Here is a 113,268-nt window from a genome sequence, read left to right on the forward strand (position 1 = left end):
GCAGGCCAGAGGCATCACCGGCTCGTGATAGAGGGAAATTCATTACAGATGCATTCAAGTAGATTCCAGAGCTTACCTATTTTGCATCACTAAATGGTTAGATCAATTTCTTATACTTTCTCATTAGATATCAAGTCAGGCATAGGGGTGCCTGAGTGGCTCAGTCGGTTGAGCGTCCAACTTCAGTTCAGGTCATGATCTCACAGTTCACGAGTTCGAGCACCACATCGGGCTCTGTGCTGACAGCTCAGAGCCTGGAGCCTGCTTCAGATTCTGTGTCCCTCTCTCTCTGCAAACCCCCCTCACTCGCGCTCTGTCTCTCTCCCAAAAATAAAACATTTTTTAAAAAGAAAAAAAGAAAAAGAAATCAGTCTGGCAGAGGCACCTGGGTGGCTCAGTCAGTTAGGTGACCGACGCTTGATTTCAGTTTAGGTCATGATTTCACATTTCATGAGATCCAGCTCCGAGTTGTGCTCTGTGCTGACAGTGCATACCCTGCTTGAGAGCCTCTCTCTGCTCCTCCCCTGCTCATGCTCTCTCTCAAAATAAATACATAAACTAAACAAACAGGAACAATTCGTGAGCCAGACAACTTGTTTTAAAGAAAATGCAGCTAGAATGTTTTCCAAAGGACAAAATTTTGTGGGTTTTCTTTTAAGTTTATTTACTTTGAGAGACACAGGAGAGAGCATAAGTGGGGGAGGGGCAGAGAGAATCCCAAGCAGGCTCCATACTGCCAGCACAGAGCCCGACATGGGGCTCAACCTCATGAAACCGTGAGATCATGACCTGAGCTGAAATCGAGTCAGATATCTAACCAACTGAGTCACCCCGGTGTCCCCAAAATTTTGTTTTTTATTGTTGTAGTAAGACATGAAAACCTTCAAAACTGGAATATAATTAATGGTAAATAAATGCATTAAAAAGTATCTGACAACAGGCATGTAAATGGTTTAACTCATTGGTGACAAGCTGGCCCTTAATCTGGTTTGCCGTACTGTTGAAGGTTTTTCTTTCTTCCCCCTTCTCCGATCCACCCCCTTCACATCTCTGCAAAAACAAAAACAAAACAAACAAAAAAAAACCCCAAAACGCTGAAGCATAGCAAAACTAACATGAGAAGTTTTTTTTTTCCCCCGCTACTGGAAGTCATACAAAATGAGTTGCTGTAATTTGATCCAAAGCATTGCAACATTTACACTTCAACTGCACTTGTAACAAGTTTGACGAAGCAGATTTGGTATAAGCAGCCTTTTCCTTCAAATGGAACAGAAGCCCATCCTTTCAGGGCTTGAAGAGCACAGTGGGACCCATTGAGGTAGTGTGCAGGCCTGTGCAGCCACCATAGCAAACAGGTCCCCTCCCTGCTGGCCCCCAGTCATTGCGGCACATAAGCTCCTTTGCAGCACAGATTACAGCAATTTATATGCAGTAACACAGCCTAATCCCCCAGGGCGGGTGCCAGTGCAGGTGCAGGAGGGCTGGCACTTGCTCCCCACCATGACAAGAAAGCACAAGGGGAGACCCTGAAGTCTGGGGCCAGGGCAGAGCCCCTCAGCGGCTGACAGAGTCCAGTGGGCAGGCAGCCCCGCAGGTGACAGTTCACCTTCCTGGAGGATGGACTTTTTGTTGAAAGGCAAGAGACCTGGCATCAGAATGCCTCTGAAAACCTACCATTCCCCTTTACTGTCGTCCTCCTCCACGTGACCCTTCAAGGGCATAGGATTGAGGCAAAATGTGACTGTCATTTTGCTCAATCGCACATGACAATGGTAAGCGTCTCTAGCCTGCTGGGAGTGAAGATGTGCTTTAGCCGCGTCCCTGCACCTGCTGTCTGAGCAGCAGAGGAAGCACACGCCCCCTGTGTGTGCTGGGGGTGAGGCTGGGTGAGCTTTGTGAATGGGATGTGTCAAAAGGCTGGGCAGGAAGGGAGCACAGTCTTGGCCCACAGAGATCAAGAGCTTGATCCCGCTGGGTTATTGGGAGTTTGGGGAGACTAGGGAAAGGTCAGGGCTACTTCTGTGTCCCCCCAGCTGTGGGTGCACCAGCAGCACCTGCCCCTTCTCCCCTCAGCACCCTGTGAAAGGGAATGCATCCCCTTCACTCCCAGCTGTCACTCTGCAGCCAAGAGGGACGGACAGTCGTGTGACCTATAGTTTGTGACACGTGGCCCTGTCTCCAAACACCAAAGTCCTGGAATGCTATGGTCCACATGCATACTATGACCTCATGTTGGCCCAGAATAGCAGGACTGGGCAAGCAATCCCACCTTCCAGAGGTGAGGTGCCATGAGCGTCTCCCCCACAAGACTCTCCCACTCCCACTCTGGACAGGGCTCCCACACGTGTCCCCACAACGCCCAAAAGCCCACCGGTGCTGCCCTGCTCTCCAGAAATATGTCCACCAGTCATGAACGGTCCACCTCTGTCGTGTGGTAAGAAGAGGCTCACACAGGCCCACGTGCCCAAGCAAGCATGTGGTTGTCATTTGTGTAAATGAATTGTTTCAAATGCTACCAATCTAGTTCACACACGTTTCGCACCGCCCATTCCCCACCAGGACACACAAAGCCGGTGGTTCTTTGTGGGAGGGACCTCAGGGCTGGACAGTTAGAGGAGGAGGAAGGCTCCATTTCCCCCCTTTGTGCAGCATTGTGATCTCTTCCCCCTTCCAACCATCTCCACGTATTCTTCATTTCTAGATACTGTTAACAAGGGCTATCTGGTTTGTGGGGTTATGGGCCATTTCAATACTTCTCTATATTTAAAATAAAGCAATGCATACTAAGTATAAATAAAGTAACAATGAAACAAAGCGTATCTCAAGTAGAAGGCCTTCAGAGGTTTAAGGGAAGAAGCAATTACTTCCAGGTCATGGGTATGGATGGGCCACAAGGTCACAGCCAATGCAGTGACAGGTAGGCAGGTCAGCTGGACATTCCACTGGGAGGAACGCATACTGACGGGGCACCATGCACTAACAGCAAGGCTGGGGACAGCGTAGGACACAGACAAGAGGGCTCAACGTGCCAGGGTACCGCTGGGAAGAGATCCAGATGCACTCGAGGGGCTGGAGTGAGGGAGACATTATCACATGACCATGGAATGAAGTCCAGCTGGGTCACATCTATGCTGGAAGGGTCCGGGATGAACCCAGAGTGGTCAGGGCGAGAGTTTCAGTTGGCTCCTGGAGAATGAGTCCGGGTGGCCAGCGGAGTGGTGTGCAGACAGAGCTCCAGACAGAGGCCAGAGCAGGAAAGAGACTGATGACCCCACAAACTTAGAGCCCAGTTTGGCTGGAGGCTCCTGAGGAGGGGGCTCACAGAGTCTTCTCCCAGGCAGGAAGACACTAAAGCTGCTGATTGAGAAGAGGGATCCTGGCGGGATACACGAGGAGAGGCCAGGAGGAGAGTGAACCAGGAGGCCAGTGAGCACAGAGTCTGGGCATGGCACCACCAAAGAGGGAACCAGAAGGAAAGGGTCCAGCAGCATTCCTAAAGACTGAATCTCGAGGAAGGGAGGGCAGCACCTCCGTAAACATCCACACGACATCAGGAAGTGGAATAGACGAGCACGAGTGGGAGTAGGAAGGAAACGGTGAACTTGAACAAAGCATCACCAAGACACTGGATGGACATTCAAGCTTGAGAAGGAAACTGCTCATACCCCGTCCTAAATCCCTCTAGTTAGCTAGTATGATGGAGAACTTACTTTGTCATCAGGACGCATACTGTGCTCTTCCTTACTGAAGAATAAAAACATCTGTGCTTTTTTTCCAAAGGAAAACTAAACATCCCCACAAAGTAAATGACAATTAGGCTGAATGGCAGCAATCCCTCCCGAGAGCACAATGTTATTATACTGGGTCTTAACTGTCATTACACGGTAAGTACCTGTCCCAGACTGGAAGTGGCATCCACACAGCTTGCTCCCTTGGCATCAAAGATCTAAACTTTTTTTGATTCTTGGATTATAGAGCAACCATACACAATTTATCCTGTAGTTAGATCTAGCCTAAAACCCCGAGAACGTTCGTGCACACAGTAGCACGTGGGCACTGGTTAAAATGCAGATTCCAATGGGCGCAGTCAGTCCAATATGGGGCCAGGAAGGTGCATCCGTACCAGGAAGCCAGATGGGGCATGGAGTGGGTTTGAAGACCCTTGTTCTAGAGAACAGAGAATGGACAAGCTGAAGAGGAACAAAGGACACATTCACTGGAGGGGGGTGGGGGGAGAGGAAGAGGCACTTGAAAGTTTCATTTCACTCCCAAACTGCATTCTACATAAATATTCCCCCTGAAATAACTTGAAAAACTTTATAAATCAGTGTTTCAGTTTTTTACTCTCCAAATGTTATACAATTCTTTAGCTAAAACAGGAGTAATGAGACAAAATGGTCCTGAAAAGTACAATAGAAAAATACTGTTGACTGGTTTATTTTCCCGAATGAGCAACAGACTATTTACAAATAAGCAGATCTCCAACAATGTGTATTAAAATGGCAAGTCTATTACTGTTTGAAATCTAAATGAAAAAGAAAATTTATTAAGGCACATTTGATCTGTGAGTTTTTAAAACAAACGAACTTTCTGGTGTAATGACAGATTTCACTTTTGTCCCCAAAACATGTGAGCACCAAAATTGTCAAAGAACACTTAATATTTAGTAAAACAGTAAGGAATGTAAAAATTGAGGAGGGAAAAGCATTTTCAAAAGGAAATCTTTGGAGATCAGTTTACTGCAAATAAAATAACACTAAACACACTCCTGATACACATAAATACTAATAGCTAAACAGGTACTTGAGAAATGGCCGAGCTCTAAACAATGGATATTAAATAAATTAAAGGTATTTCAGATACAAAGAATAAAACAAAACAGTAATTAAAGATTGAAACAGCCAACTCCACCAATGTAACACAGACAGGATGAACAAAACCAAAATACATTTTCCCCCAATGCTTTCATTAGGGTGGGTTTTTGTTTCTGTTTTAGCTTGTGTACATTAGATTTATTACAATAATTCTTCTTTGCCATTCCAAATATTAATAGTGTACCCTTTAAAGATGAGACAAAACAAAAAACAAAAAACCAAATCCTTCTTGGAATTTAATGCCAGGTCCATTAAGCCACACAAATTACGACGACAGCCATTCATCTTACTGTGCCTTTCTCCCCTTGCTTTTAAAACAACTCCGTGACCACAATGAACACAAGTTGGGGGAAAGAATCAACTTTGGAAAGCTCTCCCAACAATGATGATACAGCTTATTATCACATTTCCTTATTTTACAATTAGAACATGAAATGGCTTAAAAAAAAAAAATCGCCATTGAAAAAAAAAAAGACAAAAGGTCAAATCTGTGCAACATTACCAGTTACAACAAAACATGTACCAGAGTTACAGTGTTCTGTTACATTAATACTTTGCAGGAACGTTCATGTTTTCTACCATAGGACCACAGCAAAGGGGTCTGAAAAGAAACGCATAAAACACAACGAAACACGACAAGAAAGTTCTGTCCATCAGGTACATTTCAAGTCATTATCAAGCAGGCCTGCTACATGACGTTCAGCAAGAAAATGTGCTCAAAGGCAAACATGATCACATTTTTGTTCAAAAAGCTCAATCATCAAGGAGTCCTTTGTAAGAAAATCATGTGTAAAATATATCCTTGTATGGACTTCGAAAACGCATCATACAAAAAATTTTTGAAAAATAAATTAATTAAAAACGTCTCTTCCAGCAAAGCTGGACCTTAGGCTGTCCTCACTGAGCCACTGTTATTGCTGTTTTTACTGTAACTTGGGTCGTTTTTTTCCAGCCACATTTCAGCCAGCTGCTGTGTGGACCCATATGTGGATGCTTTGGACCCCAAGCACATTTTGTACTGTTTGGGATCAAGATTGGGATCACAAAAGACAGGATGGTGGACATGGACTACTCCCACTTCTTGGCTCCTAAATGTCTTCAAACCTGCCTGGACAACCTTGTTGAAAAGGTCCACATCCTCGAGCCCCCAACCCTGGATGGAAACATCAAAGCCGCCTACTCGGACAAGATCTCCCTTGTAAATGCAAGTAATGCCAAACCCATAGTTTCTCCAGAAGCCAGTTTTCTGAGTGAAGGCAAAATGGTTATCACTGGGAACTTTCCCACTATAAACAATCTTTGGATCGTACTGGCTAAAGATGATTGGAAAATATATCTGTTGGCCCAGAACTGTGTTTGCTCGACATCGTTGAAGGAATTCTGTAGTAAACACGAGGTCAACGTCACAGAAAAAGAGCAGAGACTCATTACTGAACTGGGAAGACCCTACTTCAAGGGCCAGAGCTCTTGAAAACTCTCCAGACACAGGCAAAATCTGCATGTCAGCTTTAGGGTACTTAATGCGATAATCTCTCATGAGTTCAACTTGTTTGGCCTTGTCAGGGTTCGAGTCAGAATTGAAAAGCAGAACCACGAGCTTGACGTTCTGATTGGGAATGAGACATGTCTTCTCGAAGTTTCCCATGAATCTCACGAACATGTCGAAACGCCCAGACAATGGAATCAATATATTTATCTTTTTCTCTTTGGGTTCTTTGTGCTCGTTCTTTGATCCAGGGAGCTGAAAGGGAACAAGTTTCTTCAGGGAATTTGAGAGAAAGGACAAGGATCCGGATTCCTGATTGATTTTGTTGGCCAATTCCTTTGCATCCAGTTCCTCATGCTCCACAAACTGGATCTTGCTGAAGGTCTGCTGTAAATATGCGTGTCGCCGGACGGGAACAGTCATTTTTTTCCCTTTGTGCTTTTTGTACAGAAGGAGCAGGTCCAGGATGTATTCGGCCCCATACATGGGGTTCACCCGGCGGTAGCCATACTGTATCTCCTTGAAGTCAATAATGCGTCCTCTGGTCTTGGCATTGGCATTGATCATCTCCATGACCTGCATGACAATGTCATCCAGGGCCTCCCTCTGAGCGGAGTCCATCCCTCTCCGAGGCGGCTGGCCCTCAGCCGCAGAATACAAGTATTTCCCAGTCAGAAACTCCCACTCCAGGATCTCCTCCCGCTGGCGGGGCTGAAACCTCATGAAGGAAGGTGGGATTCCCAGCTGGAGGTCTTCTTTGTGAATCTCCGTGTTGCTGTATCTGCCCATCAGGACGATCTCTCGGTGGAGCTGGATGGTGCGGTGGCGAAGCTCAGCTATCTTGCGGCTGAGCATGTAGCTGTGGAGCCGGTACTGGTAGGGTGGGTTTTTGTTGGGGTGCAGGGTGATGGCTCGGTGAATTTTACTATTATGGAGATCTCTAATGTACCCCTTTTTGTTCTGTTCGTAATTCTCATAAAAAAGCTGCTGCATCTGTTAAGGAAAAAAAAAAAAAGATGATGGCTAGGTTAGTATCACGTGACTCTGTCCCTCTAGTCTCGCATTTCCTTACACACCTGCAAAGTCTTCAAAAAAATCTAAATATTTGAAACCTTTCCAAATGAGCCACCACAGCATACCAGAAACCTTAGGTAAAGCCCAATCTCCAGCAGTCCGATGGGATGAAATGAGTAAGAAATATGAACTGCATCAAGAAATAAGCCTTCATCAATAACCAGAGTTGGCCAATATAATTCTGAAGGCAAACCGAATTTTAAGAAAGTTTTCCTATAGAAAAGGTGTAATCTTCAGATCACAGTCAGCATACCTGGAAGAGAATGTCACCCTGGGTCCCCACCAAGCCCATGTAAGGGACCCAAGAGCCGAGGTCCCCCCTCCTGAAGACTGGCCCCCAGTGGGAGCTGCTGCCCAGCTGGAAGAGCAGACCCTACAGCTACCCAGACACAGGAAGTGCCCGCATCAATGGTGTAAAGAGAAAAACTCCAGGAGCAGGACCTGACACAGGACTAACACTGCTTCCAGGGAGCTGAAGACAAGGAAAGGGGAGGAGGCCTGCCGTCTGGAAGGGCATGCTGCAGGCGAAGCCAAGGTTCTGCAAGGTCACTGGAAGTGAGCACTTTGACTTGCTTGTTCCTAGTGTCAAGTGCACCTCCCCACGGCCACTGTGCAGGCAGGAGAGGGTCTGCTCACTCAGCACCGGGGCTCCAGCACTGGCACAGGGCAGCCCACGGCGGGCTCAGAATGTCCAGCTAAAAGGCAGGCAACCCAAACGGGCCCATTATTCCACCAACTCGTCCCCTGTCCTGGGACACTGGCTTGGGGGGAGCAGGGGGGACAAAGGTTTGAGGTCCATCAGCCCAAATGCGGCATGTTCCTTAAGTCAGATAGAGAATATACTTAATTCCCCTGAACATCCGAGCAGTGAGATGATGAGTATCTACAAAGCCTTCTGGAACGAAGAATAAAAATCTGCAAAAATATTGAAGTTGGTATGTGATAAATTAGTCCTGTTTCATTTGTGGGTCATTTTGGGGTTTTGTTCATATTGCTAAATACTAACGCTTGATAGGGTGATATGTATGTGAACCAAGCAGTTTATGTGCCTTTGGAAAGTCTTTTTTCTTTTTTTTCTGAGACATGGCAATCAATGTAACAGTAAAATATGGGTTAGCATTTTTACATCCGGTTTTCTTCTTCGATATACTACAAACTACCAATAAATAAAGCCAATAAGAAAGAAAAAAAGGGGAAATACTTCCATAGAATGGTGACAGAGATAGAAACAGAGAGAGAAAGACAGAGAGGAAGAGGGGGCAAAGAATACAGGCCAGGTTCTGAGCAAGGCCTCCACCCACATTCACTCCCTCACTCAATTCTCAGGGAGCCACGAGTCTGGCAAATGCTGACCTTCTCAAACTCGGCCCTTTGCTCTCCTGGACGCCTGTGAGGTCCGTTTGCAGAGTAGGACTTAGCCTGGAATAAGACAACATCTCGGAAGTGCCCTGTTTCCAACTTTCTTCCCACAAGGTCTGTGATCAACATGTGACCTGGGTGCATGGGATCAGCCACTGAGGTAGTTCCCAAATTTTAAATTAATTAGAAAAAGCAGTCAGGTGTCAAAGAAGCTAGAAGGCAGGCAGAGTGTCCTGAACCCGGGAGAGCATCCCCGCTGTTGTGGTGTGCCAGGAGGCGCTGGGCGCACGCTGGGTGCTCCCTGACTGGCCTGCAGGGCCCCTCGTAGTTTTTGCTCCCAGGGGATAGCATACAACACAGGCACTCACTGATGTGCGACTTTACACACATCTTCTATCATTTACCAGGCAATGCGGGAGAGCAAAACTCTAATGCTGGACTCAAACGGCCAGAAGCAAGGCTGCAGTCCGGGATGTGCTTAGGGAAAGCAGGGCGTCTGGACTGCCCTTACCCCTGCGGGCCCCAACAGCAGCCCGGAGGCCCTTCCTCCAGTTATCTGAGTCCTGCCCCCCCCCCCTCCCCTGAGGATGCCAGCTGGGTGCGGGGGAGCTCCGGAAAGGACACAGCGGTGCCCCCACCACCATGGCAAAGGAATCAGCAATGGCCCAGGGCTCCATGCCTGAGGACTAGTAAAACAACTATTGTACGAGAGACGAAAGGCTATGTAATAATTTATATGTATTTGTTATGATGACATAGTATTTTCATTTTGTCCATTTAAAATTTTTAACAGTGGGCATGAAGAACCATAGCTTGTTTTAAAGGTCTCTCCATCTGCAAGAATGTAAACACAATGAACCATACAAGCTGCTTTCCAAAATTAGGTCAGAAGAGCCTGAAGCCGGTGATGCTCCTCGCCCCTCCGGCCCTTGCCCCTTGCAGACAGCTAGTGCTGCCCAGCCCACCTCTCCAGGGTCTCAGGCCTTCTCTTCTCTCTCCAGGCTGGGCTATGCCTCCTCAGGGCTTCCCAATGGGGCTCCCTGCAGAATTCTGTTCTCCTTCCCTCAGGGCCATTTTGACACAGTAGCAACAACGGTCTTAAAATACAAATCAGAGGCTTATGGCTAAAAATGAAGTCCTAGAACCCATATGATTCTTCCCAAATTATCTCTTCAAAGAGAAGAAAGAAGTAAGAAAGGAATAAACCCACAAGAACCAAGAGAATGGGAGAGGAAACACAGTAGGTAAGAGATGTCCCCAAATGCTGAGGACATGAAAAGGGAGCCAAGGAAGATGGCAGCTAACGGCCTGCTCTAAACGGTAAGCCAATGTGCCCTTCAGAACCCCAGGAAAGGTGCTGTGAAAGGCAGGGGTGAGGCCCAGTGCTGGACCCAGCAAAACCATAGGCACATGGAGGGAGGAGAGCGCTGGCAGATGTCCAGCATCTTCAAAGACATGCTCCAGGTTACTCTGGCATTTAGATGATGGGGGTGTTGCCCAAATTCATGTAGGACTGCCCACCAACTGTAACAGAATCGGGATGCGCGAGGAGCAAGTATTGGAGGTTTCTTAACACGGTCATCATTTACAGTAGTTGTTCCAGAAGAGATCTGTCTACAGGCTCCTTCCCTCACTCCTCTAGGACTTAGTTCACTGAACAGCTGGGCAGGGATGAAAGCAAGGCTGACAGCTGGAGGGAAATGAACGTCTAAAGAGCAGGGCTCCCAGCCCTTTCCTCAACTGGGTCTCAGAGCACTCACCCTCCACTCTCCATTCCCAGTAGGAGACTGGAAGAGTCTTTTCTGCATCAATTAAACATTCCCATAGATTATCTGGGGTCCTCCTGCAAAAGGGATCGCCCAAGGCCAGATCAGTACAGCTATGACACTAGTTTAAGGAATCTTGCCTACAGGGCTTTCAGTTAGCGTCTTCAATGCCTGAGTCTTCCTTGATCATCAACAGCCAGGGACCATCAGGCAGCTGAAGGAGGGTTCCAACAGGAAAGATGGAGACAGAACACAGAAACAAAAGACTGCCAGAAAGAGAAACAATGCAGTGAACAGAAGAGAAACTCAACAATGGAAACAAAAAACAAACCTGTAGCACATTCACACAGAAGACAAGGCACTCGTGCAACAAAAACTGAATACTGTAAAAAAAAAAAAAAAAAAAAAATCAGAAAAACCAAAAAAGCTCTTGAAAATAAACATAAAATAGCCAAAGAAAAAAAGGAGAGTTTGAGGATAAAGCTGAAGGACATCCCAGAAAAGAGAGATGAAAACAAAACCAGGAAACAGAAAAGCATTCATTCCAAAAAGAGAAAAGCACATGAGGGAGAGAGTAACAATACAGAAAATGGGCTCAGAATTAAAGACACAGTTGCTGAATTAAACCCCAACTACCTAGTACTAAGAGTACAAACTCGGAACACCACAGATAAAGCAATCTGAAAAACTTCCAAAGAGGAGGAAAAGGGCCATGTATAAATTAACCAGAAACTAGAGTGCTCTGTCCTGACTGGAAGAGAAAGACCAATGCCTTGTTAAAAGCAGGGGGGGAGTGAAAGTAATTCTCAATGGAGAATTCTCTTCCCAACCAAACGACCCATCAAGTAGGAGGGTAGAAGAGAGATTTTCAGACATTCAAGGACGGTTTTACCTCATACTCATTCCATGCCAGCTATGAAAGGATGTGCCCTTCTAGAGTGAGGGAATACATCTAGAAAGATGATCACATAGGATCCTGGAAACAAAAGGTACAACAGAGAAGAAAGCAAAGAGAGCCCCAGAAAGACAGTGCAAGTAAGCCCCATAAGAAGAGTGCAATGGACTGGATGTCTGCGGACTCCCAATTCACCCCAACTGACACGCTGAAGCGCTCTCAATGTGATGTTATCTGGAGGTGGCGCCTCTGGAAGGTGACTGAGTTTAGATGAAGTCATGAGGATGAGGCCCCTGCGGTGGGATGGGGGCCTGTGTAAGGGGGTGAAGGGACCAGAGCACTCAGTCCCCACCAAGACGGTACAAAAGAAAGCAGGTCTGTAAACCAGGCAGACGGTCGTCACCAGAACCTGACCATGCAGATACCTTCATCTCAGACCTCCAGCCTCCAGAACTGTGAGAAATACGTTTCTGCTGTTTAAACCACCCAGTTGACAGTGTTTTTGCTCTGGCAGCCAGGACAGACTTGAGACAAAGAGTTCTAGAGCAGACTGGGGGAACTGGTATCCAGACATTCACTGTATCTCCAGAGTCTGGCTCACACTGGACACAAGACGCTCAGCAGGTATTTGGTGAATTTATGATAAACAGGAAAGTCTTTACGCACAGCAGGTATCAAGATACTGTGGCATGATTTAATGCAGAAGAACACAGAAGCCGAGGGCTGACAGACATGAGATCCTCAGTAACTAACGATGAGGGATAAGCCTGAGGTCTCTCTGGCTAGAATATATTTTGGAATGTAAAAATCAGCAGTGTATCTTGAGGAAAAATAAGCACCCTTCCAGACAAAGGATGTAGTTGTTATTTGTCCTTTACTCCCTAGAAAACTGAGTCCATGACTACACATTTTATTCTTGGCTATCAAAACCCTATGCATGGAGAGTGATCTCCAAAGGGAGTCCTCTGTGCAGTGCATGGTCTGCTGCACATGACTGCTGCTTCTTACAAGCTCACCAGGACATCACATCCCCGAACACTTTCAGGACTACATTTCTCAATATCTTTTAGAGGCCGTCTGCGGCTATGACTTTCATAGTGTCGGACGTCTCGGCAAGCTTCACCCGAAACAGAGTATGTGTGCTAAAGGCATAAACACAAAGAAAATTCTTGACATTTGACTAACGGGCTTATGGAAGCCTTAAAATCCCCAGGAACGATTACAGACTGAGAATGCGAACTTAGAGGAAAGTTGTAGGTATCTTCTGACTAACCTCTAAAAATCCGAATGAAAGGAATGTTATGTTATATCCTTTATTCTTTTTTTTTTTTTTTAATTTTTTTTTTCAACGTTTACTTTTGGGACAGAGAGAGACAGAGCATGAACGGGGGAGGGGCAGAGAGAGAGGGAGACACAGAATCGTAAACAGGCTCCAGGCTCTGAGCCATCAGCCCAGAGCCCGACGCGGGGCCCGAACTCACGGACCGCGAGATTGTGACCTGGCTGAAGTCGGACACCCAACCGACTGCGCCACCCAGGCGCCCCATATTCTTTTTTTTTAATGAAATCTTTTACAAGACAGAGATCGCATGAGCGTGTGTGTTCGGGGGAACAGCACTTATTTTGTTACAAATGAGGCCAAGTCTATGCCCAGACTAGCTCGTGCTCTCCCCTCCTTTATCACCCCCAAAGGATTTACTTAGCACACTAATATTACTACAAAATAAACATTTTAGACAAAGAAGCCACCCACCTGACAGACTGGATGGAAAAGACACCTGCTATGATCCTAAGAAAAATCTAAATAAATAGCTCCTTGTCTAAAAGAGCAAATGTGGACATAAGTACTTTACAGGTGAGCAGACAGAATGTCTACAGGTGAGGCCATGCACCTCCACAGAAGGGTACTGATGCTGATACTAAGACCCTGCCCAAATCGGCTTCTAGTGGCACCTTCTGTTCATTCAGCACATTTAACAAATGCCATCAACTTCTATACAAAGCCTTATTACAAAATGGCTTCGGAGGAAAGGTAAGGAAAAAGGTTGTGAGTGCGCAACACCACCCCCCTCCATCTATCCCCTTCCACTTTTACCCCGTCACCTTTTCCACCTGTTCACATCAAGTGATCTTAGTGCTTTTGGATCTCATGTCTGCCTTTGTAGTATTTTAGGCATTTGCTTTTGCTCTGGGGATCCCTTGCGAAGTTCTCCTCAAATTATCTTTGTTTTTATCTTCACTAGTTCCTAGTTTCGTGCTGTCATTTGGGTTTTGCCTTTAAAGATGCCTGGTTGCATTTAAGAATGCTGCAGGTGAGATGAAATCAAGCCATTTTGCTCTGGGGCACTTGAATGAGGAACAGTTGGATCATTAAGGTGAACATCTGTACCTTCTATTATGCATTGTCCCTCTTCTCCTCAAATTATGGCTAATGTGCTGTTCACTACAATGTTCCCCACTAAGCAGATAAGAGGCAGGTACCATTTAATTTCTGGACTCCAGGCAATTGCCTAGATTCAACAGGAATGAAGTCCTCTACCTTTAAGAGGTATAATTACGTGACTAAAGTAAGTGTTTAGCAATTTAGTGGTAATAGAAATAAACTACTATTTATCTGTGAGAAAGTTCAGAATGTAACAATTTAAAATAAACATTCAGAAATAAGACTATATGGAGACATTTATCGCTTTTATGCTACTAGTGAGTTGTAAGACCTTGGAGGAGTCACTTGAATTTGTTGGGTCTCAAAGTTTTCTCGTTTATTGAATGTCTATATCGTACTAAAGGTTCCTTCAGTGTGAAGAATTCTAAGATGGGATCTACGTGCTAGTTTCATAACCAATCACACAGGATTCTAAAGTCATGCTGTGATGTTCTACCCATCCATCCTGATATGGTTGAAGATACAGCATTAGAAACGTTACAAGATTCTACCTTCACGGAGTCAAACTGTTTGGAGCATTAAAAGATACCACTACATCCCAGTTAACTGCTTCCGTCTTATAAAAGCAAACCTCCAATTCTTTTTTTTTTTTTTTTTAACGGTTACTTACTTACTTACTTATTTGGGGGGGGGGGCGGTGCGAGGAAGGGGCAGAGTTAAAGAGACAGAGAATCTTAAGCAGTCTCCACGCTCAGTGCAAAGCCCAACATGGGACTCAGTCTTACAACCATGAGATCATGCCATGAGCCGAAATCAAGAGTCAGAGGCTTAACTGACTGAGCCATCCAGGGGCCCTGCAAACCTCCAATTCTGCTATAAAAATAGTTAAGGATAGGAGATTCATAACAGGTCATTGTAGTAATTCCATGCGGAAACAAATATGTAGTTTGTTTGTTACAAAGCATTCAAATTTAAATTTTAAGAAAACTTCATTATTATGTAGTACAGTTCAATAATCTGTCACTTGGCACATTCCTTCCAAGAATATTACATAATGGGAAGTTAAAAAGTACTGCAGGAGAAAACACAAATCTGGCATTCAGGTTTCTTTTATAATCACAAGGTCATTTCTTGCATAAAAAACAAGGAAGAAAGCCTTTTTAAAACACATACAGCACCACTGATGGTTTAATTTCCAGTGTCCATAATACAGCTCTTAAGCTTTGTTCTAAAAAGTGTCCCCATAACCTTGGACTCCGGAAAAGCCATCTCCTGTACTGTGAGATGTTTCAGAACTGTGACTCATTCTATGGTAAATCTGAGAGGGGCTAACAAATATCAAGGTCACGCTATTCCCAGGAACTTCTAGCCCAGCTGGGAACACCCATCAACTACCCACATCTAATCTTCAGTTAACAAATACCGACTGCTACAGTCTTCATTAGCAAATGTCCTTGGCATCCTCTGCAAGGAAGGCCAACATTCTCATTAAGTCACGGTTCTCCCCATTAACTGTTTACATTAGTGTCCATCATTAAATATGTATTTCAGCTGCATCAACAGACTATCACTGCTCCAGATCGATGGATATTTCTTCATTCTGATTTATGCAGCATTTCAATTCTTTGCAGAGAATTTTTCTTATCCTTTTCTGCTGAAAAACGTTTCAAAGAAAATATGGGTTGCCTAAATGTCAGGAGATCATAACTGGTAATAGTTTCAAAATCATCTCACCCACAGTTTTAAATATTTAAATTAGCATTCTCATATACCTATAGGTAGGGTTTTTCCAGAGAATTTACTGGCTGAAGCAGGACCTTTAGAGATGAAAGAGAAAATCTGTTAATAAATTAGGCCAAGATCACTGGCGTAAACTGGCCTGTCCATGGCTCTCGGGACATATGGTCACTCCACATGCCCCTCTTAGGTCTCTCTCCTAATGCGTTTGTATAGGCTTTGCCAATTTGCATTCAATTAATAAGTTCAAGGATTAGGTGCTTTGTATTTTAAAGAGTTCATTTAAAAAAGCAAATTTTTTCATGGGAATTATGCTGGGCCTCTAGTGGTAAAAAAAAAAAAAAAAAAAGAAAGAAAAAAGAAAAATAGTAAGAGCTGTATGTTTGTGTCTTGATCCATTAGTGCCAAAATCTGAAATCTAAATACCTTTTTGAGAAGTCTGACGCATTTCAAAAGACCTGAGAACTCAGCTTGGCAAACTATTATGAAAACTGTCCGTAGTAAAGTAATACTTCTATATAAAACAATAAGCAAAGTGATCAAACTGAAATCAATAGAGTGTGCGGGTGAACATTTCGTGGTTTGAATAGTCAACAGCGGCAGTGGAAAGAGAACGCCTTTATCTGCAGTCAGAAAACTATCTAAACTTCCATCTCTGCTCTTTACTAACGTTTGACCTGTGGGAGTCAATTAAGCTTTCCAGGCACTGCTTTTCCCCACCCCACCCCCACCCCCTACCATAGATAAAGAAGCAAATGTGGCAGCATTATGAAGAATGAATGTATGCACAATTATCTTCAAAAGAACAAAGTCTTGCGCAAATGTGGCACCAAATACTTACTGAACACATTAAAGGCACCCTCCGAGGCAGGGAAAATCTAAAAGGTCAAGTACAAAGAAAAGATAAGCTTGCACACAAAGATAAAGCACACAGTGGGCAGCACTACCACCTGGGCCCTCAGCCTGCTCTTACGGGAAGTGTATGAAGGGCTCTCCCTCTGTATAGGTGTTTCTCTAAAACCTGACTCACAGCAGGTGCCCGGGTCCAGTCACCGTTGGCCACCAGCTGGCCACCACATACGCGTCCCCTCACAGTGCTCCTTCCTAACGCTAGTCCCTTTGTGGCCACATATAGCTCTCACCCTGGAGCAAATAACCATAGGAAAAGCAACTTAAGCTATAGCCTAAGGGATCGCCAAAAAACAAACAAAAACAGAAATAAAACTAAAAACAATCTTACGGGGCAATATTGGGGAAGTGCACCAGGTTAGGGAAGTTGGAGGACAGGGACACATAGGAACACAGGCCCAGTGGGTTCAGATCTGATTTTTTTTACAGAAAAGGTAGAAATATGGCTATTTTTGTATAAGTTTCCTACTTTTTATTTTTTCTATGTTTGTTTATTTTTGAAAGAGAGAGAGAAAGAGTGTGAGTAGGGGAGAGGCAGAGAGAGAGAGACAGAATCTGAAGCAGGCTCCAGGCTCTGAGCTGTCAGCACAGAGCCTGACATGAGACTCAAGTCGGATGCTCAACCAACTGAGCCACCTAGGTGCCCATAAAGTTTCCTAATTTTTAAATGTTAGCCACCAATTCAAATTTTAGAATGAGAGACAGAGAAATATGAGCCCAAATGAACCCATTTGTATGGGTTCATTGTATGAGCCCATTTGTATGGGTTCACTGTATAAGCCCATTTGTATCCCAAATGTGGCATACAAGTTCATTTCCTTCTAGGATTTTTTGAAGTCAAGATTCCTGATTTGTTGTGGAATCTCATTCTAAATAAAGACATTTTAAGCCATTTTAACTTGCCACATTTATCAAGTAATATCTTATACACACACACACACACACACACACACACACACACACACACACCCCTAAAGATCCAAGCAGGCTTTGAATGATGAAGGTCCAGGAGCACCTGGGTGGCACAGCCGGTTAAGCATCTGACTTCGGCTCAGGATTGAACTCACACTCTCTCTCTCTCTAAAAAATAAAGATTAAAACACATTTTTTTTTAATGATGAAAGTCTAATGAGTTAGGACAACCCAGTGGAGTTGCAGTCACAAGACGAGGCCACCAGAGGAGGGCAGCAAGGCCAGTGGAGGGGGAGCAAGAGCACAGCCCAATTCCTGTTCACTCCAGCCTTTTGAAAGTACAGCTTCTGCTTGAGAACCTGATGGTAGATATCATGGCTTTGTTTCACACATTCAATTCAGTATTTCTGTCACACGGTGGTGAGGGAGTCTGCATGGGGACTCCCAGGCTTAATAATCCTGCAATTAACCCCATGTAAATCTGAGAAGGGGCTCTCACTCTGCAATTACAAAGGGTTGAGTTCCTACAGTTGTCTTTAAGAAATGGGGAAAGGGGAAGGAAAGGGAGTGTTTCCGGGGGAAGGGGGGAGCTCTTAAATTCTACAGTATCAGATTTCTAGAGAAGTGATACAAATAAACATTTTCTAAACATAGGCAACCAACAAAGGAGCAAAGGCAATATACGCTGAAGCAAAGATAGTCTTTTCAGCAAATGTTGCCAGAGCAACTTAACACTCACAAGAAAAAACAAACAAACAAAAATCAATCTGGACATCGACTTTACACCCTTCACAGAAATTAACTAAAGACAGACCACAGACCTGAATGTAAAAACACAAAACTATAAAAGTCCTTGGAGATAACAGGAGGCAACACAGAGAACCCTGGGTATGGAGATGACGTTTTAATACAGCACCAAAGGTGATCCATGAGAGGAATAATTGAGGAGCCGGACTTCATCAAAATTAAAAAACCTCTCTGCAAAAGGCAATGTCAAAAGAATGAGAAGAAAATCCAGAGGCTGGGAGAAAATGTTTGCAAAAAACATATCTGATAAAGGACAAGTGTCCAAAATATACAAAGAACTTTCAAAACTCCCCAAAGAAGATATGCAGATGACCAATAAGCATGTGAAAAGGTGTTTAACATCGTATGACATTAGAGAAATGCAAAATAAAATGAGATACCACCACAGACCTATTAAAATGGACAAAATCCAAAATACTGGTAACATCAACTGCTGGCAAGCATATGGATCAATAGACCCTCTCATGGGGCGTCTCGGTGGCTCAGGTTTTGGCTCAGGTCATGATCTCATGGTTTCGTGAGTTTGAGCCCCACATTAGGCTCTGTGCTGACGATGCGGACCCTCTTAGAATTCTCTCTCTCCCTCACTCTCTAACCCCCTCCTCCGCTCATGCTGTCTTTGTCTCTCTCAAAATAAATAAATAAAACTTAAAAAATAAAAAATAAAAAAATATAGGATCTCTCGTTCATGGATAGTGGGAACACAAAATGGCACAGCCTCTAAAGACATTTGGCAGTTTCTTACAAAATTAAACGTACCCTTAACTGTTAGATCTAGCAATTACATTCCTTGGTATTTAACCAACTGAATCGAAAACTTACGTCCACACAAAAAAAGCTGCACACAGGTGTAGCAGCTTTAGTCATAAATTCCCAAACCTGCAGTCAACCAGTGTGTCCTTCAAGCAGGTGAATGAATAAACTGTGGTACATCCAGGCAACGGAAAGTTATTCAGCAATAAAAAGAAATGAGCTATCAAGCCACGGAAAGACACAGAGGAAGCTCTAATGTGTATCATTAAGCAAAAGAAGCCAATCTGAAAAGGCCACTACATACTGTGCAATTCCAACTATGGGACATCCTGGAAAAGGCAAAACCATGGAGACAATAAAAGGATCAGTGGTTGCCAAGAGTTAGGGGAGAGGGGGTGCACAGAGGATTTTTAGGGAAGTGACACTACTCAGTATGATACTACAATGGTGAGAGAATGCACAACATCAAGAGGGAACTCTAAGGTAAACTAGGGACTGGGTTATTATGATGTGTCAGTGCAGGCCCACCGACTGTAACAAATGTATCATTCTGTGGGGGTGCTGATGACGCGATCGTGGGGTTGGGGGAGAGACGGGTATATGGGAACACTACAGTCCGCTCAACTTCCCTTTAAACCTCAACTGCTCTAAAAAATAGTGACTTAATTTTTTAAAAACTCACAGGCAACCTAGTAGGAAAAAAAAATCCTCAAACTATGTTTTATGTTAATAAAAGTAGATTCCAGGGGAAGATAGTCAATCCTTTTTCTCTGACTTGTTATTTATAATCAATTCTTTTGTTCTTCCCTTCCACTCATTAGTCTACTCCCTGCTCTAAGCAAAACAAACCCTTTAGAGGAATATATAAAATACTCTAGGATTCAGATCCTTGTGGAAAGAGATATGTGGAAACAAAATCCAAGTGATTAACAATTCACAATGAGTTAAGATTTTTTGGTCTTTGAAGACAGCAAACTAGAAAGCCCTATACAAAAAGAAGAGTTTTTTTTTTTTTTTTGAGTATTTGAACATCTCATTAGTGTACCTCCTGCCCTCCCTTCCTCCCCCCACACGCACACACTCATTTTAATCCTTACAATTTTAAACCCCTTAAGGGCAAAACCTACTTTTGCTCTAGGTGCCTAACACAAGCAGTTGCGCAATAAGCACTGGCTGAATAAATGAATGGGTGGATGTTATTTCTCCTACTTTACAAATGAGGACAAAAAAGACTAATCACTTAACACTGTAAGTGGCTCCAGGCGATATTTCAACATTGCAATGACAGAGAAGCACCTTACCCAACGGAAGAGGTGACACTTTAGGAAAGAGAAGCCACATCGTACCACATGTGCCAGGCAAAGCTACCCCTGTCCTCAAGCCAACCCTGCCCCTCACATTCCCAGGCAGACCGTCCAGGGCTCGGTGGGCAGACCAGTCAAAGGCGAGACACACACTCAGCCCACCCCTGCCCCCTCCCTGGCCCCCGCTTCCCCAACTCCCAACAGATACGGCAACAGGACCTCAGAAGACAGCTCCTGAACGTGTAGATTCTGTCCTCAGAGACATGAAAGAGGAAAAGCATCCTTGAGAGAGGATCTTCTAGGGGCACCTGGGGGCCTCAGTCAGTTAAGCGTCTGACTTTGGCTCAGGTCGTCATCTCACGGTTTGAGAGTTTGAGCCCCGCATCGGGGCTCAGCCTGCTATGGGTCCTCTGTTCCCTTGTCTCTCTCTGCCCCTCCCCTGCTCGCTCGCTCTCTCTCTCTCTCTCTCTCTCTCTCAAAAAAAAAAAAAAATCGATCTAGAATTTTCAAAAATCTCACTTAGGGCCCCCTAGCTGCTCCGCCAGACTGAAGTTCCTTGAAGGCAGACCTCGCCCACTATTTCTGCAGCTCCAGCACAGAGCAGAGCCTGGCATGGGACACAATCCCTTAATAAACACTGACCCAAAGGAGAAAAGGTAAACAGCGGAGAATTTTAGTGTACTGAGCACATAATCATCCTACACTTCTAAAATAACCTACCCGACTTCTAAAATAACCTACCCGACTTCCAAAACCATCAACAGAACCTTTCTGTTAGTTACATGTTAGGCAACACGTTTGAACTGAAAGCGTGTCCTTTGACCCTTCAGAGGTACTTGATTTTTTTTTTTAATCCTTATAACCTAATGGAAGTTGAACAGTTTATGATTTTAGAACATGGATAAGCAACACCTCTCAGAAGCTCCACGGGCACTTCCCATGCACTCACTCGTTCAAGCCTATGACGTGGTGCGATTATTATCCACATTTTCAAATCAGGAGATTCGAGCTGCCCAGTGCCCCACTGTCCCAGCTGCCCGGAGGGCTATTTCATGACAGCTCGGGGGCTCTCCTGCAGGCACTGCTCTGGGCACAGGGCACACACAATGGCCAGGCAGGTCCTGTCCTGCAGCTCACACTCCAGGGCTGGGGCAGGCAGGTAACTCAAGAGAGGAGACTGGAGCCCTGAGGAAATACAGAGGGTGGGGAGGCAGGGGACAGGGGAGTGGCGGGTAGGGGCAGGCCTCTGTGGCAGGGGGAAATGTGAGCAGTGACCTGACAGAAGCGAGGGGGAGGGAAGAGTTCCAAAGCACCGTGGGTCAAAGACTAGACAATATGTGGTACTCCCTCTAGAACATTCATTTCTTCGGCAAGTATGACTGACATACTCTGTGCAAGGGCCACACTATGGGGCAAATAGCAGGAACCGTGGCCAGGACACCGGCCTGAAGGTCCACCCAGGAGCTCTCCAGACACAGTGCCAAGTCCCCTCCCAACCTGCCCGTCCCTCTGTGCCAGCCCTTCCATGCTCACAGCAAGGCTCATGCATGTGTGCAGTGGGGCCAAGCAGAAGTCTGGGGTTTAGGTAACGGAGTGAGTGTCGGGGGGAGGTATCTTAATGGTATAATCAATAAGGAAGGCTTAAAAGCTACCCCAAACTTTCTGAACAAGTATGTAAACTCCATGGAACCAAATTGTGGCCAGATGAAGCATCAAAGCAAGCAAGAGTCAAAAAGTCCCCTATTTAATGTGCACACAACACAAACATTCCTGGGGCAAAGGAAGATCTGGTGAGGACAGTACCAATCTCCTACACCAAGATGACGGGGACCTTCACTTTCTAAGAAAACCCGCTCTCTAGGCAAAGGTAGGATCATTTTGACTCTGTGAGCAGACAGACTGAGTATCCACAATGGGGGTGTTGGGGTGGTGGGGGGGGCAGAGGAGGAGGAACCATTCAGCACGGATTTCCACACCTCTCTCTCTCCACCCACTTCCTCCCTCACTTATGGGCAGCCGCCCACTGCCCCATGGTAGTGTTCAGCAGTAAAGCCATTACTGGTAATGGTAGTGAAGTGATCTTTACCATAGAAAAAAAGAAAAGAAAGCCATTCCTAAAGATAAGAACGGGCAACTGGTTTTATTACTGACATTTATTTACACATGGGCCTCCAGCACTCTAGGCTGAAGGCAAACAGAATGAAAAAGTTCACTCAAGGTAACGCTATCTCAACTAATTCAATGATTTACTCTCCTGCTTCTTCCTTGCCCTGTTCATGTGGACACATTTTACAGGGGCACCTCAGCAAGAAACAGTGGAGCAGGGTAACACTTTAAAGTACTCTATTTTGAAATGAAACATTTTCACTACAGCACTTTAGATGAGAATGTCTTAACTGTGCTTTGAAGTCTGTGGCCAATACAACTATCTAGCCATCATTCTTGCCCTTAGAGTGAGTCCTTGTTTTCTATCTAATATTCTGCACCATTAAATAACTAACAATCCGGTGCTAGGAAGAGAAGGGGAGATTTGATTCTACACGCCAAAGGCAGTGGTGTTTCGTCAGTCACACCCAGAACTTTCCACTCCTGCTGGAAACACTGCACACGCACGTCTCCAAGTCCCTGCACACTCAGACTTTCAAATTTTGCCTCTATTTCTAAATCAAACAGCAACCTCTGACTCTGTGTGCACATGTGTTGGCTGGGGGAAAGGCGAGACCGTGAGAGCTGTGACAGGTAGGGGTGGAAGATAACCACTGGTTGCTCTGAAAAGTCAAAATTCTATTTTCTTAATTTTAATGTTTATTTATTTTTGAGAGAGAGAAAGAGTGTGAGAGGGCGAGGGGCTGAGACAGTGGGAGACACAGAATCCGAAGCAGGCTCCAGGCTCCGAGCTGTCAGCAGAGTCCGATGCGGGGCTCAAACCCACCATGAGATCTTGACCTGAGCCGAAGTAGGACATTTAACTGACGGAGGCACCAGGCACCCCTCAAATTTCTATTTTCAAAAGGACACTTCTGAAAAGGATGACAAAAAGATCTCATCTACTTCTTTGCTCAAAGTTTCGATCAGATTCTACAACATGTATGTTATAACAAAGATCAAGTACAACGAAATAAAGGGGGATTTCACAAATGAAGTGTAGTCTTACAAAGAGCATTTACTGTCTACACTGCAAGCCATGTGATTTTTATTTATTTATTTTTAAATTTTTTTTAATGTTTATTTATTTTTGAGACAGAGACAGACAGAGCATGAATGGGGGAGGGGCAGAGAGAGAGGGAGACACAGGATCGGAAGCAGGCTCCAGGCTCTGGGCCATCAGCCCAGAGCCCGACGCGGGGCTCGAACTCACGAACCGTGAGATCGTGACCTGAGCCGAAGTCGGACGCTCAACTGACTGAGCCACCCAGCCACCCCGCCATGTGATTTTTAAAATGCCATCTTGTAGAAATACTCAAATCACATGATTACTATTTTTAAATCTTTTTTTATTGTTATGAAACAATATGCATTCATTATAAAATGCTGAAAAGAGGGAGAATCACAAACCTACTCTGGGGACATCTGACAAATATTCATTCTAATGTACATACTCACATATAAGGTAACAAAACCAAATACATTCTGCAAGCTATACAGTATGTATATACTTATAAGTACATTCTATTGGAGTAGTAATTCTACTTCTGAACATTTATTTTCCTGATATAGTTAACAACACTAACTCCTAACTAAAATCAAGCGATTCTTTTTTTTTTTTTTTCAACATTTATTTATTTTTGGGAGAGAGACAGAGCATGAACGGGGGAGGGGCAGAGAGAGAGGGAGACACAGAATCGGAAACAGGCTCCAGGCTCTGAGCCATCAGCCCAGAGCCTGACGCGGGGCTCGAACTCACAGACCGCGAGATCGTGACCTGGCTGAAGTCGGACGCCTAACCGACTGCGCCACCCAGGCGCCCCGTAAGCGATTCTGCTATTTGTCAAATCAGGACCTTTGAACCAAAGAAAAAGAAACACTAAAATTATAAGCCACAAGAAAAGCAAACATGTCATAGACGTGAGCAAACTTACAGGGTAACGTAAAGGAATAAATCATATGTCAAATGAAGGGGAGAAGTACAAATTTTTTTCACAAAAGCGGTAAGGGACAATAACCAAAGAATTCCACATAGGTTCAAATTCAAGTTGCACATTATCTTTTTTTTTTTTTTTTTTAAGTAGGCTCCAGGCCTAATGTGGAGCCCAATGAGGGGCCTGAACTCATGACCTTAAGATCAAGACCTGAGGTGAGATCAAGAGTCCAACACAACCATCTGAGCCACCCAGGCACCTCTAGTTGCACATTATCTTGACCCAAGTAAGTCAACATAAATCATCTATAAATATACAAAGTAGATGTGTCTGTGAAATAAGCATACTCTAAATAAACAATGTATCACTCATCAAACCCTGTAAGTATGAACTGCACTGGAAGAAATGAAAACCTCTTTCTTTACAAGCCTCCTGGTCAGGAATTTTCTGGTGTCCCATACTGATGTGAAGTCCGGGTGTCAGACATTACTGTGCCATTGCAAAGTGGGGAGAGGTTTAATATACAACCCCTGTTCACTGGTTGAAACCAGGAAAACTCAAGAGAGGTAAAATAAAACAAGAATTCTATTCTTACTACCTGGCCATAACCACTGTTACTATCTTAGGGTCCAATTGATGTCAAAATAAATTTAAATGTGAATGCCCTGGTTTCTTCAAATGCATTGGTCTAACATGCTAAAATGTTACACTGGGTGTATGAAAGCTTAGCAGTTCACAATGAACTATAGGCATACTCCTAGAATACAAAGGAGCAATTCATGTTTACGTTTAATTATTTTATTCTTTGTTTTACCTTAAAAGTATGTAACTAAGTAAATACTGAAGAATCATAAACTTTATTTTCTTCCTAAAGAAGGTAGTGTTAATCCAATTAGAGATTTTCCTTAAATTATTGACGAATTTGACTGCAAGCCCATTAATTACATTCCTTCTTTAAACATCAGGTTAAGCTTTGATAACTACCAGTAAGGCATTTCCACATTCCCCAGATGCAAATTTAATCACGAATGCATCCCCAGTCTCCATGTTATGGAAAGGATAAAGCTAAAAGCGACATAATATAAATTTAAAAGAAAACACCTTAAGGGAAACTTTCCATTTGGACTGATTTGATGGTTTCATTCTATATTTTGAAAATATCCCCAGGTCTTTATACCCTTACTATTACAGCCGGAATGATTTTCTAGAAGAGAAAAATTTAGGCAAAGTATCTATGGACATCCCAAATGGTGGCATTTATACAAAGTTAAATTATAAGAGCGTCATATAAAACAAACAGTTCCTAACAGGCAATGATTCTTGCCAATGGAAATCCTTGGGAGAAGCCTATTTCCTATTTAGACCCATAATTAGGTGCGTTTTCACCTAAAAGTTAAAAATTAAATTGTACTCCACAATTGTATTTCTTCAACGTCTGACCTGGGTACACTGCCATGATTTCTAAAAGTGATATTTAGGCGCCTGGGTGGCGCAGTCGGTTAAGCGTCCGACTTCAGCCAGGTCACGATCTCGCGGTCTGTGAGTTCGAGCCCCGCGTCGGGCTCTGGGCTGATGGCTCAGAGCCTGGAGCCTGTTTCCGATTCTGTGTCTCCCTCTCTCTCTGCCCCTCCCCTGTTCATGCTCTGTCTCTCTCTGTCCCAAAAATAAATAAACGTTGAAAAAAAAAATTAAAAAAAAATAAAAAATAAAAAAAAATAAAAAAATAAAAGTGATATTCAGACGCCTTGCACTTGCAACCTGAGAAACTCAATCCACAAATCCACCAGAGAGGAAAGGCTACTCTGGATATAAAGATTCACTACAGGATGTAAAGACTGCTTTCAATTGTATGGCAATGACTGTGACCTGACTGCCAGCATCTGTCCTCCCTTCCTTCGTGGGGACAGACGGTGGCCTGGCTCCAGCCGCCTGCCCCATCTAGTTAGGTGTGGCCACACACCCGAGTTCTCTCCCGCAAGTGTGAATGGAAGCGATGTGCTCCCCTTCCAGCTGGTGCCTCCTTAGGGCCTGGCTCTGTGTCCCCAGGCTCTTGTCCCCTCCTGTGGCTCTTGTACCCACAGCCTCAGCCTCGTAACCACACGGTTGAGGAGGATGCCGCAGGCGATGGCAGGGAAGCAAAAGGAGAACCTGGGTCCCTAAATGACCGTAAGGAACAGAGTCCCAGTATCCTGGAATGCCTACCTCCCAGCTCCACTGCATTCCTCAGGTGTCTGTTACAGTGTTTAGCCCTTTTGTAGTCATAGAAGTTATAAATTTGCCTACATATTAAACACATGAGCCGATGAACAAACTACGATTTAAATCCAACTCTGCAAAATGACACCTCACAAAAAAAGCAGGACAACTATTATTTTCTGAGTAGTATTTTACATATTATTTCACATAACTTCATGCCAGCCTTCAGTACAGGTGACCCAAGAGCAGCATAGGTCTACTGACACACTGATTTTTTTCAATCAGTATAGAACAGTCCTGCAAATGTATTTTCTCTTCTTTATGATTTTCCTAACATTTTCTGTCCTCTAGCTTACCTTACTGTTATGAATACAGTACATAGTATATATACAAAATGTGTTAATTGACTTTGTTACTGGTAAAGCTTCTGATCAAAAACAGGGTACTAACAGTTAAGTTCTGGGGGAGTTAAAAGTTATACACAGGTTTTTGACTGAAGGTGGATTTCTGACCGTTAGGGCACTCCTAACCCCCAGCACTGTTCAAGGGTCAACTGGATTATTCCCATTTTACAGAGCAGAAAAAGAACTTTGAGAAACGGGCCAAACCGACAAGGCAACAGAGTAACAGCAGAGTCAAACACCCAAACACTCAGGTCTGCAACCAGAGCAGAGGTTGGCCAACGTGGCCCCGGGGCCACAATCTCAAAGTGGCCTGCCGCTTGTTGGAAGTTTTACTGGAACACGCTTTGTGCATTTGCTTAGCAGCTGTCTCTGGCTGCTTCTGTCGAGACCGAGACCTTATGTGCCACCAACACCTAAAATACTTACTGTCTGGCCCTTGACAGAAAAAGCCCGCTGACCCCCGATCTAGGGCCACTCACCACCACTGTGCCTCCTTGAATAGAGGCAGGCCAGCATGTGCAGACTTGGCCTAAACAACACGCCTGTTCCCACCTGTGCTATTCTCCCCACGTGGTTCACCGTCCCGTCTCCTTGCTCTCTGCTCCCTGACCCCACGCCCACCTGTCTTGACCGGTGTCAGGTTGTATCTCGCCAACACACCATGTCACGCCTGTGCAAGTCAACGCCTCTGTGTTCCTACTTTTTCAGTGCTAACAGAACTCATTCCAAAAAAGTACTTTCGAAGTCAAAATCTTATAAGAGTTGTTCAAAAACAAACATATTTGATTCAAGCTAAATTAAAAACCTGAAAGCAATAGCACCAGAAGCAGAAAACACAATGAATCAAATTCTGCATGCCTTATACTTTGTGGTATACATTCATTCTACTTCGGTTTTGTGCATAAAAGGCAGTTTCAAGAAACTAAAAACAGACACAGCACTCCTCAAAATAGAACCCTCAAAGACCACGAACCAGCAGAGTGTGCTCATTTTATGCCTACTTCTGACCAGCTTTTCAGCTGCGTCAGCAACTGGATATGAATGAGTCACAAAAGCTCTCGGAAGCATCACTGTGAATAAGGTACAAGAAAGTGCTTCACACACAATTCGTTTCAAACGACAAATATTTTGTGAATGCCCACTGTATGCCAGGCAAAGCTGTACTGTTATCCGATACTCTACAGGACGAGTAAATATTTTTAATTTCAACTACTCATCATCACCACTCAGGTGACAATCTAGGATGAGTAAGACAACATATTTTCACCAGTTGGAGTCATTTCATGAGCCAGCTTACCTTGAAAATTCTTTTTTGATTTTCATTTTTACGAGTTTCAAGGTAAAAAAAGAGAGAGAGAGAGAGAGACAGAGAGGGAGGAAGGGAGAGACAATGACCAAAGAACGAATACTAGCTATAAACAAAATTAGGGTCTACCGTGCTGTAACACTCAATGTTCGGTATGATGCCCACGAGGCGCTGAGAAGCCAGGGCCTGCTCTGTGTCACAGACTGGTTGACCTTAAGCAAATCTGTTTAACTGTGAAATGAGGGGGCTAAACATGATAGTCCCTTTCTGGGTTACAATTTAGAGCAAATTAATAGTATGGACAAGTTTAAGAAGGATCATGCAAAGCCTGCTCTCCAGTCCAATAAAAACGGACAAGCTGCAGGTGATCAAACTCTGGGAAATGCAGCCCCTGGGTCTTACCGTTGCATTCACCCTCGTGCAGCCCTCGTGCAGCCCATCAGCTAAGCTCTGACCCTCCTCTTTCCTCACCTGGCTGCAGTAGAAACCTCCTGTCTTCCCTGCCCCCTGCCTTACCTTCCTCTAAGCCTGCTGGGTGGTCTTTCAAATACAGAACTCTGGTCATGTTGCCTGCTTGCTGAACTGCTTGCTGGGAATAACTGACTCCATCAAAAGAACCTCTCTGCGTAATCCCTAGGTCCCCTCACATTCCAGCTACGTCCAACAGGCCCAATTCTGTGGCAGCCTGTGGCTGGGCCAGCAGGTTTCCACTCTCTATGCAAGCCAATCTCCAGGCCTGGTCAGCCTCCCCAGGACTCATCTTTCCCTGAGCCCGGGGCTGTGGGCCCCAAAGGGCCTGTGTACTTTCTGTCACAATACCCCACTGCTCTCCCAGGATCTCCCAGATGTGCCTACAAGACTGTGTGTGTGTCAGGAGAGCCAATGAGATATAGGAGACCAATCTCCTTTATTCTTCTTACAGAGCAATGATTCTCCAACAGGGGCACATGGCAGAACCATGTGGGATTCTAATGCACATCCCTGGCAAAACCCACCACATAAAGAATATAAGGAGGCAAGTGTCTGCACAAAGGGACCTCGGGAAGAGTTGCCTATTCTTCCCCCCTTGTCCCCTTCTATGAATATCAACATGGAGGGGCTCTCGCAGAAAGGACTACCTCTCAAATCCTACGGAACAAGGGAGGACAAATGGACAGACTAGGAAGCACTGCATAAATGCCTAAGAAAGGGTTCAAAGTTGATCTCCAGCCTCCACTCTTAATGTCCTTGGAGGCTAACCTGCTACACTCAGGGAGTGGAGAAGAGGGCTCCTTCCCAGAACACTGGACAAATGGGGAGGGCAGCAGGAAGGCACCAAGTCAAAGGAGCTAAGTCTCAGCTGAAGGCTACAGCTGTGAGTCACGGAATGGAGAGATTACAAAAGGTTACAAGGACCAGCAGCAGGAAAGAAATACAGACAGGCGTTCCCTGGCAGCTCTGGTGGCCCTGGGCTGGTAGGGACTGGCCTTTTCTTTTGATTTGAGGGACATATTCTCTCAGGGAGACCAGGCTAACCAGTTGAAAAGGAAGGAAAGGAAGACTGTCACCTTCTACCTTTCCTGAGCTGAGCCCGAGCGAGAACTGGAGGCTGCCTTCATGCCCACGGAGCCGTGACAGGAGGGGTTAGAAGTGATCTCAGGTCAGCATCAAGCCAGCCAGGGCCCAACACCACAGCTGAGGACAACCCTCAGCCCTCCGCCCGCACTCTAGCTTTCAATGTGAGCTAATGTGATGGGTCAGACTGCATTTCCATGAGCTTTAGCAACTTCAGACACTGCTTATGACAAGTTCTCTTCCTACCTGGCCCCAGAGAGGAAGGACGCACCAGCCTGGAAGGGGCGGTGGGGTCTGAAGTTCAGGGGTACAGTCTGCAGTGAAGGACCAGGGCATCTGTGACCACTGGCAGCACTCACTGGTACAGATGGGACAAGGTGACCCCAATTTAGGATGTTGGCTGTTTTTTGTTTTGTTTTTTTTTTTACTTTAAAAAGGTTGATTAATAAATAGTTTGCATGTTGAGGAATTCTGGAGTGGTAGTTAAGACCAAAGGCTAAAGACTATAAAGTAAGGACCAATAATTAAAGGTAACAAGAAAGCAACCACAGATCAACTGTGTTAAGAACCGAACACCTAAAAGCAGGCTTTAACGTGGAATGCGCTGAGTTCCAGAGCCCTAAACCCCTGAAAGAGGGAAATGAGGGGTGCAGAATATAGAAGAGCAGGGCAGAGGGCACTCGGCAGATCCTATCCACAGTCCCCCCAGGCCACACACCATCTCCACCCGTTCCATAGCCGGAGATACGCCCAAGGGAACAGGACAACAGAGGACAAGAGAGACACTACTTAATTCAATACAAAGCCTTCCCAAATTTATAGTCACTCAAACTACTTCTAAGAAAGCAAATAATTTCCAAAAGCCCCCATTATAAAGCTGCTGGGCCTAAAAAACTACCATCTGGTGGAGTGAAGCATACCATCATTTGACAAATAGAGTAATCAATTCAGGTACGAATCATCAATGGATGCTAAAATTAGTGGATGGCAGCTAGAGGAGGAATCAAATAGGAATAGGTCTCAAAATATGTCCCTATAATGTATATATTAATTAACAGAGGAAAACAGCAATTTTACAGTGGAGACTTAGTAAGAGATCAGTTAATCCTGCCCATTGGAGTCACAATGACATTGTGGGTCTCCTGAGATGACACATCGAGGAGGACATTCCTCACTTAGCCAGGGACCCAACAGATAATTCCAAACTAAGGGATACTGCAAGATAACTGGTCAGTACTTTTTGACAATGTCAAGGTCAAAATTAAATCACACTTAAGAGACATGTTGAGTAAATGCTACATGTGACCCTGAACTGCAGTCTGGATGGTTTTTTTCAGTTTTGCTTTTAGTTTGTTTTTTATTTTTCCTATCAAGGATGTTATTAGGACACTGGTGATATATAAATAAAGTCTGTGGATTAGATAACAGTATTATGTCAATATTAATTTCCTGATTTTGATTATTGCACTGTATCTATCTAGGTGAATATCCTTCTTAGGAAATACATGCTGAAGTATTTAGGGTCAAAAAAGAGTATTATGTCCATAAATTACTCTCAAATGGTGCTCAAGAAAAAATAATATATATGTATAGAAAAAAATGATAAAGCAAATGTAGCAAAAGTTAATAAGGGAATTTGGGTGAAGGGCATGTGGGAGTTCTTTGTAATATTCTTGAAACTGTTCTAAAATTATTTCAATATCTAAAACAGTTACCAAAAAGAGAGGTTAAAAATGACAGTGATGGCTTTCTGCAATACTGTATACTCCACCCACCCACAAATTAACCATGAACTTCTGGTAAGAGATTTCTTAAACATTCTTTAGCTGCTCAAAGAGATTTTCAGAAGTGTAAAGCAAGAAGCCTTTGATTTATAATCTGTTTTATTAAACCTAAGGTTTCAACATTTTGTCTTCTGGATCTTTCTTTCCCTTTTTCTTTTTTTAAAATAACCAACACGGCAATACTTCATTATATTCTTTGAGGTTTCCTGGACAAAAACCTGTTACTATTTCTGTCTCTAATTCATCCTTTTTTGCCTGCTATGTTGTGAGCATGACATCAATTTATTATAACCAATAATTTACAGTGCCTCCTAGTCACTAAATTACCACCATACACGCTGATGATTCAGAGGGGGGGAAGCCAGTATGTACTACTGGAACCGGCATACCCATCAGCTGTTCAAGAAAAAGACTGGTTCTTGTATTTCCCCTTAATATAAAGCAGCCATCAACCTACACGGAGCCTACAAAGCTTCCTGGTAAGTAGAAAAAAATAGCTCTACCAGCTACTATTTGAGCTATTCACTGAGAGATCCATATTCACACCTAAAGGGTATTGTGATAACAAAACGTTAGGAATCTGACGTGTCTGTTGATGACTATTAGTATCAGCCGCTGATATCTAGATACACAAACCCACATACACTTATTCCGCTCAAAGAGAACTTTAATTTTGAAGATGTTTTGTAACGGTATGGCAGAGTTTTCTAGTTCAAGTACATATAGCTAGTAACATGTCCCATTCTTAAAATAATAGTATTTAAGGGCATTTGATTTTTGGTGGATGTTACACAGTGTTTGCATGACTAAATGAGAAGCTTAGTTTCAAATCCTTTCTCCTTTCTCTCCTACAGGCAGTCTCTGGGCAAAGAGGTAAAATCCAGGAAACAGACCGAGGCCACACGAGCACAGTCAGGCCCATGTGCCAGGCGTTGAGATTAGATACACGATGGAAAACTCAACAGGTCTCCAAGCTGCAGGACAACCAACTCCCAGATGTTTGTTTTTAGAGAGTCATGTGGTCCCTGAAAGAAAGCAACTAAGCCACAGGGACAGGGTGGGGGGACGCCGTGCGGTGCAGGATACCTCACAATACCCTGGACAGGGAGTAACAAACTCCTCAGCTGGTTTAATTCCCTGGGCTCTGAAGATGGAATTGGGCTAAGTGCTACGGTCACAACGGAGATTTGTTTCCTCTGAAAATGGTCTGGGACAGAGGCATTTATGTGAGCTAACTACACAGAAGTAACACTTCAGAAACTAAACAGCTCTCACGTTATTCACTGAAAGAATATGGTGTCCTATGTAAGGTAGTGTACTATGGAAGCTAGAAAAGACAGAGGCATTAGACCACATCACTAAACTGGCTACAGAAAAGAAAGGACTAAAATATAACCTATGAGAAAATAAATGCAGCTTTTTCACTTTCTGCACACAGAAGTACCCAAAGGGCAGGGAAGAATGACTGCACATTCCACAGTCTGGGGGCACATAGCTAAAGCAGTCCTCCAGTAAACATTAAATTCCATTTTTCATATTTTTACTCTTAAAATTTCATACAAATTTGCATTATGCTCTATGATATCCATGTCTGTCTCACTGTAAAAATGTCTCTCTTGCTCCCCAACTTGATATAACATTAGGGTTCTAGGGATGTAAGCTATGTTTATCCTCTGGCCCTGGCATATCAGCACACACCTGAATGCCCTTTTGGAGAAACCTGATTCTAACAGTAAAATTTTATCTAAAACCAACAAGGCTAGACAAAACAAAACAAAACCAAAAGCAAAGAAACAAAACTGGAAGGGGGGTAAATCTCAGTGGGCATTCTGAAACAAATCTTGTCTAGTCCACTTCTCGGAAAAAGTCCACTCCTGAAAAATGTTTTTTATATTAACATAGCATTTATGGTAAAAAGAAAAAGAAACCACTCACTACCTAAAATGGGAATAAAAGGCTTTTCTTCTATACCTCATTTTTTGGAAACAAAAAAAAAATTTTTTTTTGGCTAAAATAAGAGGAAAGAGTTACACCCATATGAAACTTCAGAATGGGAAGAATTAGTATCACCAAGTGCTTCTCAAGTTTGCCAACTAGCAACAGTATTTTAAAAATTATCCATTCCAATTTTGAGAGTACAAGTCATGATGCTGGCTAGTTGTCACAGCTATACACAATATTTGATTTCAATGTTAACAGAATACTTTTTTCTTAAGCCTCAATGTACCTTTATTGTATTGCCTATATATGCTAATTATCAAACATTTAAGTGTCTGATATATTAGCCTTTAAAAGGAATACAGAATGGTTAAGACAAGACCCAATCTACTAGGAAAAAGACCAAGACAAACATTTGGTGCAAAAACTCAAAGAAAATCTATCTTCAAAGAACATACTATCAAAACAGAAATGCTGTTTTGCTAAATTTACCAATATATCTATAAATAATGGGAGTGAAGATTCCTCAACTGTCAAAGAAAGGAGATAAAAATATGAAAAGGGAGATGACAAGAATAAATTCTTTAGTGTTGAAATGGGATTTGGGCTATCACTGTGAACTCGTGGATACACATCACACACACGCACACACACACTTTCCCAAATGGTTTAGTTCACTGAACAGGACTGGAAGCAGCAACACCCCAACGACAATGAGCACACCTAGAGCCTAGATCTTGGCTTCTACATATTTTTCATTAAAAGGAACCAGGGTCTCTTAGAGAAATGGCAGACTGCAGAGCTGTGCCAGAAAAAAATAAAAATAGGAGCCTGAAATATTCTGGTGTGCCAGAAAGCAAGAAATTCCTCAAAGAATGACAGAGACATGACAAAAAGACACACAAACTGGCAAGAAAGGGCTGCCACTGGACAAATCTGGGATGATTTAAACACAAAAATATATAATAGTAAAACATTAGAACCCAAATGCCAAGATAAGGAAGCAGCCCAAGTATCCACTGATTAATGAACAGATAAAGATGTGGTGTGTATGCATATGCATGTTCGTACATGCACGCACACACACACACACACACACACACACACACACACAATGGAATATTACTCAGCCATAAAAAAGCATGAGATCTTGCCATTTGTGACAACACTGATGGACCTAAAGGGTATTATGCTGAGTGAAACAAATTGGCCAGAGTAAGATAAATACCATGACATACATATATATAATTTAAGAAAGAAAACACAGAAAAAACACACACACACAAAAGAACAGACTCTTAAATACAAAGAACAAATTGGTGACTGCCAGAGCAGAGAGGAGGCATGAAATAGAGGGGGAAAAAAAATGATAACCCATCAAATAAAACAGGAATACAGAGCCTACACTCAGACAAACATATGTATGAATAGGTAAATGGGAAGAACAAGCTTTCCTTACTTTTAATTATAAAAGCAGAAAGAAAGAATGGAATTAGAAAAGTGCCTTTTGACAATCATTACAGCAATACTTTATTCAGCTGAGAGACATCGATGGTTGCTAAAAACAGCAGCTGGAGTCTGATGAGGAACAGGATATTTACACCATCTTAAAGCATCTCTCCACAATGATGCTTCTTAATTATAAAAGGAAAGTTACTTCACCGTGAAGAAAGCTGCCAGATACCACCTTTATCAAGTGATCAGTGTTAATACCACCAATGAGAAAACAAATCAAAATCATGACTTGTTGGAAAAAAACAAGAACACAGCATTATTTCTGTAACATTCCTGCCCAAAATGTAGAACTTGGATCTAATCATGAGGAAACAATAAACAAATCCAAATATCTAAACATTCCACCAGCTTGTAATCCCCTGAAGTGTCAAGGTCTAAACATCAAGAAAGCCAGCCGCTATTTCAGATTGAAGGTGACTAAAGAGAACACCCACAGCATTGTAAACGTCAGACACTTAAACAGAATCTCAATTTATACAGATTTTAGAAAAGGAACAAAGGGATCTATACCTAGAATGCCATGTAGCTTTTTCTATTTTAAGGAAAAAGAGTTAACTTATAAATCTTCATCGCTGATGCTTCAGAGACTGGAAATTGTTATACAAATTCAATGTTCCATAGGAAAAAAAAACTGCTAAACAAAAATCACAAACACAAAGTCAGTTGCTATGCAACAATAATGAGATACGTTTGCATGAAGTCAACAGAGGAGGAGAAAAGGCAGTAAAAATAAATCTTTCTATATCTTCTATGCTAAATTTCCAGGATAGGCTGTCAACAAATCAGAAACCACTCCAACAGACAAACGTTATTTGTTTAGAACACACACAGTAGCACACTTCAGCCTCCTGGAAGGTGAGGGTGGATATAGGGTTATGTTAAAGGCAAATCTATTGGCATGTGATCAAGCTGTCTTAAAAGATCATTTAAACGGTTAAGTTCAACACATAAAATATAAAAAGTGCCTTCAACTTTGTAACATCGACTCTTTAAGATTCCTACAAGGTAGTGCTGTTAAAATACTGATCAAGCTTCTCCAAGTACTTGCTTTGGACTTTTGGTCTAGTTATTTCTCTTCCCAGGAGCAACTGGGTGGCTCAGTCAGTTAAGCATCCAACTTCAGCTCAGGTCATGATCTCGCAGTCAGTCCGCGGGTCGGAGCCCCACGTCGGGCTCTGTGCTGACAGCTCAAAGCCTGGAACCTGTTTCAGATTCTGTGTCCCCCTCTCTCTCTGCCCCTCCCCCACTCATGCTCCGTCTCTCTCCATCTCTCAAAAATGAATATTAAAAAAAAATTATAATTTCTCTTCCCATCTACCCACTAGCCCTGGGAAAACTTTCTGAAAGCTTCTAGTAAAAAGCATTGAAAAAGAAAAAAAGCCAAAAAAACAAAAGAAAGCCCCAAAAACAAGATCTCTGTTTTTTACACTGGTTTAAAAGATTTGACTGTAATTACTCATTAAACAGTTTGCAATTAGGCAGGACCTTTTACTGGTCAGGTTTGTTAAACCTGTGGCCACAGGCAGCTGTCAGTATGGCATACTAACAGCCGTAATTCTGCACAGCACACGTAGTGGAACTGCTTAGGAGGAAGCGAGGCTGAAGGCTCTACCACACCTTGAACATCAGCCTCTTGAAATCATATTCTTGTCACTACAAAAACACTGCATTTGACAGAAAAATTCACTCTAAGTAACAATCTAGAAGTGATACATACAAAGATACATGGGTGCTGGAAAGATATTGCATTGAATCTCAAGTTTTTCTTAAGTTTTCTTAAGTTTTCAAATTAGAAATAACTTCCGGGAGTCGAGAGAAACTGGGACTTAAGTTGTAATAAAAAAACATCAGGGGCACCTGGGTGGCTCAGTCGGTTAAGCATCTCACTGTTCATGAGATCAAGCCCCAAATCAGGCTTTGCACGGACAGCATGGAGCTTTCTTGGGATTCTCCCTCCCTCTCTGCCCCTCCCCTCTTCTCACACACACACTCGCTCTCTTAAAATAAAGTAAAAAAATCATAACAATTAAGTAGACTGCGGAACAGAAGCAAGTGGAGAGATTAAGGAGAACTGCATCTCAAGTGTAGGGGTGCAGTGGAGAACAGCAACTTCATGTCCCTGGGCACCTCTTATTTCCCTCACCCCCACATGCATTCAACACAGACTTACCAGGGCCTGTTTATATCTTAAAAGCAATATAATTTTTATATCCCTTTTTTAGGGAGACCACTGACTATATACCAAGGAAGGTCTGCATCAACCTCACCCTACAAGTTGTGTCTCCATCTGCCATCTTAAAAAAAACAAAAAACACTAACAATTTCAATCAGGTACATCCTCTGTAATCTTAACAAATGTTATATACTTTATTAAATGATGTACATTAAATGATGTACATTACATTTTTGTTTAATGTTTATTTTTGAGGGACAGAGAGACAGAGTGCAAGTGGGAGAGGGGCAGAGAGAGAGGGAGACACAGGATCTCTAACAGGCTCCAGACTCTGAGCTGTCAGCACAGAGCCCGACACGGGGCTCGAACCCACAAGCCGTGAGGTCATGACCTGAGCTGAAGTCGGACGCTCAACTGACTGAGCCACCCAGGGCCCCTTAAATGATGTATATTAAATGATGTACAAAGAGCTGCAAATACTTGGTGAAGACTATAACTCATGGAGCCAATAATTTAAAGGGTGTTCTGGAGTATAATATCAATAAAAGCTCACAATGTCAGCGCAAGCAAACTTAAGTTTGAGAGGACATTAAAAAACGAAAGGGTAAGTATATAATGTTTAGTAGCTACTGAGTAAGCCCTTCAAGGAGTTGCCATGGCACAGACTGACATAATTATAAAATACAGAGAAAAGTAAATTCTTTCAAAATGATTTTTTAAAATCAAAATAATTTCCAACTGTAAACAGATTTACAGTATTTCTATGCCAGCATTCTTATTACATGCTTCTAAGTCAATGCTCTATGATCTTGGGCTTCAGTGTTCTTGTCTGTAAAATGGGGAATAATAGCACCTATCTCCTTGAACTGTTATGACGATAAAATGAATTAGTAAACATCAAGTTCTAAGGGTCAAGCACTTATTTAAGTATTCAATCTTCCTGTGAAATTTGCTACTTTAGTAATTTTTCTAAGAATTCAAGCTGCTCGGAACACCTTTCCCCACATACTTTCTCTACCTATCTGCGTTCAACCCTACCTCATGTGTCTGTCCATCTGTCTGTCCATCCATCCACCCATCCATCCTTCCTTCTGCTTATGTACTTACTCAGTTATCGGACACCTACTATGTGCCAGGGACTGTACTAAGCATTGAGGGCAAGGGGAACAAAACGTGGTATCCACAGACTATAGTTAATCACTCTGATAATCCAGTAGGCTGGTATGCATAGGGAATAGAGAACCGCCCCCATTTCAAGTTTCCCACATCTCAGCATCTCTGAGGTCAGGATGTGTCCTATCACCCGTAAGAAAGCACCCCGGAACAGTTACCGCGCAGCAATGTCTTCTTTCTCACTGGTACACAGAACAGCGTGGTGTCCTATAATGGTTGGCATCTTAGAATCAATGAAATATGGTTCAGTTCCACTCTCAGGTGCCAACTGCTTGAGTCATTTGCTCTCTTTGAGTCTGAATTCTTGTACTTTGCTAAACAAATCATAAGTCTGCTTACTTTTCCACAGGTTTTTCAAATTTTGAGTTCTGATAAAAAAATAATTTTGTGATCCACTCGTTTTGGTGGGGGGTGGTTAAGATGTAGATCTTAGGGTCCTCCTGTCTTTGAGCAGAAGCAGCTCAGTGAACATCTTTGGTAAGACTACAGCATAACCTTTCAATTCCACTAAAATAATACTTTATTCTGCACTGGCTTTTTCCACATAGTTTTGTAACTGCCGAAGAAAATGCATGGGATGATTTTTATTACACACCATGGGATGATTTTTATTACAAATTTACTTGGATGGATCAGGCAATGTATGCTGGGCACATACACCTCCCTTAGCAAATAAACTATGGAAATCTTTAATCTCTTCACTGTAATGACCTTACTGCAGTTTATAGAAGGCTCAGTTTTTCCATACAAAGGTCTGTTGGTTTGTTACAAGAATCAGGGAAGTTTTGTTAAAACATCAAGGCAGTCTGCATACAGCATGTTTCATGGTGGATGCCCTCAGCCCCTAAAATAAAAACTAACTACTTTGTCCACCCATCTCTCCAGTTTAATTTCTCACCACTCCAGTCATACTAAACCACGTGTGGTTTTCACAGCAGGCTGGACTGTCCCAGATCCCTGTGACTTCATACTCACTGTTTGACAGGATGCCCCATCTTTGTAAGGTTGGGACAGCCCCTAGGGTCAGTCAACAAGGTTCTGGGTTAAGAGCCCCCCACGTGGACTTCTCCCTGCCACCGTCTCCTCCACCCTAAGCAGTCTGCCGCTGGTTTCCTGGAACACCCTGTTCCCGGCTATATCAGTACTACTTCTCTCTGATACGTGTGATTACAAAACAATCTCTCCCATGCAGGACGATGGGCTACTTCAAAGTAAGGTTCTTGTCCCACTCATCTTTGATCCTCTGGCTAAAAAGAGGGGAATGCTTTTTACTCTTAACATTAGTCTGTACTGTTTCTATTAGACAGTAAAAATTCAGTTTGCAAGAAGTATGTTCAATTATACCACTGGCACTCTATTTACCTATAAATGGGAAAGGGTTGGGATTTGAAGCACTAAAACAGCCTTTAATGGGGGAAAACATCAAACTGAAAGCAAGTGGATTATAGAACACTACCAGGCGCTACTATCTAACTTGAACTTGGCTCCTTCTACTCCTTACATTCCTCATCTCCCCTCTCCCTACCTGAACCCACTGAACTCATTACTTCCTCCTTTAGATGCTTCCTCATGGAGGCCGCCCTGCCCCACCAGCCCAGGTCAGGCCTGCCTGCTCTACAGAGCCTGCTAACAGCTCTCTGTACTCTTGTCTTCGCAGTACAGAGCAGCAACGCTGTAAAGAATGAAGTAGTACCTTTGCACAGACGTACGTACGCGCCAGAGCTCAGGGACTTCCTCGCTGCTCACCCCTGACTCCTCAGAACCAGGTACATGGCAAGCACACAACATTTTGCTAAGTACTGATTTTGCTGAGTGCTGAATGAATCACAGAAGTTTATATATCCCGTCTCTCCCTTTAGAAAATTTCCACAATGGCAAGGATGGGTACAAGTTTACCCCTTAGTACCCCTGCCACACAACCCCACTATTTCATGGTACACATTTATTAACTGCCTGTTGAATAAGCAATTCATATTCATCTCTTCAGAATCACTCTCAGCTTTTGTTAATATTCACCTAGGTATGAAACACACAATGTGATCATCTTCTATAAGTTGTTCAGACTTGTTCTAAAAACTTTTGCCATTACCGTTAAGGTTGAGTTCTCTGCATTAATATTCCACATGCCTAAGGCGCATGAATACCCAAAAAAAAAAGAAGAAAAAAAAAAAAAAAAGAACAGGGAGGGGGGGAAAAAAATCAAACCCAACCTCTGGGAAGATCAATTCAACAATTTTCCATATCCTCATTATAGTCAAGCACAAACCTGTCCAAGCTTAATATTATTAAAATACAAAAATGGAAAGAGCCACCTGCCCAAATTATACAGTTAGAAGAGTACCAAATAAAAGCATGTCTGCCTGGACTAAACCATAAATAGGGTACTAAAAACCTCTTCCTAAAACAACAATGAAACACCACTACACACCTATTAAAATGGCTAAAATCCAGAACAATGACAACACCAGGCGCTTGAGAGGGTAAGAACAACAGGAACTCTCATTCACTGCTGGTGGGAAGGCAAAGTGGTACAGCCACTCTGGAAGATGGTTTGGCCCTTTCTTACAAAGCTAAACACACTATGACCATACATCCAGCAATCACACTTCTACATATTTACCCAATTAATAACATATGTCCACACAAACTCATACACGCATATGTTTTATAACAGCTTTATGCATAATTGCCAAAAACTAGAAGCAGTCAAAATGTCCTGCAACAAATGAATCTACTGTGGTACATCCAGACAATGGAGTATTAGTTGGTAGAAGTCATGGATGAACCTTAAATGCATACTCCTAACTAAAGAAGGCAATTTGAAAAAACTGATGATTCCAATTCTGGAAAAGGTAAAACTATAGAGACAATAAAAAGATCCGTGGCTGCCGAGGGCTTAGTGGGGGGAGGAACCCTGAACAGGTGAAGCACATGGATTTTTTAGGGCACTGAAACTCTTCTGTATTCAACTGTAATGACAGACACATGACACATATTCATCAAAACCCATGGAACTTTAGATATAACACAAAGAGTGAACCTTAACGTATACAAATTTTTAAAAGAAAGTCTTTTAAAGAGGTCAGGGGATCCCAGGACGGAATGCAGCCAATGACAAAAACAGTTTCACAAATGTATGGAACAGTGACAACAAAGGGAGTGGGGAAAAGGTTGCTGACCTAAGTATAACGAAGCAGAAATGAAGGCTACAGGCAAATGAAAGTGGACAAGAGTGCCATATCATTGATAAAGTTTCTCACGGGGATACATGGTAAAGATTCAGAAACCACTGTATGTGTACTCAGGGATTGAACAATATACTAAAGGGATGATGGATGGTGACAGCGACAGCTCTCAGTGCTGAGGTGGGAGGTGACAGTTAAGCAAAGGGAGGAGGCTAAAATGACCCACGTGCTGACGATCTGACCTGGAGACGTCAGTATCAACACACGTCTAGTTTCATATAGACACAGGTGGTTACACACAGAAATATTTATACACTTGTATATATGCATGGGCCAGTATACACATATAGCTTCCCTGTTCTGTCATATGAGGGGGGCCTAGAAGCAACGGACACCCCAATAGCAACAAGCACACCAAGCACCCAGGTCTTGGTTTCTAATGCCATTTTCCAATAGAAAGAACGTGGGCTCCTTGAAGAAATGGCTGATTCTAGGACTTTGGCAGAAAATTTACAAGATGAGCCTGCAGTATCTTCTAGTGCCAGAGAGTAAGGGAAGTGCTCAAGAGAGAGGACAGGTAGAGGCAGGTGGAGGAGGAAGTGGAGGGGGAGGAGAGGGGAGGACAGGGGAGGGGAGAAATCCAGCTGAAAGAATTTCCAATGACCAGAGCTGGAACAATTTTAGCAACTAAATAAAGTAGTATATAACCCAAAATATAGAATAAATATCCATGAGTCCATACTGATACAAATTCACAACTGAATACATAAATGGGAAAGAAGAGACAAATCTCCTGTGCAGAATTCTAAATAATATTTGCAGACAGTCCAACCTCAAGTTGGGGGAGCATAACCTGTCACTCCTTAAGTGTAGGCTGTGTTTAGTGCCTTCCTTCCAAAAAGCACACTCTGGAAAGGGGAGGAAAGAGTTTTGTTTACAGAGGAGAAACCTAACACTCCCTCAGCTGGGAGTCAACGTACAGTGATACGTCATGTTGACAATATTACTCCTGACATTATGTGAAAAGAAGAGCACTTCACCTCTGTGGTCTTCCTCTCAAATTCCATAACCCCCGTCTAATCATGAGAAAAAGAAAAACATCAGTTAAATCCTAAAAAGGGACATTTTACAAAATACCTAACCAATACTCCTCAAAACCATCAAGGTCATCAAAAACAAGGAAAGCTTAAGAAACTGTCACAGACCATAGGAGCCTCAGGAGATATAATGATAAAAAGGACAGCAGGTAAAAACTAAAAACATCTGAATAAAGTATGGACTTACTTTATCTTCATGATTTTTCTGTAAATCCAAAACTCTCCTAAAGTCAAAAGTTTATTTTAAAACAAAATAAACAAACCAAAATCTCCTTCACTCCAACCACTGTTCTCTAAACCACCAAACTAGTGATTCTCTAAGTGTGGTCCCTGGACCAGCAGCATCAGACCCACCTGGCAGCTTGTTAGAAATGCCAGTTTTCAGGCCCTGCCCCAGACCTGCTGAATCAGGTCCAGGGATAGGGCTCAGCAATCTGTGTTTTTAAAAAGCCCCTTCCGTGACTCTGACACACGATAACGTTTGCACGCACAGACGCTCTGATTTCTGATACAGGATGGGGGTGGGACTTCAGAATCAGGTGATGCTCAGGCTGCTGGTCTGGGGACCACATTTTGAGAATCACTGCTTTAGGCCAGCCAAGCAATAAGAAAGGCCTTTAGTGAATGCTTACCATGTGTCAGGTACTTACCACAACATAACCACAAGAAACACCCCCATATTAGAGAAAGAGAGTGGTTTTCCTCAGGCCACAGCTACATGACTGGACTGTGGAGCCTCTGTCCTGTCCTCTTGAGGGGCCTCATTTCTGGGTAATGTATTCATCTCCTGAGGTGGCTCTAACAAATTACCACAAACTAGGTGGCTTAGAACAACAAGAAGTTACTCTCTCAATGTTCTGGAGGCTGGAAGTCTGAAATCCAACAGGGCCATGCTCTCTCCAAGGAAGATTCTACCCCTCACCTCTTCTAGCTTCTGGTGGCCCTGGCACTCTGGGCTTCTGGCCACATCACTCCAGTCTCTGTCTTCTCTGTGTCTGTGTTATTTTTCTTTGCTTCTCTCTTATAAGGACTCTCATGATGGCATTTAGGACCCCACTGGATAATCCAGGGTAATCTCATCTCCTTAAATACATTTGCAAAGACCCTTTTTCCAAATAAGATAATATTTACCAATTTAAGGGATTAGGACCTGATATCTGTGGGAGGTCATTATTCAACCTACTACACACGCTGTAAGTCAAGAAGACATCAATGGATTTCCCCTACAAAATTATAGCAGAGAATGAAGATTTCTGACCAAGGATCTGGCAGTTGTTTCCTTCCTGCAGGGATGACCACAGAACACTACATAAAATCAACTGTGGATGTAGAGTATTACCATCTTCTAAACTACCTAAAATTCAATTACACAGTTAATAAACACCTTCATCAAGGGCAGTTTTCAGAGGGCTTGTTTTAGATGACTGTGACCAACCGGGATCTTTAAAGTGACTTTTGAGAAATTTTAAGACTAAAATGAAAGATTTTTAGTTTAAAGATTTCTTGAGAATTGAAGATTTAGCTTAAAGATCTCTTGCAAACTGATCCAGGAATGTTTGTTCTGCTGCTCTCTCTTACATTAAAAACTTCCTAAGAGTAAATCTAGGGATTGGAGATCAAATACCTCTTTTGTTTGTTCTTGGGTTGAGGTCCACCACTTTAAACCCATTTAAACCACTACTTTTCAGCTAGACATTTACACTAGCTTGGCAAGGGTCTAACAAATAAAAGTGACAGAGTACTATGTGGTCTAATTGCTCTCAGCTGAATATTATCTTAAACATTATGAGTATACTGAAAATACTGCACCATAGGAATGTAAGGAGCATGAAAATTTTCCCTTTGTCTAAAGTTTAAATTGATTCTTTTCAAACAAATACCAGCAATAGTTACAATAAAAAGGTAGAGTGCAGCACAGTGTGATACAGAAAAAGAAAATTTATTTCATTAGAGTTAGAATTGTAGGCTCAGCAGCCAAACTGCCTGGATTCAAATTCTGAATTGAGCACTTTACCATCTGTCCAATCCAGGATGCGTTAACTGATCTCCCACTTCAGATAAGAGGAAACTGAGACTTGGGAAAGCAGAGTTTAGACACACTTTCTCACCACACCAAAAGTGTAAGATGTCCTTTAAACCTATCCCTCCAAAAACAAATTCTTTAATACAAAGGCTTAACTGAATCAATGTTCAATTATAACTGTCTCCTGAAATTAACAGGGATTTCTGCCTTCCACGGTAAGTGCCCACTTGGAAACTTCATTGATCTACTGTAACTATTACAAAGTGACTTAGATCACTTGATGATCAGTAAACTCTTTGTCTATTAGTAGTAGTATTATAGGCCAAAGATTATAACAGAAAGGCTAAGCCCCTGTTACATTTCTATTATTAATTAGTTAAGGATGTGGACCAACTTTGTGATGACATACACAATTCTATGGAGTGGCTTTTTTTTTTTTTTTAATAAGTAAAACCATGTAGTTTTCAATGAACATACATGAACATCAAATTCCATGACAAATAAGACCTCTGTATCACTGGGACACAAGCCCCACTGCTTCTTACTCCAAGCAAACAACATTCCAGTTTCTGCCTGGATGCTGACCACCAGCCATCTGTGGTCCACCGGTTCTCAGCTGTCCCCTAAGGTTTATCAGTTTTAGGAACTATTCAGCCCATGAGTCATCAATAGATTAAAAAGTCTAAATGGTGAGTGTTCCAACACTTCAAGTTCAAACTAAGCAAATGTAAATCAAAGGTGAAGGTTTCTTCCTCTTTCACTGGCCTCCCTGGCTCAGTCTCCTCTGCCAGATCCTCATTTCAGACTTCCAGCCCCTGGAAGCCCTTGGGCTCAGCCCTAGAGTTTTCTCTATCTTCATGGATGTCATTCATCCTCCGGCTTTAAATATTGTCAAGATGCAGAGGACTCACATTGGTATCTCTAGCCTGACCTTCCAAGTCTTCCCCATCCCTCCAGCTGCTCAGAAAACTCTCCTCTCGGGGCGCCTGGGTGGCGCAGTCGGTTAAGCGTCCGACTTCAGCCAGGTCACGATCTCGCGGTCCGTGAGTTCGAGCCCCGCGTCGGGCTCTGGGCTGATGGCTCAGAGCCTGGAGCCTGTTTCCAATTCTGTGTCTCCCTCTCTCTCTGCCCCTCGCCCGTTCATGCTCTGTCTCTCTCTGTCCCCAAAATAAATAAACGTTGAAAAAAGAAAACTCTCCTCTCTCCCACATCTCATCCCTCAACAAGTCCTATCAGCTGTACCTTCGAAATTCATCACAAGCTACCACTTCTTCCCACTCCCACTGCTGCCACCTGCACCAAGCGCTACCGTTTTCCGTTCTCTGAGTTACCAGAAGTGCTTGCTCATGGATCTCCCTGCTCCCACTCTTGCTCCCCTGCAGTTTCTTCTTCAAACACCAACTGGTGGGGTCCTTTTGAAACAGCTCCCTATACTCCTCTGCCCCGAACCCCCAGTGCTTGCCCAGCTCACTGGGCATAGAACACAGAGCCTTTATCAGGGACAGGCCTTCCACAATCCGGACCCTCCCACTCATGTGCTCCAGCCATGCAGATTCCTTGCTGTCCTAATCATGCACACAATCTCTGCCTCTGGGCCTTTGCATGCCCCATTTCCTCTGGCTGGAGATGGTCCTCCCTGGATGTAAGCAAAGTTCACTTTCACTCTCTCAGCTGGGCTGGCACTCCCTGACCCCTCCATCACTCTGTCACCTCACCATGCTTGTACTTCTTCAAGCAGATATTGGCACCACCTGCCAGTATATATTTGTCTCCTCTGATGTCCCCATAAAGAAGTAAATGCTCCAGGAGAGCAGGCTTTGCTGTGCTCACTGCTGTAGCCCCAGTGTCTTGAGCAGGGCCTGTCACAGAGCAGGCAAGAAGATAGTTTATTTAGTGAGTTAACCATTAAAGATTTGTTTGTATCATCTGGGATATTTCAATTCCCATGCCCATCTTCCCCCCCATAAAACTACCAGAATTCTAAACTATTGCAGAATCTGTTCATAGCAACATAAAAAGCAAACAGGCATTCCTCGGGTGGTAAAAAATAAGAATGCACTCCTCTTTCTGCCTTAAATGGACCACATCATTATAAATAAAAATATGGCTTCTGTCCTTAAGCTGAATATTCCTGCCAAAGGGGAATGCACAGGTGTGAACATGTACAAAAAGAAAAGTAGTGCAGTATTTTTCAAAAGAAAAAATCTTCAAAAATAAGTGCCAGGCAGCAAAGGAAAAAAAACTCTATACTGATTTCTTTATCCTCACAAGGCTCACTGGGAGAAAACCCAGAAACAAAACACTATAGGGTTAACCAGGATGACGTTGGTAGGAGCGCTAGCATAAAATTGCTGAGTGAACGCTGAAGGACTCTTTTTAGCCAGGGAGAAGTTTTGCTGTAACGGTACCATTACAAATTTCTTACAGTAATAACACGGTACATTATAAGCTTGCTCAAATGATAAGCTCTTTATGAGGGTTAGAAGTCTGCAGCCCTCTCAAACAAAGGCCTTTCTGTCTTAGATTTCCTAGAAGTCAATAAGCTAAAAATCACATCCTGCACAATATCCACTTAGACTCACAGAAGATCTAGTCTTCTGTGGCTTCACCCCAGCTTCCCAGGGCACTGGGCAGTCAACACCATACACTCCACTTCTGTGTGTCCAATCAGATCATCTCTGGGGTCTAACTACTTTTTATTTTGAAATAACTTCAGGTTTATAGCAGAGCTGTAAAGACAGTAGAGAGAGATCCCATCTCTTGACCCCACTTCCTCTAATGTCAACATCTTATGTAACTATATCCTATGCATATTAAAACTAAGAAATTGACACTCATACAACACTATTAACTAAACCACAGGCTCTATTCAGATTTCATCAGTTTTTCCACTAATGTCTCTTTTCTTCCAGTCCAGGACCCCACAATGCATTCAGCTGTCATATCTTTGGTCACTGCCAATCTGGAACAATCCCTCAGTCTTTCCTTGCTTTTCATGACCTTGCCACTTGGAAGAACAATGGTCAGGTATTTTGTAGAATGTCCCTCAAGTTGGGTTTGTCTGATGTTTTCTCACGACCAGACTGGAATTACGGCTTTGAGAGGACTAAGGCACAGGTGAAGAGCCATCTCATCCCATCATACCTGAGAGTACATGATATAAATATGACTTTATACTGCTCATGTTAAGGTGGTGTCTGCCAGGTTTTCTACTGTGAAGTTACTATTTTTCCTATTCCCTACTCCATCCATTACAAATGAATCCAACCCACAGTCAAGGGGAAGGAAATCAAGCTCCACCACCAGGAGGGAAGATTATTCAAAAATCTGTGAATGTTAAAACCACCATGGCAATTAATGAATACTTTGTAAGTCCCTCTTTTGTTTTTTTTTTTTAAATGAAATTTGTTTAGCTAAACAAATCTCAGCTTATGGTTCATGGCAACAAACAAAAGTTGAGGCAAAAAAGAAATAAAAAAGGCTAAGGCTCAAAGAAGATTTATAACTAGACCACATAGGCAGACATTTGTGAAATCATCAACTGCAGAGACAAAAAGATTTTTTAAAATATCATTTGATTTTAGCTTTAGAGCATTTGTCAGTTTTATCTCTGGCCAAAAGTTCTTTGTTTTCGTCATCACATCAAATAGAGCTTCTACCCTTGTCATTACTCAAGATTTACTGCTGATCAGCTCTCATCCTTACTGACTTTTATCCGGCTATGCAACTCATGGCAATTAACATGGCTCATAGGAGAGAAGAAAGGGGAAAAATGATAAAGCAGTAGTCTGTCAAACATGTATGATGGGGCGACACCGTATGCCAAGTATGGCTTCCCTGCAACTGGACTGTAAGTCATTTACTGGAAAGACCAAAGTCCAAACTCCTTTTTTGTCTTCTCCACCACCAACAAAATGCTCTGCACTGAACAGGGGCTAAATAAGATGATGCCAATTAATCAAAACATAATGTCAGTCTCCACCTAGTTCCAAAACCTCATTAGATTATAAGCAATGTTGTAAGAGTATTAACGGCATCTAGGGTTCTTACACATGAACAAGTAGAATGATCAGAGAAGCCTATAAATAGTGCAGATCATTGGACTCCACCTACCAAGAGTCTGGTTCTGGGTTGGGTCTGAAAATTTGCTCTGTAACAAACACCTCAAGTGATTCTCTTTTAAATAGCTTCCCTTTGAGAAAGAGCAACTTAGTGTAAGACCTATGGACAATGCTAATACTTGAAGTACACGCACACGCACACACACACACACAATTTTCCCACTGAAAAAGGCTTGGAAAACTGACTTACAACACACCGTTACGCCTTACAAAGCTTTACCTCCAAAGGTCTCTTTCTGACCCACACAACACTGCTACCATCAAGTTCATTCCTGCCTTTGTCCCCTCACTTGTTATTTTTCAGGTGCCAGATAGTCTTACCAGTTCAGGTCAGAAAGGATGATTAAATACTGGAATTACAAACTTTATAAAGCTTTGCTGTTGCCATCCCTAGATCTCTTACAACTGTGAATGGATACCATCCTGACAGTGGAAAACAGTCCAGAAATCGATTAGAGAAAGGAGTGACCCACACAGTGCAAGCCTCCTCAATGCTACCCTCCCAAACCATTCCACCCTGAGCCAGTAGTCCCACAGCCCTCCACACTTTACTGTGCAGCTCACACTATTTTTCCCTGGTTTATTGTTGCTTTACTATAATTAGGCAGTGAGGTATTTTTTTTCATAAAGATTAGTCCCTTTTCACATAGTGAAAATAAGTTCTCAGAGCTCATTTCACTCGTATTACCTCAAAATGTCTCATCTAACACTTCAAATAAACTGTCAGTTTATTATAGGAATTGAGTTGATGGCACATGTGATCTCAATCTTTTCATCTACACAGAAAATACTCTTCAGCTATTAGCTTAAGATAAGGAAAATGATATTCTGATCCCACTTCCCGATAATGTTGCTAAGGAGCCCTTTTCTGTCAACTCAACCTAAATTAGGTATGTCTAGTGATGACCTTATAATAAGAAAGATGATGAACATGTAAAGTCTCGAACATCTTTAACACACTCCTACCAAACTTGAACAAAGCACTTTGCCTTGCCACCCCCTCCCTCACAAGCACAAGACTCTGATATAACAAATGGGGACACCATTTCAGAGATGTTTGTATACTTACAGAAGGTTTTGACAGTAAAATAATTACAGGTCCAAAGCAACTAACTTCTCCATTTTAGGTCAACTCTGATGTGTTCTGTCAGAACAGTCTTCTCTAAATTTTAACAGCAAAAACCAAGGATTCTAACACCACAGTGTTCCTACAAGTCATATCCAAGTACTTGTTTATGCAGGTCAAAACCTATGCAAAGTCCTCAGGGAATGAGTTCTGAAGGGCTTAGTTTTCCAGATACTTGGGTATTTCATAAGCACTCACTCTGTGCCAAGCACGAGCTACGATAATATGCAGCATCTCAATGCTTGAGACAATCCTACAAGGTAGGCAATGTCTTATGCCATCTTTTAAGGAGCTAACAGTCCAGAGAAGTTAGGCTACTCGCTGCCCAGGATGACACTGCTAGTGAAGAATGCCGAATGAACTGGGAGATTCCAGCCCACTGTATCCTAAAGCATGTCCTCACCACTCACTCCCCTGCTCCCCTCAACCTTTGTGCCACTTGGCCTCTGCTTACACCTCTCTCCTCTTGCTCACCCCACACCAAAAACATTGGTCCCTTTGTGATGTGTTAAACACCTCATACATTACTCTACTGTCTCTTTGCACCACAGCCCAGCCCCACAGGAACAGGAGAGAGCAGGACCTCTGCTCTCTGCACTGCTGCGTCCCCAACTAGAACAGTGTCTTAATCATAGCAGACGTTCACGATTTATTTGAAAAGTAAGTATGTGTGAATATTGTAACTGACTCGCTGAAAATCTTTCTAATTTTTAGGGCACAATTCCCTGACCTCTTATGCAGAGGATAAGAGGATATTCAGAGTGATTTATCTAATTGGAGAAAGCAAAATTTAAGCTGTGAAGCTAAGGCTCCATAATTGATGGTTTTAGGTGATACCAAATGAAAATGGTGGAGTAAAGACCTCCAAAAATTCCCTCCTCCATAAAAGCAAAGAGAACTTGGGCCAAAATAGTTTCCGGCACCTATTCAGGACTCTGGATATTAACCAAAGGCTTAGAGTAACCCAGGAAGCATTTATGCAAGAAAAACAGTGAAATTTTGGTAAGAAGAGTGAATTTTGTGGCATGTTAACTGTCCGTTCCCATTCCCTATTCCCCAGCAATGTGGTGGTAACCTTGAAAACCAACATCCACAACCATGCCGAAAACCAGCAAACTGGCAGCCACTGGAAGGAGACAGAGCAGGCAGGGCTGGAGCTCCTTCAAAGCCCCATTCCCAGAGAACTGTCATTATCTGACCTGCCTGGTGGTTTCCTAGAAGACCCTACTTGTAAGGCTGTCTTTATTTGACCTGACTCAGAGCCCTCCTATTGCAAAAAGTCTCTTGGTGGGGAGGGGAGGAAGTATTTGTTAAAAATAATCACAGGTAATTGTTGAATATCATGCTGCCTGAGGATGTGGCTAACAGTATGGGCAAAACACAGGCTAACCAAACAGCTTAAAAAGAAAAGTAGGGGTATGACATGTCCATACGGCACTTTGAAAAGCTTTTATATATATCTGGGAACCTAGAAGGCCATGAACATGCATCGGGCTGTGCACATGCCCAGGGAAGACCTGAGAAGGCCCTAAGTTCTCATCTCTGGTTGACCGTAAGGCTGTGTACAGGCAGGAGGTGAGGCTAAGGAAGAGCTGAAAACTGCATGGTGAGTATTAAAGGCAAGCACCAATGAGTACACAGAGCCCCTAAGCAAAGACTGGGAGACTTAGTTCCAGGCATCTAAGGAAATCTTCATCCATTCATTAGCTAACCGCTAAGCAAACCAAGCAGAGATTTAAGTGGCTACACACACACACACACACACACACACACACACACACACTACAGACTTTACAAAATTTTCCAAAAAGTCACTAAAACAATAGTAACATCATTAACCCCTGGGGAAGGTGCAGAATCTGATTTCCAGGGCTGCTGTATTATTTTAAATGTTCTGTTGTCTACAAGAAATTATGAGACATTCAAAGAAACAAGAAGGTACGGCCCATTAATGTGGGGAGGGGGGTAGGTAGGGCAGGAAGGAAGCAGCTAATAAAGAGGTGGAAATTATAAAGAAAAGAGGCAAGCAGAAATTCTGGAATTGAAAGTCATAATAACCAAAACAAAAAATCCACAACCAATCTGAACAGACAAAAGAAAGGATCAGTAAACTTGAAGATAGGCCAATTGAGATTATCCAGTCTGAGGAATTGAAAGAAAAAAGGAAAAGAAAGAGCCCAAGCATATGCATAGGGCAGTGGCAGAAGGAGAGGAGCGAGAAAGAGAGAAGGGCAAAAATGTTTGAAGAAATAATGGCTGAAAACTTACCAAATGTGATGAAAAACAATCTACATGCCCAAGAAGCTCAAGGAACTCCAAGTATAATAAACTCAGAGAGCCACACCTAGACTCATCATAATCAAACTACTGAAAGCCAGAGCCTCAAAAGCAGCAAGAGAAGAGACTCATCGCATTGGAGGGATCCTCGGTAAGATTAACAACTGGTTTCTCATCCAAAGAAACCACGGATACCAGAAAGCCTCCATTCAAACTGCTGAAAGAAAAAGACTGTCAACCAAGAATTCTCTACCAACAAAACTGTCCTTCAAAAGTGAGGAAGAAATTAGGGCGTTCCCAGATAAACAAAAACTGGAAGAATCTGTCACTAACAAACCTACCCCATGAGAAATATTAAAAGAGGCCTTTCAGACTGAAATGAAAGCACACTAAACATTAACTCAAATACACGTGAATAAAGAGCCCAAAAAAGGTAACTACATAGGTAAATATAAAAGACGGTATAAATAGGTTGTAACACTTTTTTCTCTAATCTGATTTAAAAAATAACTGCATTAAGCAGTAATTATAAATCTGTGTTGATAGGCATGTCATGTATAAAGATGTTAATTTGTGTGACAATACTAGCAGGAGGGAACAGGGAGAAATAAAGCTTTATATCAAAGCAAAGATTGTGTATACTAGTTGCAAAGTTGGTGTTAACCCAAACTATGTTATTACCAGTTAGGATGTTAACTGTTAACACTTAGGGTAGCTTCTTAAAAAATAACTCAGAAAAAATAAAGTAAAAGAAATGACAAGAGAGTGAAAATGTATAAAAACTATCTAACACAAAATAAGGCAGCACTGTAGGAACAAAGAAACAAAACAGACATGACCTAGGAAACCAAGAGCAAAATGACAGACATAAATCCTACCCTATCAGTAATGACATTAAATGTAAATGGACTAAACACTCCAATTAAAAACTGGTCCAATTACATGCTCTCTACAAGAGAAACATTTTAGATTCAAAGACAAACAGACCAGGGGTGGCTGGGTAGCTTAGTCAGTTGAGTGTCTGACTTCCACTCAGGTCATGATCTCACGGTTGGGAGTTTGAGCCCTGCATCAGGCCCGCTGCTGTTAGCCCAGAGCCCACTTCTGATCTGTGTCTCCCTCTTTCTGCCCCTCCCTCACTCGTGCGCGTACATGTGCGCTCTCTCTCTCTCTCTCTCTCAAAAATAAATAAACATTGAAAAAAAAAAAGGCTAAAAGTGAAAGGCTGGAAAAAGATATAGCATGCACTGGTAACCAAAAGAGTGCTGGAATGATTATACTATCAGACAAAACAGACTTTAAGACAAAATTTGTCACTAAAGACAAAGAATGAATTTTATAATGATAAAAGGGCTCGTCCACCCATAATTGCATGTACGCACTTAACAACAGAGCCCCAAAATACATGAAGCAAAAACTGACACAACAGAAGACAGAAATACACAATTCAACAATATTAGAGACTTCAATATCTCACTTTCAATAATGCATAGAATAACTAAACACACAAGGAAAAAGACTTAATCAACATACAAATCAACTAGACCTAAGAGATACCCACAGAATACTCAATAGCAGAATATACATTTTTTTTTTATTTTTTTAACATTTATTTATTTTTGACAGAGAGACAGAGCATGAGCAAGGGAAGGGCAGAGAGAGAGGGAGACAGAGAATCCAAAGCAGGCTCCAGGCTCTGAGCTGTCAGCACAGAGCCTGACGTGGGGCTTGAACTCAGACCGTGAAATCATGACCTGAGCAGAAGTTGGACGCTCAACCGACTGAGCCACCCAGGTACCCCCAGAATACACATTCTTCTCCAGCACATACAAAACATTCTCCAGGGTAAACCATATGTTAGGCCGTTAAAAAGTCTCAATAAATTTAAAAGAACTGAAATAATACAAAGTATGTTCTCCAACCATACCGAATGAAATTAAAAATCAATAACACAATGGTGGGTCTTAGACTGCTGTGCTGTTCAGTCTCATTTCCTCTTGTGTTTCACTTCTTCATATCCTTCCCACTCACTGCTGACAGTGTCTTTGTATGGTAACCCCCCCACCGCCGTTGTAGATGCTAATTTGCCCTTATAATCTATTAGAAGTTTGGAGATGGAACGATCGAACTTGCAGAACAAAAGAATAAGGCTCAGTATAAAACCACAAGGGGCTCTGCCTTGAAGAATCAGGAAGCATTAGGGATCAGTATTTGGAGCATCTTATTCTAGCCACCTAGGAGCCAGCCTAGTTCTTAGGCAGGCAAGGTTAATGGGCAGCCTAAAGGCCCAGGAAGGCACCAGTATAATGCAAATCAGTTCCATGGCAACCAGCGGTTAAGAAACATTACTTCTTCCATTATTAAGGAAAAAAAATTCCCAGCCTTCTGATATAAAGATGTTCAACATTCCTTTATAAGCCAGTCAGACTAACAAAAGGAAGACGTCCTCTTTTTACATATTTTGCTCTAAATTCCAATTTCCTTTGAGGACATGCCTTCCCATAAAAAGAACATCATCAATCTTACCCTTCCCTGTACTGTTTTATACTTAAAATCACTATCACAGGGTTTTACGCTCTCACATTTTTCTAAACTGCTTCATGAACATGTTTTTGTCTCCTTAACCAGACTTAAAGCCCTTGAGGGGAAAAAAAGGCCATTCATGTTTCATTCTCCTTTTTGTAGTTCCCTACCCGCTCAGAGAGCTGTACTGGGCTCATTAATGCTCCCTTAACAAATACTGGTTAACTCAGAGGGTCATACGGGTGTGTCCTAATATACTGGTGTGTCCCAAACAACTTCTAGGTGTGCCAAGATAACAACCCCTTTGGGTCTGGGGCAGGGGGTGCAGTGGTTAGATGTTGGGGTAGCAGGAGCACCTCAATGTGTGCATCACCATGTGAAAAAGGCTGGGAAACACTGAGTTAAGGGACTAATTAGAAACACTGCTGAGGGGCACCTGAGTGGCAGTCAGTTGAGCATCCAACTCTTGACTTCGGCTCAGGTCTTGATCCCAGGGTCGTGGGATCATGGGATTGAGCACTGCATCGATGCTTAAGACTCTCTGTCTCTCTCTCTCTCTCTGCCCCTCTCCCCCCACTTGCACACGTGTGCTCTCTCTCTCTCTCAGAAACAAACACACAACAACAAAAAAACCCTGGGTTAAAGGACTAATTAGAAACACTGCTGAAAAGAGCTAGAAAGAGACTGAATGTCCATAAAAAAGATGAAGCTCCTCATGTACCAACTAGAAAATCTTCCAAGACACGTAAGTGAAAGCCAGCAAGATCCAGGCAGTATGTAAAACATGCTACCATCCATGTAATAAGGAGGATACACACACTTCATGCATTACCTATGCATACGGTACGCCTTTACGGGTACACCACAGTGGCTGGCCCTGAAGGGAACCCAGGAGGTAGAGATGGAGATGGGAAAACTTATCCCAATGAACCCACTGAACTTCTGAATTTTAAAGCATGTGACGGCATTAAATTTTTTTGAATTCTATTTTAGAGGGGGAGAGAAAGTGGGTAAGGGAGGCAGGGAGGGCAAGGGGAAAGGGAAGGGAGAGAGGGAGAGGGAAAGAGAGAGAGACAGTCTCAAGCAGGTTCCACACTCAGTGCAGGGCCTGACGTGGGGCTCCATCCTACAACCCTGGGATCATGACATGAGCCGAAATCAAGAGTTGGCACTCAACCCGTCTAAGCCACCCAGGGCCCCCCAATAATTTTTTTTAATGTTTATTTATTTTTGAGAGAAAGAAAGACAGAGTGTGAGCAGGGAAGGGGCAGACAGAGAGGGAGACACAGAATTCAAAGCAGGCTCCAGGCTCTGAGCTGTCAGCAGCCCCGATGCAAGGCTGGAACTCATGAACTGTATGATCATGACCTGAGCCGAAGTCAGACGTTTAACCGACTGAGCCACCCAGGCACCCCAATAAACTTTTTAAAGTTGCCAAATCCACCTATGCCTAGTAATGACTATTTTCTATGCAAAACACCTTTATGACTAAGTCAAATGTTGGGTTAAAATAAGAAAAGCAAGATCTGGTTGCTGGTTACCCAGCTATGTTCTCTTTGTGAAAATCCACTGAGCTCTACACTTAATTATGATCTGTGTACTTTTCCACAGGTATAATATACCTCAATAAAAAGTCAAACATAAAATGAAAAGGTTACTTAGGTCAACTGTCTTTTTGTTCCCTTATTAAAAGGCCAGTATATGTCATTTATTTGCCTAAAAAATTGTTTCAAATTGTTCAGCAATGTTTCTCCAAAGCAACCTCCTATGACTGAGATGTCATGCCGAGCCCGTGTGACAAGGGGGCTCAGGTCTGCCTGCTCTGCTTCTCCATCAGTAGTAACGGCCTCCAGTCCCACATTCTCACTCTGGGCTGGGAGGGTTCAGTAAGCACTGAGGAGCATTACTAAAAACCACCTTATGGTTTACTGCATTGCAATTACATTTTTAAATTATGAAAATGAAAGTATTTAAAGCCACTTATCAAAAATGCCAAAGTCACAAAGGATGCAGATGGAGGCTGTGCAAACAGTCCAGACAGAAGGAGGCTACCTATAGAGGCATGACCATCAAATCCAACACCTGACCCGAGGCTGCTCCTGTGATGGAGAAGGGAGAACTGTTACCCAGGACTTTGCTGCATCAACAGGTAAAATCGGAAAATAAACGGCAGGTTGAAGTCTCCGTGTTGAACTGAACTTAGGCTATACTATGGTCATATGAGAGCATTTCCCCACTCTTAGTCAAAATACAATTGATGTTAGTTGAAGTAAAGGGCCACAATGTTAAGTTACTCTTAAATGAGGGACAGGTCTATGTCCCTGTATGTGGGAACAGGGGGAGACTCAGCAGCAGTGGCAAATGATCATGCGAATAGGGTAAAATGTTAACAGGTTAATTTGAGTCCAGGGTGTGTGGATGTGCTTTGTGTTGGGTTTTTTTTTTTCTGTGAAATTAAAATTACTTCCAAATAAAGTCTTTTAAAACCATGTATTAATAAATTACTACCAATAAGAATCAAAACAAGCTTAGAAATGAATCTGGATTTTGATTATGACAGTTGCCTCTCATGAGGCATTTTAATGCCAAGGCACTATTTCAATTTGCAAAAAAAAAAAAAAAAAAAAAGTAAAAATTACACCTTCTGGCTAGATTTATAAGAGCTAAATAAGTACCTTCCAAGACCTAAAGCTTAACATAATTGTCTTTAACATAAGACTCCACCTCAGTAATTTCTCATAATGTGAACCTTAATGGAGAAACTAGATTTACAGGAAGTTTAATAAAAGTTCTCATCCACACGAGGGATTAATCTCACTTGAGTGGCAAACACAATGATAAATCCTAGCTAACGATGTAGGTTAAGAGCACTTAGAGCCCTACCAAAAAAGAAAACAGAAATCAAAGGTCTAATAAAATGGTACATGTCCCAATAGATCTAATTCTTAGAAATGACAATGATGAAGGACTACACATGAAAGGCAAAACTTTAAATTTACAGAAAAACATACGGGAGACAATTCCCATCCCTCCAGGAAGGGAAAATTTCTTACACAAAAAAGCACAAGCCATACAGGAGAAGAATGAGACACTAAACTACACTCAAAACTCACGATTTGCATGTGAAGTAAAGCCACATTTAAAGGGAAAGGACGAGTCACTTTTGGGGAGAAGACAGGCCCCTGCAAAAGGAGCTCGCAAACTGGCAGCACCCAGGAAAAGCTCTGTCGTCATCAGGCCTGTAAACACATGGAGAGTAGCAGCGACACCCCCCAGAGCTGACTGTCCCCTGGCTGCCCACATGTCCTCCACACCCCCCAGAGATCCTAGGGACAGGGAACTGGCCAGGGAGGGAGCCTCCTCTCCACCAGATCCCTTTAAAAAAATCATTCACCAGGTGCCTCCAGGCAAAGAGGTGGCCTCCAGTGTCCAGAAAGGCGGATCCTCAGCACCCAGGTTCAGGCCTTAGAGAACTTTGGCGATTACGAGAGGACAGCCCTAAAACTACCTCCCAGCCCCTGCAGCCCTAGGACAATACTTTCTAACAACATCCTGGCACTAATGCTAGCTGAGAGTTCTGGATAAACAAGACGCTGGCCCCAGCGACATCTATCTAGCAGGATGTAAGATATAACAGCACCACGACACTAAGACACAGGTTGTTAAAAATTCACTCTCAAAGGTAGGCCTATTGTCTACAATTCAGCAGGACGTCTAGCTTCTCAGAGATCAGGGAGAGAGAGGGTAAAACATTCCAAAATACACAAGGCACTGCATGTTTCAACTATAATGAAGCATGTTAAGGTTATAACTACTAAATTAAGGATGGGAGGAAATGCAGAAACACTGCCAGCTGTATTCTTAAAACTGCATGACATCCCCAAATAGTTTTCTCGCTGCAAAAATCCAATGCAACAGAAATACCCCCTAGATCCAGTGAGGAGGTCGGGGGGAGGGGGGGGGGGGACACACACACAGAGATCAGAGGTTTCACTCAAATGACATCTGAATGTACCTTTTATAATTAGAAACAACATGAAAACTACTTCCGGTATTCTTGAAAATGTCCACTTCCCTAACAGTTCAAATGAAAGAAACAGTTATTAGGAAACCTTTAAAAGCAAGTCTTGGGGGCAGAAGGCAAGTACTGGCAGGAATACAATTTCTTCACTCAAGCCCTTGAGAAAATTAACTCATAACAAAAGCTAACAGTTCACATCAGAAAGTAGGTTTCTTTTTCTTGCGCAGAGGTCTAGAAATTCCCTCTGTTCATCACAACTATCAGTAGTTTATCAATTTACACACAACAACAACCTAAATAATTTTTTCCATTCTGACTAATATCAGATCCTGTAACTGCAGGCAAGAGGTGCACATCTGCCAATAAAAACAGAGAAAAGTCAAAAGCTAACTCATGTTCTCGAGAGCATTTAAAGAGAAAACATCTACAAGTAGACTTCCTACAAAAAATCGCATTTGTGTGTCCAGATAAGTCAGAGATTGCCTACCCACTATCCTCAAAGGAACCTTACTGCAAACTTACAGACTACAAATAAAGGTCTAAAATGTCAAGGTTTAAAATAAATGCAAAACCAAATGCTAATGGCTTTTTTTAAAATATCATTACTCATTTTATCAATCCTAAACATGTTAAGTTTCAATACTGTGTGGGTCAACAAACGACATGAGAGAAGTCAGGCCTTTGGGAGAACAGGGACAGAGAAAGTTGATACAATTGTAATCACATCTACAATTCAGCAATACTCAGATTAGATGAATTTTCCAGATAACTGTGAAAATATCACTGTGACCTACAGTGAAATGTATCATTTCTTTGGGCTCCAAATGCCATGATTTATTAACTAAGGTATGAGGACAAAAGTATAGAAGGTATGTCCTACAAATGAAGGCTCAAAGATACTAAAAGGGAATTCAAATTTAACAAACTAAGGTAAGAATGTATAATAACTTAATACCAACTTCAAGCCTTAGAGAAGGTATCATCACTAGTTTCCTGCAATTGGCTCATAACTGATGATGAAATTAACCGGTTTTTTTTCTTCTGTTCTTACCTCATAAGACCAGACACACTGCACCCCCGCAAACCTCCGGACACATCTTCCCACCTCCACGTCCTCGTGAGTCGTGTACATTTCCCGGAGACACTTTCCAATGTGCGGCACCATTCTCCGGAGAACCTCCCGGCTCATGATCACACCGGGCCCCCCCATGCAGAAGTTCTCACCGGGTTCCAGGGCCAGTTTCCCCATCTCTTCCGTGGTGCCCAGTCCTGTCTGCCCGAGAAAGAGGGGCTCACTGCTATTCAAACTCCTCAGAAAATTCTCCAGACGGTCTCCTTTGATATACACGTCATCATCTGCTCTCATAAACCATTCATACTTGTCCAGGTAGTGGTCATGCATGTACTTGAGCATCATGAAAGACTTCTTCTGGGGTGGGTAGGAGTCGTCCACGCCCCGTAGTGGCACTATCGGAATTGGTATCGAGGTGTCTGAACCCTCACTAGAGAAGAATTCGACTTTCCCAGGAATTGTCTTGGACCATGTTCTGGAATTAAAATAAGCATCAGTGAGAGAACAGTTTATTTCAAGCTTCTCATTTCCAGAAATCCACAGATCTACTCATGTTGAAGCACTGTGTGTTCAGAAGGAATGATAAAAAGCTACCTGATCTGCTTGCTTCCCCTTAACAGAAGTCCAGGCTATGGGGTATTGCAAGGCCCACGTTCATTTTCAAAAGAATCCCACCAAAAAAAGATTAATGAAGTGTTAAAATATTTCCGGGATAACTAAGTTTTAAGCTGTGGCTGAAAACCAAATTGCCGGGGCACCAAGGTTTCAACACCCAGGTTAACTTTCTGATACTATCAACCCCCCACCTATAAATTCCTCCACTCCAGAAGACAATTAAAAATCAAATTCTTCATTCAGCAAAGTTTCTTTGGATGCATATCAATGCCAAGTATGTGCTAAGCCAGGGGATGCAGGGCGAACAAAACACAGATGCCACCTTACAGAGCAGTCATCAGGAGAGACAGACATTTATCAAAGGAGTCACATGCAAATGTACATACTATTATAAATTAAAACAAGTGCTCTGAAAGGCACACAGCCTTCAAGAGCAAACACACAGAAAGATCACAAACAAGACACACAATGCAGAGAATGCTTCCTGGAGACAGGGTGAATGTCAAGGATGAGATACAGACCCAGGATGCAGCAGAGGAAAGGGATGGCACAGAAACGGGTGAACGCTGAGTATTCCACAGTCTTCGGAGGTGGAGGAGAGGGTTGGGGCCACTGGGCGGGAACTGCCACAGCAGCCTGGACGGGGGGTGCCAAGGGTAACTGCACGTCCCATTGTCAGAGGAGAGATTAGAAATGAACGAAAAGGAAACAAAGAATCCTGCTCCTGCACAACTGATTTAAGGCCATCGTGTTCCAACTTTCCTTATGCCTTCCTCATTTTATGTAGTAAGAGCTGAAGCGGTCCAGCTACAAATATGCATTTATACAGACTACTTCTAGGAAAAACATCGCAGAACATAAATGAAGCAGTCAATGAACAGAACATAAATGAAGCAGATCAAAAAAGGTCTGTTCCCAGGTGATATTCTCTCCAATATATTTTTATTTTGCTTATCCATTACAATCATATGTATTATAGTGAAAAGTGAACTTGAAGGGTCAATGAAAACCACACATCTTACATGAAAGGTCTTAGGGAGAGAAATTCTTGTAAAAGACATATACCAACCCCCAGAGGAGAGGTACAGAAGTAGGGGAGTGGGGAGGGATTAAGAAGGGGATAAAGAGCTTTCTCTTTTTATTCTGTGTATCTTCAAATGAAGGAAAGTTTTTATAAGCAGGATATTATTGGGGGGGAGGGTTAACTGTGCTAAAACATATGTAACTTGAAATTTACCATTTTAACCATTTTTTAAGTACTACTGTTCAGTGGCATTGAACATATTCATATTGTTCTTCAACATCACCACCATACATCTCCAGAATGTTTTCATCTGCAAAACTAAATTTCTAAAGTACAGTATTATTTTTGTAATTTTATAAATGATCTACAATGAATTACTTAAAAAAGCAATTACTGGCTTTTAATTCTTCTCCTAACCCAAATATAAGGAATACAAAATGACTTCAAATTTCTCTCATTCAAGCAGAAGAGGAATTCGATGAACTTGTCAAACGTGCTTCTCAAAAAAATCCAAGGATTAAATACATATCGTTTTTCATCAAAGCTAGGAAGTCGGCTGTAAGACACACAATTGTTTTTTGTGCCAATAACAAGGAAAAAACAGTGCCAATCATAATCACATGATGCCAGCAACTATAAAATGCATCCTGTTTCAGAGATGTTAAAATGTGGGGGGAAATGTGCATCTTAGAATGATGTAAGACAGTCGTAGTAATGTTTTTCCCTTAATGCCTGTGGATTTAAAATGGACCTATGGAGTCTTATGCCATTTACAAAACTCATCATATATGGTACCTGATGGGACTACAGATGCTGTACTCCCATTTTCACAAAGGATAAGCTCCCAAAAGAATGGATGAAAAGTAAACATGGCAGGAATGTAGCAACTAATTTAAGGAGAAACCAACCCTTTCCATAAAGAGATGTCTATTTAAAAATGAGAATGAACTGGGGGCGCCTGGGTGGCTCAGTCGGTTGGGCGTCCAGCTTTGGCTCAGGTCATGATCTCATGGTTTGCAGGTTCGAGCCCTGCATCGGGCTCTATGCTGACAGCTCAGAGCCTGGAGCCTGCTTCGGATTCTGTGTCTCCCTGTCTGCACTTCCCCCGTTCATTCTCCCTCCCTCCCTCCCCCCAAAAATAAATAAACATTAAAAAAAATTCTAAGCATGAGAATGAACCACAGTCTACACAGAATGTATAATAACTGAAAGACACCCTTCTGACGTGGTAATCTAGAGGGGAGATGACTTCCCAGCCCCAGGAGGTGGGTGACAATGAAGATGTACTAAGAGGACCACCATCCAGGGCAAGGAGCCTCTGATTCCTTCCTCTAAGAGAAATGATTTTTGTTTGGGAGTCATATCAATTACTTGAAAAAGTAAATAATTTCAGTGGTTGGCACATAACAAGTCAATAAATCCTGCTCACTTGCATTAAAAAAAGTGACTTAAAGTGCTGTGTGTGTGTGTGTGTGTGTGTGTGCAAGTGTGAGCACACCTCCACGCGGAAAAGAGCAGAAACCATTTCTGTCTCTGAGACACCTCCAAGTGAGTTTCTAATCACTTTCCATAACACTCTACCATTTCCTGCCATTCCTACATGAAGAACCGGACTTAATCAGACCCAACCAGAAAACAATTAAGAGGTAAAATTCACAGGCCTGCTGGAGTTCAAATATACTACCATCCATGGTCCCTGTGAAATGTAGTTTAAAGCTAAAGAGTCTGCATTATCTCATAACTGATTACACATGGATAGTGAATAAAATCAACCTAACTTCAGCTTCTACCCAACTGCTTCTGAACTAAAATGTGATTAATAAAAGAGACCAAGTTCAAACCAGTAAGTACTAAAGTACTGGGGTTGGGTGAGCTCAGAAGCTGTTAAGATATTAAAGCACCATGATATTGAGACATGGGATGAGTAAGACAACATCCGCCTCCAAAAGAATAACCTACTCAAGACACAACACGCTGTGTCACAGCTAAGAGGACAGGCTCCGGAATCAAGCTTGTGGGGTGACGGTCCTGGCCCCACTTTGGGTGAGCCACTTTGTGCCTCCCTTTCCTTATCTGCAAGCTGGGGGATGGGGTAATAATGGCACCTACCTTAATAGGGCTGTTGTGAGGGTCAGATGGGCCCTTCTATCTCAAGTGCTCAGACGTCGGCCTGGCACGCAGTAAGCATAACAGAAGGGTGACTTACTGGGGAAGCCGGCAGTTTGCAAATAAGACGGTGAAAGAGAAAATGATGGACACAAGGGAGCGTGGGCTGGACCCGGGACAGCCCGTCACAGGATCACACGCCAGCGCGGAGGCGCTGTGGAAAATGCTGCTTCTCACGTTGCTGGCTGAAAACCTGACACTCAAGCCAGCTATTAGAATTCCGTTTTGCTGTCAATCTCAGACAACATCAGGGTATAAGTCTAAGGAGACTTCAACTTTTAAGTGTTTTCGCTTCTGAATGCTGGAATCCTTTGTAGGAGACTGAGGATGGAAACCCCTCCCGGTCCGGGCCCGCAGCGCCCGTGCCCCCGCGGACAGGGCAGGCAGAGAAAGTGCCGACGGTTCAACCGGCACCCAGGCGATTAATGCCCGCACTGTGACTTGAAATGGTGTAATTTGTCTAAGAAGAGAAGCCAATTAATTTTAAAAACAGACAATCTAACCTCAAACCATCCTTAAAAGCCTCTCTGCAGTTTTATGGCAACTCCACCCAATTATTATCTTTTCCTTTTTAGGTAACCCAGGGAAAAACCTCAAGCTGCCCTTTTCTGTTCTAAATGACTGGCAGTTTGAGGGAAATCTCTCAGAATGAATTTCTGTAAATCCTCCAATCTTAAGAAATGATGACCGTTTTCACTTAGGGTGCCTTTGGCTTCAAGAGCTCCATCCAGTTAAAGGCTTCTGGAACGGGGCGGGGGGAGGGGGGCCTGTAATAATGGCTAAGAAGTGAAGGAAGCACGCTGCTCAAGCAGCAGGCTGGCCCTCCTTCCGTGAGAGAACCAGGTCCAGTTCCTTAATTTTCATAAGCAAATGTCAACCTTGCCACTGACACGTTTGTTACCGGGAGCAAAGAGCTCTCACTTGATTGAAACCACAGAACGTTTGCAGAGGCCCTCGCCAGCTAGCTCAAGTTTCAGTGGACCGATAACCAACTCTAGCTAAAGGCACAGATAAGACAACTGAAATCTGAGAGAGCCAAGAAAGCTATCAGCCCTTCCTCAGGGCTTCTAAACGCTATCCCTCCACCAAGTTAAATCACTGTTAAGTAATGCAGCTAGACGATAATTAGCTTCGCTAAGGGATGCCTTTGCTGACTTAAGACTTCATATAGTCCCCCTTCCCATTCGGTTACCATTTTAAGAAAAACTACACAAAATACATTTCTGTATAAAACTGCATCTATAGCAGGACTCCTGTCCTAAGTACACATTCGTAATCCATGGGCAAAAAGCAGGCAAGAGTATATACTTGTGATGTGGACTATTAAGGGAACAAAAGTACATATACAAAAATAAAATATTTTACAACTTTGCCCCAAAGTGCTTACTATGGTTATTTGTGGTTGGAGGATCAGAAGGCATTTAATTTTCTTCATGTTTTCTACATTTCTAAATTTTCTGCAACAGAAAGGTGTATTTAGAACTGGGAAAAAAAAATTTTAATCTGGAGAAAAGCTTTAAGCTAAAAAGCATCCAAAGAAATGAAAAGATATGACAACAGAAAATTCTATTTTTATAATAAACATTTTTCTATTCTATCCAGTGGACAAAAACTCAGTAAGACTTTTCAGTACTCAAACTCAGTGGACAAAAACTCAGTAAGTACTTTTCCTGAACATTTTCTGAATTTGAATAGCTATAGTAATTCTTATAAAAAGAGGAGCTCTTCTGTGATTTCCCCAAAATCACGATTAAATACATTTAAAAACGTAAGAGACTCTTAAATATGGAGAACAAACAGAAGGTTACTAGAGGGGTTGTGGGGAGGGGGGATGGGCTAAATGGGTAAGGGACATTAAGGAACCTACTCCTGAAATCATTGTTGCACTATATGCTAACTAATTTGGATGTAAATTTAAAAAATAAAAATAAATAAATACACTGTCAGACAGTTACAGTGATACATTTGAAAGGACTCACGATCAAATCATCTCAGAACCTGGAGTCACGGAAGGAAGAATATAGTCTTTCCCCTCGTAGAACTGATAGATAATAGGAATTGAATGTATGTATTTCTATTCTTGCATTACAGAAAAGATTTCAGCTAACCTAACCAAAAGGCATACAGTACGATAACAGAAGCGAGAAAACGAGGCTGAAGAAAAATAAAAGTAGGGTCGTGGGAGCAAGGCAGGCAAGTGGTACCTATACCAGGGAAGGCAAAACCCTGCCTGGGAGGGGCTGCCTGCTCAGCGCTGTGCCCACAGGAAACACTCAACCAAGGGGAGTCCTCTGAAAAGATGCCAACTAGAACAAGGGAGCCCGCGTGATGAGACCAACTGCCATCACATGGTCTCTACGTCCGCTAACAGTGGCCCAAATCGGCAGCACGCCTTCCAGCAGGCAACCAAGAGAAGTCACAGGACTGTGTCCCACTGCTCAGGGTTAAGTGAAGTAACTATTACAGACAGGGAGACCTGACAGAAACTTCTCTGCGGGGCCACAGTAGAGAGAGCAGGGCAAACGTGGTGAGCATCGTCACAGGAAGCGCAAGCTTGATGAAGCAGCAAGCAGTCTCAGCTCACCCTCCCAAAAAGTATGTGGAGAACAGCATGCACTTGGGCAGGCAGAGCAGCCATGCACTTGAACTTGACCAGGCCTAGTGAAAAACTCAGAGGTCTTCCAAGGCTACCAAGTGAAGGCTCAAGGCCTCTCCTGGCCCTGAAGGAGTACCCTCTGGCAGGAGGCTGCAAGCATTACTCAGTCCATTACCTCTGCCCTGTCCTAGGATGAGGGACCAGCCCTGCAGCCAGCACCCTTAGCCGTAGGTTTTCCTTCCTCTGTCTGCCTTCCGGATACACGGCTTCCTCTTGTAAAGTCTTTAACTGTCTTATTGCAACACCTTATGACGTGAGCAATCTCAATTCTTTTTAGAATTACATGGGGAAATAGAAAAGAAATCACAAATGGTGGGAAAAATATTTTTTAAAAGAAATCAAATTATACTCTTTACCATTAATCCTTAAAAAGCACACTAAAGGTGAAAGCAAGCATTAAGGAGACTTTTTTTTTTTCCGTTCAATAAAGCCGTTGGCGGGTGGATTACAGCTTCCCACCTCCACAATGGCCTGGCCACTAGCCCAGGAGGCAGCTCCAAGGTATTAAGAGCTAACAGCAACCTGCCCTTTGAGCCCAGGCTCACAGCAAACAATGGGAATACTCATCAGTACAGACCACAAAAAACGCCCTCTTTGGAACCTAAGAATCAAAATTCGGAGTTTTAATAACAGAAGGCAAAATGTAACCTAATGATACATTTCCAAAGCTTCAGATGTTGGAAAGCTACCTTATATAGTTTGTATTTTGCTGTTGTGCACTTAAAAGTATAAATATGCAACTAATTCTTAATCACGCATGAACAAAATTCGTTTTCAAATTTAATTCTAAGCAAAAAACCCCAAACAACAACAGCAAAAAGTGTTGCTTAATGCAAACAATAAAACCACCCCGAACCTATTTTGGCCCACCCCCTTACAAGTCAGTGTTACTGTTATCAAGGCACTTCCTGGTATCGAACCACTGAACAGCAGCCCATGGCCACCCAGCAACCAAGCAGTTACCTAGTGTGGTGTACCATGCTAAGGGCATTTGAAACTCGGCCTATGGGGGCACCTGGGTGGCTCAGTTGATTAGGTGTCCAAGTCGGCTTCAGCTTGGGTCATGATCTCATGGTTCATGGGTTCAAGTCCACACTGTTAGCGCAGAGCCTGCTTGGGCTCTCTCTGCCCCTCCCCCACTTGCATACACATGCTCGCGCGCGCACGTGCTCTCTCTCTCAAAATAAATACACTTTAAGCAAAACAAAGTAACTCAGTCTGTGAGAGTTCAATGGGGTGTGTTGAGGTATTGCCACCCACATATTCCAGATGAGGGGACGGAGGCTCAGGGCCAGGTAAGTAATTTGCCCAAGATCACAAGGCTAATAAAAGTCGAAGCCAGAATGCAAATGGGGTCTGACTCTAAAGGCTCTGCTGGCCAGCTACTGGCTTTTTCATCCCGCACAGTTATTTCCAGGTTAGCACCCACATTTCCTTTGCAGACTATACTCCACTGATAAGGCTGAGAAAACAGAGTCATCACAGACACAGGGAGCACACTTACAACTACTTAAGCCACTTCCACTGTGTCTGCCTGGCAGAAACCTGCCTGTTGAGGACACCTCTTCAGAGTCTAAGCTGGATTTAATTAAAGGTCAGAAGACTCTACTCAAATGGTAGCTTCTGAAACCCTCCTTCCGTGTGGGTCCCTTCGCTACTGTAAATCCTGCCCAATCATTTTCCCCACAGCAGGTTGGAAACACAGAAAACCCCAACACAAAAGCCGCCTTCACACCTGGGTTCTACTTACAAAGCAATCGTTTTAATGGCATTAATAACTACATTTTCATTAGTCTTCAGGCTTTGGGTTTGCAAGCCGAGGACTGCATCAAATCAGAGCAGTGGACACCTTATATTTTTAATCATCCACAAACCAAGGTCCTCAGCTACAGAACAAATACCATCGCTATAAATGCTTCAGAAAGGACACTGAATTAAGGTAAGTAGATGGACAGTTTCAGGACTTATAAATCGTAACTAAGTTTTTTATTCCTCCCAATTCCACCCACATCCACAAAAAGACACTGGCAGATGGAAACACTGATACCGACATCCACATATGGGGGGGGGGGGGGGGGACTGGGAAGTTAGAGTAACTGAGGAAAATACAGTTACAGTAACCAAATAAATACTTTTCAGTGCAGGATTAACTGTTACTTGCAAAAAAGAGTGACCTCTGACCCCAGCCCCAGGGAGCCTGCTGTGCCCAAGTTACAGGTACCTACAACCTAACTCGCTGGAAACTGCACTCATTTCCTTCCAAGGGCTCTTCCCTCCTCCCCCTCCTCCCCCCTCCTCCCCCTTCTCCCCCTCCTCCCCCCTTCCTCTTTTTTTTTTTTTTTTAACTGTAGCTCTGTAGATTTATTACAAAATAATTGCTCACTATAGTAAAACACAAAAGTACAGAAGAGGGCCAAGAAGAGTATGAAAACTCCTCGGCATCATTGTGTATAGAGATGCTTTCACACTTTCTTTTCTACGCTACACAAACATAAGATTATTTTGATTTTAAGCAAAAATGGAACCCATACCGGGCGTACAATTTTATAACCTACTCTTAAATTTAAGTATATTGTGAATCTCTCTTCATTTCAGTCAACATATTCGAGCCACTTGATTTTTTGTGGCTAGAGAGACATCACAGTATAGATAAACTTGGGAAATCAGTTAAGGTCCACAGTTCCTCACGCAGGACACCAAAGACACTTGAAATTTCCACTCCTTACATACATCTTCAAGCACATCTTTAAATCCCTTTGAAAAATTCTAGAGGAAATGCTAGATTTCAGGTCCCAGCCTCAAAATGAACAATCTCGTTCCTTCACTACTTCCTGCTATTCCACATTTCTGGGAATCTGTTGTGTCTGCCTCAAAAACTCCTATTCATCCTTCAAGACCAAGTGAGGGAAATAGGGCAGGAGAGTGTGAGTGAGGCCTTTCCTGATCCCCTTCATAAATCAGCACAGGCCTCTTTCTCCTGTGTTCCCGCCCCAGTGAGCCCAGGCACCCAGTGAGCCCTTATCATGAAGTATTTCCATTTCTTTCCTTCCCTGGATGACAAACCCTGCAAGGATAGAATTATTAATTCGTTTCCAATAAAGACCACCTTAATGAATGGACAGGGGAAGTGAAAACACAACCTTGTATCATCTTCTGTCGACAGCCACAGCTATCCCTAACTTGGAACATTCTGACTATTTGAGGGCATCAAGTTCTGAAAGCACGGCATAGAAAACTAAACTCTTTATCAGGATCACGTATTCCAGCGGTCATCTTATACAGGCAATTCACAATGTGAAATGGGTTGTGCTCCGTAAGTTCATTTACGGGTTGATTATTCGGATTATAGAAGGCAGTCGGTAAATTTTTGCCAAACTGAATTCTATCTGAGAAAGAAAGTATTGCTCTAAACTGTCTCGAGATAAGCACGGTTTACTGGGTTCAAGAATAAGGAAAGGAACCCTGAGGTTTGCTCATTAAGGTTGGTAAAAGAACAGTGTGCCTTCGCTGAAAGCATTAGGAAGAGGCCATTAACTGGTATAACAACATCTTGCAACAAGATTCCTATATCTCCAGCTAGTGTTTCTCAAACTTTCTTCCCACAGTTCCCTACAGACTGATGCTAATCTTTAATGGTGCCCTTTATCACTCCCGGGGCAAAGAAGGGAAACCATCCACCTCTTTCCTCTGAGAAAGTAAAGAAAGAACAAAACAGTTCCCCATCTTCAGCCCAGGGGAGGTAAGAATCAAGACAAATGAAAGGTGTTGGATTAGCTTAGCGTTCTGGGCATAAGAAAGGACCAAAAAGCAAAGTATGTATGTTTTTTTTTGTTGTTCTTTTTTTATCAAACCATTAATTAAAAAGAAAACCCAAACGGTATCAAAACTCTCCCAGCAAGAACAGGTAAGTGTAGCCAAGAAATGCTTGAAACAGAAGAGGAACAAAGAAGAACTTGTCTACCGGATATTAAAAAATTATTCAACTTCCAATCGTTTCAATGGGTGGTACTGGCACAGGAACAGAGAGAAAGATCAGTGAACAGAATAAGAAGTCCAAAAACATACCCAGGAATTCTGAGTATGATGAAGATGGCATTTCATATTGGTAGGGAAATGGGAGATTACTCAACAGATGGTACTGAGACAATGCACTATTTGGGGGAAAAAATGAGATTAAGATTATTTCTACCCCTTCTAGAATCAGCAAAAAAATGTTGCTTTTAACAATCTCTCCAGGGCAATAACCTTCTGAGCTTGAGCTTGGTGGGGGGGGGGGGGAACCCTAAAATCAGAAAGGTAAAGATGGAACTACATGAACTTCTGTGTATCAAACACCATAACTAAGAACAAAGAATAAAATATGGAAATAATATGAACTGTAGCTAGTAACAAAAGACCCAAAGAACACAGGGTTCTGATGATCAGTCACTAAATGACCTAACAAATCACTCGGAGGAATCAAGGTACCATTCTGAAGTGAAAGTGCCGAGAAAACAAATACTCTAGAATATGAGTCAAAATGAATTTCTTTATATATTTGTAAAACCCCAGCTATGCAGAACCCTAGGCAATTTTAGTTTAAGACAGCTTCAGAGCTCTAGCACTGTAACCACCTCAGATACAAATCTTTTCTTAATTTCTTGTTTTTTACTTTAAAAAAAAATTTTTTTTAATTCTAAGTTCATTTGGAGAGAGAGCGGGAGAGAGAGGGAGAGAGCGGGCGAGCGAATGGGAGAGGGGTAGAGACAGAGAATCCCAAGCAGGCTCCACACTGTCAGCAAAGAGCCCAATGCAGGACTTAAACTCACCGACTGTGAGATCATGGCCTGAACTGACATTGGACACTTAACCGACTGAGACACTCAGGTGTCCCCTTTCTTAATTTCTTTGTAAATTCATTACATTTATGAAGCTAAGGATACTTCTGCCTGTGTGTCTAAAAGCCTTCTTCAAACTTCTTATGCAAAACGAGACCTGTTGACTCATTTTCCCCATCTCAATAAATGATACAACCACTCACACTGTGTCTCAAGCAAGACCCCAGGAGGCACTGTGATTCCTCTCTGCCTCACCCCTCACTAGCATTCCATCAGCACCACTTTACCTTGGCCCCAGCATATATCCCAGAACCATCCACTTCCACCTCCACTGCTACACCAGTCCCTGCCACCCACACATCCACCCTGACTACCTCCTAACATCTCCTTGCTTATCTCCAGTCCATGCTCCACACAACGGGCAGAACTCACAATTTAGGACATAATGCAATCACCTCCCCTTCCTATCTAAACCCTCCAAAGGCTTTCTAATTCACTGAGAATAAGAGACCAGACACTATCAGGCCTCATCCGCTTTCTTTTATCAGCCTTCTTTGATTCCAAGTTGGTTGTAACTTGGAATCAAGTTGTAACTTACCAGCTCTCCCCTCTCCTCCCTTGCTCATCAGTGATATTCACACAACCATGGTTAAGACTGCACCCAAAATACCAAATTCTCCAGATGCCACCCCACCCTTTCCTTACCTTGTTTTGTTTTCTCTATAGTACCCATCATTAACCCTCTTTTCAGTGTCTTCCCTTCCATTAGAACAGAAGCAAAGCACCATGAGAACAAACATCTTCACTACTGTGTCCTTAATACTTAGGGTCTGAACCCAGAGGAGCCATGCATGTATTTGTTAAACAAAGGAATGAATCTTAAGTGCAACTGAATAATTTTTTTTAATGTTTATTTTGAGAGAGAGAGAGAAAGCAAGCATGGGAGGGGCAGGGAGAGACAGAGAGAGAGAATCCCAAGCAGGCTCCGCACCACCCAGTGCAGAGCCCAACCCAGGGCCCAATCCCAAGAACTGTGGGATCAGGACCTGGGCCAAAATCATGAGTCAGACGCTTAGCCAACTGAGCTGCCCAGGCACCCCTAGAACTAAATATTAAAAAAAAATAATAATAATGTTTCTTTTTGAGAGAGAGAACGAGCAGCACAGAGCCTGATGTGGAGCTTGAATTCATAAATCATCACAAGATCATAACCTGAGCTGAAGTCAGACACTTAACTGACTGAGCCACCCAGGCACCCCTGTAACTGAATATTTTTACGAACCATATTTTTACTCCTTGACTTAACAGCTATGGTGTCTGCTCAGGGCCTAAGGAAGAAGTTAGCCCTGTTCAGTCTCTGATCAACTACACTTTGAGTTTTGTTCTACCTCCTTTTTAAAATCTGTTTCTCGCCTGCCATCAGCTGTCACTGCACTGCTAACATCCCTTGGTGGCCCCTCTCCCCACTTCAACCATTTAGCAGGTCGGGAAAATAAAAGTCTGTAACGATGGGGCTGTTCCATCATTAAAGTCCACTAACGTTAGTGCAGAAAGGCAGATCTCACTGAATTTCCAAAAGGCTTTTTAAGCTCCTTTCTGGATCTCAGACAGTTACTAGTCCCTACACCTAAATTCTGACATTTTCAATATCCTAGGATAAAAGTACACCATACAGCCATCTTACTAAAAATGTTGGCATCTCCTTCAAGCCATAAGCCAAACAATAATTTCATTAAAAAAAAAAACAAAAACTAAAAACATTAGAGTATTTCTTAAGATAAAGAATGAGTGTGCCTTTTAGGGGAGATGTAAAACTGAGCACACCCACTGCCAAACTAGAGTTTCACCTAGTGCTGTTAAGATTCAGGCCGACTTTTATGCCAAACTGTGTGTGAAATTTCCATTTTAAGAGCCGAGTGTGGAGTTTCAGCCTGGGCTGCAAAGCACAGCAAAAGCCATAATCATAAGTTACACACTGTAACCTCGGCCCCAATTCAGGCCTTCCCCAAAAGTTCTTTAAGACTAAAATCGTCTTGTGCCATCTCCTGCAGCCAGTCTAAACAGAGGGTTGACAGGTTGAGAAGCAGAGTACCGGAACCGGAAAGGTAAGTCCACTCCAAAGCTTCAAGTAATGGGACTTCTTAGGATCCAAAACAGGAAAGAGAAGAGGTGCAGGAAAGCTGACAGAATGCCTGAGCAGGTACACTGTTTCCCCGGAAAGGTCTCCCTGACCAGAAAGGCAGAGTGGTCACAAAAAAGGAAGAACTGGCACCAGAGGGCAAACTGGATTTCTACTTTATCTCAACTGTCTGAAAATTAATAAACAGTGAGATACAAGTCCTACATCCAAAAAAGATGAGGTAGGAGATTTGCTAAAGGAGACCAAAAGTAAGAGGGTCAAGCATGGGCTTAGGGAAAGGACTCTCCAAGTGTAAGAAGGGTAGGTCAAGTTTGCACTACATTTTCTGGCGTACCAGGACCCCTACTGGTTTGTATATACTGATTCTGAATCCGTAAAAAATGTATTTGTTTGGTGGGCAATCTAGCATTTGAACTACTTTGGTAATCATCTCCAAAGGTGTGATTTCACCCAATGGCAGTCAGGTGGACTTACTTTCAAAACCATTCTGTAAACAATTTATACAGCTCATCCTCAATTTCAGATGTGGACATTTCTCTTGTCCAAAAGCACAATTTGCATAAAATTCCAGGTAATTCATGGGAGATCCGGGAGAAAATTTTTATCTGCGGGTTCCTAAATCACTACCATAGTTTAAATTTGTCCTAAGTGGCTATCCTCTAAGCTTTCAGACACTCAGGACCCTTCCTGGCAGAAGCTGGGCTCTGGATTTAAACAAGATCCTAATGGAAACACAGAGGAACGCGGGATCAATGTGCTGAAAGCACTGACATTCTCAACTGCTGTTTTATCTTCTTTCCCAATCCTGTACTTCCTCCCTTAGAGGAACAAGTATCCATATATGTTTTCCCCTCACATCTAATGCTTGAACATTTAGACCAGCACTAGATTTAAAAGCCAAAGTTTCAAAGGTATTGGTTACAAATTAAAAACCAACAGTAACCAGCTTGGCCTTGCTCAGTACTGACTCCTCTAAAAGTTCATTCTCAGGGGACCTCCCTGCATTGGTTTGTTCTGTGGCTGGATGAATCCCAAATCTTACCCACACAGTAAGCATTTCTGTACTTCACACATACGCTGTCCCATTAAATCCCTTTACTGAGTCCACATTCCTCTTCTACCTCAAATTCACTCCACTACAAGTCTGTCATTCCAAAATCATCGCCCTTCTAAAGATTACTTTGGTTAATCCCTTTGTTAATCCTGAACATGATTCCAGCCACTTTTATGACTCATATGGCCAATGAGGACCCAGACACTGGATAACACACACACACACACACACACACACACACGCACACACACACACACATCCCTAAACTGAGCTAGTTAACCCCGAATCTACCACGGGCTAAGCTTCTTTTCCCAAGGTTCTCTTTCCATTAACTCAACAGACTGGTGTGGTCAAGAGTGCAGTGGGCAGCCCTTTTCATTTACAGGAGAGCCTCCACCAGGGAAATCTGTAAGTATGCTATGGAAGGGTTCTAACCAGATTAACTGACCTCGGCTCTAGCTCTGCAAAAGCAAAGGTGCATATTTCAGAGAATCAAACGATAACCGTTACTGTCACTACTATCACAGGTATGGTGCAAACAACCTTATGAGAGAGCGATGGTCAATCACACCCATTTAGCAGAGAACTTGGACGTGGAAAGCTAAAGTGCCTTGCACAAATTCGGGCTGAGGACCACACCCACGGGGGCCACCCTGGTCGGCCTGACCCCAAAGCCCGTGCTCTTGTGCGTTGCATTCACCGCCCCACCACTGACCTCTGCTTCCAACGCCCGACATTGCCGGGGAGCTTCGGGTCTGGGAAGCAGGTAAATGCTCACGCCAACGGAATACCGGCAGGGCCGCCCGCCGGGATGCTGGATACAGGAGGCGGCTCCCGGGGAGCAGGGACTCACCTGTAGGCGGCCACGGCGCGGGTCTGCAGGTATTTCTGGGCGGTCATGACTCCCACGAAGAGAAAGTTCCTGTCGCGCGGACCGCCATCCGAGGCCGAGCCGTGCGGCCAGAGCTGCGCCCCGCGCGCATCGCCGCGCGCCCCGCCGGCCTGGGAAGCCGCCGCCTGCCCTGGCCGGCAGCCCTCGAGGCTGGCGCGGCGCCGAGGACCCGCTCGCTTCAGCTCGGAGGCGCGGGGCAGGACGAGCCGTGAGGCCAGCACGAAGCCCAACACGAGCCCGAGCAGCACGCTGAGCCAGGCGCGCCGGCCGCGCGCGGCCATGCCCGCGCCGCTCCGCCCGCCGGGCCGCCGCCGCCGCCGCCGCCGCCGCCGCAGGCTCCGCGCGCCCTCAGCCCGCCGCCCCCGCCCGCGGAGGCCAGCCCGCCCTAGCGCCGCGAGGCCCGGCCCGGGCAGCGCCGCGGCCGCCGCGGGCCCGCCGCGCCCATCGCGGCCCCGGAGCCGCCCGCAGGCCCGACGCCGCCGCTTTGTTCCGCACGCCCACCCCCACCGCCGCGGCCTGCGCCTTTAAGAAGGGACCATGCCCGGCGCGCGCCGGCAGCGGCTAGAGCGCGAGGCGGCGGCGGCTCCTCCCGCTGGCGCACGGGGGCGCGGGGCCAGCGCGACGGCGACGGCTGTGGCAGCGGAGTCCGCACCCCAGTCCCGCCCTGCCCGCGTCTCTCGGCTGGCTCGGCTAGGCTCGCGCGGCACCCGCCCCTGTCCTCTTCGTGGCCGGCGCCGCCGCTGCAGCTGCACATCCTCCGGCTTAGCTCGCCATTGCAACAGGAGCCCCTCACGTCACGCACGGCGCGTTATGAAGCGGCCCCGGCGGCGGTGGAGCCTGGCCCCTCTCGGGATCCGTCCGCGCCGCCGGATTGGCGCAAAAGTGAATGGGGGGCGGTTCACGTGGCCAAAGTTTAACAAAAAAAAAAAAAAAAAAAAAAAAAAAAAAAAAAAAAACCCTCCCGGCGCGCGCTAGGCGCCCGCCCCGCCCGCGCGGTCTGCGGCTGGGCTGCCGGGGCGGAGGGGGCGTGGGGCCGGCTCGGCGCCGGCGGGGGCCCGGGCCGCGGCGCCCTGCAGCCCGTTATCCGCCCGGCGACCACGCCCCCGCCGGTCCGTGCTCGGACTCTTGGCGGCGGCGCCCAGCCCTGGCCCCGGGGCGTCCTCTCCCCGGGACCGTGTCCTCCAGGCGGCCCCATCCTGCAAGATGCACTGCTGGCGTGAAGCTGAGGAGGGATTTTTAAAGAAGGGGCTTCTTGGTCCCCAAACTCTGCACGAACCGCTCGTTCCATCTGTTGAGACTGTCCTCACATAAACCCCACTGCCCACGCCCTGCCCTCCAGCCAGGCGGACCTGACCGTCTACCTTCCCCGCGTCTTCCCGATTCACACTGCACCTTTGTTCCCGCCGTTATGTGGGCAGGAACGAGCACATATAGAATAAACAGTGCAGGAGCCGTTTGAGACGTGCAAGCTTAGAGAGTGAACCGTGAATTCACTTACCTTGTTCCCTGCCCCTAGTTTCTAAGCTAAAAAAAAAAACAAAAAAACAAAAAAAACACCCGTATTTAATGCCCAAGCTCCTAACACTGCTAGTCTTTAATGGATTTGAAGAAATGGTAGGTGATGTTAATACTCTGGATGGTAAACACTACTTTTATTTACATTCTTTGTGGGCAGATAGTCGACTAGTACCCCCAATCTACCTGAATCTTTGTCAATATTTCTACATAGTTCATCCATAAAAGTGCCGTGTATTTCTAGACACAGGTTTTGAATAACAGCCTCTCTAGGATGGATTTTAAATTTTATACATTTCCTCTTTTTAAAAAGAAACTTAGTAAGGCTACAAAAGCCAAGGAAGTGTCCATACAACTAATGTTTGCATAGAGTAAATATTAGTCTTGTTACTTAGTCGCCAATATATTGGAGTTTTCTAATGAAACTCCTGGAGAGCAAAGTGTTTCCCTGGGCCTGACAGGTCCCCTTCATGTCATCAAATGAATTAGGGACAGAAAGTAAGCATGCTTGGGGTAATCCTTTGGATCTTTCTTCATTGTTAATATGACCAAATGTTTGAAATATTACACAATTTGAAGTGGCAAGTTGTGGGAGATACAGACACAGTCTCTGCAATTGAATGGTGGTCACTGTTGTTTATTCTTCAGATATTACCACTTTCTTTGGCACTTGTGATATATGTCAAAAATAGTTCATTACCCACCTTCCCCACAGACTCCTTCCCGAAGAGGTGATCCACATCTAAAAATAAAATGCTCATTATACAGTGAACACAGGATTCCAGCAGTGGTCTTGGGCAAAATACAGAACATATAACCATGAATTACAGGCTTGAAAACCATCCAAAGGGGTTTCCAGTAAGACCATAAGCCACAAATGCCAAGTAGTCACCAGATGCCCCAAATTCAGCAACAGCCCCATAATTCACAATGATTTCCATAAAGCACGAATCTGGCAAGACACAGATGTTCAATCTGGTGACATACTTAATGAGTTCAGTATTTTCTAACCTGCCTAGAACCCTGTATATTTCCTCTTCTAGACTGAAATCCAATGAAAAGCATATAAACATGTGTTGGGACTTAACATTTTGTGGCTGGTAAACATTTTGTCCTCCTCAATTTCTTGCTTCCTAGATCCATAGCCTCACCTGCCTCATCTGCAGACTCATGAAGTGTGTCTTTCATGATGTAGAGAGGATTCCCTATCTCCATAAAGCCTGAGTCTGACCATTTAGAATGCCCAGTACAAAGAGAATGTGACATAGGTGAAGTCCTCCCAGGAAAAGCAGGGTGATGCCTGCCCAGAGGATGGTGGGAAGGGAGGAGAGCCAGGGACCTATAGAAGTCAGCCAGGGGCTCCCGGAGCCTCTACACTGGTGAAAGGGCCGCTTCCCAAGTGCAGCCTGGGGATAGGGAGGGGAAGCTTCAACACAGCTGGAAGCAGCAGCTCGATCTTCAAGCTGAGATAGTTCTCCCTGGGAAGGATCTAAAGATGTCCCATCAAGGGCCCCTGCAGAGGCCTGAATCAGGAGGGGATTTCATAGCTGAAGGCAAATGCCAGGATTTCAGTGACAGCCCAAAGGGCCAAATCGGTAACTCCACTGTGGAGGTCTGCCTGTCTGGACACCAGCCCCACCAGCTCCTGCACAGCCATTACCAGCAAGGATCTTGGGAGGATGGCGTGCATCTGAGACCCCAGCCTACCAATGCACACACAGCACCCTCCTCAAAACCTGCTCCAGGCCAGGCAGCTCCTCACTCCCTATGTCTCCTTCCCCCTAATTTATTTTTAAAGGTGAGGAGAAGTCAGGTTGATCAGATTTCATAGGCATTGCACCTTAGTAAACGGAGGAAAGAACTATTTCTCGATTTTGCTGCACTAGGAGCCCTCCCTCTTAGGTTGAGGGACTCGTTGACTATTTTTCCCATCTTAAACAAGGAGTGGTGTTTGGGACACCTGGGCGGCTCAGTGGATTGAACATCCAACTCTTGATTTCAGCTCAGATCGTGATCTCACGGTGCATGAGTTGGAGCCCCACACTGGGCTCTGCGCTGACAGTGCAGAGCCTGCTTGGGATTCTCTCTCTCCTTCTCCCTCTACCCCTCCCCAACTCATGCTCTGTGTGTGTGTGTGTGTGTGTGTGTGTGTGCCTCCTTCTCTCAAAATAAATAAACTTAAAAAAAAAAAAAGGAGTGGAGTTAGCCACACTCAGAAAAACTTGCAAGGGAAGCCCCAAACTAGAGAGTTATTTAAGAATGACAGTTCCTAATGGCACACACACCACCTAAGATGGGGGTCCCCGGCTGGCTCAGGTGCAGAATTGGGATTCTGGTCATCCCTCTACACGAGGAAGTCCCACCAGGAACAAGCTGCACACCCCCCTCAGGGGCTCAGTTTCCTCATCTCCAAATGGGCCTTTCCACACGTCATGTTAAAGTCCCTTCTCCGTGATTCTAGACTGATATTTAGAAATGTGTTCAAAAATGCCATGCTAACTTCATTTCTGTCTTCATGCAGTGTGATTATCTATGTCACGTACCTAAAATTCATCTCTACCTACATTACTGAACATTTTCTCACAAATTGCAACCCTCTTCCCACCCACGTTACATTTATTTTTTCTGTTGCTAATACATTGAATGCCTGTAACAGGTATAACATTTCATATAATTTGCAGCAATTTCTTGGAAACCCTTGGTAAATACCTCAATTGTTTGTTGGCAGCAAGCCTTGAGCAACCGACAGAGTTCCCTGTAAGGGCTTCTTTAAAGACACAGCTCCTAGACTCCGGCCTCAGACAAGGGGCCCTGCAAAAAGTGGTAATCATTTTTTAAAACCTTTAGAAACACCTCTTTTGAGAAACAGCAAATTCAGAGGAGGCAGTTATAATAATTGGTCTTTTCAGAAGGTTCTGTTCATTGCCTGCAAAGAAGAAAATCTATAATGACCATTTTACTAAGATTGCCACTTAACCTCTTTTAACCCAATAAAACTTTGCTTTATTATTAATGCTGCTATTAAACTGGCATTTAAGGTCCTCATTAGCTAATTACTTTTGCTCAATATTTCCTTCTATTTGCAGCATTTCCAGGCAGATGCAGGAAAGGGCAAGCTACTGTGGCTTATGTTCTGGCTTCCAGACATGAGTGGATCTGACACTGGTTGTGCTAGAATGATCTTCATGCTTCTTTGGTCTCTGCTTATCAGCTCTGTCCATTCTTTCTGTCAGATACTGAGTCATTATGGGTGTGCTTCTCACACAAGTGTGTGTGTTTGACAGACAGAAGAAACTCAGCACCACTCTGCATGCTGGGCGGATGGGATGTAATCGTACTAACTAGGAAACATTGGCTGACGCCAGCACAGGCGCTATTGAGAAACAGCCTGAATGTTCTCTGCAAGATAACCTCACGGCGGAGGCCGGGGACAGTTTGCTTCTAGGCTAAGACTTAATCCTTGTAGAGCAGAGAAGTTTGCTTTTCCCATCCTTTGCCAAGAAATGCCATTAATCTTTAGAGCAGTGCCAGAGTTTCCACAGCTGGAAAGTTTGCACAAAGACAAAGCTTCCATTCCACAGGAGGGGGGGAAGGAGTGCCCCCCCCATCAGAACACAAGCACTAGTCGGCAGCATGGCCACATTCAGGGGTCCATATGGTGGTCAGACCTGGTCACCTCGTGGAAACGCTCCAGACATATATGCAGCTCACACTCTCTTTGTTTTACTCACAGCCTAATGAAGCATAAAATTGCTTGGAGGAAAAAAATATGCAAGTTGCAGAAGAAGTTTTAAGCTACAAATTGAGGCAGCAGAAATTCATATCCACAAACACATAGAGTGCAAAGCAAGAATAAGAAAACATCAACAACAGGGGCACCTGGGTTAAGCATCTGACTTTGGCTCAGGTCATGATCTCGCAGTTAGTGAGTTTGAGCCCTGCGTTGAGCTCCGTGCTGATAGCTCAGAGCCTGCTTCAAATTCTGTCTCTCTCTGCGCCACCTCTGCTCGTGTTCTCTGTGTCTCTCTCAAAGAATAAATAAACATTAAAAAAATTTTAAGAAAACATCAATGACATAAAACCTGCTCAAACGACCCCATGTTATTAATCTTTCACATGCCTTGTTGTGTTATCACGCCCATGCTAGGGTCATAAATACATCATTACCCATCTAATGCATTATAAAGATGATTATCCAGAAGTGATATTAAGGCCTCTACAGGAGTTCAAAATAAAAATAGTATGATGATGCACTCTGTTGGAGAGTCTGGAGAAAGAGGCTCTCCAACAGTCTGGGAGCAAAATCATGCAACCCACTGAGAAGGCAATTTGGTCAAAATTGCAAAATACAAGTGCATTGACTTTTAACCCAACAATGCCACTTCTGAGAATTTGTTCCCCAGCTATACCAGTACAAAATGACACTTGTACATGGTTATTCTCTGCCACATTGTTCGTGACACTAAATGATTAGACCCAAGTGTCCATTTCTTGAGTAATAGAGAAATAAACAATGGTGCATCCATCAGAGAAGGAAATAGTCTGCAGATGAAAAACAGAGCAAGGAAGCATTCACCTCCTACTGAGATGGAAAGAGTATGATGTGGTACAGAACAAAGAGCAGAGAGAATAAGAATTTTGCTAGTGTATTTATAACAAAACACTAGAAGGATGCACAAGAAATAAGAGAAGAAAAGCCCCAGGTGTGGGGCTTGGCAGTTGAGGGAAAATGTGAGTGAGATTTCCCAGTAGAGGCTTAAATATTTGTCTGATTTTTTGTTACATGATTGTATTTTGTATCTAACCCTCCAAAAAATGATACCAATTTCCCACAAATTGAAGCCCAAAGATGATATTAACAGAGTATTGATCACTAAGACCACAAATTCTCCTGGACCATTTATTTGGTGCAACTGCTCCTGTTTGATGCAAGTGGAAACCGGGACCCAGAGAAATGAAACCAGTTGGCCACGTGGGTGCTGCCATCAACTAATTAGCCAATACCTCAGCCCAGAATGCCTCAGATTCTAAGCAAGAATCCCCCAAATATTTTCTTTCAAGTTTTGGCTCTCACCCCTCAGCAAGCAGCTAAAATGAAAATTTCAGAGATATAATCAAGCTTTTACTATCTAATTTTCCTAATACATCATTGTAAGTGTTCTACCAGCGTGGAGATACCATTAAGAGTCCTCTCAAACCATCAAAATCCCTATGCTACTTTAAGAATTTATTTATCATCAAAATTGCACCAGCATTCTTCTCGAAACTAGAACAAGCAATCCTAAAATTCATATGGAACCACAAAAGGCCCCGAATAGCCAAAGGAATTTTGAAGAAGAAGACCAAAGCAGGAGGCATCACAATCCCAGACTTTAGCCTCTACTACAAAGCTGTCATCATCAAGACAGCATGGTATTGGCACAAAAACAGACACATGGACCAATGGAATAGAATAGAAACCCCAGAACTAGACCCACAAACGTATGGCCAACTCATCTTTGACAAAGCAGGAAAGAACATCCAATGGAAAAAAGACAGCCTCTTTAACAATGGTGCTGGGAGAACTGGACAGCAACATGCAGAAGGTTGAAACTAGACCACTTTCTCACACCATTCACAAAAATAAGCTCAAAATGGATAAAGGACCTAAATGTGAGACAGGAAACCATCAAAACCTTAGAGGAGAAAGCAGGAAAAGACCTCTCTGACCTCAGCCGTAGCAATCTCTTACTCAACACATCCCCAAAGGCAAGGGAATTAAAAGCAAAAGTGAATTACTGGGACCTTATGAAGATAAAAAGCTTCTGCACAGCAAAGGAAACAACCAACAAAATGAAAAGGCAACCAACGGAATGGGAAAAGATATTCGCAAATGACATATTGGACAAAGGGCTAGTATCCAAAATCTATAAAGAGCTCACCAAACTCCACACCCAAAAAACAAATAACCCAGTGAAGAAATGGGCAGAAAACATGAACAGACACTTCTCTAAAGAAGACATCCGGATGGCCAACAGGCACATGAAAAGATGTTCAGCGTCGCTCCTTATCAGGGAAATACAAATCAAAACCACACTCAGGTATCACCTCACGCCAGTCAGAGTGGCCAAAATGAACAAATCAGGAGACTATAGATGCTGGAGAGGATGTGGAGAAACGGGAACCCTCTTGCACTGTTGGTGGGAACGCAAATTGGTGCAGCCGCTCTGGAAAGCAGTATGGAGGTTCCTCAGAAAATTAAAAATAGACCTACCCTATGACACAGCAATAGCACTGCTAGGAATTTATCCAAGGGATACAGGAGTACTGATGCATAGGGCCACTTGTACCCCAATGTTCATAGCAGCACTCTCAACAATAGCCAAATTATGGAAAGAGCCTAAATGTCCATCAACTGATGAATGGATAAAGAAATTGTGGTTTATATACACAATGGAATATTACATGGCAATGAGAAAAAATGAAATATGGCCTTTTGTAGCAACGTGGATGGAACTGGAGAGTGTGATGCTAAGTGAAATAAGCCATACAGAGAAAGACAGATACCATATGGTTTCACTCTTACGTGGATCCTGAGAAACTTAACAGGAACCCATGGGGGAGGGGAAGGAAAAAAAAAAAAAAGAGGTTAGAATGGGAGAGAGCCAAAGCATAAGAGACTGTTAAAAACTGAGAACAGGGGCGCCTGGGTGGCGCAGTCGGTTAAGCGTCCGACTTCAGCCAGGTCACGATCTCGCGGTCCATGAGTTCGAGCCCCGCGTCGGGCTCTGGGCTGATGGCTCAGAGCCTGGAGCCTGTTTCCAATTCTGTGTCTCCCTCTCTCTCTGCCCCTCGCCCGTTCATGCTCTGTCTCTCTCTGTCCCAAAAATGAGATAAACGTTGAAAAAAAAAATTTAAAAAAAAAAAAAAAAAACTGAGAACAAACTGAGGGTTGATGGGGGGTGGGAGGGAGGAGAGGGTGGGTGATGGGTATTGAGGAGGGCACCTTTTGGGATGAGCACTGGGTGTTGTATGGAAACCAATTTGTCAATAAATTTCATAAAAAAAAAGTTGAAAAAAAAATTAAAAAAAAAAGACAGGGTTATGATATTAAAATATTACTTATTAAGCAAAAAAAAAAAAAAAAAAAGAATTTATTTCTCTACTTGTTTTATCCTGGTTCCTCCTCGTACTTTATTTTTGGCCCTACCATAATCTCAGGACCTCATGCCATGTCTTTTATTTTTTTGTAACTTTAAACGTATAAAAAATATCAATCTTTTAAAATTTTCTTAGGCTAACAGTATTAAACACACCAAAGCGATCAAGGGCAGTGCCAGAACATTGTGACGATGGCGCCCTCTTGTGGTATATAACTATTCCTGTTAAATTGACATCTATAATCTTGGACTCCGAATAATGGTTAGATTTTTTTTTAATTTTACGGTTAATAATGACCTGTTTCTAGGGGCATCTGGGTGGCACAGTCAGTTGAGCATCAGACTCTTGATTTTGGTTCAGGTAGTGATCTCACGGTCATGGGATCAAGCCCCGCATCAGGCTCTGTGTGTGGTGAATGTGGAGCCTCTTTGGGATTTTCTCCCTCCCTCAGCCCCTCTCCCCTGTTTGCGCACTCTCTGTCTCTCGCTTTGTCTCTCAAATAAAACAAGAAGAAGAAGCAGCAGAAGGAAGAGGAGGAGAAGGTGGAGAAGGAGGAGGAGGAGAAGGAGGAGGAGGAGAAGGAGACTCTGTTTCTAATCACTGCCTTACCAGAATTTTCCAAGGAGATAACCTGGTCTTGGATTTGTGGCTAACCAGCTTGTAAAACTGTAAAATGAGAGGAGTTGAGCTTAAAAAGCTCCAGTTAGAATCTACCCCTTGCTTCTTGAAGCTGAATGAGAAATTCAGGAAGTGTGAAAAGCGTCTGTAGTTTTAACAAGCGCTGGTGAGATTCTGATACCCAGATAGTTTTGAGAGCCATGGATCTCTGCTTTCATGTGGGAAATGGGTCATATCCCCCATCAGTGAAGACTACCAGCCAGTGTAAATGGATTGCGTGTGGTAGTAGATGCCCAGGGAGAATCTTTAGCTTCCTGCATGTCCCGGAGATCACAGCTACAGAATTCACACCGGAGAGGGTGTCTGCCAGCCCTTGAAGCAGCTGTTGGAAGTAAAAATGTTTTCTTTGCAATTCTCCTTAAGATGCCACCTTTAACACATTTGCACTCATACGAACTGTCAGTGACATGGTCATCTGTACATGGCGTTTGCCTTTGTTGTGTCCCCCAAGAAGGGCCCAGGTCCCCAGCTACACCTAAACTCAGGGGGCACTCTGAAAATGTGCCCTCCTGCTGGGCAAATGGAAAAGAAGACTCCAAGATAACACACTTTAATATCACAAACTAGAAGTGGTCTTTTTAAAAATCATTTTATTTTAATTTTTTTCATCATGACAAGTATTCTCTTTAATCCCCATCCAGTTCCCCCATCTCCCCACCCACCTCCCCTCTGGTAACCATCAATTTGTTCTCTATAATTGAGTCTGTTTCTTGGTTTTCCTCTCTCTCTCTCTCTCTCTTCCCCTATGCTTGGTTGTTTTGTTTCTTTTTTTTTTTTTTAATTTCTTTAATGTTTATTTCTTTTGAGAGAGAGAGAGAGAGAGAGAGTGCGGGGAGGAGTGGGCAGAGAGAGAGAGAGAGAGAGAGAATCTCAAGCAGGCTCCATGCTGCCAGAACAGAGCCCAATGTGGGGCTTGAACCCACAACCTGTGAGATCATGACCTGAGCTGAAATCAAGAGTCGGACACTTAACCAACTGAGCCACCCAGGTGCCCCTGGTTGTTTTGTTTCTTAGATTCCACATATGAGTGAAATCATATGGTATTTGTCCTTTTCTGACTGACTAGTTTTGCCTAGCATAATACTCTCTAGTTCCATCCATGTCATTGCAAATGGACACTTGGCTGAATAATATTCCATTTTATACACATATAAAGTATTATATATATAATATTCCATTATATATATAATGTGTACAATATATATACACATATATATGTGTGTATATATATACATATATATGTGTGTGTGTATATATACATATGTGTGTGTATATATACATATATGTGTGTGTATATATATACATATATATGTGTATATATATACATATATGTGTGTGTATATATACATATATGTGTGTGTATATATACATATATATGTGTATATATATACATATATGTGTGTATATATATACATATATGTGTGTATATGTGTGTATGTGTATATATATACATAACTTCTTTATATTCATCCATCTTTATCCATCCATCTATCAATGGACACTTGGGCTGTTTCCATAATTTGGCTACTGTAGGTAATGCTTCTATAAACATAAGGGTGCATATATTCCTTTGAGTTAGTGTTTTTGAAGTCTTTGGGTAAATAAATACTCATAGTGTGATTGCTAGATCGTAGGTTAGTTCTATTTTTAATTTTTTGAGGACCCCCCCATACTGTTTTCCACAGTGGCTGCACCAGTTTGCATTCCCACCAACAGTGCAAGAGGGTGCCTATTTCTCACCAACACTTGTTGTTTCTTGTGTTTTTTATTTTAGGCATTTTGACAGGTGTGAGGTGATCTCTTTTGAGCTTTGATTTGCATTTCCCTGATGATGAGTGATGTGGAGCATCTTTTCATGTGTCTGTTGGCCATCTGTATGACTTCTTTGGAGAAATGTCTGTTCATGACTTCTGCCCATTTTTTAATTGGATTATTTGGTTTTGGGGTATTGACTTGTATCAGTTCTTTATATATTTTGGATACTACCCTTTTATCGGACATGTCATTTGCAAATATCTTCTCCCATTCTGCAGTTTGCTTTTTAGCTTTGTCATTTTTTTAGTTTTGTTAATTGTTTCCCTCACTGTGCAGAAGCTTTTTATTTTGATGTAGTCTCAATAGTTTATTTTTGCTTTTGTTTCCCTTGCCTCAGGAGACATATTTAGAAAAATGTTGCTACAGCCAATGTCAGAGAGGTTATTTCCTATGTTCTCTTCAAGGATTTTTATGGTTTCAGGTATCATATTTAAGTCTTTAATCTATTTTGAGTTTATTTTCTGTCTGGTGAAAAAAAAATGGTACAGCTTCATTCTGTTCCATGTGCCTGTCCAGTTCTCCTAACACAATTTACTGAAGGGACTTTTTCCCATTGTATATTCATTCCCTTTGTCAAAGATTAACTGACCATATAATCATGGGCTTATTTCTGGGTTTTCTGTTCTAGTCTATTATCTATGTGTCTATTTTTATGCCAGTACCATACTGTTTTGTTAATATAATTTGAAATCTGAAATTGTGTTTTTCTTTTTCAAGATTGTTTTGGCTACTCAAGGTCTTTTGTGGTTCCATACAAATTTTAGGATTGTTCGTTCTAGTTCTGTGAAAAATGCTGCCGGTATTTTAGTAAGGATTGTATCAAATCTATAGATTACTTTGGGTAGTATAGATATTTTAACAATATTTGTTCTTCCAACCCACAAACATGGAATGTCTTTCCATTTCCTTGTGTGTCCTTGAGTTTCTTTTATCAGTGTTACAGTTTTCAGAGTACAGATCTTTCACCTCTTTGGTTGTTTATTCCTAGATGTTTTATTGTTTTGGTGCAATTCTAATTGGGATTGTTTTTTTAATATCACTTTCTGCCTGCTTCATTATTAGTGTATAGGAATTATGTATAGTGTATAGTAATACAACAGATTTCTGCACATTGATTTTGTATCCTGTGACTTCAGTGAATTCATTTATCAGTTCTAGTAGTTTTGGTGGACTCTTCAGGGCTTTCTGTGTATAGAGTATCATGTCATCTGCAAATAGCAAGAATTTGACTTCTTCCCTACCAATTTGGATGCCTTTTCTTTATTTTTCTTATCCGATTGCTGCAGCTAGGACTTCCAGTACTATGTTGAATAAAAGTGGTGAGAGTGGACGTCCTTGTCTTATTCCTGACTGTAAGGGAAAGGTTCTGAGGTTTTCACCTTTGAGTATGATGTTAGCTGTGGGTTTGTCATAGATGGCCTTTATTATGTTGAGTCATGTTTTCTCAAACCCTGTTGAGGATTTTTATTATGAATGGATGTACTTTGTCAAATACCTTTTCTGCATGCATGGAGATGATCATACAGTTTTTATCCTTTCTCTCACTGATGTGATACATCATGTTGATTGTTTTGCAAATATTAAACCATCTTGCATTTCAGGAATAAATCCCACTTGATGGTGGTGTATGATTTTTTAAAATATATTGTTGGATTTGGTTTGCTAATATTTTGTTGAGGATTTTTGCATCTATATTCATGAGATATTGGCTTGTAATTCTCTTTTTGTATGTCTCCTTATCTGTTTTTGGTATCAGGGTGATACTGGCCTCACAGAATGAATTTGGAAGTTTTCCTTCCTTTTTTATTTTTTTTGGAATAGCTTGAGAAGAATGGGTATTAACTCTTCTTTAAATGTTTGGTAGAATTCATCTGTGAAGTTGTCTGGTCCTGGACTTTTGCTTTTTGGGAGATTTTTGATTACTGATTCAATATCATTGCTGGTGATTGGTCTGTTCAAATTTTCTATTTCTTTCTGCTTTAGTTTTGGTAGGTTATATGTCTCTAGGAATTTATTCATATCTTCTAAGCTGTCCAATTTGTTGGTATATAGGTTTTCATAATGTTCTCTTACAATTGTTTGTAATTCTGTGGTGTTGTTTTTTATTTCTTCTCTTCCATTAGTAATGTTGTTTATTTGAGTCCTCTGTCACTTTTTTTAATGAGTCTTGTTAGAGGTTTATTGATTTTGTTGATCTTTTCAAAGAACCAGCTCCTGGTTTCTTGATTCATTCTGTTGTGGGGTTTTTGTTATTGTTGTTTTGTTTTGTTTTAGTTTCTCTATAATTTGTTTCTGCTCTTGTTTTGTTATTTCTTTCCTTTTGCTGTGTTTGGGTTTTGTTTGCTCTTTTTCTATCTCCTTTAGGTGTTAGGTTAGGTTGTTTATTTGAGATTTTTCTTGCTTCTTGAGGTAAGCCTGTGTTGCTATAAGCTTCTTTCTTAGAACCACATTTGCTGCATCTCAACAAGTTGGGGGGGGGGGCACTGTATTTCCATTTTCATTTGTTTCCATGTAATTTTTTATTTCTTCTTTGATTTCTTGGTTGGCCCATTCATTGTTTAATAGCATGTTATTCAACTTCAGCGTATTTGTGGTCTTTCCAGCTTTTTTCTTATGATTGATTTCTAGTTTCATAATGTTGTGGACTGAAAAGATACAGGGTATGACTTCAGTGTTTTTGAATTTGTTAAGACTTGGGTTGTGGCTTAATATGTGATCTGTTCTGGAAAATGTTCCATGTGCCCTTGAAAAGAATGTGTATTCTGCTGTTTTAGGATGGAATATTCTGAATATGTCTGTTAAATCCATTTGGTCCAGTGTGTCATTCAAAGTCACTGTTTCATTTTTTTTCATATGAATGACCTTTCCATCAATGTAAGTGGGGTGTTAAAGTCCCTATTATTATTGTATTTCTATCAGTTATTTCTGTTATGTTTGTTATTAGCTGTTCTATGTATTTTGGTGCTTTCATGTTGAGTGCATAAATATTTACAATTGCTAAAAGATTTCCCCTTTTATTATTATATAGTGTCCTTCTTTGTCTCTTGCTACAGTCTTTGTTTTAAAGTCTATTTTATCCAATTAAGTATTGCTACCCTAGCTTTCTTTTGGCATCCATTTGTATAATAAATGTTTCTCCTTCCCCTCACTTTCATTTATGTTTTAAGTTTATTTATTTATTTTGAGAGAGAGAGAGTGTGTGTGGGGTGGGGGAGGAGGCAGAGAGAGGGAAAGAGAGAGAATCCCAAGCAAGCTCCAAGCTGTTAGCTCAGAGCCCGATGTGGGCTTGAACTCATGAACCATGAGATCATGACCTGAGCCAAAGTCAGACACTTAACCATCTGAGACACCCAAGCACTCCTCCACGCAGTCGCTTTCAATACGCAGGTGTCTTTTGGTCTGAGATGAGTCTCTTATAGGCTAGAAGTGGTCTTAAGTTTCATCTGGCCCTGCTGCAAGACAGAATAATTTAATCATTTCAATGAAGTAGAAAATAATGGAGAAATTCTACTGAACTAGTATAATTTGTTTTCTTTTCTACATTTTCTGGGTTTCCCGACATTTTCCGATATTTTATTTGATTACATGAGAAAAATATCTCTGCCATTGCTAAATCCATTTTAGTTCTAAATATTTCATAGTAATAGAGCCAAGTGCTTTGGTTACAAGAGGGTGGATATCAGAAGCAAGGGTGAGAAGCTGTGTAACTTAGGCTCAGACAGGAGCTTCCCATGACACTTGCCTGGAACATGTACCAGGCCCAAACCACCACTGTTTTACTCCTTTGTGAAATTTTGTGATATCAAGAGAGCAAAGCTGACAGAAACTGAAAGATCCCACAGAGAGCTCTGATCTTGAGCCAGAACAACCTGTGCTATCAGAGTCCAGTCAGGGGACAGAAATCTTGCCAGTTATTTGAACAAAACAAATTTTTTATGTCTTTTTAAGTAGGTTCCATGCCCAGTGTGGGGATCAAACTCACAACCCTGAAATCAAGAGTCACATGCTCTACCAACTGAACCAGCCAGATGCCCCTGAACAAAAATAAATTTTAAAAAGTTTTATTGAGGTCTGATTGGTATATAATAAACTGCACTGGTTCTAAATGTACAATGTGACAAGTTTTGATATATGTATTAAATATATCAATCACTGCTGTGGTCTGAATGATTATGTCCCTGCCACCACCAAATTCGTATGTTGAAATCCTAATCTCCAAGATGATGGTATTAGGAGGTGGGGCCTTTGGGAGGTGATTAGGTACTGAGAGTGGAGCCCTCTTGGATGGAATCAGTACCTTTATAATAGGGACACCACAAATCTCCCTGGCATCCAAATGAGGACATGTGAGCACATACCGAGAGGGCTAAGATGTGGAATGGACCCTCATCCAGCCATTCTAGCACCTTGATCTCAGACTTCCAGCCTCCAGAATTATGACAGACAAACTTCTGTTCTTTCTAAGCCACACATTCTGTGATATTTTGTTATAACAGCCTAAATGGACTGAGACAACCACAACCAAGATACAGACCTATCACCCTCAAAAGTTACTCCTTCCCTGTCTCCAGCTTCCATCTCAGGCAACCACTGGGCTACCCTCAGGCTAGTGTGCATTTTCTAGAGTTTTGTACAAATGGAATCATACAGTATGTACTTTTTCATCTGGTTCTTTTCACACACATTACTTATTTTAAAATCTATCCATGTGGTGCATATCAATAGTTCATTCCATTTTATTGCTGAGTAGCATTCTATTTCATGGACATACTGCAATTTATCCATCCAACTGTCGGTGGACATTTGCATTGATTGTGATTTGGACTATTACATGTAAAGCAGTTATGAACATTCACATGCAAATGTTTGCATATGCTTTCATTTTCCTTGGGCAAATACATATGAGTGGAATGGCTGGATCATATCATAGGTGTGATTTAACTTTTTAAGGAAGCTCCAAACCATTTTCCATTTTATATTCCTACCAGCATTGTCTGAGAATTTCAATTCTTTCATATTTGTGCCAATACTTGGAATAGTGAGTCATTTTAACCTTTCTACTAAGTGTGTAGTAGAATGTCATGGCAGTTTTAATTTATATTTTCTTCATGACTAATGATGGTGAGCATATTTTCATATGCTTTTTGGCCATCCATATGTCTTCTGGGTGAACTGTTTATATAATCTGTGCCTATTAAAATGTTTGTTTTCTTTTCTTCCTTTCTTCTTTCTTTCTTTCTTTCTTTCTTTCTTTCTTTCTTTCTTTCTTTCTTTCCCTTGTCATCCTCCTCCTCCTCCACCACCTCCCTCTCTCATCCCCTTCTTCTTCTCCTTCCTCCTCCTCCTCTTCCTCCTCCCTCCTTCTCCTTCTTCTTCTTCTTCTTCTTCTTCTTCCACCTCCCTGGTTAAGTTTATTCCTAGATATCTTATTTGTGTTGATGCAGTTAAGTTTATTCCTAGGTATCTTATTTGTGTTGATGCAGTTGCAAATGGGATCATTAATTTCTCTTTTTGCAACTTCATTATTAGTGTTAAAAATGTAACTGATTTGTACATATTGATTTCGAATCCCTTGACTTTACTGAATTCATTTATCAGTTCTAGTAGTGTTTGGGTGGAGTCTAGGGTTTTCTATATGTAGTATCATGTCATCTACAAATAGCGAGAATTTGACTTCTTCCTTACCAATTTGGATGATTTTTCTTTCTTTTTCTTGCCTGATTGATGCAGTGAGGACTTCCAGTACTATGTTGAATAAAAGTGGTAAGAGTGGACATCCTTGTCTTGTTCCTGATTTTAGAGGAAAAGCTCTCAGTTTTTCCCCATTAAGGATGATGTTAGCTGTGGGTTTTTCATATATGGCCTTTATTATGTTGAGGTATGTTCCCTCTAAACCTATTTTGGTGAGAGTTTTTATCATGAATGAATGTTGTACTTTGTAAAATGCTTTTTCTGCATTCATTGAGGTGATCATATGGTTTTTATCCCTTCTCTTATTAATGCAATGCATCATGCTGATTGATGTATGAATACTGTACAACTTGTAGGAGGGCTGACAACACTGACTCCATCTTTAGCCCTCCATCTTGTTCATCCCCACACAATGACCGCTCTTGGGGCTATGTCCTCCAGGCCCCTTACAGGTTAATGTGTACCCTGACCAGAATGCGGGAAGGCTTGTTCTGATCTTCCCTAAAGTGGCACACAGAAGGCACCACTTTGGATAACTACCCTTTGACCTCCCCACCATGATCCCTTCACTGTAAAAACAGTGGGTAAAGGTCCAGATGGGGGTGGAAAATAGCTATTGAGTGTCTGGATCATCATCCACCTGATCACCCCCTGTCAGTAAGTTACCTGACTAAAATTCTGTGTAAACAGTATGGAATGATTTGATTCATTTTTCAGTCTTAAAGTGCCTGTCCAGTCTGGAAGATCCTTTACTGTCCCTCCTCTGCCCTCTAATAATTGGCAAGCCTGCAGGAGACCAGAAATGAAACAAGCCTGGGTAAAGAGACGGGGTGGGAGGTAAAGCCCTGTGTCCAATGGGGAGATTCCAGGTTGGCCAACCACCTCCATGTAGGGAGACTCGGCCAGGTTTTTTGAGCATCTTGAACCAGTGTGTGAGTATGGGAATGTCTCAAAAACTCCCAAGGGATTGTTAGATATCCTATCCAACAAGATGGGGAAAGGAAACAGAAGGGAAAGTGGACAAGCTATTGCAGCTGTAGCTTGGCCACTGATCTATGTGATAGAAGATACTGCAAAAGGGAATTACCAGTAAGGAGAGAACTGGAACAGACCAGAGAAGCATTGGCTTTAGGAAAGGGTGTATGAGCTGCATGTTCTCTAATACAGACATTATGTCCAAAAGAATCCAGCAGCAAGAGGAACACTTAGAAATTACAGCATGTAAGATGGCAGATAGTGTGTAATGGGTATGGTTCACTGTGCACTAAAGTGAGAACTATTGTATCTCAAGAGAATGGAACCCTAAAGCATGGGAGCCCCAGGATAAGGAATCCTCAGATGAGGAGGACATTATACAGGAGGAAAATGATTTATGGGCATGCCCTTTGATTCAAAGACCCAGTCCATGCCTAAGCCTGAGGATGACAGAGAAAAAATTTCCGCTAGTCAGAAAATGACTATGAGGGAATATTCTGCCACTGAATTAGTGACTAACCAGCCTCTTTAAGCAAAAAGGCCAAGAAGGTTGGCAGCTTGGGTGTTACATGTGGAATACTGGGGAAGGTGGTATAGTATTAAATGGGTTTGAGATGTCAAAAATGGCCCCAGGGCACCTGGGTGGCTCAATCAGTTAAGCTTTTTAGTCTCTTTTTTTTAATTTTTATTTATTTATTTATTTATTTTGAGTTCAAGCAGGGGAGGGGCAGAGAAGGAAGGACAGAGAGAATCCCAAGCAGGCTCTATGCTGACAGCACAGACAGCACAGCAGACATTTAACCAATTGAGCCACCCAGGCACCCTGTGTTTGACTCTTGATTTCAGCTCAGGTCACGATCTCATGGTTTGTGGAATCAAGTCCCCTGTAGGGCTCTGCACTGACAGTGTGGAGCCTGCTTGGGATTCTCTTTTGCTCTCTCTGCCCCTCCCCTGTGCCCTCTCTCTCTCTCTCTCAGAATAAATAAACTTTTTTTTTTAATGGCCTCAATCAATGTTCAACTTACCTACCTTGCAGCAAAGGAAATATGCTGCGGGCATTAGTAAGAATGGTGGGCAGTTAACTAATTTGATTGAGTAAATGTTAGCATTAAGATGACCTGGTGAAACAAAGGGGATGTTCCATTCCCCTCCTTCTCCCCCTCCACCCCCCCCCCCCAGTCCCTATTACACTGGAACTCTATGGAAGAACTGTAAGAATTATATGTGAACTGGGCATAAAACATGTCCTTTACACCCAGCATTTTAGAGGCCCAAATGAAGAATTATTTTCCTCTCATATGAAAGACTGTGTTTTACAGTCAGCATGTCTGTTTTTCAGTTAAAGCATGTACTTTAGTATCTGTCCTTGCCCCTATCATTAAGTTAACCCATTGCTATAGTAGCCACTATGATGGCTGATTTAAGTGAAATGGAAAGACTTCGTCATAAGGGAAAAAGATGGGTTGAAAAACAGAGGAAAACAAAAGATCCTGCCAATGACAGAATCGTGGGGAGTTGTGGCAAGATCTAGTATTATCTGGGACACCAAGAGAAAATATGGACAAACAACCCAACTGGGTCTTGCTCAGCCTACACAAGGTGTTGCCCCAACGGCATCTCCATAGTCCCACAATTTGTCACTACATGGTAAATTGGGAAAATGCCAGAGGAGAAGGTGCTTTATCATTATATAGATGCTGATATGTTAACTCATGATGATTTATCCTCCCTGCTCAAGCAACTGCGTCATTATATTACCAGGATGGGAGATAAGAACTGACAAGATCTGAGGGCTAGGTCAGTCGGTAAAGTTCAGGTTGTCATCTGGGTGGGCAAGACAAAAGTGATGCCAGAGACAGTCATTGATAAAATCAGGCCTTCACAATCCCAAAACAGTAAAGGAATTACAGGCTTTTGTTGGTTTATTGGGTTACTGGAGACCTTTTATTCCCCATTTGCATAGATACTAAGACCTTTATATGTCTTGGTTAAAAAGAGAAGCCCGTGGGATTGGAGTGCTAACCAAAAAGATTTCTTGGGAGCAAAATGGTAGTCAAACAAGTAGAGGCCCTGGGGGTATTGACGCCAGATGTGAGTTGTGAATTAGACTTAAACTCATATCCAGAAGGGTTTGGCTGGGGTCTGTGGCAATGACAAAACCGGAAACAAGTCCCGTTAGGATTCAGGCCTCAGTTATGGAAGGGAACAGAAACCAGGTATGGTCCTGATGTGGGAGCATAAGACAAGCTAAGGGCAAAGCACAAGCTAGCATACCCCCCTCCCCCCACCCCAGCCCCAGGTAGGATACGTGCCACATTCCTCAGGCACTCCTATCTGCCCAAGAACAAAGGAAAGGACAGAAAACAAATGGTTAAACTGATAGAGTCTCCATCCTTTATACATATCTTATCAATAGCCTCATCTCCAGGAACTTTTCTTTTAATGATAATGTTTTGCCAGAGGGAAAAACAGCTTGACAATAGCTAGGTCTCCAGTAATCTGAGTCTTCTTTAACATATGGAAATCCTCTTAAGAAACTTCCTCTGGCTTTATCTCCCCCAACTCCATAGTATAGGAGCAGTCACTCTTCCCAAACCCAGTGCAGCTCTTTCTGCCCATGGATCCTGTCCCCGTGCTTTAATAAAATCACCTTTTTTGCACCAAATAATTATTTCTTGGCCCTCAGCTCCAACACCCCACCACCACTCCAAAACCCCATCAGTTCTAATGAGAAACAGCTATGAGCTGTCTTGCACATCAATACACAGAAAGACTGACTGCTAACTTGCCTGTGATGATGCAAACCTCCCTGCCAGTAGAAGGATGGCATTAGGACATGTTCAGTAAACCTCAGGGTGCCCGTGCCCAGGTAAGCACCTTATAGAAAAGGCGCACTTACCTACAGCAGAGGAGCGCCTACAATACCAGCCTGCTGTCTCGTGAACTGCACTGGTTACTGGTTACTAAAGCCAGTCATTTCACGTTGACCCAGCCCAACTCCTGGAAGTCGCTGACATGCTGACAGACTCCTCCCTAAGTAAAGAAAGGAGTTGGCTTGTTAAATTTGGTTAAGTGCTTTCTCTGTGCCTACTGAAATGATCACATGATTTTTCTTCCTTAGTTTCTCAATATAGTGAATTATAGTGGCTGATTTTCAAACGTTAAAGCAACCCCACTTGGTCATGACGTCATGAATACTCTACTTTTTTTTTAATTTTAAGATTTTTATTAAACTCAGCTTCATAAAATTTTGTTTAGAATTTCTGCATCTATGTGTGTTTCTTTGTGTCTTTGTAATTTTCATATCAGGGTAATGCTATCCTCATAAAATGAGTTTAAAAAAACATTCCCTCCTCTGGGCGCCTGGATGGCGCAGTCGGTTAAGCGTCCGACTTCAGCCAAGCGTCCGACTTCAGCCAGGTCATGATCTCGGGGTCTGTGAGTTCGAGCCCCGCGTCAGGCTCTGGGCTGATGGCTCAGAGCCTGGAGCCTGTTTCCGATTCTGTGTCTCCCTCTCTCTCTGCCCCTCCCCCGTTCATGCTCTGTCTCTCTCTGTCCCCCAAAAAATAAATAAACGTTGAAAAAAAAATTAAAAAAATATATATATATTCCCTCCTCTTCCATTTTCTGGAAGAGCGTGTGTAGAATTTGTATTATTTCTTCCTTAAATACTTGATAGAATTCACCAATTAAGTCATCTGAGACCTGGGCTTGCTTTGTGGGAAAGTTTTAAACTACAGATTCAATTTCCTTACTAGACATAGAACTATTCAGAGTATCTATTTCTTCCTGAGTGAACTTTGGTAGTTTGTGTCTTTCAAGAAATTTGTCCATTTCCTAAATTGTCAAATTTATTGGCATAAAGTTCATAATATTTTCTCGTTTTAAATTTTTTAATGTTTATTTTAGATAGAGAGAGAGACAGAATCCAAGGCAGGCTCCAGGCTCTGAGCTGTCAGCACAGAGCCCGATGTGGGGCTCAAGTCCACAAACTGCAAGATCATGACCTGACCTGAAGTTGGACACAACCGACTGAGCCACCCAGGTGCCCCCATAATATTTTCTTTTTGTCCTTTTTAATATCTATAGAATTTTTAGTGTTATTATCTTCCGCATTCCTGATACTGGTAGTTCATGTCTTCTTTTTTTCCTCCCTAATTAGTCTGGCTAGATATTTTTCAATTTTATTGATTTTTTTTTCAAAGAACCAGCTTTTTATTCTATTGATTTTTTTTTCTATTTTTGTTTTTTCCATTGATTTCTGCTCTAATCTATTATTATTTCCTTTGTTCTATTTGAGTTTAATCTTAATCTAGTTTTTTAAGCTAGGAGAAGTAGCCACTTTAAGACCTTTTTCTTTCCTAATATAGGTGCTTAATGCTATAAATTTTCCCATAAATTTTAGCAGCATTCTACAAATTTTCAATGATGTGTTTTCATTTTTGCTTAGTTAAAAATCTTAATTTCCCCTTTGATTTCTTTTTTGAAAATTGATTATTTACATGTGCTATTTAGTTTTCAAATATTTGGAGGTGGATTCCAAATATCTTTCTGTTATCAATTTCTAATTTAATTCTATTGCAGTCAGAGAAGATGCATTGTATGACTGGAATCTTTAAACATTTTTTTGTTAGGATGTCTTTGGAACCACAGTAGAGGGGACGGTCATCTTGCCAGCGCAACCCAATGAAAAGCCCCTAGTAGCTGCCAGAACGAATTGGAGGTCAACCAATCAGGGAGCAACAGCACGACCTGAGGCGGAAAAGGCCCACCGGACCTAAACTCAGAACCCCTGCAGCTTAAAAACCCCACCCCACCACACCTGGGGGCGACTTCCCTGACTCCTTTCTCTCTCTCTCTCTCTCTGAGTCACAGAACCTCTCCGAGACCTTAGTTCCCAAATAAAGCCTTTGACTGCTAAAATTTTTTAGCCTCTGACTCCTATCTTTACCCTGCCTTACGCCTGACCCTAACATTTTTGAGATTTATTTTATGGACAGAATAGTGTCTATCTTGGTGAATGTTCTCTGTGCACCTGAAGAACATAGTGTTTGTCCTGCTAATTTTGGTAGAGTGTTCTATAAATGTCAGTTATGTCAAATGGGTTGATAGTGTTGTCTAAATATCCTTTACTGATTTTACTTGTTCAATCAATTATTGAGAAAAAGTATTGACAGCTCTGATTACAAATCTGCCACCCTCCCTATCTCTGTTCTTCTGCATGTACTGTCTTCTTTCTGTCTCCAGCTGCTTTTAAGATTTTCTCATTTTTATATTTTATTTTATGTTTAATACTTGTGTTCATCAATTTATTTATGCTGTGTGCTGGAACAGCTTTCTTCATGCTTTTGTTGGACCTATGGCTTTATAGTTTTCATAAAATTTAGAAATTTTTGGCCATTTATTTCTTCAACTATTTTTTTCTGTCCTCCCCCAACCCCAGGACTCCAATTATGCATATTAATATGGCTGCCTGAAATTGCCCCAAAGATCTATGCCCTTTTCATCTTTCCAAAATGTTTTTTTCCTCTGGGTTTTATTTTGGATTGTTTCTATGGCCCTGCCTTCAAGTCAACTATCTTGTCTTCTGGAATGTCTAATTCCACCCAGTGTTCATCCCATCCAGTGTTTGTTTCTTCTCAGACATTGTAGTTTTCATTTCTAGAAGTTCTATTTGAGTCCTATGTATATGACTCACATATATAAAATCTTCCATGTCTCCACTTTTTTGAATATATAAACTATAGTTATAATAACTGTTTTAATGTCCTTCCCTGTTAATTCTAACATCTCTGTCAATTATAGGTCAGTTTCAACTGTTTTTTCCTCATTATGGGTCATGTTTCCCTGCTTCTTTGCATGCCTGGTAATCTTTGGATGGCAGAGATTATGAAATTTGCCTCATTGGATCCTGAATGTTTTTGTATTCCTGTAAATCTTGAGTTTTGGTCTGGGAAGCAGTTAAGTTCCTTGGAAGTAATGTGATCCTTTTGGGTCTTGCTTTTATGGTTTGTTAGCCATGTCTGAGGCAATGCTCACTCCAGACTAATTATTTTCTGCTACTGAGGCAAGACTTTCCTGAGTAATTTACCCAATATCCTATTAATTACTACATTTTCCACTCTGGCTGGTAGAAACAGGCACTTTTCCTGGCCTTCTGTTAATATATATATTTTTGAATGTTTTATTTTTGAGAAAGAGACAGAGAGCAAGCAGGGGAGGGGTGATAGAGAGAGAGGGGGACAGAGAATTTGAAGCAGGCCCCAGGCTCTGAGCTGTCAGCACAGAGCCTGATGAGGGGCTCAAACTCACAAAATGTGAGATCATGACCTGAGCCAAAGTCAGATGCTTAACTGACTGAGCACCCAGGCATCCCATGGCCTTCTGTTAATATTTGAGGATGAACTTCTGCAGATTTCCAGAGTTCTATCTACAGTTCTTTTTTCTGGTACTCTGTCTTGCAAACTCCAGCTACCTGGGTCTCCTCCCAACTTTCAGTTCAGCTTCTTCAATGCTGGGAGTCAGCAAGGCCTCACTGTTCTATATTGTATCTTGGAAACTCTCTGGAAGCAGTAACTGGAGCAACAATATGACCACCTTGCATGTTCCCATTTCTCTAGGATCACTGTCTTTCATGATCTGATGACCAGTATGTTGAAACCATTATCTATTTGATTGGGTTGTTTCAGATGGGTGGGTAAAAGCAGACACTGCTATCCCATCTTGGCTGGAAGGGGAAAGCCAAAAGGAGAGACCTTAATACAAAGAATTGTTAACTACCTAACCAAAGGGTAAGGGGAAACATTAAGATATCATGGAAGTGGCAGCTACAGAAGCAGCTACTATTCCTAGGACTGACAGAACAATGGGGGACAGCTGGAATTCTTAAAACTTAGAATCTTAAGAGGAGGGACCCTACAGAGCTGAAACTCAGATATCTGAGGAGGGGACCCTGGGCAGTAAGGGCTGGTCTCTCTGGCATCTGGAATCACATGAGCTGCTGCTGTAGGAAGGACTTGCTTCTGCTGGGGTGAAGAAGCATGGCTGGGGTAATGCTTCTAGGAAAAAGAGGCAGAAAGTCCCTTCACCCTCCTTCAGCCATGCAGCTTCCCTCTAGCACCCCCACCATTGGCAGTGACTGAGAAGGAGCTGCTGGCTAAGCAGAAAGTTAGTTTGCCAAGTCCCATTGCACACATCGCAAGCACCACCCACAAGAGAGTGGGACTGAAGCTAAGAGAAAATTAATAACCGGCATGTCAATCAAGAAAATAGTGAGTAGACCTCTCAACTTGTTGGAGAATGCCAACCCTTCTATATACTTGTATAGTTTCTAGAATATGAATCATCCCTTAATGTTAACATATTATACTGCACTGCAGGCATTATCAGAATATGTAATAAAATTATCCACAAGCCTTGGCTGGCCAAAGCTTGGCTAGATTTACTGCAAAGATATATCATGGCCTGACTATAACTGCAAGAAGTTGGAAACAACCTAGATACCCAATAATAGGAGAATGATTAAATTGTGGTCTAGATGAACAATGAGATACTATTATATTATTTTAAAATATATTATATATTATGTTGTGATACATTGTTTTTACGTCATGAATTTGTTCACATTTTAACCTCTTTTGTTGACCTTCCATCCTGCTTCTCCACCTTCTAACCAGGATCATTTTCCTTTGTATTAAAGAATACCTCTCAGAATTTCCCTTGGTATATGTCTGTTGATTGTAAACTTCCTCAGTTTTTGTCTAAAAATGTCTTTATTTTTTTAATTTTTTAATGTTTATTCATTTTTCAGAGGCAGAGAGAGACCGTGTGAGTGGGGAAGGGGCAGAAAGAGGGAGACACAGAATCCCAAGCAGGCTCCAGGCTCCAAACAGTCAGCACAGAGCCTGACACAGGGCTTGAACTCATGGACTATGAGATCATGACCTGAACCAAAGTCAGACACTCAACCAACTGAGCCACCCAGGCGCCCCTAAAAATATCTTTATTTTGCCTTAATCATTGAAAAATAGTTTTCCTGGGTAGAGAATTATAGGATGGGAGTTATTTTCTTTTGAGTCACTATAGATATCATTCTAGCATCCTGGTTTCCAGTAGTCATTCTGATAGAAGCCAGCTATCAGTCTACTCCATCAAGGATAAGCTCCTATAAAGATTTCTTTTTTCCTATGGCTGATTTTTAGGTTCTTTTTCTTTGGTTTTCAGTAGTTTTACCATAGTATGCCTGCGTGTATTCTTTGTATTGATTCTGATTGGGATATGTTGGGTTTTTGAATCTGTGGATTGATGTCTTTCATCAGGTCCAGAAAAAATGTCTACCATTATTTTCTCAAATAATACTTCTGTCTGATTTTCTCTCTCCTCTTCTACTGTGACTATAATTCCAAATATGTTAGACCTTCTCTCTATATCTACTATATATCTACTACAATCTTTACCTTGTCTTCTGTATTATTCAGCATTTTATTTCTCTTTGTTTCATTCCAGATTATTTATTTTCACCTATTTCCCAGCTATTTCTTTCTTCCGTTTTGACTACCCAGCTATTAAACCTGTCCATAAACTATTATTTTTAGTTACCGATTTGTTTTCAACCTTAAAATTTATTTTAAAAAAAATATCCTATGTCATTTTTAAATGTTTCAATCTTGCTTTTCATTTCCTTGTACAAGATAAACATCCCTGTTTACAGCATATTTTATGGTTGTTTTACTGGAAGCTTTAAAGTCTTGGATTCCTGAGAGTACATTGCCTGTTGCTTTTTCAGTTCTCCCTTATGTGGTCTTGTCCCCTCATGTGTCTAATTATCTTTGATTATGTGCTGGAAAGTACTTACAAAATTATGTGTGGAAATAATTTGAAGTCTAGGATGGGCTTATCTTCCTTCAGAGAAGATTGTGATTGCTTCTGTCAGGCATCTGGGAACAGTTATAGTCCATGACTACCTTAATTCTGGTGCCAGGCTGAGATTTTTGTGAGCCACCAAGATGACTGGAAACCAGGCTGCAAAGTCTGTTCAGGCCTTTAAAGTTAGGGTGAGGGATTTAGCAAGGTTCCCAACCTTGCCAGACCCCAGATTCAATGTTCTCTAGCCTTGAGAGGCCAGGAAAGACTGTCAGATACCTTTTGAACTGACAAATGTCCCAGGTGTTACTGCCCTTTATTCCCAGATGTTGGCTTTATAACTGCATGATTAAAAAAAATATGTTAACCTATCTTGGTTACGGTTTTTTTAAGTTATTTTAAGTTATTTTTTAAGTTATTTTAAGTTATGTTTAAGTTATTTTAAGAAGGTTTTTTTAAGTTATTTTAAGAAGGATGGCTGGCATGAACCACCCAGTCTACCATTACATGAATACATTTAAGAAAAGGGATAGGGTGCTCTTGCAAGAGTCTAGTCTAAGGCACCTGTTCACCACTTGAAAGTCACAGTAGCCAATTCTAATTGTGACGCATGTACAGTGTAATTTTTTTTTTATTCAAGTGACTCTGCCACTTATTAGCAAGTCACTTTGCTTTTCTGAGTCTTGGTTTCCTCATGGATCAAATGGCAGGAATCATCTCTTTCACAGGGTTAGAGCAGATGGTGGATGTGAAATTGCTTTGTGACAAAGGCAAAAAATTGAATGTTATTATTTTGGCACTTTCCAAATGTAATTTTGCTTTTTACTAGTAAGAGCCAAGCTCCAAAAGTTTGTAAGTGGTTGAAATATATTTTTCAAATAAATAAAATGTTTCCTAGTAATAGTCAATTTCTTGAAGTTTGTGAATAGTTTAAATCTATACTTGAAATAGTTTGGGATTCTTGGTTACTTGGATGTGATCAGCTTCTAAAAATTTATTGAGCTGTATATTCACAGTGCGTGCATTTTTATGTCTATGATTTTATATTTCAATGAAATCTGTTTAAAAACCAAAAATTTGAGGGTGCCTGCGTGGCTTAGGTGGTTAGGAATCCAACTTCAATTCAGGTCATGAGCTCATGTCTCATGATTTCCAGCCCCACATCGGGGCTTGAAATTCTCTTGGGATTCTCTCTCTCTTTCACTGCCCCTCCCCCACTCACTCCCATGCACATGCACTTTCTCTCTGTCTCTCTCTCAAAAATAAATAAACATTTTTTAAAAACTGAAAAAGAGAAAACCCCAAAATTTATATGTGTATATTTTTAAAAAATTTTTAATGTTTATTTATTTTTGACAGAGAGAGAGAGAGAGAAACAGAGCATGAGCGGGGGAGGGGCAGAGAGAGAGGGAGACACAGAATCTGAAGCAGGCTCCAGGCTCCGAGCTGTCAGCACAGAGCCCGACGCAGGGCTTGAACTCACAGACCGCGAGATCATGACCTGAGCCAAAGTCTGACACTCAACCGACTGAGCCACCCAGGCACCCCCCAAAAAATTTATATTTTATGTGAATGGGTATTATATGCATGTAGGATAAAAATTAAAAAGTAGAAAGGGGTGGAAACATGTTTTTCTTTTCATCCTGCTCTTCAACCTTTCACTTTCCTTCCTCAGCGATCACCATTGTTGGTTTCTTTTGTATTGCTCCAGAGATTATTCTATGCATATTGAAGCACATGTGTATATGTAGGTGTCTGTACCTACATGGTCCCTCCCCTTTTAAACTCAATGTCAGCATCCTATACATGTTGTTCTACAGCCCACTTTTTTCACTAAATATAAATAATTCTGTAGCCATACTTATGAACTCGTGTATAGTTACAGTTACTTAGTATTCTGATGTATGGATATTCTGTAATTTGTGTACTAATATTAGATATGCCACTCTTTTGTATTATGTACCCAAGAATATTATTTACACACCTTTTGTGTGAACGTATTTTAGGGTAAATTTCTAGAAGAGGAAATGCTTAAAGAGTGTATGCATTTAAAATTCTCATATATTCAGATTGCTTTCTGTAAAGGTTATACACTCCTGTCAACAATGTATGAGATTTGAGAGTGTCTGGTATCCCACACTCTTGCAAATATGTTAAGTGTATTTACATTTGCCGATTTGATAAGAGTAAAGAAAGGAAAACAAAGATATCTCATTGTATTCCTTTTATATGGATGAGGTTGAGCATCTTTTCATATGTTTAGAAAAAATTTTAATTTTCTTTTCAGTGAAGCTTACCATTTGTGTTTTTAGTACGTTTTGTTTTGTTTTCTAAAGTAGGCTGCATGCCCAGTGTGTAGCCCAACTCAGGGCTTAAACTCACAACCGTAAGATCATGATCTGAGCTGAGATCAAGAGCTGGACCCTTAACCAACTGAGCCACCCAGGTGCCCCCTTAGTACATTTTCTATTGATGTGTTATTCTTCTTTTTATTAGTTTGTGGTTTGCAAATATTCTTTGTTAATTTGTCCTTTATATTTGTGGTTGTTTTAGCCAGGCAGAAATGTTTTATTCTTATGTGGCCATATTTATTAATCTTGCCCTTAGACATAAAGATTCCATAGTATAAAGATGTTGGTTCTCAGAAAATTACTTTTAAAAAATGAATATAAACCCAATAAAAAATACCAGTAGGTCTCCTTCCTTCCTTCCTTCCTTCCCTCCCTCTCTTTTTTTTTTTGAAATAAGCATTTCTGAAGTTTGCATGGAAAAATTAAAAATGCATAGAAAAATTCCATAAGAGAATAATGAGGGTGACTGTATCCATTACACATTAAAAAAGTATTACAAAGCTACATCAATTAAAGCAATGTGGTGTTGATGTATTGTATTAGTCTCTTAGGGCTGCTATAATAAAGTACCCCAAAGTGGGTGGCTCAAAACAAGAGAAATCTATTCATTTCCAGTTCTAAAGACTAGAAGCCTGAAATCAAGGTGTGAACAGGCCATGCTCACTCTGAGACTCTGGAGAGGATCCTTTCTTGCCTCCTCCTAGTTTCTGGTGGTGGCCATCAATCGTTGATGTTCCTTGATTTTGCAGATACATTGCTCCTTCCTATCTCCACCCATCATCACATGGCACTATCCCTGTGTGTCTTGTGTGTGTATCCAAATTTCCCTCTTTTGTTAAATTTTATTTATTTATTTTTGAGAGAGTACACAGAAGGGGCAGAGAGAGATGGAGAGAAAAAGAGAGAGAGAATCCCAAGCAGGCTTTGCACTGTGGCAGCAGAGAGCCCAAAGTGGGTCTTGAACTCACAAACCATGAGATCATGACTTGAGCCAAAATCAAGAATTGGTCACCTGACTGAGCCACCCAGGTGTCCTTATGTTTCCCTCTTCTTATGAGGATACCTGTGATATTGAATTAGGGGCCCACCCTACTCCAGTATGATCTCATCTTAACGAATTACATATGCAATGACCCTCTGTAAAAATAAGGTCATATTCTGAGGTACTGGGGGTTACAACTCTAACATATCTTTTGTTTTGTTTTGTTTTTTTGTTTTTTTTTTAATTTTTAAAAATGTTTATTTATTTTTGATAGAGAGAGAGAGAGAGAGACAGAGCATGAGCAGGGGAGGGGCAGAGAGAGAGGGAGACACAGAATCCAAAGCAGGCTCCATGCTCTGGGCTGTCAGCACAGAGCCCAACGTGGGGCTGGAACTCACAGACTGCAAGATCATGACATGAGCCAAAGTCGGACACTCAACCGACTGAGCCACCCAGGTGCCCCTCTAACATATCTTTTGGCAGGGTAGAAGGGAATGGACACAATTCAACCCATAATTTGAATGTATAGATAGATGTCAAGAAAATATAATGGAGATCAAAAATAAGCCTAAATATATTTGGGGATTTGGTGTATTATTAAAATGAAGGAAAGATGGAACAACTGTATAGCAGTTTGGGGGAAAAAAAAAAAAGGAAGTTGGATCACATTGTTCTTGATACCAAGGTAAATTCTAAATAACAAACCTTTGATCAAAGGTTTAAATGAAGAAAGTACTGGTAGAATGAGAGAATCTGAAAGTAGAAAAAGTCTTTCTAAACATGACCTAAAGCCCAGAATCTGCAAATTTACTTGTAAAACTAGAAATTAAAATAGATAAGACATTATCCCTGCTGTGACATTGCTTCCACTCCCTTATGGCTTCTGGGGTGAGTGAAGAAGGTGTGTAGTTACAGTTGCTCTTTGGGGGACTGTGGGTAATGCTGGGTGTGCTCCTGGGTGCTGGCAAGCAATGTTGAGGTGAAGCCTTAGAAGATTGAAAATCTCTGATAAAGATAAGCTATCTTAAAGTAAACATTAAGAAATTTTTTAAAAATGGGGAGGGGGTGCCTGGGTGGCTCAATCAGTTAAGTGGCCAACTTTGTTCAGCTCAGGTCATGATCTCAAGGTTCGTGAGTTTGAACCCCATGTTGGGCTCTGTGCTGACAGCTCAGAGCCTGGAGTCTGCTTTGGATTCTGTGTGCCCCTCCCTCTCTGCCCCTCCCCTGCTCTCTCTCTCTCTCTCTCTCTCTCAAAAATAAACATTAAAAAAAGTTAAAGATAAGCTATCTGGAGCCACCTGGGTGACTCAGTTGGTTAAGCATCGAACTCTTGGTCTCCGCTCAGGTCATGATTTCATGGTTCATGAGATCCAGCCCCACATTGGCCCTGCACTGACAATGCAGAGCCTGCTTGGGATTCTCTCTCTCTCTCTCTCTCTCTCTGACCCTCCCCCTTGTGCATGCACACACACTCTTTCAAAATAAATACATAAACTTAATGGGGCGCCTGGGTGGCTCAGTCGGTTGGGCGTCCGACTTCAGCCAGGTCACGATCTCGCGGTCCATGAGTTCGAGCCCCGCGTCGGGCTCTGGGCTGATGGCTCAGAGCCTGGAGCCTGTTTCCAATTCTGTGTCTCCCTCTCTCTTTGCCCCTCCCCCGTTCATGCTCTGTCTCTCTCTGTCCCAAAAATAAATAAACGTTAAAAAAAAATAATAATAAATAAATAAATAAATAAATAAACTTAAAAAAAAAAAGATAACCTATCCATCACTCTGCTGGATACTGTAGATTCAAAGATTTAATATGACCAATGGCCTATATCAGCTTAGGTCAAGGTTGACATGTTTCCTCCAGGCATACCTCCATTCTCCAATCCCTGCCTACAGCAGCATCTAATCCATCATAGCCCTCTGAGCCAGGTGATTCTCAATACAAAAAAGTTGAGGCAGCCACAACCTACCAATAATAGATGAAGCCTATTGGGAATTCTGGGCTTGACCCATTACAAGTATTGTCTCCACTGATTTGTGCAATGGTGCAATACCCTTAACTTATACTGTTTGTCTTTGCAAGAAAGACCAGCATCCTTGGTTTGTTTTTCAAAACTACATTTGAATTTACTATAAACCTGTTTTGGGGCACATTTATTATGCCTTCTAGTATTTGTTTCTCCTCTGTTAAAGTCCTATGTCTGAATTTTGTCTTAAACTTTAGTGCCAGGATAAACTCTCTCCTCCCAAAATGTCTGACATCTTTCTTTTTTCTAGCAATGAGAAACAAACAATTTGTGGTTCCCCCTGTTTGCCTTGGCTACTAAGAAACTCAGAACAGGGGCGCCTGGGTGGCTCAGTCGGTTGAGCGTCTGACTTCAGCTCAGGTCACGATCTCATGGTCCGTGAGTTCGAGCCCCGCGTCAGGCTCTGGGCTGATGGCTCAGAGCCTGGAGCCTGCTTCCGATTCTGTGTCTCCCTCTCTCTCTGCCCCTCCCCCGTTCATGCTCTCTGTCTCAAAAATAAATAAATGTTAACAAAATAAAAATAAAAATAAAAAAAGAAACTCAGAACAAAATTAAATGCTCAATAACAGGAACTGTATGATGTCTTTTCCCTCCTCTCTTTGTCCTCATTTTATATTGCTCTTTTATCAACCTCGCTGTACACATATCCTTTCCGATAAGCCACCTCAAAGCCAGAGCATTTGCAGCACATGGTACAGGCCTCACTATCTGGGTCCCCTGCCAGGGTACCATGGGGTGCCCCCCTACCTCTATGGAAGGCTCTAGTTTTCTACTCTCCCTTGCTGCCTCAGACCTGGTGGTGGCAATCACCTCCCTGGAGTTGCCAGCCCTGGGCCACTGAACCCCACCCCTTCATCCACCTAAACTTTGCCTTTGTAGGCCTTTATTAGGCTCTTCTTGATTACCCAGTTCATGCAGGCCATCTATTTCTAGCCAGGACCCCGTCTGCTACATACAGTGAATGTCCAGGCAGTGGGTCTGGGAAACAGACCCTCAAAATGGGATTGGGGACTGTGTTGCTCACATATTTAAGAAGCGAGCAATGGGACACTGGTAACACATAGCATGCAGTGGCATCTCAGGCATTCAAAGTATCACTGGTGACATCCTAGGAGGGCAAAGCAATGGGAGATCAAAGGTCTGAGTAACAGTCCTTGTGGCAACAAAGGGAACTGGAAAGACAGTGAGGTCACCTAGCCACTTCTGATGGGCTCCCAAGTGTATAGGGAGGACAGGGAGAAGGACAAACTGAAGGTAGTTATTTATGGTCAATGTAGAACCTAAGTGGGAAACCAGAAAGCTCTGATGGAATTCCTGTATTCGTTATGGCTGCAGGGGAGAAATGGCTGTCCAGGGCTGGACTGTAAGGGTTGCAGAGTTGCATTGCCAATGAAATGCTTGGCCCTATCCGGTCTTGCACGCTAAGGGCACTGATGGGAAAGAGTGGGACCTTGAGCTATGGGTTGACCCAGAGGAGGCTGAAAACTTTGACCTCTAAATCCCTTTGCTTCAGCCCAGCCAGCCTCCCCCTGCAGGAAAACCTTTCCATGAACACACCTGGGGCAGCTACCTCTCCTGCTGATGCCAATTACAACCTCAAGGACTCACCCATTCTCCTCCTTAGTGCCTCCAGGCCACAGGAAGAGTTTGATCCCAACATATGCCAGATGGAAAAGTACCATGCCGGTAGTGGAAGGGCAGAGCTGAACAGGCCCTGGCAGGGCCTCATCCCTCTGTGCTGGCAGGAGTCTGGGAAGAATCATAGTAATGGACTCCAAGGCTCCCAGAAGGACAATGAATTATAAAAGGCTTACTGGAGCTGAACTTCTCAAAATGGAATTCAGGATTTAATGTGTTGGCTGGGGAATGGTGTTCAGGTCCACTAGATTCCTTATCTGAAGCCCGTGTTCAAAGTGGCCTAGAGTCAGCTCCCCATGATGCTGGCTTGAATGGACTGCCAAATATGGCTCCCTGCAGTTCATACAGGTCAGGTTCTTGGGGCAAGAATGGAGTGGAGAGTGGATGTGGAGGGGTAAACAGAAATTACCCAGCACTGTCACTGTCACTATCCTTGATAGTGGTAATGAACACTGATACCTCCTCACCAGCACCATTTTTAGTGCATTGATAAAGGGATGTCCTCAAGGCCACTTCTGGACGGTATCATTAAGGGGTACACTGTAGGCCACTGTATTAGCTTCTTCTGGCTGTTGTAACAAATTACCACAAACTGGGTGACTTACAACAACAGAAATTTATTCTGTTATAGTTCTAAAGGAGAGTCCAAAGTTAAAGTGTTGGCATGGCCATGCTCTTTCCCTGCCTCTAGGGGACGATCCTTCCTTGTCTTTTTTGGTCCTAGTAGCCCCAGGCAGTCCTCAGCTTGTGGCTGCATCACTCCAGTCTCTGCCTCTATCTTCACAGGGTTGTCTTCAGTCTGTGTGTCTCGTCTTCTTGTAAGGACACCGATTGTTATGGGCTGAATCCTGTTCCCCCCGAAGTCACACGTTGGAGCCTTAGCCTCCAGTACCTCAGAATGTGACTGCATTTGGAGATAGGGTCTTAAAGACATAATTATGTTAAAAGGAAGCCTTCAGGGTGGGCCCTAATCCAAACTGAGGGGTCTTTTTAAATTTTTTTTAATGTTTTATTTATTTTTGAGAGAGAGAGAGACAGAGCGTGAGCAGGGGAGGGCCAGAGAGAGGGAGACACAAAATCTGAAGCAGGCTCCAGACTCTGAGTTGTCAGCACAGAGCCTGACACGGGGCTCGAACCACGAGCCGTGAGAACATGACCTGAGCTGAAGTCGGACGCCCAACCGACTGAGCCACCTAGGTGCCCCAAAGGATCTTTTTAAAAGAGGAGATTGGGACATGCAGAGAAAGGAGAAAAGACCACGTGAAGAGGCACCAAGAGGGTGGCCATCTGCAAGACAGCAAGGGGCCTCAGAGGAAAGCAAGCCTGCAGACTTCGACTTCCAGCCTCCAGAATCTTGCGATAAGAAATTCTGTTGTTTAAGCTACCTGGTCTATGGTGCTTCGTTATGGCAGCCCCAGCAGACAAATACACTAATCACACTGGATTAAGGCCTACCCTAATTCAGCATGACCTCGAATGAACTCATTTTAATTTGATAACATCTACAAAGATGCTATTTACAAGTGAGGTCACGTTCACAGGTACCAGGGGTTAGGTCTTCCAACATATCTTTTGGGGGATAGATTTCAACCTGTAACAGCCACCAGGGCATCAGTTGACCAGTTTATCTGGTATTATGTTGACCCCACGAGCTCTAGCTTTCAGCTGAGTTCAGCCAGTGAGGCACTGGCAGAGACTGGTGGGTGGGAAAGTGGGGTCAGAGTACTTATTCTGGTTCCTTCTCACTGGGAAGCATGGGTTGGCTCTCTCTACCGCAGGCCGTCTTTGTCAGGTGGATTTCTCCCAGAGGCCCTCTCTACAGGTTCTGGTGACTGGTCTCTGCAGATCTTTAGCTTGTGGGGTGGGGAGGAAAGCATCAATGGCTCCCCAGTGGTGCTGGCTTCCCCTGGTATTGTACCCTCTCTCACTGGTTTCCCTAAACCCCAACTACACCTATGCAGTTAGCTTCTCTACTGAGTACTGAGTACTTACTCCTACTGAGTACTTACTCCTCTACTGAGTACTTACTCCTCCATCAACTGGTTTGAGTAAGCCATGTTTCCTGCTGGACCCTAACCATTAACAGGGCATTTTCTAGGCTCCTTTTGGGATCAGGGTGTGATATATCTACCAGAGCAGCATTCTTCCTATTTGTTAGGCAGTTCTCTTGATTACAAATCTTGGGGATGGTCCTCAAGGATCAAGTGGGGGAACCTTGATCCAGATTGGGTATTTCAAAGACTGAAAGACTGGTATTAGAAGATCCATGAGGATTTACCATACTTCCACTGCAAATGGCCAGTTTCTTTCCCTTCCCTGCTTCCACACCCTTCTACATGGTTTTTGTTTCTTCCATTGAGAGGTCTTCCCCCACCTTTGCATCGGGCCTGGACTTAGGATTGGTTAGGCTGATGGGATGGTGGCAAATGTGAAGCAAGCAGACTTGGAAAGTTTTGGCACACTCTTCCTGGAGCTGAATCACCATGTGAACAAGCCCAGCCAGGCTGTTGGAGATTGAGAAACACATGGCCTCCCTCACCTGCCACCAGCTGAGAGCCAGCCAACCAGTGTGTAAGGTGTCCGTACCTGTGTGGTTTCCACAATGCCCCCATCACTGGTTACCTTCTTGACTTTTTAACTTCCTCACTCCAGCATTTAGTGGTCAGGAAGATGAGAAAAAAAGCACATAGCAACGGCCAGAAAGGCAGGAGCAAACCAGTCACGTGCGGAGTCCTAGCAGTCAACAGTGTTTTTCCAAGGAGTGCTCAATTATCGCCAATGATGCTTGGTTAAGGGGAGTGCTGAGAATGGTCCGTCAGGCAATACCACAGGTGACCTTAAGAGCTTTGGAGAGGCAGAACTAGACAGAGATTACAGAAAACTGGTTCAAGGAGGGAACTGGCAAGGGGAGAGATGTGGGCCATTGTGGGAATAAAACCCAGCTTGTGGTGCTGTGGCAGACAGAATAGGAGGGGCAGCAAGGAGGGGTCAAGTGCTACTAGGCCAAACAAGACGTAACCAAGAGTTCCACCAGTTTGAAATCTGATGGCCCAGTGAGAGCCCAGTGTTCAGCAGGTCAGGTAAGGAGCAGATGACAAGCAGAGACAACTCGAAGCTTGAGCTGCAGGGAAGGGCACCAGTGGGAGCCAAGGCTCTGTTTCACATGGGCTCATTCTTTGGATGCAAAGCCTGCTTGAACATGTGGTGAGGAAGAGCCAGTAGAGAGGGCAGGGGGTAGGAGAGGCAAGAGTGGAGTCCGTGAGAGGGTAGGGGATCCGAATGACTGTTCAAATCTTTCTCCTCATGTACAGAGGCAGGTGCACGGGTCAAGGACAGAACTCCAACTACCAGAGTTTCAACTGAAGACTCATCTGTATCTTGCCCAAGGGTCTACTAATGTTTCTCCATGATCAGGATGGACTGGGTCACACATTCATCACTGAAAACTTACAGCTCCCAAGGGTCTATCACATCAGTTCCAAGCTGCCATCCCAGCCGCAGCCCCTTTGCTGAGGCATGAGGCAGTGTCCTGCCCGGTTCAACATGGCTCTCTGGCCCTGGCCCACTCTCTTCTTCCCCACAGGCCTCAGGTTCTGGCTCCACCTCCTCCTCCTTTCAAGAGGAGAGCAAGACCCACCTTCCCTGGCTACCTCAGCCCACCCTTCTGAAATGCTTTCTGCCCTCAGCTTGTGGCACACAATTTCCCCACTATTTCTACCCCACAGAACTGCTTCATTGGCTAGAGCAAGGTCCCCACCCTGGTTATCTTGGGCCCTTGCCTGTTAGGGGTGCAAGGATGAAGTCAACTATGGTGATCAGTGCTCAAAATTCAAGCATCATTTCTTCCCATGTGCTCATGACTTGCTAATTTCTAAATTTATGGAAAAACGAGGCTTGAGGGAAATGAGTCACAGCTCACGTATACTAAAACATGCCCTTCCACTTCTAAAATGAATCACTGAGAGCAACTTAACACATGTTTTCAGCTACAGAAAATATGTAAAAGAAAGAATTATTAAAAAGTTCCTTTACAGCCCACAAGGGAATCTCTCTAAATGTAAACAAATCTGGTAAAGTAAAAAAATACTTTAACCCAAGTGTGAAACTTCCCATGCTGTAAGGCTTCTATACTGGTACAAAGCCAATCTGGTTACAAACTAGAAACTGGGATCTCCTAAACCTCACAAACCCCAACCTTGTTTTCACTGGCCTGCTCTTCTGTCTGGAACCCCTGGTATCCCCCACCCAAAATTTTCTTTTATAAATTTTTTAAAATATTTTATTTATTTTTGAGAGACAGACACAGCACAAGTGGGGAAGGGGCACAGAGAGAAGGAGACACAGAATCTGAAGCAGGCTCCAGGCTCCGAGCTTAGCACAGAGCCCGATGTGGGGCTCGAACTCACAAACTGT

The 113,268-nt window shown here is 42.7% G+C and overlaps 1 protein-coding gene across 1 annotated transcript; it reads right to left on the reverse strand.

The window, feature by feature from the left end:
• Positions 1-4,324: 4,324 nt before the first annotated feature.
• Positions 4,325-75,498, reverse strand: CHSY1 (chondroitin sulfate synthase 1). Its single transcript, XM_043554807.1, has 3 exons — positions 75,152-75,498; positions 59,806-60,301; positions 4,325-7,353 (listed from the first exon to the last, which is right to left on the reverse strand). Exons 1-3 carry the CDS (start codon positions 75,469-75,471, stop codon positions 5,761-5,763), a joined length of 2,409 nt encoding a protein of 802 aa, XP_043410742.1. The 5' UTR covers positions 75,472-75,498; the 3' UTR covers positions 4,325-5,760.
• Positions 75,499-113,268: the final 37,770 nt, after the last annotated feature.

The sequence above is a fragment of the Prionailurus bengalensis genome, chromosome B3 (genome assembly GCF_016509475.1).
Source record: "Prionailurus bengalensis isolate Pbe53 chromosome B3, Fcat_Pben_1.1_paternal_pri, whole genome shotgun sequence".
Taxonomy (NCBI): Eukaryota; Metazoa; Chordata; class Mammalia; order Carnivora; family Felidae; genus Prionailurus; species Prionailurus bengalensis.

Bases quoted from the DNA above. Each gene is read 5' to 3' on its own strand.
- CHSY1 (XM_043554807.1), bottom strand. From the start codon at position 75,471: ATGGCCGCGCGCGGCCGGCGCGCCTGGCTCAGCGTGCTGCTCGGGCTC. The intron at 60,302-75,151 runs GTGAGTCCCTGC...TTTTAATTCCAG, and splicing joins CGCGCCGTGGCCGCCTACAG to AACATGGTCCAAGACAATTC. The intron at 7,354-59,805 runs GTAAGAACAGAA...TTTCCTTAACAG, and splicing joins AGTGTGTCTGGTCTTATGAG to ATGCAGCAGCTTTTTTATGA.